Raw genomic sequence first — 144,179 nt, 5'->3', positions numbered from 1 at the left:
AACCACTCACAGATTTCTTAAAGCCAAAAAAGTAAACAGGAATGACCAAATCGGTACTGTCAAACCAGTACCCAAGCTGTGATCTACTGTGATCTACCAAATGAGTCTGTTTGGTAAACTACAAATGGGTTAAAGAGATAATAGTAAGCATTTGTATTCTTTTTATACTATAAATATAAAATACCTTATCTCAAGCGAGGGAAGGCTATAATACAAAGAATCTATTGATCTATAATAAAAATATATCTGTTTTGATAGCTCAAGATTCATTTCACTGCAGGCCTTGATGGGAAAGGAATAAGGAAAGCAGAGCATGCTGGGTAACAGTAGTATATGTCCCGTGGCAGCATATGGAAAATAATCAGATTGCAAGTCTTCTGGGCTGGGCTTTCTACTTAACAAAATACCATACACACACACTCATTTTCTCCTGTCTGTGTTGTCCCAGAAGCAGACACCAAGATGGAGTTAGAAATGCAAGAGTTGTAGCAGAGGTAGCACCTGTGCAAGGTCAAGAGCAGAGAGAGCAAAAGTGGTCAGAGAAAACCTACAATCCACAGCACAAGTCTGACACTTGTGAAAGTGAAAGGGTAAGGACGAAAGACTGGGGAGGAAGAGCCTCAGACCATGCTGCAGCTCTGAGAAAGTCTCAGCCCAGTGGGGAACGCTGGTGCAAAGACTGCCCCTAGTTTCTAATTGGGAGGAGACTGCCATCCTCTAGGAGCCTGCTGTGCTGTCTCTCCAGGGAGCTGCTTGAAGACAGCTTGGCCTTGATTTGAACCCTGGGGTATAAGCTGAAGGCACTGCAGTTGGAGGCTGTCAGCTCACAGTACTCTTATGGCAGCTTCTCTTTTTTTTTTCTAATATTTTTTTAATTGAAGTATAGTTGATTTACAATGTTGTGCCATTCTCTGCTGTACAGCAAAGTGACTCAGTTATACACATATGTACATTCTTTTTTTATATTCTTTTCCATTATGGTTTATCAGAGGATATTGAGTACTCTGTGCTATACAGTAGGACCTTGTTTGTCCATTCCAAATGTAATAGTTTGCATCTACCAACCCCAAACTCCCAGTCCATCCCTCTCCCTCCCCCCTCCTCCCTCCCCCCTCCCCCTTGGCAACCCCAAGTCTGTTCTCTATGTCTGTGAGTCAGTTTCTGTTTTGTAGATAGGTCCATTCGTGCCATATTTTAGATTCCACATATAAGTGATGTCATATGGTATTTGTCTTTCTCTTTCTGACTTACTTCACTTAGTATGATAATCTCTAGTTGCATCCATGTTGCTGCAAATGGCATTATTTCATTCTTTTTTATGGCTAAGTAGTATTTCATTGTATATATATGTACCACATCTTCTTTATCCATTCATCTGCTGATGGACATTTAGGTTGTTTCCATGTTTTGGCTATTGTGAACAGTGCTGCTATGAACATAGGGGTGCATGAATCTTTTTGAATTATAGTTTTGTCTGAGTATATACCCAGGGGCGGGATTGCTGGATCATAAGGTAATTCTATTTTTATTTTTCTGAGGAACCGCTGTACTGTTCTCCATAGTGGCAGCTTCTCTCTTGAGGGGAGATCTGAACAGCACACCTTCATGGTTGCCACATTTCCCATCAAATTATAGTGATCCATAAAGCTATCTTTCTCTTTAATGGTAGGATAGATTGCTTTTTGTTTTTTTCTTGTTTGTTTTTATTGAAGTATAGTTGATGTGCAATATATGTTACAGGTGTACAATATAGTGATTCACAATTTTTAAGGCTTATACTCCATTTAGTTATTGTAAAACATTGGCTACATTCCCTGCATTGTACAATATATCTTTGTAGCTTATTTTATACATAATAGTTTGTACCTCCTAATCCCTTACTCCTATAATTCCCCTTCACCCTTCCCCGCTGGTAACCACTAGTTTGTTCTCTATATCTGTGAGTCTGTTTCTTTTTTGTTATATTCACTAGTTTGTTGTATTTTTTAGATTCCACATATAAGCGATATCATACAGTATTTGTCTTTGTCTGTCTGACTTATTTCATTTAGCATAATACCATGCAAGTCCATCCATGTTGTAGCAATGGCAAGATTTCATTCTTTTTGTATGACTGAATAGTAGTCCATTGTATGTATGTATGTATGTATATATATATACCACATCTTTATCCATTCATCTGTTGATGGACTTAGGTTGCTTCCATACCTTAGTAATTGTATATAATGCTGCTATGAACATTGTGGTGCATGTATCTTTTCGAATTAATGTTTTTATTTTTTTTGGATATATACCTAGGAGTAGAATTGCTGGGTCATATGGTAGTTCTATTTTTAGTTTTCTGAGACTCCTCCATACTGTTTTTCACAGTGGCTGCAACCAATTTACATTCCCACCACCAGTGTACGAGGGTTCCCTTTTCTCCACATCCTTGCCAACATTTGCTATTTGTGTTCTTTTTGATGACAGACTTTCTGACAGGTGTGAAGTGATATCTAATTGTGGTTTTGATTTGCATTTCCCTGATGATTACTGATGTTGAGCAACTTTTCATATGCCTGTTGGCCATCTGTGTGTCCTCTTTGAAAAAATACTTATTCAGTTCTTCTGCCCAGTTTTTAATCAGATTGTTTTTTGATGTTGTATTATATGAGCTGTTTATATATGTTGAATATTAATCCCTTATTGGTCATATCATTTGCAAATATCTTCTCCCATTCAGTAGGTTGTATTCGTTTTGTGGATGGTTTCCATTGCTGTATAAAAGCTTTTAAGTTTAATTAGGTCCCATTTGTTTCCTTTTGCTTTTATTTCCTTTACTTTAAGGGATGGACCCAAAAAAATATGGCTGTGATTTATGTCAGAGAGTGTTCTGCCTTTGTTTTCCTCTAGGAGTTTTATGGTATCTGGTCTTACATTTAGATCTTTAATCCATTTTGGGTTTATTTTTGTAAACCATGTTAGAGAATATTCTAATTTCATTCTTTTACATGTAGCTGTCCAGTTTTCCCAGAACCACTAATTGAAGAGACTGTTTTTTCTCCATTGTGTACCCTTGCCTCCTTTGTCATAGATTAATTGGCCATAAGTGTTTGGGTTTATTTCTGGGCTCACTATTCTGTTCCATGGAAGGAGAGATCATTTTTAAATGCCAAATATAATATATGTATCTTAACGATAGATCATATGGACGATTTGCTCTTTTATTTATTGTAGAAATAAAGTGTGTACAAGAAAAAAATACTCTAAAAGGTTTCAGAGAGCTTCACCAAGACACCTACAATGGAGCAAGAATTAAAATGACATCAGGTTTCCCAACAGCAACAGCAGAAACAGGGGGACAAGAGAGCACTCATTTGAAAGTGCTGAAGGAACTTTGAATTAGAATTTTATATCTAAGTGATCATTCAAATATGAGGGTAAGATGAAGAGGTTCTCAAGCATACAAGGTCTCAGAAGTTTTACCACACATAGCCATTATCGAAAACACTTTTGGAAGAAGCACTCCAGAAAGAAGAGAAATGAATAATTAATACCATTTACTGTTTCTTATATGACCACTACCAAAAAGTAAAGAAAAAACATTAAAAAGAGGGAAAAAAGGAAAAAGACCCATCAATAAGGATTCTGAGATAAACTAATAGTAATGTTAACACAGTTGGAGGCTGCTAGAAAGACTGGAAAGAGGGCTGAGAGAGGGCTAAGGTATTGATTGTCTTAGGCTGGATTTTCCCCAGTCAGACCCTGAGCCAAGGATCTGAGTGCAAATATTTTACTTTTGACGGTGACTTAAAAAAGCACCAATAGGGGAATGCAGAAGTGACACAGCGAGGGGAAGAAAGTCAATACAGAACATTTTAAGGAACAAGTTATCACTTTGGACAATGAAACTAAATCCCACGGGGGCCCTCTGGGAGATGTAGAGCAGGCCTCAGATTTACCCCATTTGAAGGGCAAAAAAACTGGGTATTCACCCACCAACTCCAGTCCCTCATTGGTTAAGTGCTGTTCCCATGGTCATTAGCTCCCTGGACATTCCAGTCTGCCCCACATATGGCCAAGCACCCTCCCGAGATCCAAGAAAACCTCTGGCTAAGATTCACAGTGCCTGAAGTAAGAAGCTATTAGAATGTATGGGAAACATAATCACACAGGGGATCTGGGTTGGACACCAATGGCAACTGTTGTAATCTTCCCCTTGCACTGCACAGATCTACTTATGCTCCACTGTCTAGTCACTATTCTTCAGTTTAGTGGACAGTCACAATTTTAAAATAAAATGAAATGAAATACTAACAATAGGAAGCTAATAGGACAAACTACAGTCTCCACTGCTGCAGTTGGTCACGAGCCTATGAGGGCTCTGCAGCGTCTTACTTCTGTAGAAACCATTGTATAGTCCACTCATCCTTGGCTAGCATTTCCACTAGTCTAGGTTGCTTCACTTTAGGAAAATTCAGACCCTCATCCTTGAGGGGTCTGATCCCTTTTTTATCATTTTCTAACTAATTCATGGTTGTTGTAGTTGCCTTCTCACTGTTATCATCAGACATATGATCATCAGGTGAATCCCCTAAGTTCCAGACATACTTCTCTTTGCCCCCATGATGCAGTAGTAACTCTATCTTCTCATGATAGTAACTCAATTACACTTTCCTGTATAGTAACTCTTATTTGTTTCCTGGCCTATTGACCTGAGGAGTCAAAAATGACCAGGTGGCAGCCACAGCCTCAGATTCAGTAGAACCCTACTGGTCCCCTGTAATCCAGCATAACCCAAGTTTTGCAGATAGAAGGACAGACATCCAAAGTGGTTCATTGTGAGTGATGCCAGGAACTACTTCTATTTCTATTGTTTCGTTCCTATACCCATGTGTCCTGGCCATTGCAACATATATAATGGCCATTGGTTCAAAGTATATATCGCATCCTGAAGAGCAGCACTCCAGTGCCACAGAGAGTCATCCACAAGCTGATGCCTTGGCTTGTACCTGTTAAGAGGCTATTTCAACATTCTATCATACTGGCAGATTCTGGTAATGCAGTATATGGTAGGACTGGTGGTTCCTGGTCACCTGAATATTGTCACGCTTCCTTTGCTGTAAAGAGGTCCAGTGCAACCAATTTGCTGCAGAGTTGTTGGTTGAGCTCCTTGAAGGACAGTACCATTTTAAGGCTCAGCATCAGTCTGTGCTGCTGGGAGATATGATATTCAGCAGCAGCAGTAGTTAGGTTAGCATCAGTAAAAGGAAGCTACGGTATTGAGCTAAGCTATTGTGTCCGTATACAGCCTCCATCTCCACCACCATGACTACTCTCTTTAGACCCATTGTGAGCAATGGCATGACCAAGGACAGAGACTGGTAAGTGTCCCTGGATGAGTTATCCTGTATACTTTGTTGTTCATTTTCTCCTCCTTATTCTATGCTCATTCCAAAGATTTATCCATGTGTCTCTTCCTCAATCTTCCTTCATCTGATCTTTCAGTGCTTCACCCAGGCTCCTGATCCACCAGCCAAGCCACATGGCACTTCTCAAGATCTTATGTACAGTCTTCTTTCAGACTACTGAAAGTGGTCACCTAGTGTGAGTCCTGAAGCTCGGCTCTCTGGGAGGATTTCCCCTCATTATTGTGTATTAGGGCCACGCTCGAGTAGGTCCACAGGGTAGCAGTGGTTTATGTTTAGCTCACTCCAACATATTAAGCCAACTTATCTGTAGAACTAGGCTTAAAAGAATGCCTTAAAAAAAAACCAAACATGTTTTGGATATTTTAAATAGCATACTACTAAATGACCTTTTGTTAAACAAAAAAAAGCAGGGTGGGGGGAACTTACAAAATACTTAGAAATAAAAGACAATGTACTGTATATCAAGTCTAAGGAACTTTACTCAAGCAATGCTTAATGGAAACATTATAGTTCTGAATGTATTTATTAGAAAACTAGAACAATTGAAAACAAATGACCTAGGAGTTCAACCCAAGAAGGTGAAGAAGGAACAACAGAGTAAAGCTGGTAGAGAAAAAAGAGGAGAAGAAGAAGAAGGAAATAATAAAGATAGATGCAGAATCAATAAACTAGAGAATGACAAAAAATTAAAATTAAAATTTGATAGGAGAGATAAAAAAAACAAGAGCTGGTTCTTTAGAAAGGCAAATAAGATAGACAAGTAAATATGCATGTAACCTATGACTCAGAAACCCCAGTCCTGGTCATATGCCCAGAGGCAATCTTGCACAGGCCCATAAAGAAACAGATACAAGATGGTTTACCTCAGCATTATTTGTGAAAGTGGACATTTGAAGGCACCTTAGTTGTCCATCTCTGAGACAATGGATAGATAAAATGTGATGATGCATATTATAGTATGCTATGAAGTAGTCAGAAATAATGAACTAGATGTAATCAAAGCCACATGGATAAATCTTGTAAACATGCTAAGTGAAAAATACATAGTGCAATACCATTTGAGTAAATTAAAAGCACATGTATAGAAAATAAACACTGCATGTTTTAGGGATACAAAATTTTTCTGAGACATAAAATACATCAGCGTATACCATGGGGGAGGGGTGTAGATATAAGTTGGAGTAGGATCTGAAGAGGAAATATATCAATAGTAAAATTAAGACAAAACCCAACAAGAGAAGTGTGTGCCAATAATGATGGTGTACCATGATCCAAAAAATGAGAATGGCAACTATTTGTACCTGAGATTAAAAAAAATTTGTATGTCACTATTAACTACTAATTACATTACATGGAAGTTGTATTTTATGTAATGTAGAGATAATTTTCTTTCATAGTTTCAGGTAAATACATACCTCTCTTTGAAAGATTTTGAGATTTGATTACTGGTTTGGTTTCCCTTGGGCTTTCTTATTCTTTTCCTGAGAGCAAAGTTTGGGCATAATATTCTCAGTCCCTAAGGAATTCAAATATTTATCCAACTTAAAACTTCATAGAGTATTGTCATTCCAGATGAATTAATTAAAATAATGAATAACATTCAGTGAAAAAAGGTCAGAAGTATGATTCATAAATAAAAAGTTCAGAAAATGTCTTCTACTTAAAGATATCTAAACAAAATATATTTCTTTCTGTGTATCAAATGTTACAGGCAGAAATTCCTAGATTTCTTAACATTTATTCATATAGTTTAAGAGGAAACATTTTTCTAATAAACATCAAAATAAAAATCTAAAAATACTTAGCAGAATAAAACATTCCCTAAATAGGATCAGAATCAATTTTATCTTTATACATTTTCTAAAATTTTTATATCTAAATAGGAAAGTTGGAAACCGTGGAAAAATATATAGTTAACCAAATATCAAGATATCCTAAAAATAATGAATTGCAATATCTGATCATAAAATCCTAGCTTTAGAGCTCTAGTTTTAATGTTTCAATTCCATTTTTGGAGGCAAGGTACCTTAAGGCATTTTTAGGTCAGATCTAACTATTAATTTACTTATGTTATAAATTATATATTTTATACATTTTAAAGTATACATTTTCTAACTATAAAGATCTTTAACAGTGATATTAATTTATCTCTGTTTTGGACACTTTCAGAACATAATAACCAAATTCATGTGTTTTCCATTGCTTTGAATACTGATGATAGCTTTGTCCTAAGCCAAACACAGTTTTGTACAAAAATAGACATATTTAAGTTGGGTAATCAATTTTGGAGTGGAGATAGAATAAAACCTTCCTTTCGGCAAAAATAATTGTCCCAAAGAAATTTCTTGGCTCCAGGATCCCTGGGTATTAAGGCTGGAAGAGACCTTAAGATAGTTCATGAAAACCAATTGCTCAAAGAATCATTTGTGTTAAAAGAAAAATGTATATAATTTAATATGTATACTGGAAATATAGCTGGTACTCAATCAATACTTTTGAATGAATGAAATGCTAACATATGTTATCACAGCATATCATTCCCTTTTAAATACTCTTCATTAAACTCTTTTGTCTGGAGAAGTGGCAGGAAGGATCAGGAGGCAGGAGGCAGGGCCTGAAGGATGGTGCACATGGGGCTGAGTGAGAGCTTTGTCTATTCTATTTGTTTTCCCTACTAATGCTCCTTATGTTGCCTATAATAGGCCTCTGGCTGAATATGTATCAGGGGTTGTTTTACGTCCCTAAGGGTACAGATTAGGTGACTTTTAGAGCTGCTGTCCATCAGATTAAATATACATATGTATGCATTCATGTTAGTAGGTGGGCTACTAAGAGTTTACTGCCATTAGTTTCACTTTCAGTTTCTCACGGTATAATGGTCTGGTTTGACAATGAGTGTTGTACTACTGGCACCAACTGTTCAAATTTACCTTCCTTTAAATCTCTTTAACGAAAGAGCATCATATACCAAGCCTTTTACAAAATGCCTGTCTAAAGGGTTATTCTGCATATTTAATTCACTTGGGTTTCTGGTTGCCCAGGTTTTATTTAACACTATGTTTCTTGTTCTTAACTTCTTCTCTGACTCTGAGAACATGATTTGTGTCCTGCTTCACTCGGTGCTTGTAGATAATCTCTCTTGCTGAGTTTCATTCTGTATCTTAATAACTTCCATGTTTTTTGTGTTCTGTAAGCTGCCATGATGTGTAAATGAGCCCTTACAATTCCTTAGTTGTGAGCCGTCCGATTTTAATTGTCTGATTTAATTTCCAAATTCCTTCTTGATCTCAGCTCCACAAAACCAGAAACTGTAACTTATCTATCTTTGTATCTCCAGTATATAGATCAGAACCTGAAATATGGCAGGCATTCGGTAATTGTAGTGAATAGAAAGAGAAGCAGTTTCAGGGACTGGAATCTGGGAAAAACTTATTCTAATCATCAAATTTATTCTATACTATATGTCATATTTTGTGGCCAGGTTATTTTATGGAATATACTTTTGTCGATGAAAAAATAGTCAGTCGATCTAAGAAAGAAATGGAAATTTTTATTCAAGCCAAATTTGAGGATTATAACCCAGGAAGAGCATCTCAGAAAGCTCTGAGAACTGTTCCGCCCATTAGAAGTCAAGGCACAGTTATATAACACACAGTCAAGGCACAGTTTGAGACAGAGGGCTGTACCTCAAATGACATATTATTGACAGTTTATATGATCCAGATCTAAGTGCCATGTGACCCCTTACGAGATCAAGAAGGAATGTTATCTTTAAGGAGTCATCTTGTTGATGCTAGGGGAATGTTGTTCTTTATGGTTGAGCAGGTATTTCTGCAGGTGGGGGAGATTTGGTCGATGCATAATGCAGATATGCAATGCAAAGTAGGGGGGAGAGAGGAGGTCAAAAGGCAGAGATTTTTTTGTCAATATTTTTCTTGTCTTGTCATAAAATATGAATTTTATTTCATACTTTGTACGTGTATATTTGCTACCAACCTCACAACAAAGAAGGAATTATTATCCTCATTTTATTTAAAAAAAAAAAGCAAATCTGGTGCTCAGAGAGTTTGAGTAATTTGCCTGAGGTGAACAGGATGAGTGTAAGTAGCAAAAAATTCTCTATCGAAAGTCTTGGCTCTTCTATCTAAATCTAGTTGATAGAAAATAGATAGGGAATTTCTCCCAATCCCAATATGGTATCAACTATGAAAGGCAGAAATATTTGGGGAGGAATTCCCAGTTCAGAATAAGAGCTTGTTGAATCTTACCTAATGGAGCTTGGATTACCATTCAACAGACATAAAGGAATTCCGGTCCTCTAATGGGCAGGCAGCCAACAAAGAATATAAAGGAGAAGGGGCAAAAAAATGTATAGAAGTAATGCAATTCTCTTTCTAGATGTAACACTCCAGGAGTCATCCAAGATTAGAAGATCCAAGATTAGAAGGTCTGATGTCATAAACTATCTCCCCAGTATACCACAAACCAAATAAAATTTCAGGGAAAAAAGACCTGCTTCTAAGAATCTTTTATCATCTTGTTTCAGTTACCCATTGCTGCATAACAGCTTACCCGGAGCTTTAGGAGTGTCAAACAACAATTTTGCTGTATCTCACAATTTTGTGGGTAAAGAAGTTGAACAGGTTTTAGCTGAGAGACTCCTCTCCATGTGGGATTGATTGACATCATCAAGTTATATAAACTGGTGAATGGGATGGTCCGGAAGGTCCAAGACCTTTCACTTGCATGACTATTACTATTACTTCTAGGAGGGTCTAGAAGGCTGAGGTCAGCTGGAACTATTGACCAGAGTATCAACATGTGACCTTTGTAGCAAGGTGGTTGGATTTCTTACAGGACAACCCAGGGCTCCCAGAAAGAGTTTTTCAAGAAACAGGAAGTAGAAACTGCCAGTTTCTTATGTTCTGGTCCTGGAAACTGGCACAGTGTTGTTTCTGCCACAGTCCAATGGTAAAAGCAGGCCTGGAGCCCACAGTGATTTAAAGTGAGGGGACATAGACCCTCACTTCTAGATGGGAGGAATGTCAAAGAATTGGGGTTCATTTTTAATCCACCAAACAACCCAATTACCATTCAGCAATTCTTGCTTATAAATGATATTCTTCAATATTTTTTTTGGTATCCAAAAGAAAGGAACCTTTTGTTCTTCTCTGTTCTCAGATTACTACTGCTATAGCTATCACATAGTACCTTATATTATACTACTCTATATTTAATCACCACTTATCTTAGTCTACACTAGGATATTTTCACATTTATGCCCAAGTTGTTTATATACCAATATGAATGAAAAGTTAAGGCAGAAATTTCGTAATGCTTATTGTTGTCCCCAGTCTCTCCTTCTTGGCCTCCAATTGTTTAAATACTTCCAGACTCTTTGCTCTTCTAAAGCAGATTGAATGTGATACCGTTACCAGCATCTCAGCGTGGACAGACTTTTTCTCATTATCATTAAATGATAGCCTATAAACCCAAAAAGTATTTGGGGAACCACATAGACCAAACTTGGCATTTCACAGAAGTGAAATCTAAGGCTCAGAGAAGTCTGTACGAGCTTGTCCAAATCATGCAAGTAATTTATAGGTGAGCCTGAACTAACATTGAGGGCTCATTGATCCTCTTCAGTTGTACAGATGGCATATGTGTTTTGTGTTGGTATTTTTTTCAAATGGAATTTTATTAGAAAACTAAAAAGGAAAAACTTTTTATCTTTAAAAAATTTTTAGTGGTGTATAGTTGATTTACAATGTTGTGTTAGTTTCAGGTGTGAATCAGTTATACATATACATATATCCACTCTTTTTTAGATTCTTTTCCCATATAGGTCATTACAGAGTACTGAGTAGAGTTCTCAGTGCTGTACAGGAAAAACTATTTTTCAGTGCTAAATTAACCAAATCCAGAATACCAAACCATAGAAATGATTGAATTTCCTCTGGTTACCCAGTTAGAGCCTTCCTGTGTCTAAGATAGTTCTGGTCAATTTAGTCTAATGTGACCACTGACTCTTAACTGTTTACAAGATAATGTCTTGTGGAAAATAGAATGTATTTTCCTTCCATAGAAATACACGAGCTTGTTAGTCCCATCTCGGATATCCGGTAGAAAATTTACCTCTCTTAAAGAACCTATGAAAGGCAAATCAACTTTAGATTTCATCTTAACCTATTGGCAAACATAGTTTCCCTGAACCTCCTCAGACTGCTCGCCTGGTATTGAGGATATAGGTGATAAATAGCGCTTAAGTAGATAAAATGATAACACCAAGGTTTGTAATTAATGCATTTATTCATTTAATTGATTTTATAAATAACTAAGAGAAATTCAGTCATTATAAGAAATCTCACCCCAAGGAAATGATAAATCTCATTCAGTCAAGGTGACAACCAACCCTCTCAAACTGCAGAAGCAAGTTTAAAAAATTTTTACATACTTTTCCTGTAGCCTGTCCTCATCACTGAAGATATAACATCTACTTTATGTGACTACTATCATTATTCTCTAGCTGTTGTAACACTGGAAGTGTAGACAAAACTCTTTAAAAAGAAAGCAATAAACACACTTCCATTTTGCCAGGGTTATTAAGTACCATACACATGCTACTGTGTCATAATAGCAGTTGGGTAAAGAGGGAGGATGCCAAAATGTATCAGTGATTCCTGGATTTTCAGATTATCAAGCATATAGTGAAACAATTGACACCTTTTATACAGATCCTCAAGATTTTAATTCTAAATTAATATGACCACCATACCTTGGGCACCTCTCATACTCATAAAAGCAGCACATATATAACAGAGTCTCTTTGTAATGGATTTGATAGGCTCCCATTTCCCAATGGTCAGTTGTTTGTTCGAGGGACATTTCCAGGTTAGAAAGTATAAATATGCATGTACCAGAAAATAAAAATCCCTGCAACTCTATTACCCAGAGATAAATGTAAACACCTAAGGATGGATATATTTGTAATTTATCTTTTCATTTAATACAAAAATAGGATGTGAAAAATTTTTCATGTCGAAATCCTCTTCTACAGCATCTTCTTCTAAAAGCTGTGCAGCATTCTACCCTATGGCTGGTTTATAAAAATGTACTGATTATTAGCCATTTAAATTAATTACAATTTTTTACTAATAATAGCAATGCTGGATGAATATCCTAGAAGCATATTGGTTGAATACATTCATGAATATTTCTTCATGACAGAATCAAAGACATGGAATCTGTGGGCCAAAGGTTTGCACATTTTAAGGCTTTTATGGCATATTCCCAAATTGTATCCAGAATCTATAATTTTTATTCTCGCAGCATGGTATGAGATATCCATTTTTCCCATACACCGACTAACATTAAAAAGTAATAGTCATCTTTACCAGCCAAAAATAACTTATCTCACTAATATTTCAATTTTCATTTATTAGACTAGAGTGAACTTATAGTACTATATTGGAATTTTTTTCTCTCTCCATTTTCTCCCCTATTAGAGCTTCTTGAGAATAGGAGCCTAGTCTTGGTCCCTCAGGTCTAGAGCAAAGAGTGTTTCTCACAACACCTGACTGATTGGTACCCAGTAATGTTTGTTGAATAAATGAAAGTGATATCAGAAAATATTAGTCAATAACTTAATAGATAGTGAGTATGGGTCACCCATGATTAGAAATTTGTTAAACACGCATACACACAAAAGAACAATTCACACATACATAAATAATATTAAGAAAGAAATTCATTCTCTCATCATTATAATGTAAGAACCTTTTTTGGTACTAACTGGAAGAAGGTCAGTCTAAAGTAATGAAAATCTTTAACCTTGGAATTTTTTTATGTGATTTTACTAATTTATGGCCATACACCCACAACTTGAAGTAGGAGCTTCCAGATCCTTTCTAAGACTACTTATGGGCCTGCTACAATGAACAGATGAGATGTATTTATAGTTAGAGCTTTCCCTTGCCTATATTAAATTCATTGCTAAAAACCTCAAAAAAAAGGTATATTCCCTTAAGTAATATGATGAATTCTGTTGATTATTCAAATGCTGATAAAAGAAAAAACCTAGTTATCATACATAATATAATAAAAACCTCAGATCAAGGAATATAACCAGTAGAATACTAAGCACAAGTGTGTGGAGTGAGTGAGTGTGTTTCTGTATGTGTGTCTCTCCATCATATTACCAACCAGTTGAGTGAAAGAAAAAGTTCGCTGCCCTGAAGACTTTCTAGAGGGAAATCTTCCTGGATGACAAGGCAGTATGCATCAATATTTGCTGTTACCTCTGTGGGAACACAATTCAACTCCCAAACTCCTTTTGTTATATCCTTCCTCCTGTCACTAGAGCCTTGGGTTTAGTCATCAGAGGAGGAAGAGAATAGAAAATGGCATGATAGAGATTAAAATTTGACTTCCACTCACATGCCATTGGCCAGGACTCTGTCACCTGGGAAAGGAGGCTGGGAAATGCAGTCTCGCTATCTGCAGGTTTGGTGAGCAGCTAACCATTCTGTGCCACATCATCTTTTGTTTTTTGTCATATTTGTGTAGCATCACATGGTACCTTCGAGTATTTTGCCCTACCAAAGTCTCACAAATGCTATTATTTCCTTGGTATATTTTACATTCACTTGCTTTTTATACTTCAAAAAATTTATTTAAAAAGAAAACCATCAAAACTGTAATTGGAAAGCCAAAGTGAAATATCCACGAATAGAACTTAGCTATAAAAATACACATACTAAAAACAAAAAGTTATAAATGCTGAGGCATTATCAGTGCTTGCAGAAGCCTCTAAGCTGAGGTTGGTGTTTTCTTTGTTGAGAATGGGGATTATAAAAGGATAGAAAGAGGCACAGTGTATATTTGACCAATATCAAAAATTATTCTTTTCTGTTTTATTATAATTGTAAATTCTATTTGTCCTTGATTGTAATATTGTCAACGTTGTTCTTATTTTCGGAGCATTTGATTAATATATCATTTTCAAACTTTCAGCACAATTTTCTTGTAAGTACAGTTTTTTCAATCATACCTTGTTTTTCAAAAATCTAATTATTCTTTTAATAGAAAACTTTTAAAAGTTATAATAACAGATATATTTGAACTTACTCCTGCCATCTTACGTTTTGTCTTTTGCACTGCCTTTTTCCTTTTTTTTGTTCCTTTCTTGCTTTGTTTGATTGGATTTCTTTTACTAAATTTCTTTTTTATTAGTGGGATTGGAAGTTACACATCCAATTCCTGTCTTTTTGTTTGTTTGTTTGCTTGTTTATATACAAATTTATATTTTTAGCAATATCTATAGTAATTATAGCAACACCCGAAAGTTATAATTTTAGCAATATCTAGGATTAATCTTAGCACAGTTTTAGGTTTTATTTACTTTGGTTTTTACCCCATCCCTTTATCCCAATGTCTAAATGTTATTATCATCAGGAATTTTAATGACCACATTTTCACTCTTTTTAAGCATTATATATCATGCTTATTAAGCATGATTAAGTATTAAGACTTAACTGTATATTTGTGTGTTGCCCTTTCTTGTATATCACGTTTTCTGTTTTCTTATATTTAACATTTTTTTATATTTAACATTTTTCTATTATGATTCTCATGTAATTATCTCAGAGAGGTTCTGTGGGTGGTAACTTTTGACCTTTGCAAGTCAGAACATTTATTTATTTTGACCTCACATTTAAATTCTAGTTTGGATGAGTGTATACTTGTGTTTTTGAAATAGTTCATACTCAGCATTTGGAAGGTATTTCCAGAGTGTTTTCCAACACCACCAATTTTTCCAGTGCTCACACTGACTGGGTATCCTACAAATTTAACTCAATTCTGATACTGTCTACTTGGAGATAGCATTAGATCTGACCAGTTAAGGGCTCTGTCCCATAAGACTGCCCCCATGTCAGAAGCCAATCACAGTCCAGGTCGTCTGTCACTTGTGTTTCTGACTGACCAACCTAACCGTATATCAAATGTTCCCACGCCCCCCTCCTCAGTTCTATTAATTTGCTAGAGCAGTTCACAGAACTCAGAGAAACATTTCCTTACATTTGCCATTTAATTATAAAGAATACTATAAAGAATATAGATGAATAGCCAGATAAAGAGGTACATAGGCAAGGTCCCTCATGACTGCTTAATGCTGATAGATCACCTTCTGACCCCTTATGGTGATCTATAGGGAATTCCTTTTGGTAACAATGATTTCATCATGGTTCACTGATGGTTCTTATTTAAAAACTGACAATGGCAAATGTAGTGCTGGGTATGCTATTACAACTCTTCTGTTGTTTTTCATTTTTTTAAAATTGAAGTATAATTGATTTACAGTGTTGTGCCGATCTCTGCTGTACAGCAAAGTGATTCAGTTATACACATAGAGACATTCTTTTTTTTTACATTCTTTTCCATTATGGTTTATCCCAGAAGATTGGATATAGTTCCCTGTGTTATACAGTAGGACCTTGTTGGCTATTAATTCTAAATGTAATAGTTTGCATCTACCAACCTCAAACTCCCAGTCCATCCCTCTCCCTCCTCCTCTCCCCCTTGGCAACCACAAGTCTGTGATCTCTATGTCTGTGAGTCTGTTTCTGTTTTGTAGATAGGTTTATTTGTTGCAACTCCTTATGACGTTGTTGAGGTAGTATCTTTACCTATGGCTATTTCCATCCAACAGGCTGAATTATAAGCTCTTAGATAAGCTTGTACTTTAGCCAAGGACAAAACTGCCAATATTTATACTGATAGAAGGTACACTTTCAGAGTAGCTCATGATTTTGGAATGTCAAGGAAGCAACATGGCTTCCTTTACTTCCAGTGGAAATAAAGTTTAAAATGGCCGCTATGTTCAGGAATTATTGGTTGTAATACTTTTACCTACTGCTTTGGCCATTATTAAGATTCTGGGGCATTGTAAACTTGACTCACTGGAAGCTAAGGGAAATCACCCACCTTGCTGGCATTTTTGCAAGGAATGCTGCTGTTAAAGAGACCAGAAACAGGGCTTCCCTGGTGGCACAGTGGTTGAGAGTCCGCCTGCCGATGCAGGGGACACGGGTTCATGCCCCGGTCCGGGAAGATCCCACATGCCGCGGAGCGGCTGGGCTCGTGAACCATGGCCGCTGAGCCTGCGCGTCCAGAGCCTGTGCTCCGCAACGGGAGAGGCCAAACAGTGAGAAGCCTGTGTACCACAAAAAAAAAAAAAAAAAAAAAAAAAAAAAAAAAAAAAACAGAGACCAGAAACAGCCAAATCTCTCTCATGGTTCAAAGGCATATTTCCCCAAATGATAACTTAGAAAAACTGGCTAGAAAAGCCCAATAGTTGGCCTCAGAAAAAGAAAAACAAGATTGGAAATCAACAACTGTTAGTTTGATAAAAAGAGAAAGCTCTGGTTTGGACCAAATAACAACCCAGTCTCACTGGAGACTCAAATTCCCACTCCTAACCACTGTACATGCATTAAATCATTGATCTATTGACAAAATGGTAGCCTTGATGAATAATGTTGGTGGGGAAACATTAACAAGGCCACAAAAATGCCTACCTTTCTCATACCACTTGTCCAAAATACAACCCAGGGAAGCCTGTTCATACTGCTCCTGGACATTTTAAACTGCCTAACAGACCATTTGAAGTCTGGCAAATGGATTTCATACAACTTCCTCTGTCTCATGGATATAAATATGTTTTAAGCTTGGTCTGTATGTTTTCACATTGGACTGAAGCCTTCTTTTGCAGACAAGCTACTGTTTCTTCTAAAGCCCTTTTGGAAAAGATTATCCTTACCTGGGGAACTCCTCTTGAACTTTTGAAGAACCCATCTTGCTGGACAGGTACTTCAAAAAGTCTCTGCTGTTTGGTCAGTTTTACAATACTCTCACTATGCTTACCACCCTCAATCCTATGTTACACTAATGACATTATTAAGACCCAGTGATAAAATTTGTAGAGGCCCTCCAAAAACCTTCACCAAAATTGTTGCTGCAGTCCTTCTCAATCTCAGATTCACCTCTTTTGGAACACATTAACTCTCACCCTTTGAGATAGTCATGGGATTCCCACTGCACTTGGCTCCTGCTTCTTTTCACCTACAATTCATAGAAGGAGATAAAAGGAGAGATACTCCAATATTACAAAGGCCTGATTGCTTCTGTTAAAAATAACATGTTTTGGTAGAGCAGTCTTTTCACAGTGTGCTCTCAGGAGATGAAGACCTTAAGCATCACACCTCGCAACATGGAGATTTCATCTATTGGAAAAGGCACCTCCAGAAGAACTCTCTTCAACCTCACTATAAAGGCTTCCATCAGATACTGCCAGACTCCAAGGAATAGACTCTTGGATTTATGTATTGCACCTAAAGAAAGCACTGAACTCTGACTGAACGTGCACATAATCTGGTGACTGAAAGTAAAGATTTTCTAGAATAGAAGCAGAGGAATTCTGATTAGACAGCTTTCCAAAGTTATCTGGATCAGACCTCACCAATGTCTATGATCTTGATAACATATGGATTTTAGATAAAAAGTGCCTGAGAGATCTCCCTCCTACCCCTCCTTGTTACTCAAATGTGACTTTAATTGGTTTTCAACCTGTGCACTTTCCCTCATATGTGGGACACTACACCCAGGAAAGTTCCTTCCTGGCACTAAGGAAGAGAAAGCCACTAAAACTATAAAAACCTGATGCTTGATCTTCAATGCTTTCAGAGCAAGATCTTGATCAAAAGGGGGAAATGTATAAAATTAATAAATAGAAACCTCAATTAGAGTCTGGAGAATAGAAGGGGGAGCTCTCACACCCTGTGACAATAGAAGGGCCCAACAGGGGTGAAGAAAGTCTACTCTTCTTTCCTGGCAAGGGCTCAGCCAATGAAAAGACATAGATTCTTTGTTTACTATGGCCCTTACAACTTCCTTTCCCCTTCTATAGAAGCATTCTCCTTCCCTTGCCCTGTGGGGACTTATATGTGACTTGCCATGGTTGCAGACCCCAAATTGCAATTTTCTGCTGATCCTGAATGAACTCTTCTTTCCTGGAGAAATATCTGGCAGCCTATTTGTTTTCCGTCAACTCCTCCCTATTTTCCAAAAGAAGGAAGACTTTACTTGGGTGATATTTTAGAGTTCTCCAAAGAAACAGAACCAGTAGGATGGATAGATAGATAGATAGATAGATAGGTAGATAGATATAGATATAGATACAGGTAAATAAATATAGATGTTTATCTAGAACTATATATCTTACCGATATATATTATATGTATATTATATATGAAGAGATTTATTATTATTTAATATTTATTTATTTGGTTGTGCTGGGTCTTAGTTGCGGTTCGCTGGCTCCTTAGTTGCAGCTTGCCGGCTCCTTAATTGTGGCACATAGGCTCCTTAATTGTGGCATGTGAACTCTTAGTTGTGGCATGCATGTGGGATCTAGGTCCCTGACCAGGGATTGAACCTGGGTTCCCTGTACTGGGAGTGTGGAGTCTTAACCACTGTGCCACCAGGGAAGTCCCTGAAGAGATTTATTATAAGGAATTTGCTCATGCCACTATGGAGGTTGACGAGTTCCAAGAACTGTAGTCAGCAAGCTGGAGACCTAAGGGAGATCCTAGACAGCCAATGTTGTAGTTCCAGACCAAATATTTGCAGGCTTGAGACCCAGGAAAAACCCAAGCCTCAGCCCAAGGCAGTCAAGCAAGAGGAGATTCCTTGTCAGTTAAAGGAGTATTAGCTTCTTGTTCTATTCATGCCTTCGACCGATTGGATAGGAGGACAATATGTTTTACTCATTCTACTGATTCAAATGTTAATCTCCTCCAAAAAACATTCTCACAGACAAATCCAGAATAATGTTTAACTAAATATCTGGGCACCCCATGGTGCAGTCAAGTTGGCACATAAAACTGATCATCACAGGGCTTCCCTGGTGGCATAGTGGTTGAGAATCCGCCTGCCGATGCAGGGGACACGGGTTCGTGCCCCAGTCCAGGAAGATCCCACATGCCGCGGAACGGCTGGGCCCATGAGCCATGGCCGCTGAGACTGTGCATCCGGAGCCTGTGCTCCGCAATGGGAGAGGCCACAACAGTGAGAGGCACGCGTACCGCAGAAAAAAAAAAACAAAAAAACCCTGATCATCACAAGTCCACCCCTTGTCAACGTGGCACCCATATTCATCTCATTAAACAATACTCAAATAAAAACAATATTAAGACCACAGTTCCATCTAACATGATACAACTATCCTGTGTACAACTGAAAATGTACCAACCCCTTCCCTAGAAGAGGAGATAAAATCCTTCAGTGATGTTTACTCTTCTTCTTGATATCCTATAATTTCAATACTATGATGTAAAATTAACAGTACTTAAATACTGCAATATAAACTCAATACGCCTATGTTATAAGGTAATAGGAGAGGAAAGAAGACAAAGACATATAGATAGAGATATATAGATACACAAATGTATTCATAGCAGAATAAGGAGGAAATGCTCAATGACAGTTACAGTCCTTATATCTATAATTGGTCATGTGGTTGTAGCTGGTAGTTTTACTTTTCTTTCACTACCCACTCTATATTCCTTTTGCCTTTAGCAAGCACCTTGCCTTGTCATGTATCTTTACCTGGGGGGGTGATCCAAACCTTGATTCCTGAAGGGTCTGAGCCATTGGTAGTCCTTCCTGGATTGAGTTGTGGTAGTTTTCCATTGGTTTTAATCACAAGGATGGTAATACTAAGAGACGCTAAGAGATCTGTGTATTCCACACATATTCTTCAGTACCTCCATTGTAGAGCAGCAGTCCAATTTCCCCTGGGTAGTCAGGATCGGTCTCTCCAGTCAGCACAGTAACTACCTTCTAGGCCTACTGATTCAGAGGCATGAGGAGTCCAAACTGGCGGGGTGGCAGTCTTAACTTGCAGTTCAATCGAAAATCATTGTTGTGTCTCAGTGTGGAAACATTCCTCCCTTTGGAACTGAGACCTCTAGGCCAGCAGAACATAAAGTCATGAGAACAGGAAGGACAAATTTTGCTAGTGATCACTAGGGGTAATAGAGACTGGTGCCACTCCCATTTTCACCCCATGATTCCTGCACACCAGCTATGGGAGAAGTAGCACCGTATATCGGATGTTGATTCAAACTATATACAGCCTTCTGGAGAATCTTGCCCCCACCCTGAGAGGTATAGCTGGCCTTATTAGCCATTTACCCTGATAATTACTCAGAAACAACATCTCCCATTCTTCATATTTGTTCTTGAGCTTGCTGTTTTTCTGGTTCTGCTGTGAATTCAGTAGTGGTTTTCTTCAGGATGTGGTTTTCTTCAAAGCATTTGAGCTTTGGTTTTTCTAGCTGTGTCACTTTTCAATCAGTCTAATACAAACTACAGTTGACCCTTGAAAAACGTAGGAATTAGGGACACAGACCCCACCGCCACGCAGTCAAAAATCCGAGTATAACTTTACAGTTGGCTCTCATATCTGAGTTTCCACATTCTTGAATTCAGCCAACTGAGGATTGGATTGTGTAGTGCTGTAGTATGTATTTAGTGATAAAAATCCATGTATAAGTGACCCTACACAGTTCAAACCTGTGTTGCTCAAGGGTAAACTGTGTTTTTCCATCATCTATACAGTTAATCATCCCATACAATCAATTTTTCCATCATCCAGGAATTCCTCAAGAAGTCTTATGCGTTCATGAACACTTTCTTATTTTATAATGCTACTATGAATTTCTTCTCAGAATTTAAGGGATTTGAGGCATAAAGGGAAGGAAGTGCATGTGTTTGACCTGTCTATCCAGTCTCTGGCTTTGATGTTCAAACGTAGAATATTGAGATCAGAAGCAAAAGACTTCTGGTTAAAAATGGTGGATTAGCATGTATTTATCTCCTTTATCGCATAAAGCTTCACTAAAATAAAAATACATGAATTAGAAATATATGTATGTATATGTGCGTGTATGTGTGTCTGTATTTAAAACTTAAGGACAAATGAAATGGAAAAGGACACATAATGTATGAGAGATTTCCTCAACCTTCAAAACATGAAGTGTAGTTGGGTAGGTAATAAGTGACTGAGCAGCACAAGTACACAGAGGTGGTCAATTCACTCTGCAGAACCCCTCAGAGGCTCAGCACTTGCAGGCTGCAAGGAAGCCTGCACTTCCCTAGACCATACCAGTAGGCAACTATTTCTCCATTCACATCCACACCCCTAACCAAGCAAAGGACCAGAAGCTTATTCTCTGGATAATTTGAGCCAGAGAAGCTCCAGGTTCAGGAAAGCCAGTGAATAAAGGGTTGCAATGAGGTACAGAACTAACAACATGGGATTAAAAGAATTATTACATATTGAACCATAAGCTCCTGTATTAATTTCCTCACACTGCTATAACAAAGTACCACAAACCACAAATTTGGTGGCTTAAGCAACATAAATATATTGTCTCACAGTTCTACAGGCTAAAAATCTGAGATCAAGGTGTAGGCAGGATTAGTTCCTTCTGAGGGCTGTGAGGAAGCACCTGTTCTATGTTCTATGTACCTGTTCTATGACCTGTTCTCCTAGCTTCCTATGGTTTGCTGGCAATCTCTGATATTCCTTGGCTTCTGCCACATCACCTAGAGCTCTACCTTTAGCATGGCATTCTCCCGGTATGTGTGTGTGTGTGTGTGTGTGTGTGTCTGTGTCCAAATTTCCCCTGTCACAGGCACTAGTCCTATTTGATTAGGGGCCCATCCTATTCCAATATAACTAATTACATCTGCAATGATCCTTTTTCCAAATAAGGTCATATTCTGAGGTATTGGTGGGTTAGGACTTCAAGTTACAAATTTGGTGGGGGAGGACACAACTCAACTCATAATAGCTCTCTTATTCATCCTGTTCTCAGAATTCCAGTAATTGGGCATATTATTCACATTCTTGTGTTGACCAAACAAATAAACTGCCAGATATTTCTCCAGCAAAGATGGGTTTATTCAGGATCAGCAGAGAATTGCAACTTGTGGTGGGCAACCATGGCAAGCCATGTGCAGGCAAGCCATGGGCAAGTCCCCACATGGGGAAACGCTTTTATAAAGGGGAAAAGGAAGTTGAGAGGGCTATCATAAACAGACCTATGGATTTGCATTGGCTGAGTCCTTGCCAGGAAAGAATGGGAGTCTTTCTTCTTCCTGTTGGGTTCTGCCATCATCACAGGGCATGAGAGCTCCCCCTTCTGGTCTCCAGACTCTATTTGATTGAGGTTTCTGTTTATTAATTTTTTACATTTGTCCCTGTGAGTTTGAAGAAACTGAATGCACTTAGATAAAAGATTTTCAGCAACTTACTTCTGGAGTTCTTCAAAAATTGTGTTTTATTTCTGATTACCTGTTGCCTGGTCCCATTCATGCATATAGGGATTCCAATCAGCTATTTAGTTCTTAAATATGAATCAGCATCTATGAATCACTAGATACTTAAATAATGCTTCCAATAAGGAAGAGACAGATTAAAATTAAACAGTCAGAAATAGAGGAGCCTGGAGGAAATAGAGACAGTGCAGGAGCAGAAGAAAGCTTTGAAAAAATTACAGTTGTCACAGAGATAAAAGAAAATTCTGCAATCATAAACCTAAAATGGGATGCTATGAAAAGGAAGTGTTCAGAAAACAAGAAAGAGGTCTTAGAAATCAAAAGCAGGATGGAATAAATAAAGGAGAGTAGATTATCAAAGAAATAATATAAATGTAATACAAAATAATATATATTCCATTTGTTTCCCTGGAGACCTTCCTTCCCAGCCCTCTTTCCTTTTGCTCCAATATGAACCTGTTTTTCTGTAGATTCAATACAGTGGTACACTTAAAAATGTGGATTAATGACTACACAGATTCTAGACATGAATTTGCTACTTATAACACTTGTGATCTCACAATGAGTTGATAATATCTTGTGTTAGTCAAAGGAAGGTAATAGCATTAAGAATCCACAAGGGGAGAAGACTAAGAAGCATTAGAGGAGAAAGAAGGAAATCAGGAAAGAAAGGTTAAGGACAGATGGCCGTTGGTAACAGGGAAAGATTGCACCTTAATTGTTTTGTGTCACTACTACACTAAGTAGTAAAGAAACTGCTGTTGTGTAGGCAAGCAAAGTGATGTTAGGTGATCCCCCAGTAGGAAAGAGTATTCAGAAGAGTGTACATACCACAATAGCAACCTTCATGGAGAGGAACAGAATTAAATGACAAATGATGACCAGACATGGAATTCCAATCCTGATCTAATGCTGGTTTTCTGAAATAGGAAATTAAGGTGTTATATAGAAAAACTACCTGATGATATTTTATGACATTTGTTTTATTCTCATTGACAGATTAGGAAACACCTACAAGGTTTTAGCAGTTATTAGATTTATGTTTGTTATAGGTATTATTGAAGCATTGTGGACTAGTACTTACAACTACTGTAAAAAACTAGAAAAAGTTTAGGCTATTTAGAGAGTACAGGGATACTAAAGTCATAGCTTTGAAATTGACTTCCCATTACATACTTAGTAATGAATAACTTGGGGAGAAGAATAATGACTTCACTTTGTAAATATGCAACTAAATTTTATAAAGATGTTTTAAAGAATTCAAAAAGATGTTTTAAAATATTTGTTCAGCACTTAAAATTCTTTAATATTCTCATTAATAAGGTCGATGAATTGTGTGATATTGTTCTTTACAGTTTGGATATAACTACTGTGGGAGCAAGTTTCAATAAAAGTCTAATTCATATTTTGTGTGTGTGACACAGATAACATGTGCTTGTGGTAAGTCAACATATGGGAGTATATAAAACAAGGCAAATATTGCCCCCACCCCACCCCATTCAGTATGACCACTTGTCAGTAATCTTAACCATTCAGTGTGTGTTTTTTTACCACATACAAACATATTGTACTTTGCATAGCACTGTTCTTTTATTTTTCCTCAAAATACACTATATATATTTATAAATGTATATATAGAGAAACTTAACAACCTTGTAGGTGTCTCTTAATCCACACTTTTAGGGCACTTGAATAACTCCATAATATTGATGTGTCATAATTTTTGGACCATTGCACTTTTGCTGGACATTCACAGTATTTGCATTTTTTACGATTATAATATTAAAATGAACTTCTTTTTACATATATCTTTATATATTGGCCATTTTGTTTCTGATATATTCATAAAAGTAGAATTTGTTAGATTAAAAGGAATACATAAAATTATTATTACTATTACTATTGAATATGTACTACATGAGCATACTAAGAAAAAAATTTTTTTAAATCAGTGTGTTCTATTACATACTGATTCCTTGTATGCTTAAACAGAAAAGGTTGTAGAATCTGTCATTTAATATACATACCAGCTCAGGGGTTTGGATTATGATCATCATTAGTTAATGTCTAATTGATTAGGTACACCAGTGACTATCTTGATATTCAGTATTCAATGAAGCTCTTGATGTATCATGGGCATTGCAGTAAAATGTGTGGCAGGTTCTTACTTACATTGGTCAATCCCATTGTTTAATAGAATTTAATCTGGAAATTGATAGTTTCTGTATAACATATACTACCAGATTTTCAAAGGATATGCACACCATTTAATTTGGAAATTTTCAAATTTTATTGCTCTTCCTGTACAAAATAAGACTTGGAGAGTGAAGATGAAACCAATGATAACTATTTTGTTGCTAATTTACTAGTCTTACAAGGAATGCTTAAAGAAGTTGGCTAGATAAGACAATATGTGCCCTCCCGCTCTTCTGCCCCCATCACTGTGTTAGCGACAACAAATCATCTTTATTTTCTCTGATGTAGAGTAGATGTGATGGAGTGGCTAGAGTAGCCACTAGAGTAGCATGGCTGGAGTAGCGTCAAGCACATGATAAGAACTCAGTAAGTACTAGTTGATTGCATATTATTCAAATTTAACCAAGAACTTGAGGCCATGGACTTTTAAATTATTTGATTCCAACATTTAAACAAGAGAGGTCTAAGCATTCATTCTAAATAGTATGCATATAAAACAAATGAAATCAAGTAACATATTAGAGGGGTAATCAGATGGAAGTCATGCCATATGTATCAAATGCATCACATCATAAGTTTAAGTCCTATTCTACTTCCTAGTTTTAGTCTTTACTGGGCTAGGTTAGCTAGTCTGATCCCAGGAACATCTTTGCATCATGAGATACCATATTACAGGTGCATAATACAACTCAGTTTACACACAGAAAGAAAAAAAAGGTACTATTATGAGACCCAAAGGCACACACATTCAATTGGTTTACATTTAATAAAGGTTATTATGAGATTCTTTAGGAAAAATGAAGACAAGCCTCTGTTGGTTTGGAGATATTAAGCTGGAAACAGAAGTATTGACTAATTTCTTAAGGTCCTTTCTACCGTTTTGATTTCAGAAAAAACAAGTCAATTACTTTATAAATTCATCAATTTTTTCCAAATAGAAGTAAACAGAAGAAGGAATAGCTGTCCTTAAAACTATGTAAAACTAATAAAAGACAATTTTCCACTTCTATGCATTTTCTCCCCAGTGCTGATAAGAGTATAGCAAATCTTTCAAAAACCCAATAAAACTTACGAGATGCAAATTAGGTCCTTGTCTTCCATAATTAGTTTTCTAAAGGTAGAAAGTTAGAGTATGTTTCCAATTAAAGGCACTGATTAAGCTTATTTAAATATTACCTATATAATTTTAGGGGAAAGGGGCTATCTGTAGCTATGATGTAAATTTGGTTTGACAGAATGTATATGCTTTTACATTGGACATAAGGACTAATAATCTTAAAAAGAGATATAACTAGTAGAAAAATAAATCTAAGTAAAGTTTTATTCATCTGTTGGAATTATGAAATATATGATATTGACCCACAAAAAACATGCTTTCAAAAACATCTGAAACAAGTTTTGAAATTTATTTCTAAAAGTCACAGAGACAAAACTTTAAAAGCGACACATTTATACTAAGGATACATGCGTGAGCAAAAAAAATAAGCAAGGGAATACAAAAATGAACATAGTAAAATTTTAATGAATACAGTATTCTGGATACAAGTAGAATACCACTACATGAGAACTGTATTTACCTCAAAAGTCTATGGTAGTATGGATTGAGATAAACCAGGTTTAGGATAGTCACTTCACTATTCACATTTTAATCAGTGCTGACTAGAAGCCAAAGCAACTTATTTTAGGCTAAGATTTTCAATTATAGAATGAATCTTCTATTTAATAAACATGTTTTAAGGTGATCTGTACTCATTTAAAGGCAGCTGGGGCAAGTCAAACCACAGAGAGCCCTTACAAAGACTAAGCACCAAATGACAAATTGTTTGTGGCTTTTGTTTGGGGCCACCTTACGTTTTATTTTAAATGTGTTTTCCATTAACATTTACATACAAATTCTTTCAGGCAAAAGACTTTAACATGGAACTTTCTGCTTAGAGATCTTGCCAACTGTTACTTACAATAGTTTCTAAGCAATGAAGACTTCAGAACAATCCCAAGCTGATACTTAATTGGTTACAACTGTAAGATGCAGAACTTTTTAAGTATAGGTATTTTGGTCCCTGAAATTCAGTAGGGCCAAATGCGTTAACTGGAAGTAACATTTGTTTAAAAAAAAAAAAAGAAAAAAGTCTTACTCAAAGATGATAATGAATAAAGTAACTATTTAGGCTCCAATACACAATCTTTCTAAATTTCCACCCTGTAAGAAATGATTATAATGTCTTTCAGGCTTGCTATATGCCCCAGAGAATCAAAAGAAACCAACAAGGAATTTAACATTTCAACAAGCTAGGAGCTATTTACTGTAAGCATATAGTGAAATTCTGGAAGACATACTATCATACTTTGAGAAAACACTATTAACAGGTAAGCATGTGTTGAAGGCAGTTTATAAATGAAACATTACAAATCTTATGTTTATGCATTACAACTTATAAAATAGAAAAAATGTGCTATTTTTCCCAATAGTATAGCATCACACTAACACTATATAGTTAAGATTGAGAGCTCTGTACACACGTCCATACCTTCACAGCAGCATATGCCTCTTAGACATTCTCCATTTGTTACCCAACGTATGCTAACCACGGTTTCACAAATTTGTACCAGTTTGAGCAGGCTAAGACAATCATTCTGCCTTATCTTTTTAACCATGAAGTAAAGTTAACCAGTTTCAGGGAATGAAAAGTTTCATAATCAGTAAAGGAACACATTAAACCTCCACAACAGGATGGAAAACGCTTCTAAGGACATGATATATTCCTAACGGGGACGGATTATGCCCCTATATATACTGGATATACGAAAAGTTAGGAGCCTGGAGAAATACATTAAGCTATATGGGACCTAAATGATCATCAAACTAGTAATAACTGCTAGAAACTCAAATGTGAATTATTGGTATTTTTCTAGTACAACGCCATCCAGTTTACTGTTTAGGACTACTCAAAGCCGTTCTGCCACTATGTGTTTGCTGTTAGTGCAAATTAATGTCCAAACAATAGGGAGCAGTCTGAATCACATGAAAGTCTTGAAAAAATTAGAATGATTGTATATCTAACTTTATCTTTGTATTCTGAAAATACTGCTATAAAAATCAATTATTTTCCGAGTTTCTTAGATCTTGTACCATCTTAGGTAATTCAAGTTAAACATGGTTGCCTGCAAATTCTTTACTAGAGGAAGCAAAAACAAAGTACATTTTGGTTATGTTTTGCCGCTGGTTTCCTCTTGCATGTGCTTAACAAATGAGAGCACTATTCTGGGCATTAATTGTGCTACTTTAACATAACTGAACATGAGAAAAACTGGTAGCTCAAATTTTGACAAGTGATTTTTTTTTTTTGGTGGCAGACTTATTTAAAAATGAAAACAACAACAACAAAAAGACCACATAAAACCTAAAATAAGATGGGCACTTTGACACCTCATACTAGGAACTTAAGTCCACCAAAAAAACTTAGACATGGAAAGCCGATTCTGAAAAACCTAATATCTAATCTTTTTCTTATTCACTTTGGCTGTTTTTTAATGAAGACTTGTGGTAAAATGACCTCAAAGATAACTCCCTCTAAGTCACATAGGGCATCTTTTGTCAGTGCTTTGTCATAGAAATACACTTTATAAAGATTTTTAACTTGAATGTTTTCAAAGACTTTAAGACTTTTTTTAAAGCTCTACTCCAAGTTTTCAGCTGTTTAATTTTTTAAAAATATAATTTGGGTATCCAACAAAGAGGACATATCTGGGCTAAGCCACTTTAATAACCTTACAGGATAGTGGAATTCAGATAGAGATCATTTCCTGAACATGGTTGACCTTTAACAGAATTGATTATTTCCTCACCCAAACAGTTATGCAGGATACTGCCAGATCTCCATTACAAAAATCTTGCCAGTATTTTTAGACAATGGTTTACCATCTATGTTTAAAAACCTTATACCACCAGAGGCAAAGCACATAAAAGTGAAAGTAAGTAAACTTGTTTCTAGTCTATCTAAATAAACTCATAAAATCCTGTGGAAAAATTAATGCATAAAAAGTAATTTCCTTATCATCTGATCTGTCAGCCAAAAAGTAATTACTAATTCTCTGTAAAAACAGGAAACTCAATCATAAAATGTCTACCTGTTTAAATTAAAATGCCAATCTTGAAGTCTTTTAACACCATGACATAAAAAAAAAGTTTGCAAATTCAAGATGAAGCTTGAAATGAAAGCTATGGTTCGAAAATGTGTGTTTATAGTACGAGACTAAAATCGTGTCACTGCAAAATTCCCGGTGGCTTTTGGCACTGACATTAAAAGATTTTAGTCTTTTGGTCACTTGAAGCTGCTACTAAATACAACAATAAGCCTTTAAAAAAAAAAAAAAAAGGAAAAAAGACAGTGAGGAACTGAAAGATAGTTAACTACATCATATACAAGTAAAGCATAGTCTGAAATAAACAATCATTTTCTGCTAGGAATCTGAAGATGTAAGAAGTTTCCCACCATCCCTTCCTTTTTGAGGATCCTCTAATCAGAAATAATTCCTTTAAGTTACTGTGAGTGGTATTGCCTGGCAGCAGCTTCAATTTCCTAGGCTAGTCTTCAATCCAAGTAATTAGGTAATCTCACAAGGAATAATCATACATGGCAATGGGGTAAAAAAGCAGGGCAGTTCTTCCATGCACAAACATTTCAGGAGAAAAACCATCAATTTTAAAGATAACCATCAGTTTTCAGGTATCCTAGCACACTCTAAACCCTAAGTTTTGCTTTACACCATTGGTGACTAAAATTAACAATATGTTTTGCAGTAAGGTTTCTTTTTTTTTTTTATGTTTTCTTCTCTTTTTTTTGCCTGCAACTATATATACATTGCAAAACTATTCTGCATCACATGATTTAAAATGAAATAAATATAAAAATGAACCACACAATCAACACATAACTTTAATACTCCACATTATTTATCTTGATCACAATGGTGGTAACCTCCTTGTCAACAATCTTGTGAGTTAAGGAGTTGATTCTCATTCTCATATCCATCAGGCAGATATGCTCTCCTCAGTTGGTCTGACTTGGGTATGGAGCCTCCATTCTTCACATGGCGAGACAGGAAAGCACGGACTGCTGGGTGATCAGCTTTCTCAAGTGGGATGTTGGCTTCCAGGCACATTTTCACAAAGTCCTGGATAACACTGACTTTCTCTGTTTGCGCAGTACTGTTGCACTGAAGCGATGCAGTTAGAGGCCTCTGCTTCTTTCTCACATTCTGCTCTTCAAATTCTGCCTTCCTCTTGGTATGAGTCTTTGACTTGAGGTGGTCACTAATGGCAGACTTGCGAACGTGATTCAGAACCACATTGCAAGAAGTGCAGAAGAGTTTTCCTCCATCTTCGTGCAGCTCACCTCCAAACTCGGTGACTCGATCCAGGGGAGTCACGTACAAAGCAGTCTTAGAACGGTTTCGAGCAGGTGGTGCTGTCACTACAAATCTTTCCATTCTGACTTTGAATAGGGTTCTTTCAAGACAAGAGAAACAGAGTGTTATAACAACACTTCACGAGGGAAGGAATAATAAAAAGGTAGGTATAAACATTTTAAGATTAAAGGCTTCAGAAAACTGAATTGCAATTAATAGACTGTGTGTCTATTAAGTCTTAACTTACCTGAGATATGTTAAGGGAAGGCAAAACCAGAGCAATTTACTAGTAACAACTAGGTCCATTCCTTGATTTTGATGAAATTCAAATAAATTCAAAGTATGAAAAAAGAACTATCCCAGATGTCACTATCCTTTAGAAAAACCTAAATACAGGTCAACATTTATGGTATTAATCTCATCCAATTTAGATATGTGTTCAAGTTTAAAAGAACTTCTTTCCCTTCACAGTTCTGGGGCAACATATTTTAGGAAAACAACTGCAAGGAACTGTGTACAAAGTTTGTTCAAACAGGTGGGCCACTAAACTGGCATAATTCTATATGAAGTTGAATATAATTTCCAAAATTGTTCTGAGAAGAAAGAAAGTAAAAACCAAGAAAGAACACAGGCCAAATGCAATTAAAAGTAGCAACAAACATGTTAAATTTTAAAGTCAAAATACAGAGCTCAAAGTAAGTCATTTTTTTTAATGCATATACACCTCTACTAAGATACCTTCCCAAAAGGTGATAGACAAGCTATGCAAAGTGCCTTATCCAACACTTTTTTTTCCATTAAAGAATATTTACATCTGCTAATACTTATTTCACTTATTTAACTATTAAGTTAGACCAAAACTAAGAACACAGTATCTTGTACATGACAGATGCTCAATCACAATTTGTTGATATGGAATAAGTGATTATCTTCACTATTTTTCCAAATATTTAACTCAGAAGCAGCTTAATAATTTCTCAATTTAACCCCAAAACAATTTTTTGTGATCACTGCCAAAATCGTAAGGTTATGGGCACTGAAAACTTGAGATAACAGAAGTTGTAAGTGATAACCATTTGTTCCCTGAGGCCATGCCATTGGATTAAGCTCTTACATTAACCTAGATATAAGAAATTGAAATGAATTTGAAAGAATTCAAGATGGAATTCTGTTCTGTTTAAATACATTAGAGAAAAATTCCCAGGTATGCTCTGAAGAACTGTACTTTATAAGTGTAATCAGAAACAATGGAGTATTCCGTTAATCTATGCTACAGAATTCATAGCTGGTTACCATGAAATCTCTCTCAAAAGAATTTATGTATTAGACACCTGTGGACATAACCTCAGAGAAGAACTCAACATTCCGGAGAAATTTTGAAAAGTATGATCAAGTTTAGGTTTTAATAGGTTTAATTCTTTTTTTTTCCCATTAAAAATGTGTTTAACGCAAGGCTCTTGTGTCAAATACTATTTAGGTTATAGGTTTTCAATGGCAGGTAAGACAATTCCTGCTTACTAAATAGTGAATTACCATTACACATATTTGTACTTTAAGTTAATGGTATGTGTTTTAAAAATCATATAGCAAGTCAGTCCCAATTATAATGATTGGTTCTAAGCTATTTATGAAAAACATTACATATTTGTGCCCAGTAATGCTTAAATCATTCTATTTGAAAAGTCTTCTGTCTTTGGATTTCATACTCTAAAACAATTAACATGTTCGTTATTCTTTGAAGCATAAAACGCGCAATCACTTGTGCTAATATGAAAGGCCTATACATTCCAAAATCTTTTAAGTTTTAAAGTATATTCGTGTTACTGCAGAGATAAATATCCACCCAGTAGAGGATGCTCAAGTTTACAGAACCGAAGAACGAAAGTGTTTTCCATAGAAGTAAAGATATTTTAAACGAGGAAGTTACAAAGTTAAGAGCAAGAACTGGCCAACAAAAGAAGCAAATCATTTACTAGATAAAAATAAAACTCAACAGAAGTTTTCAAGTTTAAATGTTTACCAGATTAGTTTCCAGTTTTTCTCGTCTTGATACCTAGTAGCGAAGGGTCTCCAGCGCAAAACCAAAGACGCATGAAATCCTGGCACTTTCAGTTTGTTCAAACCCGGAGATGCCTTCGAATCAGTTTTTCAACAAGTGGTGGTGTGGAAATAGTTTCTGGGCTTGCACCCTATTTTCCCTGAGGTGCTGGGAAGTCATGCCTTTACTGTAAAACACGAAAAACAAATGGAAAGAAAAAATGGGGGAGGGGGAAGGAAAAAGGGTGGATGAAAAAACGAACAAGAACGTCCACAACAGCCACCACGCAGGTGTGCTTAAAATCACCCTAAGTCCACACCACAAATTTGGATCCCAACGTTTACCCCAACTCTCCTCATCCCAGTCCCTCCACAGTGGTGCGCTCGGATCTGCACCTCCCCGGGCGCCCAAGCCCCAGGGTTCGGGAGGAGGGAAAGGCGGGGCTCGCGACGCGCCCGGCGTCTAGACTCCCTCCTCACGCGCGGAGCCCAGCACGCCGGCGCCCCACCGCTCCTACCCGCTAGCTGGGCAGGGCCGAGTCCCAGCTGCCGGCCGTGGGCCCGGGAACTCGACAGCCGACTTGGCGGCAGTCTCAAGGGAGGAGGCAGCAGGCGCCTGGCGGAGGCGGCCGCTGTCAGGCTTCCCGTCCCCTCCCTCTTCCTCCCGCCGACAACAGCGCCCCGGCCCCGCCCCCGGCTCGCGCTTCGGGCCGGAAGGCCCCGGGCCCAAAGCTCGCACCAACGGTCGGGCCCACCCTCGGCCTCCCTAGCTCCTTGGTACCGTAGGATTGGGGCCGCCTTGAGGGGAAGTGGACGATACGCGGCCGAAAAGAAAAGGAAGAGGAAGAAAAGGAGGTGCAATGGGGTGAAGGAGGAGGACCAGTCGCCACCGCCGCCACCGCCGTCGCCGTTGCCCGATCGAGCCCCGCAGCGGCCGCCGTGTCCCCCGCCGAGCCCAGTCCTCCTGCGCCGCCTATGGGAGAGCTCGTAGGCGGTCCCCAGCAACCGCCGAGGAACATTGACCAACGGACCGCGGACCTATCAAACAGACGGCTGATTTGGCCAATAGTAGTGGAAGGGTGGACATGTACATGATTGGCAGCTAGAGCTCTCCAATAAAAACTGGGGGCGTGGGTGGGCGGAGCCGGAAGTAGAGCCAGCCTAGAGGCCCCTGTCCGGCTGGGGAGGAGGGAAGGGGGAGGGAACTAGAGGAGGAGGAGGAGGTTAGCCGAGGCAGCTACAGCGGCGGAGGCGCAGGGGCTGGTACGCGCTGGGCGGCGAGAGCCTCATGGCGGAGGAGGAGAGCGACCAAGAGGCCGAACGCCTCGGAGAAGAGCTCGTGGCCATTGTGGAGTCCCCGCCAGGCCCTCCCGGGCTTAGAGCTGCGGGCGATGGCAGAGGCGGCGCTGGCGGCGGCAGCTGCCGTGGCGGCGGCGTCGGGATCAGCAGTCGGGATTACTGCCGACGCTTCTGTCAGGTGAGGCGCCCGTCGGCCGCCAGGACTTGTCAGCCAGGTCCTGGGCCTCTCTGCTTTTCCTGGTCTTCCCGTCCCCGAATTTGGGCTGTGTCCAGCGCTCGCGCCACCAGCCCAACAAGGAGCGTGAGGGTGAAGCTCCCCCCTCCACCTATCCGGCTTGGGGTGGGGGGCGGGGAGCGGGACGGGGATGACCTGCGCAGGTTTAGGGTTGCTGAGAAAGTGAGAGTTTGTCGGGGGTGGAGGGGCTGGAGAGAAGGAAGGCCAGCTGGCTGGAAAGCTCTGTACTGACAAGCCTCCCCTGCCCCAAATAGACCCCTTTCTGCCCGAGGGTCCCGCCTTTCTTGTGTTTCCTACCCGGTTTCTTGTCACCTCATTTGGAATCTCTGGCAACGTTTCCTGCCTTCCCTTCTCCGCCCCTTGCCCCCGTATTCTCCCCTTTTCCGGAGATGGGAGGCTTGCCATCTCTCTACCGCCCCCTCTTCTGTCATCGCCACCCCTCCCCCTCTTCTAGGGTCTCCTGTCATCTCTTCGCAAGACCCCGCTGGGCCGGTTTTCCAGTTGGTTTAGGCGCTGACCCACAGTGACTTAGTTACTTTTTTGGGAGGTGGGGTTAAGGCAGTGGGATTGTCATCTTTCTTTTTCTTACCTCTTTCCCCGATACACGCAAGCTCTTTTCTAATTAACTGCTAATAGAGAAAGTAGCTTTCTTGAAACTATTGCTCCAGTTACATCACCACCAACCCCCTTCCTTTAAATTATAGTGTATTTTATTTAGCTTGTTAAAAAAAAAGAAAAGTGTCTGAATAGTGACAGTAAATTATTTACTTGGTCGACTGCCACTAAAATTTGATGTAGTTTAGAATGTTTGACCATAATCAAATATTAAAGCACCAAAGTACTTGTGTAGGGGTAAAATTTGTGTTATCTACATTCACATCTACATATATTTATAGTTTAAACATTTTGTTCTCTTTCACAACGCTCTTACTTTGCAAACTCTTTTGGAAAAAAAATTTAACTGCTCCTTTTCCACCCCATTCCTTTATTTGTTTATTATCTTGGCTATATAGCGTTGAAGTCATGGCTCTACTACCTCTAGCTGTGTTATCTTGAACAAATTACTTCACTTCTTTGTGCCTTAGTTTCTTTCCTCTTCTGTCAAATAGGGATAGTAATTAAAGGAATGAATAGGTAAAGGGTTTGGATCCTTTACATATTAATTAAAGTAAGCCATTAATTTCATTCCGGTAACAAGTAGGAAATAAAGTTAAGCAGAAGTGGGCATAATGTTTGCTGAAATTTGATTTTATGTATTTCCAAGCATTGAAAGAAAAAGGCTGGGTTGACATATTCCGGTAAGTTTTTAATACTTTAAACTGTTTTTTGATTTCATCCCCCCTTCCCCCAATAGATAGGTTGGTTTGACAGTGGAAATTGTCTTGGTGTAAAGGGTATGTCAATTTTCTTTGGCATTGCTCTCTAGTGACTTTATTAAAAATTTTTTTGTTGGTATTGGCATTCAGGATTTAGAGGTTCAGTGTCTTTACAGAGCTTGTCTGGTATGTTTTATATCTAGAAACCATGTTATCAGTAGACTTTGTATCTACAGGAGTTTTAAACTTCTGAAAAATTAGGTTACAGTTGCTCTTTTTAATATAGTCATAGGCAGAAAGTCTTTTTATCTTTTTCTGTATTTTGCTTTTTATATCATTAATGAGCAACTTGGCTTTGGTTACATTTAGCTTTGTAAATTTACCTGAACAGATAACCCTTACTTGCTGTAGAATGTGAAATTTAATTTGAGGGCCAGAACATTTTTGGAGAACTCTTAATTACTCTTATTCTGTTTCTTGAAATCAACTTTAAGAACAAATGAATAAATTTAGTTTGTGAAATGCGGTGTCTGAATAGTGACAGTAAATTATTTTAAGAACAAATGAAGTTGACTGTTTTATAAAACTCCACTACCTCCTAAAATATCCAAGGAAGCAAAACTAAACAGGAAGAACTTAATGAACTTCTATTTTATATTGCTAAATTATGAGTGTTATACTGATATACTTTCATGTTACCAACTTCTACCTGAACCCTCATAACATATTTTATAATACTCTAGATTACCAAACGATCTATTCTTAGAGTTCTTGTCTGGTTCCACCTTGTAGGTGAGCTTTGTGAAGTCCTTTTTTGTATGAAAACTTTTAGATGGAATGAAAGATTACCTGTATTAAGTTGAATTTTACCGACCGATTAATAAAATTCTAGTATAGTAATTCTGTTTTATTTGCCAGTAAGGGAAGCAGTAGATTATATAATCTAATTCCTAAAGATTGTTTCTTTTTAAACGTTTGGTTTCCTAATGTTCGCTAAGGGTAACTTGCCTTCATTAGTAAATGACTTAATTGTGAGTAATCCATAAAATGGATAATATGCACTTGGGTTGGTGACAGTTAACTAAATATATGAATTATACACAGAGCCTTGTGAAGTTGAGAAGAAAGGCTCCAATTTATCTTCCTCCTTTTAGAGAGAACTATGAATCAAAATTTCTTGGCAGTTAGTTGTGTGGGTGAAGGGAGAGGAAGGAACACTTCTTTTCAAAAATGGTTTTGTGTCTTTTACCACAGGGAAAAGTAAAACAGAAGGCTAGATAATATAAGTGAAAAATTATGCATGTACTCAGTGTATCTGATGATATACTTTTCTATTTGAGAAACAATACAAGCATAGTAATTAAAAATCTCAAACTAAGGGCTTAGGCTACAGAATTTTTGAGTTGATGGATTTGGGAGACTGAATGTGTTCATTTCCAGTTACACTGAATAATGTTAGACTAACTGCCCCATCATATCCTCCCTTGGCTCTTATTAGTGGACTCTCAACAATTGCTTAAATAGAATTGGCACTTAGCTGATATTTAATTTCAGGATGAAAGGAAGAGGAGTGTAATTTTTATTGAGGACCTACTAACTCTTAAGGCCTTCAGATAGGTCTTGTTGTCCAAGTTACATAGTTGAAATTGAGGCCTGAACAAGTTAATTTGTCAGGTGAAGAAGCTGGGATTTTGGACCCAGCCTTCAATTTCTCCTGAACAACAGATTGAAATTACAGATGAATCCTCAAATAATTATAAAGTGATTTTTTTTTTCTTTGTGAAGTTGTACAAAGGAGAAAAAAAAAGGTTACTGGAAGAACTCGGAATCATGGATGAAAAATTTAAAAAATACTCTTTCATTATGCCACAGTATAAAAAATATTCCAAGAAACAGTTAATTATTATTTCTCTGACTTGTTAGGGGCTGTGAACATTTCCCCGATTCCTGAAGTTTGTGGTAATTCAACTTAATTTTGTTGCTAGATATATTGAAATATTTTTTATCATAAATTGTAAATTAAGCAAGTAAAGGTACCTTCTTAGTTCAGTGCCAGAGTGAATATAATGAATGATAAATAATTATTTCTGGAAGCACTTTGATTTGTTGACTAAAATAGACTTTAAAATTATTTCTTATTACAGTGGGGTTAAGTAGCCATCCCACGAGGATGTCAGGAGTATAAAATGAGAGAATGAACATGAAGTGCTCAGTACTATACCTAGCACATAGATAGGCTTAAATAGATAGAAGCTATTAATATTTCTTTCATGTGAAATCCTCTGAAGGTTTAAGAGGGACATTAGAGATAACCTAATCTGTAGGTCACTTTGAGTTTGTATACCACAATCAACTTTAGAGAGAATTTAGAAATGTTACAATTCTAAAATTCTGTTATTTAACTAGAAAAGCCAAATGTTCCTGATGAAGCATTAAATGATTTGCAAAAACAACTACATTTTTTTTTTCAGATTTTATTTCCTGTAGGGGACATTGGGCAGTGTCGGGAGATATTTTTGATTGTCTTAATTGGGGGGTTGCTGCTGGCATCTAGTGCGTAGAGGCCAGAGATGTTGTTGAACACCCTGCAATGCACAGGGCAGCCCTAACGACAAAGAATTATCTGGTCCAAAATATCAATAGTGCCAAAGTTGAGAAACCCTGCTATAATCTTACTTTGGAACCCTTAGTGGATACTTTATGTCTTAAAAAAAGTCTCTAATGATCCTCAAATAATTTTAAGCAGCTACTGGGTACCCGGCACTTTAATAGATAAAGAGATAATCTAACAGAAAAAGGGTTTACTTCATAGTTTTGTAGAATACGTGCTAATGCCTCTTACTTTAGAGAAATTAAAATTTAATTGTTTTAGGAAAATACAAGCTTTATCTCTTAGTCTTGGTATAAAATTTACATAATATTTATAGTTTCTTGAGCAGTTTCTTAGGGTATAATAATATGTTTTTACTAGTCTTGGAATTAATCGGAATTATTTTTTGATTTGCTGTTACTTTTTATATGTGTTTTACATGTACTTGGTTTAATGAGTCATGTAAAACTTAAATATGAGGAATTGCATTTTGCTGCTAGTAGAGGCCTGACTTACACAGCTCAAACAATAGTACACATTTATTTCTCACATGAAAAGTCTTGAATGGATAGTGTAGGGATGATATGGTAGCTTTATCATCATTTTACCATCATTCCCTCTTTCTTATCAGTCATCCTTATCTTCCTATCTCAAGTTTGCCTCATGATCCAAAATAATTGCTGAAGTTCCAGCCATCACATCTGAGTTCCATGTAGCAGGAACAGGGTGTCTCTGGGGTAAGCCAAAAACATCTTGCCCTAAGTTCTACTCAGTAACTTCCATTTCCATCTTGGTAGCTATTCCCATCTGAAAAGAATGTTAGGATTTGGGTTTTTTTTTTTTTTTTTTTTTTTGTATTTTTTCCCCTGATAGACACATGTCTATGATTCTAGTAATAAGGAAGGAAGAAAACAAGAAGATATTTTAGAGGCAATTGTTGTTTGTTTGTGTTTTTAATTTGTTTTTGATTTTCTATTTTGCCACTGGTTATAATTTTATTATATAATATAATATTTTTTATTTTATTTATTTTTTAATTATTTTTTTAAGACCATACTTCATTCAGATTTCTTTTGCTTTTTTTTTTTTTTTAATTTTTATTTATTTATTTATGGCTGTGTTGGGTCTTCGTTTCTGTGCAAGGGCTTTCTCTAGTTGCGGCAAGTGGGGGCGACTCCTCATCACGGTGCGCGGGCCTCTCATTATCGCGGCCTCTCTTGTTGAGGAGCACAGGCTCCAGACGCGCAGGCTCAGTAATTGCGGCTCACGGGGCTAGCTGCTCCGCGGCATGTGGGATCTTCCCAGACCAGGGCTCGAAGCCATGTCCCTTGCATTGGCAGGCAGACTCTCAACCACTGCACCACCAGGGAAGCCCATAATATTTTTTAAATAGCAGTCATTCCCTGTCCCTTTTCTTCCCTGCATCTTCCCCAGAGGCAATTACTTGCAGCTCTTGTAGCAAGTATGATATTTATCTCTATGTTATTTATTTATTATAATTATTATAATAAGGAAAAACAAAACAAAATGAACCCTAGATCTTGTTGGCTGTGTTTGGAGAGCTAATGCTTTGTTGTTATTTATGCTTTTTTTATGTTGACTTTCAGAATTGAATAGTGCTAATTGTGGTATAATAGTAATTAGTGGTATAATAATGACTGAAAAGACACAGATGACAGGTGATTTCACTTTTGTAAATAAAAAAGACTGAAAACAAATATACCAAATCGTTAACAGTGGATAATTTATTAGTGATATGTTTATAGCTAAATTTTTTTCTTTACATTTATTTATTTTTTATGTTTTCTTGATTAAACCTACTATCTTTATAATCAGAGGAAAAATAAAATATAAAAAATACATTTTATTTTTTTTCTCCCCCTATTTCATAGATTGCTTATTTTCTGTGAATAAATGCAAGAATATTTTGAGCATGATGAAATTTTAACTCCTTGTTTCTCAAAAATAAGTGAAATGCTTTTTTTTTTTTTTTTTTTTTTTAATGAGTTGGTTAAGTGAACTTATGAAGGTCGTTTTAGGTTAACCAATGAGATCCTAAACTTATGTAACTTCTTTGTACACAGCCTTGCATTAAAATATATGTTCATTACTGCTTTCTAATAACCACTCATGACATTGGCTTAAAGAAATTTATCTCAATTTTTCTAGATAAGATGGTAGAAGAAAATATTTTTAAATGAAGTTCATTGCTTTAAAATTTTTAGTGATACCATTATTCTGCAGTTCTGCCAAAGAGAAGACACCAATTGTACTGTTACTGTTGGCACAGAATCTTTTTGATTTTCTTGCCAAAATGTGGTAAACTATACCTTAGCATTTACAAACAAAAACAAAAAAGAAAACTTTAAATTAAATTTAAGAAAGCTATGGTAAAAGGTGTGTCTGGTGAGGTATTTGAAAATATAAAACATGATCAATAAAATATGGTCAATTAATATGCCATTTAAAATGTATATTAATATATAATGGAGGGACTTCCCTGGTGGTGCAGTGGTTAAGAATCTGCCTGCTAATGCAGGGGACATGGGTTTGAGCCCTGGTCCAGGAAGATCCCACATGCTGCGGAGCAACTAAGCCCGTGCGCTACAGCTACTGAGCCCGCATGCCACAACTACTGAGCCTGCGCTCTAGAGCCCGTGCACTACAACTACTGAGCCCGTGTGCCACAACTACTGAAGGCTGCACCCCATGCTCCACAACAAGAGAAGCCACCACAAGGAGAAGCCCGCGCACCACACGAAGAGTAGCCCCCACTCGCTGCAACTAGAGAAAGCCCGCGCACAGCAGCGAAGACCCAACACAGCCAAAGATAAAAAAATAAATTTATATTAAAAAAGTGTAATGGAAAGGCTATTAGGCCATTTAAGATCTAATGTAATTTAACTAAATGTTAATTCTAGTTATGCTGTAAATACAGCAGTACCTAGTCTGTTTTGGAGAGCATTTTTAAGGTTTGTAATTTCGAATGAATCTAAAACAAGGTAATCTTCAGCTTTCATGTAATATATATCACATTTATTTTTTAGCTCCTTATTTCTCTGACAGGTCAGTTCATCATTTCAGCAGTACACTCTATTCAGTTTGGGTCTGCTCTCTAGGGTGAGACCCAGTCAGCATCACCTGGTTAGAGCTATGGTGGAACACTTGGTGGCAACTAAATATGAGAGGAGGTCAATCTGTATAAAGTGCCACATAAGATCCTAAAGTTCAGTACATTGACACTCTTGTACTAACCTTTTAATACCCTCAATTCTCCAAAGCAGCCATGAATGTGAAAATAGCTGAAAGGCTTTCCATTTAAACAGTAGAAAAAAGAGTCATTGATGTTAGGGTTGACACTTGTTTATAGTGTTGGCCCTCCATATTTGCAGGTTCTGCAGCCCCGAGTTCAACCAACCGGACATGAAAAAATATTGGGGAAAAAGTTCCAGAAAGTTCCAAAAAAACAAAACTTGAATTTGCTGCACACCGGCAACTATTTACGTAGCATTTACATAGTATTAGGTATTTAAGTAGTCTAGAGATGATTTAAAGTATACGGGAGGATATGTGTAGATTCAAATACTACATCATTTTATATGAGAGACTTGAGCACCTGTAGATTTTGATATCTGTGGGCGGGGGTAGGGGTTGCGGGGTGGTCCTGGAGCCAGTCTCCCAGATCCTGATGAATGACTGTATAAGGCACTGGGCATATAGTGATAAACAGGCATTGTCTCTGTTTTTGTATGTAGGTATAACTTTGATAAGTTCTATGAAGAAAAGGTATAATACTATAAAATGCAGGCTAATAAAAGGCATTCTTGGGCAAGTTGAACTTGGCTGAGGTTCTTTGGTTTAGTTTGAACTTGGTGAATTTAAGGTGCGTATCCTCACCAAAGAAGAGATCTTAAAGATGGCTAGATTTACATAATTCAGAGCTCAGAAGTGAGACCTGGTCAATCATAGTTGTGTGGATGGTATTTGAAGCCGTGTGTGTGAACGAGCTCACGTAAGGAGATAATATAGAGTGAGAGGACTTAGAAGTGAAGCTTCAGAAACTCCATAGTTAAATGGCCTGGTAGAAGAGGTTGAATCTTCAAATGAAGTCTGAGAAGGATTAAAGAGCTTGGAGAAAACCAGGGAACTATGGTGTCACAGAAGGCAAGAAAAGAGAATATTTCAGGATGGAGTGAATAGTAACTGGCATCAAAAGCTAATGAGATCCAAACATTGAATTAACGTGCAGGTCTTTGGTGACTTTAAACAGAGCTGTTTTGATGTAACGATGGGAGCAGGAGTCAGACTGGAGTAGTTATTCAGAGTTGAGTGATATACTGTAATTGATCAGTTAATTAACTTTGAGAAAGAAGGGGATATCCTCATTTTCTGGCTACGTTTGTGGTAAAAGAGAGAAGTGAAAGGAGAAGGAGAAATTAGAAAAGTAATTTTATCAGTAGATATTAATAGATAAGTGTACAACATTGTTCTATGTACCTTGAAAATATGTATACATATATGATACCCCAATAAAACATGTACACAATTTATTAATGTATAGTTCTATAACTAGAGTTTACTAAAATTAACCCTATCTGTTTTGGTTACCCTAAAGTTGAAATGTTCTAAATATTCGCTAATCACTGTTGCCAGTGATTTGATATGTGTGTGTTATATTTTTAGTATCTGGAAGATTTATTTATTTTATTGGAGTGCTATATATATGTATATAACATAATATTTTGAGTGTTTTCCATGTGTCAGGTACTGTGATAAGTCTTTTACCTGTTCTGTCTCATTTAATCCACTACCCCACAGGGTATGTGCCATTATTCTCATTTTACAGATCAGGAAACTTAAGGCCAAGAGAGGTTAAATGGTTTGATTAAGTCAGGTGGGAATCCTGACCCATCTGTCAAGAGCCCGTGTACTTAACCATTCCAGTATACACATATATTGTTTCTAGGAATATGCATTTGGTATCTGTTATAGCATCTGTGCATATGTATTGATATGTACTATGGCATACTTAAGCAATTATTGACTGAGCAAAAGTAGTGATTTAAAAAGACTGAAGGCAGCAGAAACTAAAGATGTTCATGAATGTAAAAGAGAGGAAAAAAATCGAACTTAAGCTATCAGAGGTTCCCTGTAAGAAGTGATTCTCAACCTTTTTATTTTTTCCCCCAACTTACCTGAGTGGGATATGCTTCGATCTGAAGGAGTGGTTCACTATAATGGTTATTTTTTAAATGCAAGAGTTATGATTACAGACCTGTTACTTTATGTTATTACCTTGTGTTTTGAAGGCTGGAGGGTATGGAATATATTTTAGATGTTTTTCTTAATGATTAAAATTTTAAAGTTTGTTTTTCCATATTATTTAAGATTCAACCTTGAATATCTTGAAATCTTACTAACCCAGAGTACAGTGGATGTGCATTTTTAGACTTTATTATCTGTCCTTTACCATGTTTTGAAAGCTTTTGCCAAAGATCTTTCAGATTATAGAACTTGTTAGTAAAGTTTAAGATTTATATTCCATGCTCATGAGGGTGTGGTGAAATGGATATCTCATTTTCAAATGGTGGGAGCAGAAATCACCACAACCTTTCTGAACCATAATTCATCAAAGTATATTAGAAACTTTAAAAATAATTTGTACTTTTTGACTTAGAGCATTAATTTCTGAGGAAATATAAATTTGGATTAAAGTGATCCATCATAGCATTAATTGTAATTAATGAAAGGAATGAGTTGAAAATGGAAAAGCAACCAGAACATCTAAAACAGTTGAACATTTTTCAACCCTCATAAACTAAAATATTATTCAAACCTAAAAAATTATGTCCTCAATGGCTATATAATGCTCTAGGAAAATAAAGTACAATGACAAAAAGATTAGGTGGAAAAATTTGTTTGTAGCAGGATTATACAGTTTGAATATAGGCTGGTCCATTCTCACCGTATTTTAGAGGGAGAAAGTGCTGTAAAGAAAAATCAAATGATCTATTTCACTAGAAACAGGATTTCTTGATGATAATCTGTAGGGGCCATTCTTGTACTTCAGGAAGTCTGTGAATGCTGAAATTATTTGCAAAAAAAGTTGTATTTACATTTCCTTGGTGAGCGGGTCTAAGGTTTTTTGTTTGTTTTTATCACATTCTCTTAAGAATTTCAAAACTTGCTAAACAAACACAGACCACAATCATCCAGGCACACCAACAGGTTATGAACCTTTGCTGTAAGCCATTGTGATACAAGCAGCACTGCCTACTTTTGCAAATAAAACTTTATTCGGTTTGCCCTTTCACTTCTGTATTTTCTATGGCTGATTTCATGATATAGCAGGGTTAAGTAGTTGAGATGGAGACTGTATGGCCCATAAGCTGCTTTCTGGCCCTTTCAAAAAAAGTATGTCAGCTCATGTCCTACTTTCTTATTTATTCTTTTCAACAACCCTGTGAGAGAGATACTATTTTTATCTTCATTTTAGATGAGACGCAGAGAGGTTAAACAGCTAACCCCAAGTCACACAGCTAGAAAAGAGAAATTACCAAGATGTTAATAGTGGTTATATATGGGCAGAAAATGATGGATGATTTTTTTTAAGTATCCAGATTCACTATAGTGAGTGTACATAACATAATCAAGAGGGGAGAAAGTTGTGAAAAAAGATTAGATAGAACTGAGTTATGAGAATCTTAAAGCTCATTCATCCTTCTTTATTATTTTGATTTGCTACATTTCATCCTGTGTTTGTAAAGAGCAGATATGCTATTTCTGCTTCTCTTTATGGGACTTAACTCTTATGCAGTCCTTTCTTAACTTGATTTTTTTGAAAAAAATAAATTATTCTGTTATTCTGTTGATAGTTTCTTAAAAACTCTCTATTAACTGAAGCCATTTTGTCCTTTAACTCTTTTTTTATTATTATTGTTGTTAAAATTTTATTATTTTGAATTACTAGTTAGCCTTTTTTTAATTGAAGTATAGTTGGTTTACAGTGTTGTGCCAATCTCTGCTTACAGCACAGTGACTTAGTTTTACCATATACACATTCTTTTTTTAATATTCTTTTTAAAATATTGTTTTGCATTATGGTTTATCCCAGGAGATTGAATATAGTTCTCTGTGCTATCCAGTAGGACCTTGTTGTTTGTCCATTCTAAATGTAATAGTTGGCATCTACCAACCCCAAATTCCCAGTCCATCCCTCTCCCTTCCCCCTTCCCCTTGGCAGCTACAAGTCTGATCTCTATGTCTGTAAGTCTGTTTCTGTTTTGTAAATAGTTTCATTTGTGCCATATTTTAGATTCCACATATATTGCCCTTTAACTCTTTTTTTAAATTAATTAATTAATTAATTAATTTTTGGCTGTGTTGGGTCTTCGTTGCTGTGTGTGGGCTTTCTCTAGTTGTGGCGAGTGGGGGCTACTCTTCGTTGTGGTGCATGGGCTTCTCATTGCGGTGGCTTCTCTTGTAGCGGAGCACAGGCTCTAGGCTTGCGGGCTTCAGTAGTTGTGGCACGTGGGCTCAGTAGTTGTGGCTCGCGGGCTCTAGAGCGCAGGCTCAGTAGTCGTGGTGCACTGGCTTAGTTGCTCTGTGGCATGTGGGATCTTCCCGGACCAGGGCTTGAATCCGTGTCCCTTACATTGGCCGGCGGATTCTTAACCACTGCATCACCAGGGAAGTCGCCCTTTAACGCTTGAGATTCTTTATCCTCTCTTTTATATTTTGAATTTAACTTCAACAGCTATTAAGTGCTCATAACTTAATAGGTGGCCATAAAATGCTGCATATGTGCCTGTCTGACAATATATACATAACTTACTTTTTCTTAATATCAATCAATTGAATTATCCTTAATTATCTTAGGCATAGATCTAGATACATAAAAGTGTTGTAGAAGATATTCCTGAAAGAAAACATTGGCTGTGTACTATGTGGAAAGCTTCATCCTAATGATTACAGGGGATTTAGGGAGGAAGAGGCCACAACCCCTTCCTTCAACGAACTGAATCATCTAGTAAGGGAGAAAAAGCATATCTGACTACTGTAACTGCAGTTATGACCTTGATCCAAGCTACAGTTGTCTTTCCCCTAGACAATTTTATCTCCCAACTTTTAGTTTTTCCTCAGTTTTTTCTCCACACAGCCAAAGTTATCCTTTTAAAGACATAAGAGTGAGGTCTCTTCTAAACCTTCCATGCTTTTCTATCTCAGGGTCAAAGCCAGAATTCTTACCATGGACTGCAGGGCTTTGTGATCCAGCCTCTGTCTAGCTCTTTGACTTGTCCCCTATTACTCTTTGTGTCCACTACTTACCTTCAGCTACCCTAGTGTTTTTGCCCCCTCTTTCGACTTGAATAACTATTCTCCTGCCACTTGGCCTTTGTTTTGTCTGCCAGAAACACTTCATTTGGATCAAATGAATTGTTTCCCATTATCAAGTTCACAAAGAGAAATTAAAAACTAGAGTCCCATAGAGGTTAAGATATGAAATTCTTGCCTTCCTGGAATATTGCTTAATCAGAGACAGAGTGTGCCTGTCTGGTTAGGGTTGGGGAGTTTTCAGGAGCTATAGCTTGGTTATATTCCTCTGACTAGGAGTGGCTTCTTTCACATCTCAAAAGGAAAATTATTTAACCTCCAATCTTACTTTTTAAAGAATCCGGAAGGTCAGTGGGCAAACACTTAATACTTTAACCAGCCAACACCCATTAAATTTAGAAACACTAGTTAATTCCTTGAATTTAGTACATAATACAGTTGACTCACATCACTTTCACCAGTAGGATTTAGTGATATCACTAAAGATGGATATTAGAGGAAAGATGGGTGCACAAAAAACAGGGTAACAAGTCAGTTTTGGTTTCAGCTTTACCAGGGTGCCAGTCAGTTATGGCAACTGCCTGTGTCTGTAACTTGTAAAGTTTTACTGGGAAAATTCATCAAGTGGTTGTGTCACTGTGTGCTTATGATATTTTTCTGAGAGGTGGAAGCACTTTACCTGAACGTTTCTACTTCCTTGAAAGCTGTGTCTGAATTTCTGTCTTGCAGAGTTTATAAATTTCCATGGATTATAGCCGCAGGCACCAGGTCATGCTTGATGTCTCTTCCTTTAGATTTCCTTTATATTAAAAGCTTTTACGGGCTTCCCTGGTGGTGCAGTGGTTGAGAGTCCGCCTGCCAATGCAGGGGACACGGGTTCGTGCCCCAGTCCGGGAAGATCCCACATCCCACATGCCACGGAGCGGCTGGGCCCGTGAGCCATGGCCGCTGAGCCTGCGCGTCCGGAGCCTGTGCTCCACAACGGGAGAGGCCGCAGCGGTGAGAGGCCTGTGTACCGCAAAAAAAAAAAAAAAAAAAAAAAGCTTTTACTTTCCATTTTTTCTGTGTTGTCCTGGTACTCCTGTGCTACAGTGAGTATAGATTCTGTTTAGTGGCACAATTTCTATACTGCCTCTTGTTAAGAGTGTATCACTTACTTGTAGTGTGTAAAGCTCAAAGTATAATCTCTACAAGGCCCCACAAGGCTCCAGCCTTGCAATTTCCATAGCTCTAGTGTTCTGCCCTTGCCTCTGGACTTCTCCGTCCCCAACCTGTGCCAAGACATTTTTAGCCCTGTGCTACCTTGGCTTTTGCCACTTCCCCTGAAATTCTTAGGCCTATTGAGCTAAAATCATAAAAGCACTCCTCTTGTGTCCCATATTTGTATTATTTGGATAATAACCATAAATGGGTACCTGAAATGAAGCTACTTTTAATGTTTCTGATGTCTGCACTCATAGGAGCCCAGTAAAGACAGTATCTCTTCAGCCACTTGCTTCTCTAGACCCTTTCTTTATTCTGCTTTTAACTGTTATAGGCCTTGCATAATTTGTTCTACCTCATTGGCAGTGTAAACATTCCTTTTTGTCACGTTCCTTTCAGCAATAATAGGATATGCCATTTCAGATAAACATAGTTGGTTTCTGTTTTTGTTTATATTTTAGCCTGTTGGTCCCTCTTGTCTTCCTTTCCCTTTCTCTTTGCTTTTGGGCTTAGGTTTTATTATTCTTCAATTATGTCTTGTAAGATCTGCCATAATGTCAGAGATGAAAGTCGAGGAATTCTGAGTTTATCAAAAAGCATTTATTATCAAACAGATTTTTCCCACTCTCTTCTCCCAGGTTTAAGGAAGTCTTACCAGCTCAACATAAAACCTAGGTCTGACCTCTTATTTTGTTTTTCTTCAGTTTTGCTTTTCCTTGTCCACTCCCTGAGGCCTAACTTTGAGTTCCTGGGGCACGTTTCTTTGTGACACCATGCCATACCATACATTGCCCTCTGTAATAACTAGTAATTTGAAATGCACCTGAAATTCTTCAAGTATTTAAAGGTAATCTCTCAGCTTTTTTTAACCTTTCAAATCTGTACGTATTTTATGTTACTGTATAGCAGTCACAGTCTTCATGGTGTGGTTTTTTTCACTTTTATTATGTACTTTCTATTTCTTTAAAATACCATCTTACCTTACTTGAATTTCCAGTTCAGTTCACCGAGATTTCCATCCTACAGTTACCTCCTATCCCTCTGTTAGATACCTTTGGAATCAGTCACCCTTCCTTTCTGATGAGTAGCAACTAAAATACTTTTTTCCCCCATTCCATCTTTAGGAACACATAGTTCTGGTATATATATTTCCTTTGTCTTTTTTCATATCTGACTAGTCTAGCTTCTGAGATTGAACTTACTTTTAAGGAAGTACCTCTCTTCTTCCATCTTAACATGACCTCCTTTTATTTATTTATTTTAACTCTTCCACTGTTATTTTAATGGAAAGTTTATCATCTTTTTAAAGCAAATTTAGTTCTTCTTGAGACTAAGCAAACCTGGTACCTGAAGTTAGTTTTTGAGGCATAGGCCTTTTAAAAGTTTCCCTTTTGGCTTTGACTTTGTAATAATTCCATTGAGCTTTTCTTCCTCCTCATCCTAGGAAAGTGATTTATGCCCTAAACAATAAAGAAGCTTGACCCTTCTTTATCTCTGTACTTAATAAAATCCACTGGACATCTTCACTGAACTTAGATAAAATCTTGACATCTATAGCTTTGATTAAATTTGTGTACATATCAATCTCAGAAGTTACTAGAGATTATATTATGACAGTGACTCTAGAAGCCTTTGGACAAGTCACATGAATATAAGAGCTGTTCTCTGAGAACAAAATTAAGAGGGACAGAATTAAGTCAGCTGATCTAAGACTAATATTAACAATTTAAAGTCTAGACATTCACACACTAGTGTGCTAAGACCCATATGGAACTTAACCAGCTTTTCAGTTTAATCCTCTGGCTTGTAGTCTTTGTTGAGAAACCAGACAGAAGGAACAAAAAGGATTTCCACCTACTAATACCTAAAAAACCTATATGGCTAATGGACATTTAAAAAATTCAATAATATAATTATTGCCTCAGCCACACCTGCAATACCATCTGTGGCCAGGCCATGCTAATTTTTTTTTTTAATTGAAGTATAGTTGATTTACAATATTGTGTTAATTTCAGATGTGCAGCATAATGATTCATTATTTTTGAAGATTATATTCCATTATAGGTCATTACAAGATAATGGGTATAATTCCTTGTGCTTTATGGTATATTCTGTTGCTTATCTCTTTTATATATAGCAGCTTGTATCTGTTAATCACACACCCCTAATTTGTCTCTCCCCCATTCCTGTTCCCCTTTGGTAACTACGAGTTTGTTTACTGTATCTGTGAGTCTGTTTCTGTTTTGCATGTACATTCATTTGTATTATTTTTTAGATTCCACATATATAGTATTTGTCTTTCACATATTTCAACAAGCATAATACTCTCTAGGTCCATCCATTGTTGCTGCAAATGGCAGTATTTTTTAATTTTTTTGTGGCTAATATTGCATTGTATATATATGCCACATCTTAATTCAGTTATCTGTTGATGGGCACTTGGGTTGCTTCCATGTCTTGGCTATTGTAAATAGTGCTGCTGTGTAAACATCAGGGCGCATGTATCTTCGAATTAATGTTTTTGTGGACTTTTTTCCATATATATACCCAGAAGTGGAATTGCTAGATCATATAGTATTTCTATTTTTAGTTTTTTAAGGAACCTCCATACTGTTTTCCACAGTGGCTACACCGATTTACATTCCCACTAATAGTGTAGAAGGGTTCCCTTTTCTCCATATCCTCTCCAACATTTGTTATCTGTAGACTTTTTGATGATAGCCATTCTGACAGGTGTGAGGTGATACCTAATTGTGGTTTTGATTTGCATTTCTCTTATAATTAACGATGTTGAGCATCTATTCATGTGCCTGTTAGCCATCTGTATGTCTTCTTTGGGAAAATGTCTTTTCAGGTCTTCTGCTCATTTTTTGATTGGATTTTTTTTTTCTAATTGAGTTGTATGAGCTGTTTGTATATTTTGGATATTAACCCCTTGTTGGTCGCATCATTTGCATATATTTTCTCCCATTCCGTAGGTTTTTTCCTTTTGTCAATGGTTTCCTTTGCTGTGCAAAAGCTTTTAAGTTTAGGTCCCATTTGTTTATTTTTGCTTTTATTTCTTTTGCCTTAGTGGCCATGCTAAATTGAAGTCAGATGCAGATTTTTGCTTAGCCCATGCTAGTTGAGACATTATCACGTGCACACACATCTGTGGATATCACCAGCGGCAGGCAAACAAAGATGTTTGTTCACGCAACATGTTCATTTGATATTCATATACATTTCCATATATTTTGGGGTTCCCTTGTCTGTGTGCCAGTTTTAATGTTTATACAGGGAACATTTAGTATATTATTCTCTCTAGTGAGTTTGGAATCAAAGGAAAAATTGACAGGTACCAAAATTGATCTAAAGCCTTTAAAATGAGCCTACTACTTACCTTTGGACCTACTTAAGAGAAAAGTTGGGTCTTTAAGTTGATACTCAGGCAGCCACAGGGAGGACTCTGGCCAGCCTCATACCATATGGATGCAACATACTCAAGAAGGGAGATGAGAGTCTTCTGGGATTGATATGTTTCACTGGTTTTCCACCAATGCTCTTTTTCTGTTCCAGGGTGTTATTTCTGATCTCACATTGTATTTAGTTGTTATTTCTCCTTAGTCTGTTCCATTCTGTAACAGTTCTTCAGTTTTTCCTTTCATGACCTTAACATGTTTGAAGAGTACTGATCAATTTTTTTGGTAGAATATCCTACAGTTTGGGTTTGTTTGATGATTTCTCATGATTGGAATGAGTTTATGCATTTTTGGCAAAAGTACCACAAAAATGCTTTTGTATTTCTTGGGGCTTCATATCAAGAGATTTATGATAATAATATGCTTTATTACTTATTGGTGATACTACCTTGATGGCTTTGTTAAGTTTGTGTCTGTGGGGTTTCTCCACTCTAAAATTGCTATCTGTTTGTAGTTGATAACCGTCTTGCGGGAGATGCTTTGAAACTGCAAATCTTGCATCTCCTCAAACTTTTCACCCACTAATATTAGCATTGTTCCATGGATCTTGTCTGCAACATTCATTGCTGTGTACAGTATTTGCCTAATGGTGATTCTCTATTTCTCTAATTAGTTTATTAAACATTAATTAATTAATTAATGTTTATTAATTAGTCTTCTGTGAGGAAGAGCTGTCTCTTACACTTATTGATTAATTTGATTATTTGTAGGGACTCATGGATATTTATCTGGTTTCGTGGATTAAAGTCCAATACTATCATCATTTATTTTGTTGCTCCAATTGTTCTAGCTTTAACTGCTCGGAGCACCTTCAGGTTGACTCCCATGTTCTTATATTCCATCACTGTTTCAGCATTTCATTACTTAGTCCTATCTAGTTATTTTCCCTGTTCCATCCCTGCTGGAGGAGGGCTTGAGCAGCCCAAGTTCCTTGTGCCTGAGGAGCCCCAAGTTCCTCATATTGGAGAATAGTGTTTAGAAGCCAAGATTTGGGCCCTAAGTGTGTATGTTGCTACTGAGGTGTCATTGCTCTGTGGCCCTCTCAATGGACAGAGCTAGGAAATTACACACACACACACACACACACATATATAGTAGGTATATTACAAATGAATAACCTAATCGTACTGAAAGGGGGTGGGGAAAAGGCTAACTTAATGTTTCTTACAATGTTTATTTTAGGTATTTAGAAGATTAACAAATTTATTCCGTGCATAGATTGGCATGTATTATAGGCATTTTTTGAAGTTCTTAGAATGGAAGGTAGTTGTGATGTGGCTAATCACATATGATAATGGCCATGGTTTGTAAATCAGATTTTAAAAGTGGGTGGACTCACTGTAAACAAGTAATGAAATTAACATTAGTGAACAGCTCCACTGACACCTGTGAAGTGTTTGATATAATGAAAGTTGATGCCAATGGGAGGTTTCAGGTAGGAAAATGACAGGGATGTGAATGGCCAGCTAACAGAAGTAAAGTCATGTGTGATAACTGTGTTAATGATCTAGTCTATTATTACCTGGATTTAGAAATCAAGAGGATTGTTTGCTCAGTGACAAACTAGTGTTTGGTAGTCTTCATTGTTACATTAGCAAAAAGGAGAATTCAGTTAAGAAACAGATAATCATATTTTAGTCAACCACTTTATATGATATTTTAGGGTTTCCTAGACTGCTACGTTTGTGTTATTTTTATACATTTGTGTATTAGGCAGCTCTGGCTGCCATAACAAAATATCACAGACTTAGCAGCTTAAACAATAGAAATTTATTTTCTCAGTTCTTGAAGCTAGAAGTCTGAGATCAGGGTGCCAGCATGGTCGAGTTCTGGCAAAGACGCTCTTCCTGGCTTGCAGACTGCTGCCTTCTCTCTGTGGCCTCACCATGGCCTTTCCTCAGTGCATGCATGTAGGGGGACAGAAAGATCTCTCCTCTCTTCCTCTTGTTATAAGGCCACCAATACTATCTGATTAGGACCCCTTGCTTATGACATCATTTAACCTAAATTACTTCCTAAGAGTCCTATTTCCAGATACTGTCACACTGGGGTTAAGACTTTAATACATGAATTTTAGGGGGCACATTTTAGTCTGTAGTAATTTGGATGATGTTCTTAAGTAAAGAATGTAATTATACGGCAGTTCTTTACATAGTAACAGTAAAAACTGTTACTTATTAGAATACCAAAGAAAATGACAAATGTAAGATGTGTTGCTCACCGCACAGTGACCTGGTGGAGCACATTCTGATTATGATGTCATGGTATCAGCTCTCATTACCTGAGTGCTTATGATAACAGTTATAATGCAGGATAAAACTTTCAAAGTAAAAAGACAATGTAATATATAGTTTTACATATTTTAAGGAAAATATTTAAAAAGTGGTGTTATAGTGAATGTTATAGTGAATTATTAGTGTCTGGCATGACATTAAACAGTATAAGAAGATACAGTCAGCCCTCTGTATCTGTGGGTTCCACATCTGTTTATTCAACCAACTGTGGATCAAAAATATTTGGAAAAAAAATTCCAGAAAGTTCCAAAACACAAAACTTGAATTTGCTATGCACTAGCAACTATTTACATAGTACTTACATTGTATTAGGTATTATAAGTAATCTAGAGATGATTTAAAGTATACGAGAGGATGTGTGTAGGTTATGTGCAAATACATTATTTTGTATAAAGGACTTGAGCATCTTCAGATTTTGGTATAGGGTGGGGGATCCTGGAACCAATCCTCCACAGATACTGAGGGCCAACTGTATGTAAATTTCAGCCATTTTTGTTTATGTCCCTTCAAGGGTATTGTGGGAAACCTACTGGAGGTGTTGTGCACAAGTACTTTTATTGTGTTAGGTTTGGGCTCAGCTGGATCAGGCAGGGTATTAATAGCCGAATCTTGGTGAATGAGGGAAGCTACAATGAGAACAGAACCTGAGAAAGTAGAAAGCTTCTCTTCTAAGGAGATAAACCCAACCCATAAATAGGAAGTGAATAAGGTTGTAAGTAGAAATGTACTAGGGCAAACTATTTCGGATTAAAGGTAGTAAAAATGTGAGTCTGTTAGTACCTGTTTTTTATGTGGCACCAGAATGGTGGTGTGGGGGCCAAAAAGAGGCAATAAAGGTGGTCAAACACTTTAGTGAAGAGAAAATTTAAAGCCAGGAAACCACCATTTATCTAACCTTCTTCTTCTTTTTTTTTTTTTTTTTTTTTTTTTTTTTACCTGTGGTGGTTTGGAAAAATTTGTCCTACTTGGAGTCATCATAGTTACTAGTAGTTTTTACTTCCCAGCTAGTAAGGACTACTAGATATAGAAGGGGGATACAAGTTCACAGAGCTAATACTCTCTAGCTTTCTTCTTTATCCATACATGTTCCTAGAAACATTGGAGACATGCTAGACACCTGGTAATGCAATTTGGAATTGTCAAACAAGTGTGAAGTGTCTGGGATTTTATCTAAGGTAGATTGCCACAGTTTCACAAATGCTGGTCCAAGACATGAAACTCCTGGGTCAGAGATAGCAGACTCTGTTACTCATGGCACAGCAAGCAGCATGTGCTTCAAGTTCATGATGGTTCCCTTTGGCCCTCAAGTGTCACAAAGGTGATGTGAATGGCCCAGGTGGATCCTGAACTCATAGTAAGTTTATATCACAGCTTACGAACCCCAAGCTTAGGGAGTCCTAATCTTTTATAATGGTCTGCAAGCATATCTGCCTGACCTTTGCTCCAGAGAGACACATTGCTTTGGACAGGGGCATCATGGATATCATCTCTATTTTTCAAGGCTGTTCCCTATAAACATCTTTGAAAGGATAAAGGCAGTCAGGGCCTCTTTTAAAAAACTGTGGAAATACAAGAGACTCATGGAAAATTATCTCCAACAGGAAGTGATTAGTATGAAAAGTCCTTGAGCTCTGAATGTTCTTGGCTTTTCTACTCTGCTCTAGTTTTACCAGCTTTTAAATCAGGAGTTGGCAAACTTTTTCTGTAAAGGGTCAGATATTAAATATTCTAGACTTTGTGAGCCATATGATTTCTGTCACAACTACTCAACCTGTTGTAGCAGAAAAGCAGCCATAGATAATACGTAAATGGATGAACCTGGTTATGTTCCAATAAGACTTTATGGACATTGAAATTTGAATTTCATGTGATTTTCATACATCACAAAATGTTTTTTTCAACCATTTGAAAATGTAACATCCATTTCTTAGCTTGTAGATCATGCAAAAATGTGTAGCAGGCTGAATTTGGCTGAATTTCCATAGTTTGCCAACCTGTTTTATAAGATGAATTTCTGGAATATAATAGTTTTAATACAGCAGTATTGCATATGAGAGATCATAATTAACATTTTATAGCAATTGATAGTTCTAAAATGTTCTCTCATAAATTATTCCCAATTTAGCTTCAGAGTAAATCTGCAAGATAAGCATTATTATCTCCATTTTATGGTGAGGCAACTAATGCATAGAGAAGGAAGATGACATACCCAATTCATAAAACTAGTTAAGTGACAGAGCCAAGACTGATTATATTCTGTATTTTCTCCTCAGTATGGTACAGTTTAAACTTTCCTAATCAGAGTATCACACCACTATAATACTCATTTGTTGCCAGAATGTTTATAGTTCAGTCTTGTAAATATTAATGGTAATAATAATGCATGCTCATTTCTAATTTTCTTTATTACTATAGTTTACTGTCTAGCTATTTTAATATTTGATAATTGGCATTTTGACAAAAACTAGATATGGGACGTGAAGGCATTTGTTACAACATTTGGTAAAGATTTGGCAGTTGAACTTTGTGGTCATTTATATACTATATTTCTTTTCCACATTTTCAAATAATAGTTCATTTTATTTTCAGATGTATACCATGAAACTAAACAATGAAGAACTTTTTCCCCTTCCTAAATCATGTGTTCATGCTGAACTAATGTTTTAATTTATCTGGTATAATTTAATTTATCCAAATTTAACATTTTCTCTAATAATGTACTTTTTGGATTGCTTCCCTATCAGGTGGTTGAAGATTATGCTGGAAGATGGCAGGTCCCTTTGCCACAGCTTCAAGTTCTTCAGACTGCACTTTGCTGTTTTACATCAGCTAGTGCATCATTCCCAGATGAATGTGAGCACGTACAATATGTTTTGAGTAGCCTTGCTTTGTAAGTACTCTTTACTTCTTATGAAAGTATTTTCTTGATATATTTGAGAACTGGTTTTTGATTATTTTCTCTGCAGAAGGAACCTTTCCTAAAGTCTTCCCTCCAAAAGATTTCTATTTTCTTCATTTAAGTGTTTAGGTTTAATTTTGAACATTTAACCACAATTTTACTTTTAGCTTTAGAGTTAAGTGGAATTGTTATATAGATTCTTAGGTTTACTACTAGCACTTCCCTTTCCTTTTTAATTCCCCAGATTCCCTTGGCAAACTTTAATGGTAAATCCTGGCAGCAGTTGAGGCCATCATAGTTATCAGAGGGATCTTAAATCGGGCCAGAAAGAGGTTAGGAAACTTTGGTTTTTAAAAATACTTGTAAAGGACTTTGAGTTAAAGATCACAAATTGAGCACTTGTATTTATCCTTTTTGCCCTCCTAGATCCTACTAAAATAGTAAAGAAGTAAAAGAGGGAAATACAGTGAAAAGAAAATAGAGAAGAGTCATCAGTGAATGAAAAGATTTCAACAATTTTCTTTGGGAAAGAAAACAGATAGAGGAGTGTCTTTGAAACATGTCAGAGCAAATCACAACTTAATTTTTTTTTTTTTTTGTTCCTCACATTACAATCACATCACATTAGTGGGTTGTGAATTCATTTATCAATATTACAAAATACAATAGAAAATATCAGTGTGTCTCATGGGATAAGTATTTGTAAAATTCTTGTTTTATATATTTATTTTTATGTATGTGTATACTTTATTATTTGTAAAACATTTTTTGAAACTGTGGGTAGCATATAAAACAAAATTATCCTCTGCCTTATAAGACAGGAGGAAGACCATCTGTCCTGCCTCCTTCCCCTTGGAATCCTAGGGAGGTATAGAATTTGAACATTAAAGGTATGAAATAGAGAGTAGGGAATGAGATACTTTGGGAGAATACAGATAAAGGAGTTAATTGCAGTTTTTCCATTCAGGCCTTTCACCAGACCCTAGGGCCTGGGTAGGATGGGGAAACAGCATTGATACTTTATTTTTTTCTCTAATGAAATTAAATGACTTTGGAGCAGTGACCTTTGTATTCTGGCAATTAAGGGTTCTTATTGAGACAGCTACCTAATCACTTAATTACCCTAAAGAAAAACTTATCAGTCACCAAACTCTAGACATGCTCACAGGGCTCCCAATTAAACTGCTTGTGGCTTTATTCTTAGATATTAATGGTTATTCAAGAATCATCAGACATTTGGGGAATGCCTTCAACGTGAAAAAGATACAATGAAAACAAACTTAAAAAAAAATTCTGGAAGAAATACTGTTAATGTTGAAAACAAAAAAATTTTAAAGAGAAATATAAAATCTATAATTAGCATTTTTAGAGAGAGTTGAGAAGATTTGTAGGACATTAAAACATCAACATACCATGCTGTGTGAAAGGAATAAAGAGATACCAAAAATGTGATGGTTAAAATTTAAAATTCTGTAGGAAAGTTGCAAGGTAAAGTTGAAAAAATAATCCAGAATGTAAAACAAAACCAAAATGAAGGAATGCTCAGAAAAAAACTGGTACAGTGACTTCATGTAGGAGGTTCATTATTTAACTAGCTGAAGTTCCAGAAAAAGAATTTAGAGAATATATGTTGCAGGAAATTTTCAAATAAATATATAATAAAAGAATTTCCCAGAAATAAAAGTCATAAACTTCCAGACTGAAAGAGCCTAAGAAGTGCTCAGCACAATGAATATAAAAAATACTCAGCTAAATACATCATTTTGCAATTTGAAAATAACAAGAATGAAAAAGCAGATTTGAACACCTTCTAGAGAGAAAAAACTAGGTCACCTACAAAGGAACAAACAGATTGATATTGGTTTTCAGACAACCAACAGCAGGTGGTAGAATATAATGAATCAATGTCTCTGAAGTTTTGAAGAGAAATTATTTTCAGTGTAGAATTTTATACTCATTCAAACTGTCAGTGAAGTGTGAGAGTAGAAGCAATATTTCCAGGCATCTAAGGACCTAGGAAATTGATTTGTCCACATTCTCTTTCTTGGGAAGTTATTAGAGAATGTACTCCAGAAAAATGGGGTATTACATAAAAAGACCAGATGACAATGGATCTAGAAAACAGCTTTTACTTAAGATAGACGGAAGAGAAGTTTCAGGGTCACTGCTAAATAGTAGGTCTTACAGATATATCACCTCCAAGAGGGGAATATCCAGTAAAAATGGAGACTTGAAACTAACCTTGAGAATTTGGAACCATTTAAGGTAGTGATAAAAGTAGACAAGGCAGAGGAAATAAAAAAGCAATTAGAAAACATAATCTGAGCAGGAAAGGACACAGAGTCATAGCAAACTACTTAGATATGCACTGAATGTTATTTACATATAGTTTTCTTCATGTAAGTGATGCTTATTGGCTTCAAACTTTTAAAGCACAAAAATAATTATAGTTACAGAACGGAGGAAAATTATTAACCTTTCAATGTAAGACTATTTGATGGAAATTGCAAGTTGAAAGTGAAGGACAAGGGCACTAGTATCCCTCCTTAAAATTCTTATTTTACAAAATGGAGTGTCAGTACGTGAAACCATAAATAAAGGTGTAAGTAAAGTTACAAAAATAAGTAATAGAGGAAATAATAATGAATGACTGTTGGGAGGATGTACTTGTGTGAGGAGTTTAATTCTCTTCTATCACAGCAGGAAGTTAAGAGATAATATTTAAAATTGGTAAATCAAGAAATACTAGCAAAGCTTTTTATCACCAGCTATTAAAAATACTGAAAGTTGTTAATTCTGGGTCATTGGCAGTGAGAGAGTGTTGAAACCTTTCTATATACACTTAGCATTTTTAAATATTGAAGATATGTAAATTTAATATATGTGAACTTTTATGGTTTTTTGATTTACATATATGCATAAAAATTTTAAAGAGTGCATGTACACTGTGCTTCTTTAAAAGTTTATATATATTTAAAGTTGTAGAGGCTATGTGAAGTGATGGATATGTTAACCAGCTTAATTGTGGTGATCGTTTCACTATGTATCAATTTGTATACCTTAAATATATTCAGTTTCTATTTGTTAATTATACCCTAGTAGAGCTGAAAAAAAATTGTGGGAGGGGAAAAGAGTTTAGAATATAACATTATTTAGACTTGTAAGAGCACAGCATTTTTAAAAATATATGTATTATTTTTAAAAAATAGATTTATTCTTGCGATGCCTAAATGAATATGGGAAGTATTAGGACTTCTTCAAATCCTACCCAGCCTAGTTTAAACAAAAAAAGAAGGGCTTGGAGGGATTTATTAGATGACTAAATCATGGAAAAGCAAGGACTAGAACTAGTTTCAGGATTTTCCGAATCTAGAGAATCAAATATCTAGAATTGTTCTCTTCCTTTCCATCATTCCTTTTTTGGCTTCATTCTCTCAGGGCTGTTGACAATTCTGGGATTAAGTTTACTTTATTAACCAAGGGAAAAGAAACCCTCTGCTCCCACTTCTATTCCCCAAAATATTTTGGGAACTCAGGCCTGTCTGAGGTTATGTACCCATTGCTTAAACTCTGTTGAGAAGAGTATGGTAAGATTTTTGGCTATTTGATAGCAAGCCCACCTCGTGGCTAGGGGGAAGGAGGATACTACATTGGCAGCCCTGTGAAGACCATAGAAATGTTGGAGGGATAAGCAGTTTCCTCAAGAAGTGAATGAGGTAGTGTGAAGGAGAGCTGGCTAAGTAGACAAAAATAATGGATGTCACTACAAAGAATATTTTTGTATGATATTTTGAAAGCTACCGAAGCAGTTTCAATTATTCTTTGCTGATTTCTGAGGAAAATAAATAAGTATTGAAAGAAATACATTATTTGTAAGCAAGAAGTATTGTTCTTGATTCAGTGCCCATTTGGATATTTCCCCCTTTTCATCTGTATAATCTTGTTAACTTTTGTGTTGTAATGTGAAAATGTTTTTAAGGCTTTCAAAAGTTTTTTTTTTTAATTAAGTCATTTGTTGACTTATGTTTCACTGCTTGCTAGCTTTTTTTTTTTTTTTAACTACTGCTCATGAAAAGAATAATGTATTAAGCAAAGGTAAATCTTACCTAAGATGGACAGCGCTGGGCGAAAGAAAGTAAATTATCTTAGTGGTTTGTTAAATAGTAATGTTTCCTATAAAGAAAACTTTCTGCATTATTTGAATTTACTTTAGTGGAAAAGATAATTGTACTTTTAATACCAGAAGAAAAATGGGGAAATGGCCATATGGTGGTGCCATTGAAAGAGTTAGTGAGTGTGGAATAGTGTTCTATTTTATTGAAATATTTAAGCTAGAAAATTCTTCTAACAATTATTCCATAATCATTCATTCATTCATTCTATAAATCTCTGTGCTTGGTTCTAGAGATAAAATAGAAAATAAGATTGGTGAGTCCTTGTTTTAAAGACCTTACAGAGCTAAAAGATATTACACAAGAGGCTCCACTAGTATGTATTGTTAAGTATGAAAGAATTATAGGGTACAGTGAGAGAGTCTAACAGGGGACCTTTCCCTGTCAGGGAAAACTTGCTCGGTGAACTAAAACTTGAGCTGAGCTCTGAAGGGATGATGGGAGTAAATTAGATGAAGGAGCAAAAGAGACTCCCAGGAATGGCAAACAATGTTCAAGGTGCCTGGACAGGATATCAGGTTATTAATGGATTTCATTATAGCTCATATCTATTTGTAGAATTCTTGTTTATGATATAGTGTATTTTTAAAGTTTTATTCACTTAAAAATATATAGGTGAGCTAAAGAAGTAATGTTTATAACATTCTGTCTCATGCTAATATATATATGTATAATATATGCATATAAAATATATGTTATATGTTAAACATAAAACTACTATATTCTCTGGTAGTTTTGTCTGGTCTGTATATCTACCTTCATAAAAACCTATACCCACCTTGTAAATTAATACGTATGTGAAGATCTGCCTTCTGTAGACTGGGAGATTCTAAAAACTACACTTTTTCCAAGATGTTCTTTACAGAGAAGGAAACCGGATTCTGTTTTTATTCATACCTGAGTGTTTTTTTAAAGTTTATGGAAATGAATAGTTATGTAGAGAATTGTCTTAAATTGACTAATTATAATTTTACCTGGGTTGACTCTCCTTGTAAGCTGTATTTTCTAAAGAAATGAAGATTTTGCTGTGTATGTATGTATGTGTTGGCACTAAAAAGGACCTCAAATTAATTCCTTTTTTATAGATAAGAAAACTGAGGCCTGAGAAGTTAGGGGGCTTTTGCAAATCCGAGTTAGTTAAGTTCTGACTGTTTATTTTTCCTGTTGTTTTCTTGTTTTAGATTGGTTAAATACTGATTTCTAAGTTTTCCAGGTAGAGCAAAGCCAAACACCCTGAAACTAAACGGACCTTCAGGCAGAGAACATAGACTTTATAAGTTTTACATAAAAGCAAGCTTTAATGCTGCCTTTCTAGCCTCTTTTAGCCAGGCGGAAAGTAAAAGTTCATAGATTTCAGCAGTCCAGGCAGGGTTCAGTAATGGAAGTAGTAATTTGCCTGGCAGCCATTAGGTCCACAAGGACCCACATAGTCCGCTGGAGGAGGGAACTAGTTCAGCTAGTAGCATTTAGTATATGCAGTGGCAAACACTAAAAGTATATATGTCAAGTTGCATAGGGAGAGAAGACCAAAGGGCCTTCTTTTTCATGGAACTAAGTGGGTATACTCAGCCTCTTGTTTAGAGTGACTAGACAATCATGGGCCACACATATTACATGAGAGATCAGTGACCCTTTCTGATTATGTTGCTGAATTGTACCATATTTCATAGAATTTGCGCCTAATTTCAGTCTCTACTATATTAAACCATGTTTTATTTGATTATATTTATAACTTAAGTCCAGGCTTTAACTAACTTAGGATACAGCCTAGAAATCAGAGGAAGAAGGACTAATTCTAAAGTGCTGTTTTTTTTCAGTGGTGCCAGGCCCCATTAAAGATGTTAGTCTTGTAGGCCCCAATCAGTACATATATCCTTTCTCTACAACATGTAACAACTCTTATTACTTCCTGACTGTTCAGTTATTTTTTTTTGAATTCTATTTTATTTATTTTTTTATACAGCAGGTTCTTATTAGTCATCCGTTTTATACACATTAGTGTATACATGTCAATCCCAATCTCCCAATTCATCACAGCACCACCACCACCAGCCCCGCCGCTTTCCCTGCTTGGTGTCCATATGTTTGTTCTCTATAACTGTGTCTTAATTTCTGCCCTGCAAACCGGTTCACCTGTACCATTTTTCTAGGTTCCACATATATCCGTTAATATACGATATTTGTTTTTCTCTTTCTAACTTACTTCACTCTGTATGACAGTCTCTAGATTCATCCGCATCTCTACAAATGACCCAATTTCGTTCATTCTTATGGCTGAGTAATATTCCGTTGTATATATGTACCACATCTTCTTTATCTATTTGTCTGTCAGTGGGCATTTAGGTTGCTTCCATGATCTGGCTGTTGTAAACAGTGCTGCAGTGAACATTGGGGTGCATGTATCTTTTTGAATTATGGTTTTCTCTGGGTATATGCCCAGTAGTGGGATTGCTGGCTCATAGATAGGGTAATTCAATTTTTAGTTTTTTAAGGAACCTCCATACTGTTCTCCATAGTGGCTGTATCAATTTACATTCCCACCAACACTGCAAGAGGGTTCCCTTTTGTCTACATCCTCTCCAGCATTTGTTGTTTATTTTCTGATGATGCTCATTCTAACTGGTGTCAGGTGACACCTCATTGTAGTTTTGATTTGCATTACTCTAATAATTAGTGATGTTGAGCAGCTTTTCATGTGCTTCTTGGCCATCTGTATGTCTTCTTTGGAGAAATATCTATTTAGGTTTTCTGCCCATTTTTTGATTGGGTTGTTTGTTTTTTTAATATTGAGCTGCATGAGCTGTTTATCTGTTTTGGAGATTAATCCTTTGTCCATTGATTAGTTTGCAAATATTTTCTCCCATTCTGAGGGATGTCTTTTCATCTTGCTTGTAGTTTCCTTTGCTTTACAAAGGCTTTTAAGTTTCATTAGGTCCTTTTGTTTTTATTTCCATTACTCTAGGAGGTGGACCAAAAAAGATCTTGCTGGGATTTATGTCAAAGAGTGTTCTGCCTATGTTTTCCTCTAAGACGTTTATAGTGCCTGGTCTTACATTTAGGTCTCTAATCCATTTTGAGTTAATTTTTGTGTATGGTGTTAGGGAGTGTTCTAATTTCATTCTTTTACATGTAGCTGTCTAGTTTTCCCAGCACCACTTATTGAAGAGACTGTCTTTTCTCCAGTATATCCTTGCCTCCTTTGTCATAGATTAGTTGACCATAGGTGCGTGGGTTTATCTCTGGTCTTTCTGTCCTGTTCCATTGTGCTGTATCTCTGTTTTTGTGCCAGTACCATATTGTCTTGATTACTGTAGCTTTGTAGTATAGTCTGAAGTCAGGGAGTCTGATTCCTCCAGCTCCGTTTTTTTCCCTCAAGACTGCTTTGGCTATTCGGGGTCTTTTGTGTCTCCACACAAATTTTAAGATTTTTTTGTTTTAGTTCTGTAAAAAATGCCATTAGCAATTTGATAGGGATTGCATGGAATCTGTAGATTGCTTTGGGCAGTATAGTCATTTTCACAATATTGATTCTTCCAATCCAAGAACATGGTATTTCTCTCCATCTGTTTGTATCATCTTTAATTTCTTTCATCAGTGTCTTATATATAGTTTTCTGCATACAGTTCTTTTGTCTCCCTAGGTAGGTTTATTCCTAGGTATTTTATTCTTTTTGTTGCAGTGGTAAATGGGAGTGTTTCCTTAATTTCTCTTTCAGATTTTTCATCATTAGTGTATAGGAAGGCAAGAGATTTCTGTGCATTAATTTTGTATCCTGAAACTTTACCAAATTCATTGATCAGCTCTAGTAGTTTTCTGGTGGCATCTTTAGGATTCTCTATGTATGGTATCATATCATCTGCAAACAGTGACAGTTTTACTTCTTCTTTTCCAATTTGTATTCCTCTTATTTCTTTTTCTTCTCTGATTGCCATGGGTAGGACTTCCAAAACTATGTTGAATAATAGTGGTGAGAGTGGGCAGCCTTGTCTTGTTCCTGATCTTAGAGGAAATGCTTTCCGTTTTTCACCTTTGAGAATGATGTTGGCTGTGGGTTTGTTGTATATGGCCTTTATTATATTGAGGTAGGTTCCCTCTATGCCCACTTTCTGGAGAGTTTTTATCATAAATGGGTGCTGAATTTTTTCAAAAGCTTTTTCTGCATCTATTGAGATGATCATATGGTTTTTCTTCTTCAATTTGTTAATATGGTGTATCACATTGATTGATTTGTGTATATTGAAGAATTCTTGCATCCCTGGGATAAGTCCCATTTGATCGTGGTATATGAACTTTTTAATGTGTTGTTGGATTCTGTTTGCTAGTATTTTGTTGAGGATTTTTGCATCTATATTCATCAGTGATGTTGGTCTGTAATTTTCTTTATTTGTAGTATCTTTGTCTGGTTTGGGTATCAGGGTGATGGTGGTCTCATAGAATGAGTTTGGGAGTGTTCCTTCCTCTGCAGTTTTTTCGAAGCGTTTGAGAAGGGTGTTAGCTCTTCTCTAAATGTTTGATAGAATTCACCTGTGAAGCCACCTGGTCCTGGACTTTCGTTTGTTGGAAGATTTTTAATCACAGTTTCAATTCACTACTTGTGATTGGTCTGTTCATATTTTCTATTTCTTCCTGGTTCTGTCTTGGAAGGTTATACCTTTCTAAGAATTTCTCCATTTCTTCCAAGTTGTCCATTTTATTGGCATAGAGTTGCTTGTAGTAGTCTCTTAGGATGCTTTGTATTTCTGCGGTGTCTGTTGTAATTTCTCCTTTTTCATTTCTAATTCTATTGATTTGAGTCTTCTCCCTTTTTTTCTTGATGAGTCTGGCAAATGGTTTATCAAATTTTTTTATCTTCTCAGAGAACCAGCTTTTAGTTTTATTGCTCTTTGCTATTGTTTTCTTTGTTTCTATTTCATTTATTTCTGCTCTGATCTTTATTATTTCTTTCCTTCTACTAACTTTTGGTTTTGTTTGTTCTTCTGTCTCTAGTTCCTTTAGGTGTAAGGTTAGACTCTTCAATTATTTTGACCAACACTTATTCAAAACCGTCTCCAATTTTGTATCCATCATCTTTATTAATCATTTGTGGCAGGCGAACCTTGTTTATTTTATAGAGAAATCAAGACTGTCTAGCCTATTTCTTTGTTTTCTCTCTCTAGGGAAGAGATGTCTTCCTTTTTGAGGCCATTGGGGGTCTTAATTAAATTCCCTTACTAACTTCTCTCAACATTTTTTTTTTCATTACTGTTTCATTAGAGTATTTTGTTTTCAGGATTTGTTGTATTTAAAGTCAAGTTAGACAAACCTATGTGCATTTATTTATATTGGCCATGTTTAGATGCTCAACTTTTCATTTGGTGCTAGTTGTGGACTGGCATCTTTTTTCCTTGTAATTTTGGTTTTTATTACTCCTTTTGTTAATTTTCGAGTGAAGTAGTTGAGACTATAGTCATTTTAATGACAAAGAGATACAGGGATTGTTAAGTGGTATATTTGTATTGGCAGAAGTGAAAAGTAATTGGATGATGACATACTCTCTTCTCACCCATACTATGTATCAAAATCTAGAAGATGTATGTGTGTAGTTTTAAAAATGGTATTTATTTTTTTCTGATCTAACTAAAGGAAGGAAAGCTTGATAATTGCCTTGATCAGTGTGGATACACTAAAACTAGAGTGAAAAAGCAGTAGGCTAAAAGGTGTTACTATTTCTGCTGCTATCAGGAAGATCAGTGATATTCTTTAGAAGAACATGTATATAGTCATTATGAAGGATGTAAATACATGTTTGAATTTTTCTGATATTTGAATGTCTTAATTTTATGCTCAGTCAGATCCCTGAAAAACTACAGATCTGAACATTTTAACTTTTCCTTCCTTCCCCCGCTAGCTTTGGTTCATAGAGCTAGACTACAGCATTATACTGTCAGCTTTCACTGTGGACTGAAGTAAGAAGGAAAAGAAAACAAAAACAAAACATATATGAAATATATCTGTAGTTGTTGAAAATTTGACAAAATTTTGCTCATTGTTCCTTATTCAGAAATCTTAAAAGACATTCCCCCAGATACACCTAAATACATAAAGCAAATATTAAGACACCTAATGGGAGAAATAGACAAGCAATATAATAATAGTAAGGAACTTTAGTACCCTACTTTTCATCAATGGATAGATCATCCAGACAAAATCAGTTAGGAACCATTGGCTTTGAACGACACTTTAAACCAGTTGTACTTAACAGACATACAGAATATTCCATTCAAAAGCAACAGAATACACACTCTTCTCAAATGCATAGGATAGATCATGTTAGTCCATAAAACAAGTCGTAGTACATTTAGAAAACTGAAATCATATCAAGCATCTTTTCTGACCACAATGGTGTGGAAATAGAAATCAATTACAAGAAGAAAACTGAAAAATTCACAAATATGTGGAGATTAAACAACATTCTTACTGACAATCAGTGGGTCAAAGAACAAGTCAAAGAAAAAATTTAAAATACCTTAAGAAAAATGAAAATGGAAATACAACATATCAAAGCTTATGGGATACAGCAAAAGCAGTTCTTTTTTTTTTTAAGTGTCTGGTTTTTTTTATTTTTAACATCTTTATTGGAGTATAATTGCTTTACAATGGTGAGTTAGTTTCTGCTGTATAACATAATGAATCAGCTATGCATTTACATATATCCCCATATCTCATCCCTCTTGTGTCTCCCTCCCACCCTCCCTATCCCACCCCTCTAGGTGGTCACAAAGCACTGAGCTGCTCTCCCTGTGCTATGCAGCTGCTTCCCACTAGCTATATCTGTTTTACATTTGGTAGTATATACAAGTCCATGCCACTCTGTCACTTTGTCCCACCTTATGCTTCCCCCTCCCCTTGTCCTCAAATCCATTCTCTGTCTGCGTCTTTATTTCTGTCCTGCCCCTAGGTTCTTCAAAACCAATTTTTTTTTTAGATTCCATATATATGTGTTAGCATACAGTATTGTTTTCCTCTTTCTGACTTACTTCACTCGTATGACAGACTCTAGGTCCATCCACCTCACTATAAATAATTCAATTTCGTTACTTTTTGTGGCTGAGTAATATTTCATTGTGTATAATTGCCACATCTTCTTCATCCATTCATCTGTCAATGGGCACATAGGTTGCTTCCATGTCCTGGCTATTGTAAATAGAGCTGCAGTGAACATTGTGGTACATGACTCTTTTTGAATTATGGTTTTCTCAGGGTTTATGCCCAGTAGGGGGATTCCTGAGTCGTATGGTAGTTCTTTTTTTTTTTTTTTTTTTTTTTGTGGTACGCGGGCCTCTCACTGTTGTGGCCTCTCCCGTTGCGGAGCACAGGCTCCGGACGCACAGGCTCAGCAGCCATGGCTCACGGGCCCAGCCGCTCCGCGGCATATGGGATCCTCCCAGACCGGGGCACGAACCCGCATCCCCTGCATCGGCAGGCGGACTCTCAACCACCGCGCCACCAGGGAGGCCCGGTAGTTCTATTTTTAGTATTTTAAGGAACCTCCACACTGTTCTCCATAGTGGCTGTATCAATTTACATTACCACCAACAGAGCAAGAGGGTTCCCTTTTTTCCACACCGTCTCCGGCATTTATTGTTTGTAGATTTTTTTGATGATGACCATTTTGACCAGTGTGAGGTGATACCTCATTGTAGTTTTGATTTGCATGTCTCTAATGATTAGTGATGTTGAGGATGCTTTCATGTGTTTGTTGGCAATCTGTGTATCTTCTTTGGAGAAATGTCTATTTAGGTCTTCTGCCCATTTTTGGATTGGGTTGTTTGTTTTTTTGATATTGAGTTTCATGGGCTGCTTGTAAATTTTGGAGATTAATCCTTGGTCAGTTTCTTCATTTGCAAATATTTGCTCCCATTCAGAGGGTTGTCTTTTCAAATTGCTTATGGTTTCCTTTGCTGTGCAAAAGCTTTTAAGTTTCATTAGGTCCCATTTGTTTATTTTTGTTTTTATTTCCATTTCTCTAGGAGGTGGGTCAAAAAGGATCTTGCTGTGATTTATGTCATAGAGTGTTCTGCCTGTTTTCCTCTAAGAGTTTTCTAGCGTCTGGCCTTACATTTAGGCCTTCAATCCATTTTGAGTTTATTTTTGTGTATGGTGTTAGTGAGTGTTCTAATTTCATTCTTTTACATGGAGCTGTCCAGTTTTCCCAGCACCATTTACTGAAGAGGCTGTCTTTTCTCCATTGTATATTCTTGCCACCTTTATCAAAAATAAGGTGACCATATGTGTGTGGGTTTATCTCTGGGCTTTCTATCCTGTTCCATTGATCTATATTTCTGTTTTTTTGCCAGTACCATACTGTCTTGATTACTGTAGCTTTGTAGTATAGTCTGAAATCTGGGAGTCTGATTCCTCCAGCTTCGTTTTTCTTTCTCAAGATTGCTTTGGCTATTCGGGGTCTTTTGTGTTTCCATACAAATCATGAATTTTTTGTTCTAGTTCTGTGAAAAATGCCATTGGTAGCTTGATTGGGATTAAATTGAATCTGTAGATTGCTTTGGGTAGTATAGTCATTTTCACAATGTTGATTCTTCCAAGAACATGGTATATCTCTCCATTTGTTTGTATCATCTTTAATTACTTTCATCAGTGTCCTATAGTTTTCTGCATAAAGGTCTTTTGTCTCCTTAGGTAGGTTTATTCCTAGGTATTTTATTCTTTATGTTGCAGTGGTAAATGGGAGTGTTCCCTTAATTTCTCTTTCAGATTTTTCATCATTAGTGTGTAGGAATGCAAGAGTTTTCTGTGCATTAATTTTGTATCCTGCTGCTTTACCAAATTTATTGATTAGCTCTAGTAGTTTTCTGATAGCCTCTTTAGGATTCTCTATGTATGGTATCATGTCATCTGCAAACAGTGACAGCTTTACTTCTTCTTTTCTGATTTGGATTCCTTTTATTTCTTCTTGTCTCTGATTGCTGTGGCTAAAACTTCCAAAACTATGTCGAATAATAGTGGTGAGAGTGGGCAGCCTTGTCTTGTTCCTGATCTTAGTGGAAATGGTTTCAGTTTTTCACCATTGAGAATGATGTTGGCTGTGGGTTTGTCATATATGGCCTTTATTATGTTGAGGAAAGTTCCCTCTATGCCTACTTTCTGGAGGGTTTTTTTTTCATAAATGGGTGTTGAATTTTTTTGAAAGCTTTTTCTGCATCTATTGAGATGATCATATGGTTTTTCTTCTTCAGTTTGTTAATATGGTATATCACATTGATTGATTTGCGTATATTGAAGAATCCTTGCATTCCTGGGATAAACCGCACTTGATCGTCGTGTATGAATCTTTTAATGTGCTGTTGGATTCTGTTTGCTAGTATTTTGTTGAGGATTTTTTCATCTATGTTCATCACTGATACTGGCCTGTAGTTTTCTTTTTTGTGACATCTTTGTCTGGTTTTTTAATCAGTGTGATGGTGACCTCATAGAATGAGTTTAGGAGTTTTCCTCCTTCTGCTACATTTTGGAAGAGTTTGAGAAAGATAGATGTTAGTTCTTCTCTAAATGTTACATAGAATTTGCCTGTGAAGCCATCTAGTCCTGGGCTTTTGTTTGTTGGAAGATTTTTAGTCACAGTCTCAATTTCAGTGCTTGTGATTGGTCTGTTTATATTTTCTATTTCTTCTTGGTTTAGTCTTGGAAGGTTGTGCTTTTCTAAAAATTTGTCCATTTCTTCCAGGTTGTCCATTTTATTGGCATATAGTTGCCTGTACTAATCTTTCATGATCCTTTGTATTTCTGCAGTGTCAGTTGTTACTTCTCCTTTTTCATTTCTAATTCTGTTGATTTGAGTCTCCCTTTTTTTCTTGATGAGTCTGGCTAATGGTTTATCAATTTTGTTTATCTTCTCACAGAACCAGCTTTTAGTTTTATTGATCCTTGCTATTGTTTCCTTTATTTCTTTTTCATTTATTTCTGATCTGGTCTTTATGATTTCTTTCCTTCTGCTAACTTTGGGTTTTTTTAATTCTTTCTCTAATTGCTCTAGGTGTAAGTTTAGGTTGTTTATTTGAGATGTTTCTTGTTTCTTGAGGTAGGATTATATTGCTATCAACTTCCCTCTTAGAACTGCTCTTGCTGCGTCCCATAAGTTTTGGGTCGGTGTGTTTTCATTGTCATTTGTTTCTAGGTATTTTTTGATTTCCCCTTAGATTTCTTCAGTGATCTCTTGGTTATTAAGTAGTGTATTGTTTAGTCTCCCTGTGTTTGTATTTTTTACAGATTTTTCCTGTAATTTATATCTAGTCTCATAGCGTTGTGGTCGGAAAAGATACTTGATACGATTTCCGTTTTTGAAATTTACCAAGGCTTGATTTGTGACCCAAGATATGATCTATCCTGGAGAATGTTCCACGAGCACTTGAGAGGGAAGTGTATTCTGTTGTTTTTGGATGGAATATCCTATGAATATCAATTAAGTCCATCTTGTTTAATGTTTCATTTAAAGCTTGGGTTTCCTTATTTATTTTCATTTTGGATGATCTGTCCATTGGTGAAAGTGGGCTGTTAAAGTCCCCTACTCTGATTGTGTTATTGTCGATTTCCCCTTTTATGGCTCTTAGCATTTGCCTTATGTATTGAGGTGCTTCTGTTTGGGTGCATAAATATGTACAAATGTTATGTCTTGTTCTGGGATTGATCCCTTGATCATTATGTAGTGTCCGTCTTTGCCTCTTGTAATAGTTTTTAATTTAAAGTCTATTTTGCCTGATATGAGTATTGCTACTCCAGCTTTCTTTTGATTTCCATTAGCATGGAATATCTTTTTCTATCCTTTCACTTTCAGTCTGTATGTGTCCCTAGGTCTGATGTGGGTCTCTTGTTGACAGCATATATATGGGTCTTTTTTTGGTATCCATTTAGCCAGTCTGTGTCTTTTGGTTGGCACATTTAATCCATTTACATTTAAGGTAATTATCAATATGTGTGTTCCTATTACCATTTTCTTAATTGTTTTTGGTTTGTTATTGTAGGTCTTTTCTTTCTCTTGTGTTTCCTCTGTAGCGAAGTTCCTTTCATATTTGCTGTAAAGCTTTTATGGTGGTGCTGAATACTCTCAGCTTTTGCTTGTCTGAAAAGTTTTTAATTTCACTGTCAAATCTGAATGAGATCCTTGCTGGGTAGAGTAATCTTGGTTGTAGGGTTTTCCCTTTCATCACTTTAAATATGTCCTGCCACTCCCTTCTTGCTTGTAGAGTTTCTGCTGAAAGATCAGCTGTTAACCTTGGGGATTCCCCTGTGTGTTATTTGTTGTTTTTCCCTTGCTGCTTTTAATATTTTTTCTTTGTATTTAATTTTTGATAGTTTGATTAATATGTGTCTTGGCATGTTTCTCCTTGGATTTATCCTGTATGGGACTCCCTGTACTTCCTGGATTTGATTAACTATTTCCTTTCCCATATTAGGGAAATTTGCAACTACAATGTCTTCAAATATTTTCTCAGTCCCTTTCTTTTTCTTTTCTTCTTCTGCCACCCCTATATTTTGAATGTTGGTACGTTTAATGTTGTCCCAGAGTTCTCTGAGACTGTCCTCAATTCTTTTCATTCTTTTTCCTTTATTCTACTCTGCAGTAGTTATTTCCACTCTTTTATCTTCCAGGTTACTTATCCGTTCTTCTTTCTCAGTTATTCTGCTATTGATTCCTTCTAGAGAATTTTTAATTTCATTTATGGTGTTCATCATTGTTTGTTTGCTCTTTAGTTCTTCTAGGTCCTTGTTAAACGTTTCTTTTGTTTGCTCCATTCTGTTTCCAAGATTTTGGATCATCTTTACTATCATTACTCTGAATTCTTTTTCAGGTAGACTGCCTCTTTCCTCTTCATTTGTTTGGTGTGGTGGGTTTTTACCTTGCTCCTTCATCTGCTGTGTGTTTCTCTGTCTTCTCATTGTGCTTTACTTACTGTGTTTGGCGTCTCCTTTTCACAGGCTGTACGTTCGTACTTACCGTTGTTTTTGGTGTCTGCCCCCAGTGGCTAAGGTTGTTTCAGTGTGTTGTGTAGCCTTCCTGGTGGAGGGGACTAGTACCTGTGTTCTGGTGGATGAGGCTGGATCTTGTCTTTCTGGTGGGCATGTCCGTGTCCCATGGTGTGTTTTGGGGTGTCTGTGACCTTATTATGATTTTAGGCCGCCTCCCTGCTAATGGGTTGTGTAGTGTTCCTGTCTTGCTAGTTGTTTGTCATCGGGTGTCCAGCACTGAAGGTTGCTGGTCATTGAGTGGAGCTGGGTCTTAGCATTGAGAAGGAGATCTCTGGGAGAGCTTTCACTACTTCATATTACGTGGAGCTGGGAGGTCTTGGTGGACCAGTGTCTTGAACTCGACTCTCCCACCTCAGAGCCATAGGCCTGACACCCGGCTGGAACACCAAGACCCTGTTAGCCACAGGGCTCAGAAGAAAAGGGAGAAAAAAAGAAAGAAAGAAGGAAAGAAAGAAAGGGGGGGGGAGGGGAGGGAGGGAAGGAGGGAAAATAAAATAAAGTTATTAAAATGAAGAATAATACATAATTATGAGGAAAAAAAATTAAGTGACAAAAAAAGAAAAAAAAGAAGAGAGCAACCAAACCAAAAAATAAATCCACCAATGATAACAAGCACTAAAAACTATACTATAAAAAAAAAATGGAGAGACAGAACCCTAGGACAAATGGTAAAAACAAAGCTATACAGACAAAATCACACAAAGAAGCATACACATACACACTCACAAAAAGAGAAAAAGGAAAAAAATATATAAGTCGTTGCTCCCAAAGTCCACCTCCTCAATTTTGGGATAATTGGTTGTCTATTCAGGTATTCCACAGACGCAGGGTACATCAAGTTGACTGTGGAGATTTAATGCACTGCTCCTGAGGCTGCTGGGAGGATTTCCCTTTCTCTTCTTTGTTCTCACAGCTCCTGGGGTTCAGCTTTGGATTTGGCCCCGCCTCTGCATGTAGGTCGCCTGAGGGCATCTGTTCATCTCTCAGACAGGACGGGGTTAAAGTAGCAGCTGATTAGGGGGCTGTGGCTCACTGAGGCCTGGGGGAGGGAGGGGTACAGAATGCGGGGTGAGCCTGCGGCGGCAGAGGCCAGTATGACATTGCAACAGCCTGAGGTGCACTGTGTGTTCTCCCGGGGAAGTTGTCCCTGGATCACGGGACCCTGGCAGTGGCGGGCTGCACAGGCTCCCGGGAGGGGAGGTGTGGATAGTGACCTGTGCTTGCACACAGGTTTCTTGGTGGCTGCAGCAGCAGCCTTAGTGTTTCATGACCGTCTGTGGTGTCCGCACTGAGACCTGCGGCTTGCACCCATCTCTGGAGCTCGTTTAGGCAGTTCTCTGAATTCCCTCTCCTCGTGCACCTCAAAACACTGGTCTCTTGACTCTTAGGCAGGTCCTGACTTTTTCCTGGACTCCCTCCAGGAGTAGTAGCTGTGTCGCACCAGCCCCCTTCAGGCTGTGTTCACGCAGCCAACCCCAGTCCTCTCCCTGTGATCCAACCTCTGAAGCCGGAGCCTCAGCTCCCAGCCCCCACCCACCCTGGCAGGTGAGCAGACAAGCCTCTCAGGCTGGTGAGTGCTGTTTGGCAGTGATCCTCTGTGTGGGAATCTCTGCTTTGCCCTCTGCACCCCTGTTGCTGTGCTCTCCTCCGTGGCTCCGAAGCTTCCCCCCCGCAACCCCCGTGACTCTGCCAGTGAAGGGGCTTCCTAGTGTGTGGTAACTTTTCCTCCTTCACAGCTCCCTCCCAGAGGTGCAAGTCCCGTCCCTATTCCATTGTTTCTGTTTTTTTCTTTTTTCTTTAGCCCTACCTAGGTACGTGCGGAGTTTCTTGCCTTTTGGGAAGTCTGAGGTCTTCTGCCAGGGTTCAGTAAGTGTTCTGTAGGAGTTGTTCCACATGTCGATGTATTTCTGATGTATTTGTGGGGAGGAAGATGATCTCCACCTCTTACTCCTCCGCCATCTTGAAAGTCTCAAAGCAGTTGTAAGAGGAAAGTTCATAGCAGTAAATACTTACATCAAGAAAAAAAAATGATCTCAAATAAACAGCTTAACTTTGTACTCCAAGGAATCAGAACAAGAAGAACAAATGAAGCCCAAAGTTAGTAGTAGAAGGAAGGAAATAACAAAAGATCAGGGTGGAACTAAATGAAATAGAGACTAAAAAGATGATAAGAAAGATTGAGGAAACTAAGAGCTGGTTCTTTGAGAAGATAAATAAAATTGACAAACCTTTAGCTAGACTCACCAAGAAAAAGAGAGACAAAAGAGGAGATGCTGTAGCCAATTCCACAGAAATACAAAGGATCATAAGAGGTTACATTCGTCCCTTGTTGTCCATGGGGGCTTAGTTCCAGGATTTCCCCACAGATACCAAAATCCACGGATGCTCAAATCCCTTATATTAAATGGCCTAGTATTTGCATATAACCCAAGCACATTCTCTCATATACTGTAAATCATCTCTAGATTACTTGTAATATCTAATACAATGTAAATACTATGTAAATGTAAATACAAAGTAAATGCTATGTAAATCATTGCTAGTGCTCATCAAATTCAAGTTTTGCTTTTTGGAACCTTCTGGAATTGCCCCTCCCCTCAATACTTTTGATCTGTGGTGGATTGAATCCATGGATGCAGAACCTACAGATATAGAGTTGACTATACCATGGATAGTTATACTCCAGTAAATTTAACAATTTAGAAGAAGTGGATAAATTCCTACATACATATACTGCCTACCAAGAGTGAATCATGAAGAATAGAAAATCTGAACAGTGCAGTTATTAGTAAGGGTATTGAATCAGTAATCCAAAACCTCTCAAAAAACAAAAATCCAGGACCAGACAGCTTTACTGGCAAATTCTACCAGACATTCTACCAAACATTCAAACAATTAAATACCAATCCTTTTCAAACTCATCCAAAAAATAGAAGAGAAGGGAACACTTCCAAACTCATTTTACGAGGCCAACATTACCTTAATATCAAAACCAGACAAGAGTATCATGAAAGAAAATTACAGGTCAACATCCCTGGTGAACATAGATGCAAAAATCCTCAATCAAATATTAACAAACTGAATGCAACAATACATTAAAATTTTGACAGAAATAGAACTAACAACTCCTAAAATTTGTATGGAACCATAAAAGACCCCAAATAGGCAAGGCAATCTTGAGAAAGAAAGACAAAGCTGAAGGCATCATACTTCCTGATTTCAAACTAAGTTGACCCTTGAACAATGGGGGGCTAGGGACACCAACTTTCGCATCCCCTGTGCAGTTGAAAATCTGTGTATAACTTTACATTCAGCCCTTGTATCCAAGGTTCCACATCCACAGATTCAACCAACTGAAGATTTTGTAGCACTATAGTACATATTTAGGGGAAAAAATCCAGGTATAAGTGGACCTGTACAGTTCAAACCCAAGTTATTCAAGGGTCAACTGTATATTACAAAACTATAGTAATCAAAGCAGTATGGTACTGACATAAAAACAGACACATAGGTCTTCGAAAAGAATAGGGAGCTCAGGAGTAAACCAACACATATATGGTCAGTTAATTTATAAAATAGGAGCCAAGAATATACAGTGGGGATTGGACAGCCTCTTTAATAAATGGTGTTGGGAAAACTGGACAGCCAAATGCAAAAGAATGAAACTGGACCACTATCTCAAACCATACACAAAAATCAACTAACAATGGATGTAAGAATCGAATGAAGACCTGAAACTATCAAACTCCTAGAAGAAAACATAGGTGGCAAGCTCCTTGACATTGTTCTTGGTGATAATTTATTTGGATTTGACACCAAAAGCAAATGAAACAAAAAAGAAAAATCAACATGTGGGACTACATCAAAGTAAACAGTTTCTGCACAGCAAAGGTAACCATCAAAATGAAAAGCAATTTTACTGAATGAGAGAAAATATTTGCAAATTATATATCTGATAAGGGGTTAATATCCAAAATACAGAAAGTATAAAGACTCATACAACTCAATAGCAAAAAACAACCAGATTAAAAAAAATGGGCAGATCTGAATAGACAGTTTTGCAGAGAAGACATACAGATGACCAAGAGGTATGTGCAAATGTGTTCAACATCACTAATCATCAGGGAAATGCAAATCAAAACCACAATAAGCTGTCATCTCACACCTGTTAGAATGGCTTTTATCAAAAAGACAAGAAGTAGTAAGCGTTGCAAGGATGTGGAGAAAGGGAATCCTTGTGCACTGTTTTTGGGAATGTAAATTGGTGCAGCCACTATGGAAAGTGCTACTGTGAAAGTTCCTCAAAAAGTTAAAAATAGAACTACCATATGATACAGCAGTTTCACTTCTGGGTATTAATATGAAAGAAGTAAAAACATTAACTCAAAAAGATATTGCCAACCCTATGTTCATTGCTATTTACAGTAGCCAAGATATGGAAGCAACCTAAGTGTCCATTGATAGATGAAAGGATAAAGAGATGTGATATGTATGTGTATGTGTGTGTGTGTATATATATATATATATATATATATATATATATGACTATTATCAGCCATAAAAAAGAATGCAGTTTTGCCATCTGTGACAATATGAATGGACCTTGAGGTTATTATGCTAAGTGAAATAAGTCAGAGAAAGTCAAATACCCTAATGATTTCAGTTATATATGGAAACTAAAAGAAAAGAAAACAAAACTGAACTCATAGATACAGAAAACAGATTGGTGGTTGCCATAGGTGGGGGTTGGGGGTAGGCCAAATGGGTGAAGGTGGTTAAAAGGTACAAACTTTCCAGTTATACAATAAATAGGTCATTGAATGTATGTATAGCTTGGCGACTATATAGTTAATTATACTGTATTGTAAATTTGTAAGATGCTAAGAGAGTAGATCTTGTAAGCTCTTATCATAGGAAAAAATATTATGGCTATATGTGATGATGGATGTTAACTAGACTTGTTGTGGTGATCATTTTGTAATATATGCAAGTATCAAATTATTGTACACCTGAAACTAATATAATGTTATATGTAAATTATATTGCAATTAAAAATTTTTCCTAGGATGAAGGTACCAAGGCAAACTTATATTTTTTTAAATATTTAATAAAAACAAATATGTGACTCATCTTGGCTGTAGCTTATTGGTTATATTTTTCTTAAACCATGAACTTTTGAAAAAGTTTTCCATTCTAATTTTGGAACTGGGGGGATGGAGTATAATTTCCTGCTGGTCTTATAGGGAATAATCACGTTTATTTTTGTTTCCTTTTTTACTTTCTTTTTGATTAAGATAGGTTTATAGGTGGAGATAAGTTTATAAGTTATGGGTGAGTTTTATAGGTTATTTAAATCAAGATGTCATTAGGAAAATGTAAGTCATGCTAGGTAATTCAGTAGAGAGAATTTAATTTAATTTATAGAACCAGTTTCATAGTTGTTAGAAGATCTGAGAGAATAGACCAAGGAGAGGATGATGAACCTAGACTTAGCAACTAGTAGGTAAGTCGCTGTTAGTCCTGGAAATAAAAGGACAAAGGCACAAGGATGGAATACTAGAACTCGGGGACTGGAAATGGTTGATGAGGGGAAGAAGCATTGACTTGTGTGAGAGGAGACCTCGGAAGAAATATAATTACTGCTAAAGAGGTCCCAGAAGAAGAAGGGCAGGGGGAAAAGACCGTTTATTCCTCCCTTCCTCCTAACTTTCAGTTTTCTACCATTGCCTCCCTTGATCAAACTTAACCATTAACCTGTTGGCTTCTGCATAACTGACAGAGATCTCTGGGGTATTTTCCCCCATCAGTTTAAGTAATAAAAATGTATTGAGAAGTCCTGGGATGGTAGTTATTGCCTCCCAACCTCAAGGGAGGAACCAACAGTGTCGGAAACCACTGAAAAATCACACACTGTTCCAATACCTCACGCCAACATAGTGAGGAGGAAAGTCATTCCCCTGAAAATGGGTCAGTTTTCATTCATCCAAGAAGGGTTGGGAGGACTGGAGCAGAGGGGACCATCACATGATACTGGGGTCAGGGTGGGGTTTGCTGGACCCCAAGCTGGCTCCTCAAACACCAAGGGAGAAAGAGATTCATTTCTTCTCTGGGGGAGGAGTTCTTGGTCACTAGGTTCAATTCTTACCCTTTATAAAGCTGTCACTTTCTTGGGTGAAACTTTCATCCTGTAGGTTCATCACAAGGTTGTCAGCAGTGAGATGGATATGATTCTGTGGTGTGCTGATTGTCTTGGAGGTCAGAGACCTCTGTTTTTGAAAGATATTTTCACTGATTATTGAATTTTTGATTGACAGGATTTTTATCCTTAGTACTTTCAGAGGTGTCCATCCACTGTTTTATGGCTTGCGCAGTTTTTTTTTCCTGATGAAAAGTCTGCTGTCCTTATTTTTGTTTCCCTGTATATAATGTGCCCTTTTGGGAAGCTGCTTTTAAGATTTTCTCTATCACTTTTTCTTTTCTTTTCTTTTTTTTTTTTTGAGTAGGTAACAGTCATGTTAGTGTTTCAAAATTCAGAAATGATGGTGAGCATACAAGGAGATATTGTTCAATTTACATCCTTCAATTTCGTTTACAGTGGAAATGTGCTTAGTTCCATTTAGTTTCCATTTCCATAAGCAAACAGTGTAATTGTTCTCTTGGGTTTCCTTCCAGAGATATTTTATGCATGTACAAGAAAAAAAATCATGTTTCCTTTTCCTCCATTTTACAAAAATGCTAGTGTAGTGTGCGCACTGTCTTATACTCTTTCTTAATTCAGATATCTTCATTCAGATATTTTTCCCCATCATAGAAAAACTATCATCAGTCATTATAATGGTTGTAGAGTATTTAACTGTTATGGATATATAAAAATTTTAACTAACTGGTACTCTATTAATGGGTGTTTAGATTATGTTCCAATCTATTGCTGTTCTCAACAATAATGAATCTTGAATTTTAATGAATTGCCACGTATGAGTGGCACTTGGAATATGTACAGGCATACCTTGTTTTGTTGCACTCTGCTTAATTTGATTTGCAGATAACTGTGTTTTTTGCAAGTTGAAGGTTTGTGGCAACCCTGCGTTGAGCAGGTCTGTTGGTGCTCAACACAATTTGCTCATTTCATGTCTCTTCATCATGTTTTGGTAATTCTCATAATGTTTCACACTTTTTCATTATTATTACATTTGTTTTGATCTGTGATCAGTGATCTGTGATGTTACTGCTACAACTCACTGAAGGTTCAAATGATGGTTAGCACTTTTTAGCAAGAAAGCATTTTTAAATTAAGGTATATACTTTTTTATACATGATATTATTGCACACTTAATAGATTATAGTATAGTGTAAACATAACTTTTATATGCACTGGGAAACCAAAAAATTCATGTGTCTTTATTGCAATATTTGCTTTATTGTGGTGATCTGGACCTGAATCTGCAATATCTGAGGTAAACCTGTGCAAGGAGTTTTGTATATTGTACAGGTATCCTGGGAGTAGAATTGCTAGATCAAAGAGTCTTAGGTTTGTCATTTTGAGAGTGCCAAATTTTCCCTGTAGAAGTTGAGGCAATTTACAATATTGCCAGCCATATAAGAGAGGACCTGTTTCCCTACATCTTTGTCAATGCATTGTTTTATAAATTTTTAAAATTATTATAATTTTCAAACCTACACAGAAGTAGAAGGAATAGTATAATGAACTGCCCTTACCCATCACCAGCTTCAATAATTATCAATATGTTATCAGTCTTCTTTCATCTATACCTCCACACTCTTTACCCATTGCTAGTTATCTTTCTTTTATAGCTTTATTGAGGCATAATTTCCATGTCATTAAGTTCATGCAGTTTAAGTGTAATTAAATGATTTATAGTAAATTTATAAAGTTGTGTAGCCGTCACCACAATCCAGTATTACTACATTTTCTCCACCTCTAAAATACCCCTCATACTTACTTCCAGACAATTCCCAGCCCAAGGCAACTACTGATCTGTTTTCTATCTTAATAGAGTTTCTATACCTAGACATTTTATGTAAACAATATGTCACAACATGTAGGCTTTTACATATGAGTACTTTCATTTAGAGTAATGTTTTTGAGGTTCATTCATGTTTTAGCACTTATCAGTAGCTCATGCATTTTTGTGCTGGATAGTAATCCATTGTAATGGATATAGTACATTTTGTTTTTACGATCAGCAATTGATGGATATATGGATTGTTTGCAGTTTTTTGGCTATGAACATTTGTGTACAAGTGGACAAATGTTTTTGTTTCTCTTGAGTAGATACCTAGGGATGGAATTGCTAGATGCTATGATAAGTTTATGTTTAACTTCGGTTTAACGTAGAACTGCCAGACTGTTTCCAAAGTGACTACACCATTTAAAATTCTAACCAGCTATCTAGAAAGGTTTCAGTGTCTCCATATGTTCACTAACACTTGTGATTATTTGTCTTTTTCATGATAGCTATTCCAGTAGTTGTGTAATGGTATCTTATTTTGGTTTTAATTTGCACTTCCTCAGCACTGTTGATGGCAACTATCCTTTCATGTACCTATATGCTATTGCGTATCTTCTTTGGTAAAATGTCTGTTCAAATCTTTGCCCATTTTTAAATTGGATTGTTTGCCTTATTAAGTTGTAAGAGTTCTTTATATGTTCTGATTGCACATTCTTTGTCAGATCTATGATTCGTAAATACTTTTACCTATTCTGTGGCTTGTCTTTTCATTTTCTTATTGGTATCTTTTGGAATCTATTGCTGGTTTTAAGAAACTTGATTGTAATTTTCCTTGTGTAATATCTCTCACATTTCTTACTCTTAAACTTCTTGGAATTTTGGATTTGTACTTTTTTACCAAATTTGGGAAATTTTCTCAAGAATTTTTTAGGAAAAAAAAGAAGTAAGGTGGAAACTTATGGAGGTCTTTCACAGGAGTATCATAAATTATATCCTACATTGCTTATTTGTCAGAATTTTCAGAATTCACTATTTAGACAACTGATAAAAAAGCTAAGAAAAAACATGTATCTATAGATATTTCACAAGACTATGTAAAAATGTATTTCCTTTCTTAAAATGAATTAAATAAATATTACAAATAAATTTTATTTTCAGTTGTAAAAAACAACAATTTTTTAAGAAGTCACCATTATGTTTTCTTAAAGGACACCACTTGAAGGGAATCCACAGTTGACCCACACCTGACTGATTGTTCTGTTCATTTTTTTCCGTCTTTTTTTGTGTGTGTTTTGTTTTAGTAATGCTATACCTTGTTTTCACTGATTTTATCCTCTGCAGAGTCTAATCTGACATTAATCCCATACAATGTATTTTTCATCTCAGACATTGTATTTTTTTATTTATGAAAGTTTTAATTGAGTCTTTTATGTCCTCCATTTCTCTGCTTAACCTGATTATTCTTTACCTTAGGAGTTGGCAGACTATAGCCCATGGGGTCAAATGCTGCCCATGGCTGTTTCTGTTTTGTTTTGTTTTTAATATGGCTCCCAAGCTAAGACTGGTCTTTATATTTTTAAACAATGGTGTTAAAAAAAAAATGTGAAAGAGACTTAATGTGGCCCAGAAAGCCTAAAATATTATCTGGCAGCCCAGGCTCCATCCTCAACACAATATAACAGGGGAGGAATTTGAAGACAGTGGTGCACTGAAGGTCATGATAGCAACAACCCACATGATAGCAATAACACAAACTCACTTAACTCATGAGTAGATTTATTTAAATGCCCAACAGTAAAGGCTAGCAGGAGAAAAGGCTTGTCTGTTTCCAGGCACCAATTTTATTAACATCTGTTTATACTTTCATATATCATAAAGTCCAGCTTTCAGTCAAAAATTATAGACACATAAAAAAGAGAAAGAAAGAAATGCACTATCAAGAGACAAAGCAGTTTGTAGAATCAAATTTAGATATAAAGATCTAGTGGGAAAAATGGATAACATGGTTGAACATATTGAGAATTTCAGCAGAGAGCTGTGACACTTTTTAAGAAATATTCATATGGAAATGCTGGAAATAAAAGATATAGTAACAGATGAAGAGTGCCTCTGATGTGCTCATCAGTAAAGTCAACACAACACAATTGAGGAAAGAATGAATGAACTCAAATATAGGTCAGAAGAAATTACCCAAACTAAATGACAAAGAGAAAAAGAGAAGAAAACAGAACAGAGCATCTAAGAGCATTGGGAAAATATGAAATTGTATAGCATATGTCTGTTAGAATCCCAGAAAGAGAAGAAAAATGAGGCAGAAGAAGTATAAAATAGTAGCCATGAATTTTTCAAATATAATGAAAGATGTTAAACCACAGGTCTAAGAAACTCAGAACAACAAACAGGATAATTTCAAACTCTCTCAGACTACCACCTAGGTCCCCTAGATGCATCACATTCAAACTCAAAAAATCACAGAGAAAATCTTGAAGGCCACCAGAGAACAAAGACATTACCTAATTTAGAAAGCTACAGCAGGCATCTCAGAAACTATGCAAGCCAGAACACAGTCAAGTGACATCTTTAAAGTGCTGAAAGAACAATTCTTTCAACTATCAATTCGAGAGGGAGAAATAAAGATGTTTTCACGGAAGCAAAAACTGAAAGACTTTATTCCCAGAAGACCTGAACTACAAAAAAAATCAGCACAAGTATGATGCCAGACAGAAAATCTACCTAAAGAAATGAGATCTGAAAACGGTACAAACTTGAAGATGCAGTTGACCCTTGAATGGTGGAGGGGTTAGGGGCACCAACCTCCCACACAGTCGAAAATTCATGTAGAACTTTACAGTCAGGCTTCCATTTCTGCTATTCTGCATCCATGGATTCAGCCAATCACAGATTGCATAGTACTTTAGTACATATTTATTGAAAGAAATCTGCATATAAGTGGACCTTCACAGTTCAAATCTATGTTGTTTAAGAGCCAACTGTAAATGTAAAATTGAATTTAAAAAATTTTTAGTCACTGTGAAACATAACTGTTTAATGCAGGGGTTGGCAAACATTTTTTTTTTTTTTTTTTTTTTAAGGCCAGATACTTTAGCCTTGCAGATCATAGAGTAACTACTCAACTCTGCTCTTGTAGCACTAAGGTAGCCATAGACAACATAAATGAATGCATGTGGCTGTGTTCCAGTAAAACTTTTACAGAAACTGGCAGCCAGCCTATGGGTTATATTTTCTAAGTGCTGAGATTAAAGCAAAAATTGTAGTGAAGTATTGTTTGTAGCATGTAAAATTTAAATGAATGACAAAAAGAGCACAAGGATTATTATACTTAAAGCAGCATAATATCATTTGAAGGTAGGCTAGGACTTATATACATAGTAAACCCTAGAGTAATCACTAAAAACATTGAATAAAGAGATGGATATATTAAGCGAAAATGGAGATAAAATGGAATCATAAAATCACTCAATCCAAAAGAAGGTGGAAGAAGCATCAAATGGAGCAATGAACAGAGAACAAACCCATGGTAGGTTTTAATCCAAGCAATATATGTAAATTGCCTAAACCTATTAAAAACAAATTAGTTGGATAGAAAAGCAAGTTCCGGGCCTCCCTGGTGGCGCAGTGGTTGAGAGTCCGCCTGCCGATGCAGGGGATACGGGTTCGTGCCCCGGTCTGGGAGGATCCCATATGCCGCGGAGCGGCTGGGCCCGTGAGCCATGGCTGCTGAGCCTGCGCATCCGGAGCCTGTGCTCCGCAACGGGAGAGGCCACAACAGTGAGAGGCCCGCGTACCACAAAAAAAAAAAAAAAAAAAAAAAAAGAAAAGCAAGTTCCAACAGATGTATATCCATACCCCTATGCCCTTTTTTAGATAAACAGGTACACACTTTTCTACACTCTGTTTTTTTCACTTAATATTATATCTTGGAGATCACTCCATAGTGATACAGAGATAGTCCAAATTCCTTTTTACATCTTACAGTATTGTGTAGATGTACCATAGTTCATTCAACATGCCTTCTAATGATAAATATTTGGATTGCTTCCATTGTTTTCCTATTACAAATAGTGCTATGAGTAATATCCATTGGCATACATCTTTTTGTATGTTTGCCAGTAGATTTTTGGGGTCGGCTCCTAGAATCTGTGTCAAAGGATGAATAGATATGTAATTTTGCTAAGTAGTCTGAAAGTTCCCTTTATACAGCTTGTACCATTTTGCATTCTCACCCATAAAATAAAGCTTTACCTCAGACATCACCACAGTTTTGTGTTGTCAAACTTTTGATTTTTTGCTAAGCTAATAGGAGATAAATGGCATGTCAATGTGGTTTTAATTTGTATTTTTCTTATTGTGAGTGAAGGTGAACACCCTTTTGCATATCCTTAAAGACTATTTTGTTTCATTTTCCATGAGCTACCTGTTTATATTATCTCAAGCCCATTTTCTATAAGTTAGTTGGACTTTTTCTTCTCAGTTTTCATAAACTCTTTATGTATTAGGGATATTAACCCCTTCCTCTGATGTTAGTTACAAATGTATGTGTTTTCATTTATGTTTTGCTTTCCTTATGGCATTTATATTTTTAGACATTTTAAAATGTAATTAAAATTTATCAGTGTTCTGTTGCTTCTGACTTTTGAGTCATAGTTAAGAAAAAGTTCTCTATAACCAAGTTATATGTGATTACTTCTGATATTTGTAGTGTTTAATTTTTTATATTTAGGTTTTTTTATCCATTTTGAATTTTTTCTTATGTTTGGAAGTTGGAGTGAATCAATTTTGTCTTTTAATATTGGGCTACCTGATATGGAGTAAACATTTTCCCTGATTTGAGATGCTGTTTTTGTCATATACTCATTTTTCACATGCAGTTGTCCTATTTTTGGATATTCCATTTGATTTCATTAGGCTATTTGTTGATGTGTCAGTATAATGCTAGTTGAATAATAAAGGCTTTAAAAAATGTTTTAATATTGGCAAGTTCCTTTTCGTTGCTCATGCCATTTCATGGTTTTCCTAGATATTAACTTTGTAATCAACTTTCTACTTTCAGAAAAACTTGAAGGTATGTAAATTTATATATTAGGAGAATTTAATACTTAACTTACTGAAGTATATATTTTATATTCTCTTTATCTTCCTCCAGCTCAAAAACACTGGAACACTAAGGCTGAAACTTCTCCTTCCAACTTTAATGTTATTGATGCCATGTATTTTTGCTATGACTTTTAAAAGCCCAGATGAAATTATTCTTATTGCTTCATGCTGTCAAATGTTTTAGCCTATATGCTTACTAATTTGCATCTTAGACTCTTCTTGCTAATTTAATTTCCTGTGTCTTTGTAAACAGTCTTTATTATTCTCTGGTTGTTTATATATTGTTCTTTGTATTTGGCATTTTATAGCTTACTGTGATTAGCTAGGTATAGATTTATTTTTATTAATCATTGAGATTTCCTGGGCTTCCTGTACCTGAGGATTGGTATCTTTCATCAGTTATGAAAAATTCTTACCCAGTTTTTGTCTTAGCTTCATTCTCTCATTGTTTTTTTTTTTTTTTTTGAAGTATGATTAGGCATGTTAGACTTGTACACTCCATTCCTCATGTCTTTAACTCTTGCTTGTATTTTCCATTTCTTTGTCTCTCTGTATTGCACTTTATTTTTTTACAGATCTTTCTGTTTACCAGTTCTTTCTTCAGCTGTGTCTAATCTGCAATTAAATATGTTCATTGGCTTTTAACTTCATTTATTTTACTTTTTATTTCTATAAGTTTTTTGACTGCTATTGTTTTTTATCATTTTAATATTTCTTTATTCCTTAATATTATCCTCATTTTATATTCTGGGTCTGGTTTAAATATATAAAGTCTTCATGGACTTTCTGTTGCTTCTTGCTCATGGTGTTGTGTTTCCTTATATACTGTGGTTTTTATTATCATCATCATTATTATTTACATTGTGAATTTGTATTTTCTTGGAATAAATTTATTTGCAAAAATTGAGGCCTGAATTTGAAGTGGATATTCAGAAAGGATCTATATTTGTTTCTGGCAGGTACCTGGAGATACTACTAGTCCAGGACCAATCTTAGCTAAATTCTTGGCTTGAGAATTTTTGGACCACGAACGTAATATGAATTCAGGTGACAACCTATATGAGAGGATTTTAAAACTAGATTCTTTTTTTTTTTTCTTTTCCAGGGTAGTTCAAAATGCAACCAGGCAGTTTTCCTTAACAGTCTTAGAAATGTGGTGAAGTTGGTGGGAGGAGCATATTGGTATAGCTGTTTGAAGTTTTAGTCAAGGCAAAAGCCAGCTATTTTATCCAGCATTTTACTTGTTTTCAGATGGTGAATCGCTAAGGGTACTACTCTGTCATACTTTAGAGAAAATAATGTACAGTTTATCAGTATATAGTTGAAAAAAAAAACTATGAACCTCTTCTTTCCTCACTAAAGACATTACTGAAGAAAGTATTTTGAAGATAAATGCATTGGAATGCTTGAGTATGACAAAGTAAATGCTCTTTGTTAATATTAAGTAGTGCTGGGACTTCCCTGGTGGTCCAGTGGTTAAGACTCCACATTTCCACTGCAGCGGGTGCGGGTTCGTTCCCTGGTCAGGGAACTAAGATCCCACATGCTGCACGGGTGTGGCCAAAGGGGGAAAAAAAAAAAAAAAAGATTAAGTACTGCTGAGTTGAAACATCTATATGATCAAAGATTTAGAATTAGTAAGTGTAGAAGAAATTGTTAAAAATGAGTGTTTAAAGTGTGGGCAATAACATTCTATTCTTATTTAATTCATGTAGAACAAACCTAATTTTCTTTGGCTTAAATTGGTAAGTGGATTTCTTGTATTTGGATAGTTAAGCATCATAATTTAGTGGAATTTTCCTATGGCAGATAAATGCACAAATCCACATTCTTGTATTTTAGTGTGAAAATTACTTATCTGCTTCAGAGACCCAAAAAAGAAAAGTAATTCTGGTCATAATTACCAATCTATTTATGTGTGCCTTTGTATTTTAAGAAGTCTGGTACCTTATTACCACTTGTAATATACGTGAAGTCTGGTAAACACTTGTAATATATGGTCTGAATTCCAAGCAACCCAAGGATAGAATATAGTTTGTTTCATAAATGGAGACTTTAGTGATATTCTAGTTATTTAAACTTAAATAGCTAATAGGAATATACTGATTGATGAAAGTCAAATAAAAATGATGGTAAAAGGTATAATTTTTTAAATTCAAAGGGCATGCCATCTATAATATACTTGTCCCACTGCAAATAATTTATGTTTTTATATAAATCATTTTACCTAGGTATTTCTATTTTGAGTAATTGTTTCAATTTAGGTGAATGAACTGTAGGTAACCCATAATTTGGACTAATATTAACTATAATTGGTTAATGTACAGACTGTGACATATTAAGCATTATACTAAATATTTTATTACACAAACATTAAACTCTATATGAAACATTCAACATTAAAAACCAATATAACATTATACAATAATAAATTTTTGGAAAGAAACATTTTGATGAATTTAGTTAGATATCTTAAAAAATATTCATAATTTAAGTGAGGAAAAATTGGTGTCATACATATCAACAAAATTCACATATGCAGAGCTGAGAAGAACAAATCTGTGAAGACCTCAGGTTTCTTCTTAGATTGTTGAAGGAAACTTTGATGGCAATGTTAATAATAGAAGTAGTAGTACTATATTATTATTAGCATGCACCTATAGCACCCCCAGGGATTGTTTTAAGTGCTTTACAAGAGGTAGCTACAGTTATTATTCCTGTTTTATAAATAAAGAAACCGAGGGCTTCCCTGGTGGCGCAGTGGTTGAGAGTCCACCTGCCGATGCAGGGGACACGGGTTCGTGCCCCGGTCCAGGAAGATTCCACATGCCGTGGAGTGGCTGGGCCCGTGAGCCATGGCCGCTGAGCCTGCGTGTCCAGAGCCTGTGCTCCGCAATGGGAGAGGCCACAACCGTGAGAGGCCCGCGTACCGCAAAAAAAGAAACCGAGGCACAGAGATATTAAGTGACTTGCCCAGGGTCACATATCAAGGAAATGGTGGAGCTGAGATTGAAACCCAGTGTGTCTGTAGACCATGGGTGAGTATAGGGCCAGATAGCAAGTATTTTTAGGCTTAACTCATAAGGTCTCTGTTGCCACTACTCAGTTCTATTATCTAGTATGAAAGCAACCATAGTCAATATGTAAATATATGGGTGTGGTTCTGTTTGAATAATAATGTACTTATTGACAGTAATATTTAAATCTCACATAATTTTTACTTGTTAGGAAATATCATTCTCTTGGGTGTTTTGTTTTGTTTTGGGTTTTTTTTTGTTTGTTTTTGTCTTTGTTTTTTAACAATTTAAATATGGCTAACTATTCTTATCTCATGTATTATACAACAACAGGCCTTCCTGCTCTAGACTGCTATATGTATTTTGGGGTCCTACTTTGTTCTATTGTGGACTCATTTACCCTGCATCTTGTAGAGTTTGCCTCCTTGAGAGCTAGACAGTTTGATCTCTAAACATTTCGTTGATCCTTTACACTAGGCAATAGGAAATTCAACAGGTCTGAGACAAGAAGTTTCTACTTCTACATATACTCTAGGTTTTTCCCTTAGTGATTTCACTACTATGTAAATACTTGTTGACTTTGCTGAATCTTACCCTCAGGCAGTTAGCTAGACCATATTGTTTTATCATTATTTACTTATTTTGCATGTAGTTTTTCTCATTTTAATGTCATTATAATGGACTTGGGCCTTGTTATTGAGGTAGCTGATAGTGAGGCACATACAGATCTCTTGTAATGTTGGCTCCCCTTTCATGTTCACATAATACAGACATAATTCTGCATATTTAGATTATCTACAAGGTCATATTAATCTGCACATTCATCTCTAAATTTACTGCCATAACATATTTTATTTCTACTAAAAACCTTTGTATCTCTTCCTCCTTCAATAGAATTAAGTGGTCTACCAGTCAGTACTATCTACTCAATGTAATGATGCAATTTCTACCCCATTGTACCTAGTACAAAGTTAACACCCCCTTGTTTCAACATGTTATAATAGTGATATATGCAAAGTACAGTACTATGATAGTACAGAAGAATCACCTATATATTAGTCTGGAGAGAAGGAAGGGAGTTTTTAGGCTAAGTTCTTAGGTGGAATCGTATAAATAGGTCTTGAGGAAGCAACAGATCCAAACACCTTTAAGCACACAGGAATTTTAGGCTATGTAGGAAAGTTTGCTGCAATTTGAGCATGGAATTTGGTAATTGCTATGTGTGTAAAAGTAGTTTTGGATCAGACATAAAGGTTCTTATGTCAAAATAAGGAATCTGAATTTCCTCCTCTTCATCAGTGATCTCAAATACCTAAGTAAAATAGGATGGGAATAAGTAATAAATAAGTCAAGTAGGCAGTGTGCTGGGGAAATGGGAGATGGATGGAGACTGGCAAATTGGAAAAGAGGTCCATGCCCTGACTAAAGGCAGTAGCTGCTCAGCTTATTTTGCTATGGAGAGATGCAAGTTCTGTGTTACAGGGGTTCCTCTTTATCAAGAGCTCAGAGAAATCTACATTTAATCTGAAATACCACAGTTTTTAAATATTGGAAACTAAAATATTTTAAAAAAATATTTGATCTATATAAAACAAATGTGTCAGCTGAAGGTCTTTGCTTTAGATGGTAAAATCTACACAGCAAGTGGTAAGTCTGTAAGTAGATCATTCTGTGTTTTAGGAAGATAACAATGGCAGCCATGTTGAACATGGATTTTAGGTAAATGTGGAATAGCAAGACAAGAGGTAGGGTCTATTAGAAGTTTAAGGATGAGATAGATGTGAATTAATGCTTTATTAATAGGGATAGAGAAGATTCCAGAAGTACATTGATGGTGCTATTTTATACTTACTTATTGATGGTAAAATAAATACATAATGGTTGATAATGAAAAATAATTCTCCTTTTCATCCCTGACCCCTAGTTTCTGTTTCCCCTATGTAAAGGCAACTGTTTTTACCAGTTTGTTGCATATCCCTCTAGTATTCTGGCAATATGCATTGGTGTACATGTGCCTTCTACTCTCTCCCTTCCTTTACACCAGTGATAATGTAATGAATGGATTTCTCCACCTTTGTTTAACAATATGTGCTGGAATTTTCCCCTTATCTATTCATATAGATGTAAATATATTCTCACTAATATTCTCCTTAATATTTGTATTATATTTCACTTCATGGGTATATTATAATTTAACCAGTCCCCTGTGGTAGACATTTAGTATGTTTCCATTGTTTTACTGCTACAAACCATCTGTGGATGCATATCCATATATATGTGTGTCTTTGAACTTATGTGTCTATTATTTGGAGGATTAAATTCTTATAAATGGAAATGGTAAGTCTAATGGTATGTGTGCGTTTAAAATTTTGTTGACTATTACTATGTTGCCTTTGAAAGTAGTACCACTTATCATCCCTCCAACTAGATAGCAGAGCCTATTTCTGTACTTCAGAGCCATTGTGGGATATATCAACATTTTTATTTTTGTAATATGATAGGAGACATGACACTTCATCTTTATAATTTCACTTATTTAATTATAGTAGAGAATCTTTTCATATTTGAAAAAAAATCCACTTGCGTTTCTTTTCTGTGGTCTTCTCTCCCAGTTTTCTACTAGGTTGTTAACTTTTTTTAAAAAAACAAAAATTACTTGTATAAGCTTTTTAATTAAGGAAATCAGCAAAGATTCTCAGTGTATCATTTTGCTTTTGACTGCTTTTATGTGGTTTTGTTCTGTTGACATTTAAAAATTTTAAGTAGTCAAATTTATAAATGTATCAGTTTATGGAGTATGGTTACTATACTGTATTTAGAAGGGTCTTTGTAATTATTGTGTAAAACCTAGGTCTTTTATATAATTTTAAAATTCTCAGTTATATTCTGCATTTGCATTTGTATTTAAAAAGTTGTCTTTATTAGTGATTTGCTTTGATTAAAGGCAAAAAGTAAAAAGACAATAACACATGTTGGAAAGTATGCAGAGAAAAGGGAACCTTTGTACACTGTTAGTGGGAATGTAAATTGGTGCAGACAGTCTGGAAGTTCCTCAAAAAACTAAAATTGGAACTATCATATGATCCAGCAATTCCACTTCAGTATTTATCCAAAGAAAATGAAAACACTAACTCAAAAAGACATATGCACCCCATGTTTATTGCAGCGTTATTTACAAGAGCTGAGATGTGGAAACAACCTAAGTGTGTCCATCAGTGGATTGGTGGATAAAGAAGATGTGGTATATATACACAATCAAACATTATTTAGCCATTAAAAAATGCAGTATTGCCATTTGTGACAGCGTGGATGAAACTTAAGGGCATTATGCTAAGTGAAATAAGTCAGATAAAGACAAGTACTGTATGAGCTCACCTATATGTTGAATTTTAAGACAAAAAAACCCCAAGAAACCCCCAAAATACCAAGCTCATAGATACAGAGAGCAGATTAGTGGTTGCCAGAGGTGGGGGGTGGGGAGTAGGCAGAATGCACGAAGCGAGACAAAAGGTACAGGCTTCCAGTTATAAAATAAATAAATCATGGAGATGTATTAATAATACACAGCATGGTGACTATAGTTAATAATACTATGTTGCATATTTGAAAGTTGCTAAGAGAATAAATCTTAAAAGTTCTCATCACAAGCAAAAAATTGCAACTATGTATGGTGATGGATGTTAACTAGACTTACTGTGATCATTTCACAATATATACAAATGTTGAATCATTATGTTGTACAGCTGACGCTAATATATTGTTGTATGTCAATTATGCCTCAAACAAAGGCTCCAGAAGTGTTTTAAAAAATACAACTTCAGGTATTCCTAGTTGAGTCTTCTAGGTTAATAAAATTTAAAAATTTTCAGGGATTCGTCATTTGTAATACTTCAGGATTACTAAATAATATTAAATAATTTTTAATAGTTTTCCATGCTTATGATTAGGAAATAAGTTATATTTCTGCCTGTGTGAACTCATGAATTGTTAAAGGCACATAAAGTACTTAGTAACAGTATTTTCCAAACAATTTATTTAAAAAGGAGGAACCACAGAGTTTGGACAACTTATCATAAATGGGATAATCAAGGTAAGCCTAGGGTTTGAGGACCATGTGTCATTTATTAGGTATAAAATTGGTGATATTGCTATAATATAAATGTTGGCCGAGATTTTCATTGTGCCTCTTATATTTTTGGGCCAATTTTACCACCCCTTGTATCTCTTTGAAAAAAATCAGATTTTGAGTTTTCTCTGGGGTCCATTGTATTGGGGTGAAGGTGGACTATGTGCCCATTTTGAATCGTTGTTAAATGTATAGCCACATTTTTGCCACCTGGTATACCATTGCATTTTTTCCCCCACTGTGAACACTGGTAGACATAAGTAACGTAATTGTTCATTCTATAGGAATAGAATTTCAGTGTATTTCTTTTTATTATAATTTTACTGAAAACATAACATGAATCCTAAATGATCAATATAATTTTGCAAAGCCAACTATTTAAAAACTAAATATCTGATATTATGTAACTGTTATCTCTTGAGACTTTTAAATTGGGGCAAAAATTCAGAGAAGCAATGAAAGTTATCATTCACTTATTCTTTCTAGGAGTTTCTTTGAGTTGCTGCTGTTCTTTGGAAGAGATGAGTTTTATGAAGAGCCCTTAAAGGATATTCTTGGATCATTCCAGGTAAAACAGTTTACTACTTACATATTGTCTACATTTAAAACAGGCCTTTATTCTCCCCCTAAAAATAGTATATTGATTATAAGCTTTTATATTTACTAAGGTGGCAATGCTTAAGATTCTGTTATGTTGGCAAAAAAGAAAGTTCTTAAAATTAATCTTTAGCTGTACTTCTAAGCAGTTCATACAGAGGATTCTAATTCCACATTTGCTAGACTAGAGCCTGCTGCCACCACCCTTATAGATTCCCAAGCGCATCTTGGACATATACTTGCTTTTTATTGCTAAAGGCTTTTGTTCCAAAGCCCCATGTAGAACTCAGCCCTGGGAAAAGGATTCTTTTTGCCTAGACTAGAAGCAGGCTGTTTGTCCCATGCCACTTTTTCCTTTGGTTGTCTCCTGATTTTCTCATCTGTTTTCTTAATAGCCTTCCCAAGATAGGAGGCAGATTTTTTTTTTTTTGCACATGCTCTGTGAGTGAAGAGTAAATCCAGAAGGGAATGACAAAAGATCTAAGACCTCACCTGTAGATACAAGAACATTGGATGTTTTTACCATTTTGTTGGGAAGCAATACGTAGTACCATGGCTCACTAATGGGTCCTTGGCAGTCTCTCATTGCCCTTTTTTGGGGTGGAATAAAGAAAGATGCACTTTGAGCTCCTCCTAGGGGTATAGTTGTTCAGGCAGCGTACTGCAATCTACCTTGAGGAAGGAAGTCATCAGAGTAACAGAAAAGTCATGCAGTGCTTTCTCTCACCTAGAATTTTTATTTCATGTTTATTTAAAGAACTTTTAGACTGAATTAAAACAGATTTTTATGAGTGGTCACTCTGGTACATACATAAAATAGGAAAACTATAAGCAAACTTAATTGGCTAAGGTATATCTAAAACTTCTTCACATTCAGAAGCTTACTCTAGAATTGCTTTTCCTTTCCAGTCATCAGTGTCTATTTTTCTACACCATTTTGTCTTCAGTGGCATCAAAAGTGTTGGTGATGCAGCATTTCCTAAAATAATTAATAAAAGAACTAAAAGTCACTGGTACTGAGCTTTTAAAAGCTTAAGCTGGCTTTATAATAAGTTCTGTTTAATCAACTTTTGACTCCTGCTTCAGGGGTATTGTTAAATTAGATTAATTACCCTATACCCTTCCTATACCATCTGATATCCAAGAGTTAAGAGAGTGCTCTGCTAGTCTCCTGGATTTTATTCTGCGTCACCAATATACCCTTTTGCAAGTTTTCATGTTGTCTCTGAATGTCCGTGCATGCAGAATGACAACTACATCATGACCATTACCAGGCTGACGTGGATTCAAAGATAGCATTGAATGTAAAACATAATCTGATTTCAGAGTTACAAAAATATGAAAAAATGTATATTAGAATCAGTGAAATTATGTACATTATATTGAACTTTCTACTTTATCCATCCTTACATTCAGCAAGTGGTAAAAATACCTGTTCTCATGGAGCTTGCATTCTAATTAGAGTCTATATTCAAGTATTTAAAACTTCTTAATTTTCCATTCCATTTTTCCTTTGACACTTGTGTTCTTGGCAATCTATTCTTGAACTATGACTTCAGCAAATATTTATTTAGTCCCCATTGTGTGCTAGGCACTAAGCTCTGGAAAAACCAAAATAAGCAAAAACAAAAAAAGCCCCTGCTATTGTGTAGTTTAATTCTGGTGTAGAGACAGAAAGACAAGAAGTCAAACCTTTGTAAAGTAAGAGTATTTTAGAAAGTGACACATGACTTTAATGGGAACGACTGAAGTGTTTTTAGAGTAGATGAGAGACAATACTTGACTTCTGTTGTAAATGTGTGAAATCATAGCATTTGTGAAGGGATATATCCTTTTTCTTTTTTTCTTGTGAACAGGGTTTCCATTCAGTTATCAAAATAATTAATCCCTCAAGGGAGAGTTCATGGTTTTGTATTGTTTTCTATCTCCTACTCAAATTCTAAAGCCCGCCCCTTCTCCTGTTTGTTTTTAATCTCTGCATTTCCACTACTTTTGTTGCTGTTGCTTCTTCCTACTCTGAATTTTCTTGGGCCTCTAACTCCTGCCTCCTTGGAGAGATTTCACCTTCTGTTCCCATCTTAGCTTTATGTGGAGAATAGTCTTCCAATTTCTAACTGAACTGCTGCTACTGGTGCTTTGCTGCTGGTGCTTCCCAGACATGTGCCCTAAGTGACCCAGGAAAGACCAACACATAGTCCATCATGTATACTCTTCTAAAACCTCACATTTGCTAAGTTTTGTGAATTCTCCAGGCTTTGACTGACCTTTGATAACCCAGTGACAATCCCAATGTCACTTTTGAATTTTTTAATACTTTCTACTGGTGCAAGCCCTAGTTCCCAAGTGGTACATTTCTATCCATCTTTCATACAGCTTAAGATCATGCTCTTTCTCCTCTACAAGAAGTAGGACAAACACAGCGCTGCTCATACTTTAATGTACATAAAGATCACCTGGGGATTTTGTTAAAGTCCAAGTTATGACTCAGTAGTTCTGGGGTGAGGCCTGAGAGTCTGCATCTCTAAGCCGCTCTGAGGTGACGCTGATGGTGCCGTTCCCTGATCACGCTTTGGGTTAGCAAGGGACTAACATTATTTGCTGGGTTTGAGTTAATCGCTCATCTGTTCCCCCACCTACTCCCCTCCCATTTTCCAACTGTGAGTATCCCAGCTTGCCACTCTGTCATCTTGGGCAAGTTACATAATTTCTGTGTCAGTTTTATCATTTGTAAAATGGGGATAATGATCGTACTTGCTGTATATAGGTTCATCAGTTTGGCATGGTTCTTAGAAAAATGATCAGGCTTAAGGCCTAAGGCAGGCCTGTAACCTGTCTGGTGAAATGTGTGAACTCTGAAGTCATACTGTTCGGATTTCTGTTTTTCACAGTGAGATCAAAACCTACCTCTTAAGCTTATTCTGTTCTTTCATGAATTTCAGATTTTCTAAACCTTGAGTTGTTCAAGTAGAAATTATTAATTTTTCTTATCCACTGACGATATTTTTTCCTCCGCTTTATCCCAAGAGGAAACTTCATTCTTAGAGCCAGATGTTCCATATACAGATAGTTCCCAACTTAACGATGGTTCAACTTACGATTTTTCAGCTCTACAATGGTGTGAAAGCATACCATTCAGTAGAAACTGTACTTCAAATTTTGATCTTTTCCCAGGCTAGTGATATGCCATGTGATACTGTCTCATATGCTGGGCAGCTGCAGCAAGCAGCAGCTCCCCATAGCTCCCAGTCAGCCATGCCATCACAAGAGTAAACAACCAATACACTTACAACCATTCTGTACCCAGACAACCATTCTGTTTCATTTTCAGTATAATCAGTAAATTACATGAGATGTTCAACATTTTATCATAAAATAGGCTTTGTGGTAGATGACGTTGCCCAACTGTAATGTAAGTGTTCTGAGCATTTTTAAGGTAGGCGTGGCTAAGCTACGATGTTTGGGAGGTTAGGTGTATTAAATGCATTTTCGACTTATATTTTCAACTTACGGTGGTTTATTGGGACTTAACCCCATTGTAAGTTGAGCAAGATCTGTGCTGGCTTCTAAGACCTTACTTACTTGGCACTTGGCTTCCAGTAACTTCTTTACCTCAACGCAAGAAGATGACACATTTCTTATATGATGCCCCTACCTCATTATTATTTTTAATCTGTTCATTAGTGAGCTTTCCATAGGCTCGTGATTGAATTCATACACTCCAAAATCCATTAAGTTAATTAAATATTTTAGATTCCTAATGAAATGACAAAAATAATATAAAATTTGGAAAAAATTCCTTGTAAATGCTGTTAACTAGGTTGAGGACTTATTAACAGTCGATTAACTGAATGTGATTAAATAGGGAAATGAGAGAGAGAGATAAAAGAGAGACCTTCCAGTGCTATCCAGTAATACGCCACTCCCCCTACAAGCTTGTAACAATAGGGGCTGGAGGAAATAGCAGGTGGTGGGGCATTTGGTATGTGACCAATCTCATTCTTGTTGGTGCTTCTTGAAAATGCACTAGGTGTGCAGCAGAACCAACAGAACAGGAATCGTGTTATACCTACATTAAAAATGGGATGTATGGCTCTACATGAGAGCATTCCTTCCATTGAGAGAATGACTGTATGACCCAAACTAAATGCAGCCTGCCCCAATACCCAGAGGTCAGAAAGTTTTGTAAAGTTTTGTCTCCCACTGTAGCTTCCTCATAATTTACTGCCTCATGGGCCATTCATCTAACAAATCAAACTTATAAACTTTTACCTTCTCTGTTTGGGCTTGAAGGATTTGACAGAGACCTGTTTACCCATTAGTAAAAGAGCTCTCTGTTCTAAATACTCTAGGTAAAGATGAATAAAGAGACTAATACCATTACCATCAGTTACATGGTAAGATAAGACAGTTTTTTAAAAAAGGATCAGTTATGTTCTTGCTGTGGTTGAGTCTATGGTATCTTCCATGAAACTGGAAGTGAAATTGTAAAGAAGGGACAACCTCAGGAATGTATGGAAGTAAAATATTGTATGGAGATGAAACTACTAAACTAAAAGTGAGGTGAAGGTGATCAACAGCAGATTAGCTCCAGGAAAATCCAAATCAGTGAAGGAAATAATTTTTAAACATTAATTTTCAATTCATAATTACATACAGCTGTATCTTATTTCAGTTTTCAGGATAAAGAAAAATTCCTACAGATGCAAGACTCCTGTAGAACAAACAGGATTCTCACAAAGGAAAGAATAAAATCAGGTCTGCAGTGAACTTCTTCACTGTAACAAATGCCAGAATAAATAAATAATGTCTGGGGTTTTTAAAGGGAAAAATATTATTTAATAATACAGCTGCCAGGCCCTATAGTCTATGAGAGAGGGCAACAGAAGTAAATAGTCCAAATACTTGGAAAACAAACCAGCTACATCTTTTATCAGGAAAACAAATAAAAGAAGTATGCCAGCTGATTTAGAAGTGATCCAAACAAAGAATTTACACAGAGTTGTTACAGAAAAAAATAGGACTGACCTGAAGAAACAAGTAAAAATTAGCACACTATTGTTCATATAGTTATTATGAAAATCCTATTAATATCAGAAATGATTCTGAAAAAAGAAAATACAAGTTTTAAATAAAAGCACACACACAATAATCAGGAACTAAAATCTCAGATTATGTTATTGATTGGATGGAGGTAAGGAAGATAGGGAGGGATCGAGTATATTCTTGGGCATCTGAGCTGAAGTAACCATGTAGGGTAGTGCTGTTCACTAAGTGAGCAGTGATCATAGGGGGAAGAGGAGGATATAGAAAGAAGATAAGTTCCATTCTAGACACGAGTTTTAAATATCTTTGGAATATCCAAGTACTGATGATGTGCAATAATGTTTAGTTTCATGGGTCTATATATGTATCTTCCTAATTTGTTTCTTTTTAATCCAAGAACATGTATACTTTTTATTAATCAAGAGAAAAATAGATGTTATAAAGATTTTTGTTCACTTGTTTAATTTAGGGGAAAAAAAGAAAGAGAGACCCGGGAGTAGTCAACAAAATGCCAACCAGTAATTAAAAGCGTTACTGCTAGAGCTCTACAAATGTTTTAATGAGCCTACCTTGATCTCAGAGAAAACTCTATCCCCATCCTTTGGGGTCAGTGTATAAATTACAAAGATCTTTTTTGTTCAGACTAGAAGTTGGCCTTCCTTAAGCTTTTTTTCCTGGGACTTCACCCTATTTTTAAATCTGCTTGACCTTCCTTGGGGGAGTAGAGGAAGGAGGTGGGAGGAGGTAGGGGACATAAACTTCCAAACAAGAGGAGGCCCAAGGCTATCTTCCTGCAATAGCATCTTAAAAGGAGCAAAAAATAATCAGCAGTAAAAGAACCAGCCACAATAGATCGTTATGCCCACCCTGTTTCACTGGGGCAAGTGTTGGTCTCCCCTGAGAAGTTAGAGTATATATTCATCGTGGTCATAAGACCAGCACATCTCCCAGATTTTATTATTTGTAGCTAATAGGAATAAGTTTAGAACTATTAACGTTCCACTAAAACCTTCTCAAAACTGGGACCATGTCCCCTCCTCCCTAGGCTACTTGGAAGAAATTTCCCAAATACTTAATTTGGCAAATTCCTCATCTTGGTATTCAAATCCACTTTGTATTGCTGGTTAAAAGGTTTTTAAATATAACCATATCAGCTTAAGAACAAGACATAAGTGAGAAGCAGTTTCAAAATTGTGTTCCCATATTTTCTGCTTGAATAGAAGCTCTCCTGTCTCTGCACAACTCCATCTTGATTGCAAATGACTTGCCCCACCTAAGTTTTTCCACTGTTACAAAGCACTAATCTATATTCTGTCTGTGGTTTGATAGTCTCTCCAACTACGACGTAATTAGATTTGGTGGGCAAAGACTAACTTTCATCCCTTTGTTTCCAACACTTAGTAGTCTGAGTCCCCTAAGGGGGACTGGTATGTCTGCCAGTACAAAGGAAGGATAAGTAAGTCCATAGACATTTCTATTTGATGTCTAGCCATTTCTTTCTTTAAAAAAAATTCTATTTAGAGATGTATTATCCTTGCTGGACTCTTAAAAAATAAGGAACAATGAGGTGTATTGTCTGAAGCTGTTTACTTCATGGTCCATTGGTTACCACTGTGTACAGTAAGATGGGGGAGACATCAATAAATGTATTCATGGGATGAAACCATCAAATGTTTACTTTTAGATTATACTTTGACGATGTGTAAGAAAAAAGAAACTGAAGGATGTTTAATTGTGAGAAAAGTATAAGGGAAAAGATTTCACTATCTATGAAAGAAACATGTTTGACAAGTGTGCCACATATTTAGCACTGGGAGTAAGAGGGATTTATGTTAAAATTAAAGTTTCAGATTCTGAAATCATTTTGTAAAGATTGTATTCCTTAGATAAATCTTGTGTTGAAATGGGTAAAAGCTTTGATATTTTTCCTCTGGCATTTATCTTGAAATTATTACTCATGGTTAATAATTCTTATATATCACCGCCTCAGAAATGTTTTCACTTTCTCTGTGTTTTTTTTTTTTTAATAATCTGTTTGAGTAGGAAACACTTTACTTTGGTTCAACTGTTGAAGTTCTACAGTCACTTTGAAGAGATAAAAGACCCAGAATTATTTCAAGCATAAAATATATAATAAATAAACTTGAGATAGTTAAGCTCAAGGGACCAAGAGCAAGCCTCCAAAAGATAGGACTGTCAGGGCTTCCCTGGTGGCGCAGTGGTTGAGAGTTCGCCTGCCGATGCAGGGGACGTGGGTTCATGCCCCGGTCCGGGAGGATCCCACATGCCATGGAGCGGCTGGGCCCGTGAGCCATGGCCGCTGGGCCTGCACGTCCGGAGCCTGTGCTCCACAACGGGAGAGTCCACAGCGGTGAGAGGCCCGCGTACCACAAAAACAAACAAACAAACAAACAAACAAACGGGCTGTCAACATCAGTAAGTTGCATATCTCAGGAAAGGCCGGTATACCTGGGCATATGGAAGAGCAGTCATCTCAAAAGAGATGAACATTGATAGTTACTCACACCATAGTATCCAACATAAATGAAGATCTTAATATCCTGAGTATCTTGCAATCTGTGTGTTGTCAGGAGCAGACATATATGTGCCTTTAAAGTCAGTGATAGGACTTATCTTTGAAATGAGTTCTAAAAGCATATCACGATCATTGAGGCACTCGTTATTCACTGAAAGCTGATTCTGTAGAGTGTGTTTAATACATAATAATTAGAATTATCAACATATTACTGCTTGAAGTAGTTTATATTTTCCCAGATAAAATATTAGCTCATAGAAAATTTAGCTGTAAAGAACTGTAGAGGATATTAAGTCCAATCTAATTTTTTAATAAATGATGAAACCAAAGACCAGAGAGATTCATTAATTCATTCATTCAGCAATGTTTACTGATGCTTAAGTAACTTGCTCAGTTTGTAGCATAGCCTGTATTGTGACCTGTTCTCTTGACTGACTCCAGTACTCTTTCTGCTGAGTCATATTTTACATTTAGCTCTCTGTGTAGGAATCTATGCTCAAATAAATCTTGCATATACTTGAATTCTGCTTCAGGGTCTATCTTAGAGGCTAGAACTGTAACAATAGCACTTCTCTGTTGGCCATAATATTTCATTACTTATTTTAAAATATTGATAGTAGGGCAGGGTTGTGCTTTTATTGGCATGGCAACCACCAATTAATTTTGAAATCTGATGATACTCTAAGTTGATAGTTTTACTGTATTTATGATTGCCTTCCGCTTCAGAAAAAAAACTGCTTGCTAATTTAAGTAACATTTACATTGTTACCTAAAATTTTAATGTATAAAAATGCAATCAGGTTTATTAAACAGGAGACAATTACTCATATTTAAATATTTGTTTTTTTCAAAAGCCCCAAAAGAGGTATCTTAAATAGTTCACTAAGTACATGATTCTAGTTATTTTAAAACATCAAATATGTGTAATTTATATACATTAATGCATTTTTATAATTTTAAGACTGAGAGTCACTTTAGAAATTATTTAATCCAATAATCCCTTATTTTATAGATCAGAAAATCAAGCTCCAGTGGAGTTGAGGTTTATAGAAGCAGAAAAAGGGCCCAAATCCTGTTCTCAACCCAGCATTCTTTCCAGTATTCCCTAATCTATTATATGAAATGATGTAACCATGGGTTTGCAATAATGTATATGTCAAAAGAATAGGTTTAAAGAAACATTTTTATTTATACTACCATCTTAAATGCTTCATGGTCCTAACATTTTGAAGCCTTTTCAAGACCACCTTATCTGGGAGAGGGAGGAAGAAGAAACTTTAGTTTGGTTACCTGAGTGACAGCAGATGAAGGCATCAACTAGAGTGCAAATTATAGAAATGGCAAGGAAGAAGCAGATCAGGAGATGTTGAAGAAAACTGCCATGACATTAGGATCAATAGAAGCAGATGAGTTTTATATTTGATTCCAAACACAAGCATAAAAACAAATAATTCCTAAAACCAGGAATCCCCAGACTTCTGATATTATACCCATCCAGATTTTTTTTTAAGTTTGAGCACATATCCCCAATATATGTATATTTGTTATTTATGTATGTGCACTAATACTATAATACATTATAAAACACAAAAATACATAGTAAAATATTTTAACAGTGTAAGACTTTAATGACATCAGTATGACTGAATGTGCTTTATTTTTGAAAAATTTTTAACAGTTCATATAGTACTTCAAAGTCTGATTTTCTAAGTTCAGTTTGCTTTGATACTTGGTTTTAATAGTTGTCATAGGTGAAAAAGATTCCTTTGGTAGATCCAAATGGAAAAATTTTTTTTCTAAATGTTGATACTCAGTTTTAAATGCCTTCCACCAAATTTATAATTTTTTTAATAAAAAATTTGCAATTTTGCAACTTTTTGCAAATTTGCAATTTGACTACTGAATTTCTATTGTTTATGAAATCAATCATTGTTTTCTTGAATAGCAACCATTTTTTAAACAAAATAACTCATTAAAATGCTCCAAATGAAGAATTTTTTTTTTTAGAATTTTAGAATTTATTTTTTTATACAGCAGGTTCTTATTGAAGGATTGTTTTAAACAGAAAATTCTAGTTTAAGTTTTTTAATGGCATAGATACAAGCATTATAGGTGATACCGATTTTGGGCAACAACAATCATGTAATGATGTAAATACGTCCAAACATCCATTTTAAATGATTTTCTCCTTAAGAACTTTCTTTTACAAAGCAGTAACTTTTTCACTGTATACTGTTCTCTTTATATGAGCAAACTCAGAATGTTTATGTTTTCAAAAACATCAGGTAAATACTTCTTAGGAACTTATCACAGAAATGAACAGCAAATTTGTGAGAATTGTCTTTTTGTAAAAGAAAACTGCATTAACATCTTTGAATTTTACCACTTTTAAAGTGCTTTGCCATAAGATAACCGATGAAAATATAATAATAAAAGATATCATGATCATTCTCATTTCAAAGTATTGTAAAGATTTTACTGTATTTTAAGGCTTTGTTTTTATAAATTAACCACATTGAATACCTTTTGTATTTTTGCTTTGATTTGCTGCAGTAGCTTGCTTATGAATGAATTTGACATGTATTTTATACTTTTCTTCTGGAATCTGCATTTCATTCAAAATAAGACAGATATTTCATAGTGCTTCTACTTACACAGATTTCTATAAATTCCTATTTTGATTAAAAAAGTTATTTATTATTGCAAATACGTCTTCTCTGATATACCTTTCCTTTTCTGACTGTTTGAAGAAGCTTTTAACTACCTAGGAAGTAAGATGGCAACACCTAATTAGTAATGCAAGGCCTTCCTCCTATATTATGAGTACCAGAAGAGTGGAGTGGTACAGATTTTCAGTACTGCAGGAGAAAGAATTATTATGGATTGAGGTGGCTAGTGGAGGCTTCTCTGTGGAAAAATAGTTAAGAAAGGATTTAGATAGGTTTACCGAAAGTTGTAGGAGAAAGAGAATGATACAAGAAAAGGCATAGGCAAGAAAGAACAAGATAAGTTTGGGAGACATGGAAGAGACCAGGCTGGAGAAAAGGAGTCATGATGTACAATAATAGGTGAGTGAGTAGGTAGGTAAATCCAGAGGTCCTTAAATATGAAGTTGGGGCATTAAGAACTTTTATCCTATGATAAGCGAAAGGGTTCAGATCAAGTTTGTGTAATGGCCAGAACACTGACCTGCAGCTTCACAGACATGTTGTGGTGGCCAACTAACTCTAAAGTGGCAGCAGGTGTGGGGAAGAAACATCTTTGGAACTAAACGGATTCTGAAAGAAGAGTGAGGTAGTTATGTTTTCTCTCTGCCTTTGGCAAAAACACAAGATTGAATATAAGTTTCTGAGGAAATTATATTTAGCACAGTGCAGTGGGTAAATAAAGGATGAGGTTAATATACAGGTCCAAATTTAATTAAGTAAACATTCTAAAAAACCACAATATGAATATACTCTAGAAAAGTTGTAAATTCTATAGTGATTTAAGTGTTTCCTTTTTTACTTGGGAGGCTTTTAAATTGAATATCATCCAAAAAAGCCACGATACTATTTAAGGAAAAATAAGCCAGAAGATACTTAGAAACTTTTCTTTCATCCTGTGTCTTTTTAAATAGACAAAAGTGAAATCTTTCTTTCATCTCTATTTCCTATCCAGAGTTATTTCCCCATAGAAGTGGTCTCCAAAATATGGTGTACTTGACTCAAGGAGGGCACGCACACAAAAAACAAAACTTTCATTTATAATTTTTATATTAGAAAAATGAATTTAAGCTAATTTACTAATCTTTAATAGAAGGATTGGTAGGAGTACAGGTATATAATTTACAGTATAAACATTTATGAAAGTGCACTCCAAATGTAGGAGGGATTGGGTTTGCCAAAAAGTTGATTCAGTTTTTTCTGTAAGATGGCTCTAGTAGCTAGTAGTGCTTAATTGTCTTTAACTTCATTTGAAACAATTTTGTTAGATTGTATTGTGACAGCTGTCATATCATCGTGTGTTAAAAAAAAAACTTATCAAAATTGGTGAATTTCTGTATAGCCATTTTAATATTGAAGATGGAAGAAAAAAGCAACATTTTTGGCATATCATGCTTTATTATTTCAAGAAAGGTAAAAATGCAACTGAAACGTGAAAAAAAATTTTTGCAGTGTATGGAGAAGGTGCTGTGACTGATCAAATGTGTCAAAAGTGGTTTGTGAAGTTTTGTACTGGCAATTTCTCACTGGATGATGCTCCGTGGTCAGGTAGGCCAGTGGAAGTTGATAGCGATCAAATTGAGACATTAATTGAGAACAATCAACGTTATACCACGCGGGAGATAGCCGACATACTCAAAATATCCAAATCAAGTGTTGAAGATCATTTGCACCAGCTTGGTTATGTTCATCGCTTTGATGTTTGGGTTCCACATAAGTTAAGCAAAAATACCCTTCTTGACTGTATTTCAACATGCGATTCTCTACTTAAACATAATGAAAACGTTCTGTTTTTAAAACAAATTGTGACGGGCGATGAAAAGTGGATACTATACAATAATGTGGAACGGAAGAGATTGTGGGGCAAGCGAAATGAACCAGCACCAACCAAACCAAAGGCCGGTCTTCATCCAAAGAAGGTGATGTGTATATGGTGGGATTGGAAGGGTGTCCTCTATTATGAGCTCCTTCTGGAAAACCAAACGATTAATTCCAACAAGTACTGCTACCAGTTAGACCAACTGAAAGCAGCACTCGACAGAAAGCATCCAGAAAGTCAACAGAAACACATAATCTTCCATCAGGTTAATGCAAGACTGCATGTTTCTTTGATGACCAGGCAAAAACCGTTACAGTGGCTGGGAAGTTCTGATTCATCCGCCGTATTCACCAGGCATTGCACCTTCGGATTTCCATTTATTTCGGTCTTTACAAAATTCTCTTAATGGAAAAAATTTCAATTCCCTGGAAGACTATAAAAGGCACCTGGAACAGTTCTTTGCTCAAAAAGATAAAAAGTTTTGGCAAGATGGAATTATGAAGTTGCCTGAAAAATGGCAGAAGGTAGTGGAACAAAATGGTAAATAAAGTTCTTGGTGAAAATGCAACAATTGTCTTATTTTTACTTTAAAACCGAAGGAACTTTTTGGCCAACCCAATACAATCAAAAAGTATGCCAGAGTTGACTGTGGGGTAGGGATTGTTAAATATACAGATTATCAGGGTTTTCTCCTAGAAACCTTGATTCAGTAGGTTTGAATTGGGGTCTGGGAATCATTTTTTAACAGGACCTCCAAGTGTTTCTTATTTTCAGCCAAGTTTAAGAAATTAGCAATAGACCTGTTTCACCATATCTTGACTTTAGGCCCAAGTCCAGTTCTAGGTCTCACAGCACTAATGGCTGTATGATTGGTGCCTCACCTATCCTAACACAGCTAGAAAGAAAGACTGTCCAAGTACTCAGCAGCAGAGCTAAAGCCTAATCAGGGATTCATGGGCTGGCATCCAGCTCACCTTATTTCTTGTGCTTTGACTGGACCAAAAGCCATCTTACAGTAGTTTAATTTGTATGGGCAGCAATATGTATGTCTAGAGTAATTTAGGAGTTTGTTTACCTTGAGGTTTGAAATCGATGATTGTTTTTAACCATGAAGTCATTGCCACAGATCATTACTATGTTCCATGTGTTAAAACAATCATGGCTGATCAATAACTTTATACCATATTTTTATGAGTGCTATAATATGCTGACACATGGAAATGTAGAAATTAATTTTATGCTAAGGCAGTTGGGTGTCCTAAAATAAAATATTTATTCAGAATCTTAAAAAATAGAAAAAAAATAGCTAACATTTATTAAGTACTTATGCATTGTCCTAAGCACTTTTCAATACTGTGTATTATTTAATCCTCACAACAATCCTATGAAGTAGGTGTTTTTAGTATCCGTTTTGTAGAGGAGTTAACTGAAGGAGCAGAGAGGTTAAGTAACTTGCCCATTTGGTTATAGGGTTTTTGTTTGCTTGCTTGCTCATTTTAATTTGGGAATTCCCTAAGTAGCTTTTAGAAGATACTTACTTTCATGTTTTGACTTAATGATCCTTTGGCTTCTTTGAATGATTCTTCATCTTGAAACTTGATTCCTTCTACTGCCTTGTTCTCTTATAAAACAAAACCTCTTTCATGTATTTTAACAATGAATGAAAAGTGGCATATAGATATCACTTTGGAATGTTGAAACGATGAAAGAGCATGACAATTTAATAAAAGCAAAGTGTTCACTGCCACTTTGAATATGTAGCCTAATGATTCATCTGATAAATAAAATTTGTAAATATATATGGTTTTATCCTGAAGCTTCGCTTTATAACTGTTACTAAGTTTTTCATGTCTGAGGGATTTTTTAGCACAGAAAGAAATTCTGACAGTCGCTTGTATTTTAATTGATGTGCAGTTTATTCCAGTTTTTAGCATTGCCAGTTTCAATATCTAGTTTTTTCTTAAGGCCTTAAGCTCAATTTATGCATTAAAAAAATAAATCTATCCATACCTTCACTAGGCCTTCAGTTAATCTTTTTAAATTATCAAATTAAATTCCATGAAACATTTTAAAAAATACCTAACAAAGTATATAATGAATCAAAGCATCATAATCAAATGATTAAATCTTGTAAATCTAAGTCTAATAAATTTATAAATTCAGTAAACCAAGTTTTCCTAAATATTAAACATTGTTTACAAACTTGTTACATATTTCATATTTTAATCACAAGTCTAAGATAACAGATTCTCTAAAAACATTTCAAATATCTTTTTAAAAAAATTCCCCAAAAGGCATAGACAAATTATCAGTTAATGCCCAACTTATCAATAGTATCTTTATCTTAAACCTAATCCAAAGTCTTCATAGTATAGCCTGGATTCATTCCTTCAGCCTGTCATTTCTCATCCCAAGACTATAAATCTACTTACACAACAAAGTGGAATAGAATTTCCATCTTCCAGCTTTCTGCTACACCTAAGACTCTACATTTGGGATCAGGGACAGAGACCTGTACCTACCTGCCAACCAGAATCTGAATTGGACAGGGACCTCTCTATTACCTTCTTATTGTTAGGCCTGCCATTGTTAACAGAAACTTTACGAACCCTCACATAACTGAACATAAACGTTTTACATTTTTGCAACCTGGTTCTTTTCCTAGGAATGATGCATCCTGTAAGTTTTTCCATTAGGTTTTTGCAGCCTGGTTCTTTTCCTAGAAATGATGCATCCCATATGTTTTTCCCTTAGGTTACACTTCATCCCTGTTATAATGGGATTTTCTAAGTCCAATTATGTACAAACTGTGTAACCTTTGGCATTAAAGCCTATTTGTGTACTAATGGGGTTTTGACACCCTAATTAGGTTACTAAAGAAACCCTTTCTCTTCTGTAGTTTAACAGCTGCCTCACTGACCATCAGTCATTTTATTGACAATGATGATCAAGTTTAGTTTTTAACCCCTTTAAATTCACAAAGCCAAAATGATTTTTCTCTCCTAGGAATGCCAGAATCACCTCCGCAGATATGGAAATGTGAATCTGGAACTGGTGACTCGAATCATTAGAGATGGTGGCCCATGGGAAGATCCAGTGTTGCAAGCTGTTCTAAAAGCCCAGCCAGCATCTCAGGAGATAGGTACTTCAGGAGACTCAAACTCTAAACCAACATTTGTGAGAAGCAAATACAATTTCATTTTCTAACTAGAGCAGTAATAGTGATTTTTCTTTATTTTATAATACTGAATAAGAGTAATGTATTTTCACATGAAGTGTGTTTAATTTGTTATATTAACCCAGCCCAAGAGTGACTTAACATAAGATTAGGTACAATTATTTCTAGTAATTTCCTGTTAAAATGGGAATTCAGAGTGTTAACATATTTAGTATCCCCATGCTTTTTACAGAGTTTGTTTTCACTTCAGTTATGTTTTTTAAAATCTATTTAAGTAGGAACACCCTTTAAAACAAAACAAACAAAAAAACACCCTGCTTAAGCACATGGAATCTCCCTTATACAGGAAACTCTGTGAAGGATGGAACTCCTTCAGCTTTTGTTTTGATATACACTACCATATATCCTACACCTAGCCAGTGCTCAGTATAAATATTTGTTTACTGAATGAATGACCACATGATGAATGCATAAGTGAATGAGTGACTAATTAAATGAGTAAGTAAATTTCGATTCCAAATACTCTAGAGCAGTATTTCCCAAACTTCATTCATTAATAGAAGTTAAGTTTTGTCTCATCCCCTTACCACCTGCATACCTTTTGGACATCACTTCCTCTCCAACCTAGATACACAGTGGTTCCTGTGAGCCAAAATCTGCTTTTGAAGGCAGGAAGCTCTGTCAACTATTTCTAGTTAATTCTTTTTAAAAAAACATTTGCCATATTATTCCTGAGCCCCAGAACATTTGGGTCACCAAAACTTAGAATGTAAGCTGAGCAGTAGTAAATAAGCACAGAAGTGTGGACACATTTGAGAGCATGGAGAGAGCCTATGGAGTGCAATTATACCATGGCCAAAGGGAAAGACAAGACCTGCCAGCTGGAACCATTCAGATATTGGTCTGGTGAGAAGACATTTCACACCACCAGTTGCCTGAGCAGGTTAGGATCTTTCCATTTGTCCCAGGTAAAGGAGTGGGGTGGGTTGTGAGTAGAACTGAATGGAGAAGGGGCTATGATTCTAGGGCTTAAGAGCAAGCTGACCCCAGATACAAGTGTAGAGGACTAGAAGAGATGTTAGAGAAGATGAAAAAAGAGATAAGACCAGGAGAAGCAGTGGTGGAATGAGATGGGAGGTAGGACAAGACTAGAAGGAAAGAGCTAAGGTATATGTGACAATGGTGTGGTATAAATATAAAGGATACAAAGGAGAGTAGCACCTGATGTGAGGGTCTTGGAAAGGAATAAAAACAAAAGAAAAAAACTGAAGAGGGAGGCAGTAGTTAGATCAGAGGAGGAAGAGTCGACTTATTGAGGAAAAGTATGAACCATCAAATATAGGGAAGGCAAGGGTGACAACCTTGAAGGAATCTCTGAGGAAACTGGAGAATGTGGCCAGAGGGGACAGGAGCTAGGCAAAGACAGAATCATAGGGAATGAGAACAGGGGAGGAGAGTTTGGGGTTTTAGGGTAGCTTTTAGGCTCCTTTCAGTAGGAGCTAGAACAAATCTGTTGCTTGTTGGTGTGAGGGTTGATGGCCTCAATATATACAGTTTATAATATGTATATAGTCCTTTCATACATATTCCTTTTATACTTACACTAGCATACCTCACTTTGGGAAAAGCTGCTCTAGAACCTCATTAATGTAGATGACTGTACTCTAGTTGGTGATCATCAGGGTAAAGATCAGTCTGAAGTTTATCTTTGCATCAACTATACAAAATCATTGTCTGCTTATCGTATAGTGTAAACAGAAGTGCAAGGCAAATGTTGAAGCCCCAATAAAACATTATTCATAGGCATTTCAGAAGCTACTGATTAAACATATATAACTAATTAAAAGATGTTTGGATTTGAAATCATGAAATATGGGTTCCAGTTCCTGCTCTGCCACTTATTTAATTAATTCTTTGTCCTTGGGCAAGTCATTTGACCTCTCTGAGACTCAGTTTTGTGATCTGTAAAACAAGTATTAATATTATACCTGTCATGAGGTTGTTGTTAGGTCTAAATGAACTTATATAGATAAAGGTTTTTATATATTTTAAAATTGTGTAAAAGCAAGTATTAATTAGTAATTATCCTTAGTGACACATGGGCATATATTAATAAGCAGTCCTGTTTGGCACTACTTGTAACTTAATTTTTTTGTTTGAAAGTAATAAAATATATTTCTTTTATGATTGAACTTTTTCATTAATTCAGATTACATTTCTCTATAATTAACCTGAATTAATATGGTTTAATAACAAATTACAATTTAGCCTTTTAATCTTATAGGAATGAAAATACTGGTCAGTAAGAAGATAAAGTACGTAATCTTAGACTAGAAAGAAATTCCAGATCCCATGTCATTTGAAACATATTTTAACATTAGTGAACACAAAAAAAGAATATTTCATGTTTTTTTTTGTTTTTTAATTTTGCTTACTTTTTAGACTGAGAAAGAATCAGCAAATATTTCTTGGGCACAGTTTTGGTGTCTCTTACTTCCATTTTTCCAATCATTTAACTGAACATTCTTTTCACAAATAAACTCCTAATAAGAAAAATACTGTTTAATTAAATAGTTGAATTAATTAGATACCACATGTTAGCGCTAAGGTGTCAAAGAACAAAGTTTGAGACAGGCTTTTCATGAGAGTAATAAGAGTCTGTTTTCTTTTTAATATAGTGAACAAATATTTAAGTTCTGAAAATCCACTATTCTTCGAACTACGTGCCAGATATCTAATTGCTTGTGAACGCATACCTGAAGCAATGGCTCTTATTAAATGTTGTATAAATCACCCAGAAATCAGTAAAGACTTGTACTTCCATCAAGCACTCTTCACATGTCTGTTTATGTCACCTGTAGAAGATCACCTATTCCGGGAGGTATTGTTTGAGATTATGTTTGCCTATTACCATTTTAACCTTACCAAAAAAAAAAAAGTAGCCCATTCTTGTTAAATTCCTTTTACAGTAATATCAAAGGTTTTAAGATTACATTATCTAGATGTTCCCTTTGGCACCATTCTTTAAGCTCATATTGAATTAGTCTGATATTAACAAATGATGAAATTAAAATTTTTGTTGATAAGCCTTATTCATGTTAAGTGAGCTTCTGGTGTGACAGAGGTTAAATAAAAACCGAGAAGCTTTATGATTTTGCATTTTAAATAAAATCGTAAGAAATTAAATGCATATGTTTGTTATTTTGGTTTTTTTTAAGATGAAAGAACCTCTTTCGAATATGGACCCTACATGCCTACAAGCTGTGGACATTGAGATTAAAAGTAGTCATTGTAAACTGTAGATTCTATATAGTGAAACTATGAAAACATGAAAATATCTCTGTACAATTCATCATTGTCTTTGTAGAAGAAAACTAGAAATCTAATTTCTTCTGAATGCTTAATTTAAACATTTATTACACCTATCTTTCTAGATATTTTTAATGATACAAACTGGTTTCTCTTTTTCTCCTATAGCATTTACTGAAAACTGATTGTAAGAGTGGAATTGATATCATCTGTAACACTGAAAAAGAAGGCAAGACTATGTTAGCCTTGCAACTCTGTGAATCCTTTCTTATTCCACAGCTCCAGAATGGGGAAATGTACTGTATCTGGTAAGTGTTCCTAATATAGAAATTGAAATGGTGAGATGGGGTACAGAAGGAGAATTGGTTAGCAGAATTTGTAGTTTATATATTTTTTTAAAGTTATATGAAAATGTTAAGCCACTTTTCCCCCCACATTTATTGTGCAAAAAACAACAGGTTGTAAGACCTATCGTAAGGATTAAAAAAGAAAATGATCATGTACCAGTAATTAATAGTGTTGATATTTAAGGAATGTGTTACAATAAAATAGTTATGTTTTAAAGTAAATTTAGAGTGTTATTTTTAAATTTTTTTAAGAGTTCATTTTTTGGAGCAGTTTTAAGTTTTACAACAAAATTGAGAGGGAGGTACAGGCATGCCCCCACAAAGGCATTTCCTCCCCCATTATCAAGATCACTCACCAAATGGTACATTTTTTACTAAGAATGAACCTACATTGACACATCTTAATTACCCAGAGTCCACAGTTTACCTTTAGGGTTCACTCTTGGTGTTAATTTTCTATGGTTTTGGACAAATATATAATGACATATATCCATCACTATAATATCATACAGAGCATGCCCTAAAAATCCTCTGTGCTCTGCCTATTCATCTCTCCCTCCCACCCCTGCCACCACCTCTGGAAACAACTGATTTTTTTTTTTTACTATCTCCATTGTTCTGCCTTTTCCAAAATATCATATAGTTGGAATCATACAGTATGTAGCCTTTTCAGATTGGCCTTTTTCACTTAGTAATATGCATTTAAGGTTCCTCTGCGTCTTTTCATAGCTTGATAGCTCATTTCTTTTTAGTGCTGAATAATATTCCATTGCCTGGATGTACCACAGTTTATTTATCCATCATCTACTAAAGGACATCTTGGTTGCCTCCAAGATTTGGCAGTTATGAATAAAGCTGCTATAAACATCTGTGTGCAGGTTTATGTGTGGACATAAATTTTCACCTCCTTTGGGTAAATACCAAGGAGCACGATTGCTGGAACGTATGGTAAGAGTATGTTTAGTTTTGTAAGAAACTGCCAAACTGTCTTCCAGAGTGGCTGTACCATTTTTCATTTCCACCAGCAGTGTTTGAGATTTCCTGTTGCTCCACATCCTCACCAGCATTTGTTATTCGTGTCCCAGATTTTGGCCATTCTAATAGGTGTGTAGTGGTATCTTGTTGTTTTAATTTGCATTTCCCTGATGACATATGATGTGGAGCATCTTTTCATATGCTTATTTGCTATCTGTATATCTTCTTTGGTGAGGTGTCTGTTAAGGTCTTTGGCCCATTTTTTAATTGGGTTGTTTGTTATTGTTGAGTTTTAAGAGTTCTTTGTATATTATGGATAACAGTCCTTTATTGGATGAGTCTTTTACAAATATTTTCTCCCAGTCTGTGTCTTGTCTTTTAATTCTCTTGATATTGTCTTTCACAGAGAAGTTTTCAATCTTAATGAAGTCCAGCTTATCAATTATTTCTTTCATGGATCATGTCTTTGGTGTTATATCTAAAAAGGCATCAACATACGCAAGGTCATCTAGGTATTCTCCTATGTTATCTTCTAGGAGTTTTGTAGTTCTGTGTTTTCTGTTTAGACCATGATCCATTTTTAGTTAATTTTTGTGAAGGGTATAAGGTCTGTGTCTAGACTCTTTTTTTTTTTTACTGTGGATGTCTAGTTGTTCTAGCACCATTTCTTGAAAAGACTATCTTTGCTTCATTGTATTGCCTTTGCTCCTTTGTCAAAGAACAGTTGACTATATTTATGTGGGTCTATTTCTAGCTCTCTGTTCTCTTCCATTGATCTATATGTCTCTTCTTTCACCAGTACAACTCTGTCTTCATTATGTTAGTTTATATTAAGTCCTGAAGTCGGGTAGTATCATTCCTCCAAATTTGTTCTTCTTCAGTATTGTATTAGCTATTCTGGGTTTTTGTCTCTCCACATAAACAGTTTGTCCATATCCATAAAATAACCTGCTGGGATTTAGATTGGGATTGAATCTGTAGATTAAGTTGAGAAAAACTAATAACTTGACAATATTGAGCCTTCCTGTCCATGAACATGGAACATATCTCCATTTATTTAGTCCTTTGATTTCATTCATCAGAGTTTTGTAGTTTTCCTCATGTAGATCTTATACATATTTTGCTAGAATTTTTCCTCATGTAGATCTTATGCATATTTTGCTAGACTTATACCTAAGTAACTCATTTTGGGGACACTAATATAAATGGTATTATGTAACTATTAGTTTTTCTAAGCATTTTTAAAACCACTTAAAAATTATTAGCAGAAAAAAATTGTTAGCAGAATATTATGAAGCATCAAATTTATCTAGCAATCATGTAATTTAGAATGTGGTTTGAGAGTATTTTTAGTACCAACCCTTAAGTGCTATTAGATGAAATCATGAATAATAATTAGAAAAGATTCTAATAACTTCTGCCTCCCCTACCCCAGTACACACACACACACACACACACAAGAAAAAAAAACCCTACCACTTTGACATGTCATTAATTCTTAAGAGAAAACTAGGTTTCATGTGCCTAACATCATAATATGAAATGATATGGGCTATAAACATTTTTTAATAAATGCTTTCAAATTTTAAGTTCTTACATACTTAAAACAATAGCTTGAAGGGGGCTTAAAGATAAACTTATTTAATATATTATAGATTTTATAGATTAAAATCTTCAGATTCAGAGATAGAGTCAAATAGCTAATTAATAGAACTGGGTCTAGAAACTAGTGGATTTATCTTCTATGGGACTGTACTCTTAGAATATACAAATTTTTATTCAGAAGTTTACCGTGTAAATTGAAATTACAGATAGAGGAGAGGATCAGGAGACGATGGTAAGACATACACTTCTAAATAGTTTTCAAAGTATTATCATTTCTTAATATGTAGTTACTTTGAAACAGGATATAGTCATTACTATTATAGTATATCTTTTCCTATGGTGATAGGAATGTTCTCTACCCTTGGCTATATTAAACTATTTAAACAGAATATCCATTGTTTTCATTTTAACACACTCCGAAGTAAACTGGAATCAAGTATAAACAAACCAAAAAGGACCAGGAAAACATTTTATTTTCTTCTTCTCTTGGCTGACCAATTTCTACTCTTTAGGGAAGAACTTTAAAAATAGAACAGTGCCTATCTTTCCTGCTCCTGGCCACAGTCACCTTCTAAGAATAGAAGCTGGGTGTGTGACTCCCAGCTGCCTAACCGAAAAGGAATCTTTAGCCTGCTTCTTTGTCCTTCCTTCTGAGTAGGCTGAGTTCTGATCGCCTGCCCTCTTATTTCTTCTACCTCTCTCCTTTATATTTCTGAGTGCTGGGGTCCAAAAAAGTTGATTTTCACTGTAACTTCAAGAGCAGGATTTTTTCCAGCTTATAAGGTCCATGTTGTCTGTTTCATCTTGGTCTTCAGCTTACTCTTCATCTCCCCTCTCTGAGGACAAAACCTGATCACAGTCCAGTTTTGCTCTGTCTCAAGCCAATGAAGCAAGCTACTAATCCAGTTCTCTCACCATCTATAATAATAAGAATATTATAATAATAGCAGCTGCTTATATTTGCTGAGTGCTTCCATTTGTCTATGCTTTATATATGCAGTATCTCATTTACTCCAGCAATCTTATGGGGTAGATAATATTATGCCCAAGCCATTCAACTAGTAAATAATGATTCAAACCCAGGCAGCCTCTGCTATTAAACATTACTTACTATAAAATGGGTATAGTATGAAAAAAAAAATCTACGTGGTAAGGGTGGCTATAGACCTTGTTATAGTCTCTCTGAAACTAGATAACTTGGTGGTTATATTAGCAGTTAGCTACCTGGGAAATGTGTTTGTACAACAAATCAGTGCTGTGTTGTTTCTTTTTTAAGGACCCTTTTTTGGAAAGGAAAACATAAGCTTCATTAAACTTTCCCTTTGGTCTTCACAAAGAAGACTATCTGAGCAATTTATTAAACATCAGTATATACCAGACATTTCACCTAGGTGTTTTCACTTATCTCTCTTAATTCTTTTTATGTATAAGAAAACTGGATAAAAGAGATAAAAGCCACACAGCTAGTAACAAAATGGAGTTGGAATTTATACTAGTCAGTTTCCAAGTGATAAAATCCTATGTCTGACTAGTTCAGGGAGAAGGTAGTATTTATTGAATGTATACTGGGATATGACATGAGCCACAAAAAGGGCAGGGTTATAGGTGGTCCTCAAAGATAATTGCTAACAGGGACGTTGAGATTGCTGGGGTTTTTAAAAAGTATCTCGGTTCTGCCATTTGGCTTCAGTCTTTCCTGTTGCAGACCAGAAGAATGCCAACAGTCCCCAGGCTTCATAGTTTAGAGTTGAGAACATTCCAGGGATTCTGACTGACTTAATTGGGGTCAGTTTCCCATCCCTGAATTAATATTTTAAGGAGTGAGGAGGGTCACTTAGGAGGCATGGCTGCTGAGGTTCCAACCCTGTGTATTCGGGCTGTTCTTAGAAAATGGTGGTTCACTGTGAACTGGGGAGTACCATCTCAGTTGGTATGTAATGCCCTATTGAAATGTAGGTCTCTTATTCCCAATCTCCTGTTCTTTTTCACTACCTCCACTATATAATGTGTCATTGAGAAGATTTACAATGTATTAATAGTTGGGGAAACAGGACTTATAAACAAGGAAGTATATGAAAGGCATTAAATCAATAAGAGAGATAAGATCTGTTCTGAAGTAGTTATCACTTTAGTTTGGGGTATTCATGAAAGTTTTCATGAAGAAGAGGCACTTGATATGGACTCTGAAAGATAAGCTTATCTTAGAAATAAATATTTTCCAAGTAGAGCAATCAGCACAACAAAAAATGAGAATAAATGAAGCACATTAACTGACACTGAGGAAACCAACCTAGAAGAATGCCCAGGATTCAAATCCCGATGCTTGTGACACCAAAGCCCATGTTTCTGTTGCTTTTAACACCACAAGGCATATTGAACAAGTACTAAATGCAATAATCTGGGAGGCTGGAAGCAGATCAGTTTAGCAACCCCTATAGAAGTACATATGGAAAATTAAAGGACCTAACGTGGTAGCACTGAGAAAGAATGATATAACTGTGGGCAAAAATATAATAAAAATATAATGACTATGAAAAACAAGCAGGTTAGAACCAGACAGGTTAGAGGAATGTTTAGTGTCATTGATCTAGGAAAAGATAATCAATTTTGCAGGAATTTGATTTGTTCTAAATGGATTAAAGTGATAGAAACCAATCTAAGTTGAAATATCCAGTTATGGAAACCGGGAAAGAAGTCAGAGCTAGAGATTTGGGAACATGGTGTGAAACCTGGTGAGCTTTCCAAAGGAATATGTGTGCCAAAAAAAAGTAAGTGGTGGACGAAAGCTTAGGAACACCCACACAGCTAGTGTGAAATGGAAGAGGAATTTTGGGTTTACTTTCTGTGTGCTTGCCATCATTTTTTGTTTTGTGTTCTGTGTTGTCTCTCTAAATAGAGGATGCATACCTTCATGATAGTAGTCAAGCTGTCCTTAGATTTAATAGCTGTATGTGCTGGGTTCAAAGTACATTCTCAGTATATCACTTTTTTTTTAAACATTTTCATCAATTATTTTAATACGTTTTAGATTATGATGTTTTATGTAACTTTTATGACACTTTCCAAGGAATTCTAATTTGCTAAAATGTGATATCCAAATGTAACAATTATATCTTATGATTTCCTTTGCCTCAAAACCCACTGCTCCTACCTTGTTCATCTAATAACCTTGGCCATATTTTAGAAAAGAATCTACCTGTGAAATACTTTAAATGGTCCATAGCTTGTCTGTTTAAAATACTACATCTTAATGGAAGAGTAGATGATATAAAACATAAATTTTCAGAATCAGTACTATAATATACTTACACTTTTAATCTGTAGTACTTTTGGTATTTTAATAGAATGAAAAGTATGAACCATTTCTTCTTTGCAGAAATTCTACAACATTGATTTCTAAATTTGCAAGTGGGTATTAATTAAAGGTCAAAGTTAAATTTTTTAAGCAATATCATTAATATTGGTATACTGAGATTAGAATTTGTTTTGATCAAGTACTAGAGATGCCTTAGGTTTGTTGGCATATAATTAGAATGCATTCCATAAAGCAAATTGCAATTTCTAATCTCACCTTTTCTCCTAGCTTCTATTAGTCCCAAATAGGTAGCGGAAGTAGCTTGGAAGTTAACTTAATATCCATGTACACCCACTTTGTATACATCCCAGCCAGGGCACTACAGAATCAGGGAATGACAGCTAATGTCTGTATTTGAATAAACTGTATTTTTGATATTTCTCTTCTTTTCTTATTTACAGGGAGTTGATTTTCATATGGAGTAAACTTCAGCTAAAGTCTAATCCTTCAAAACAAGTTTTTGTAGATCAATGCTACCAGCTTTTAAGAACAGCAACTAATGTGAGAGTCATATTTCCTTTCATGAAAATCATTAAAGATGAGGTAAATAGTACATATTTATCCCTTCATTTTAAATTAAATTTAAATGACAGTTCACTGAAACTTGAATCTCTTGTGGTAAAATTTATTTGATCATGTAATTGAAGAAAAGGAGGATTTTAAGGCCACATTCTCCATATATTATATCCTCCCCTGCCCCCCCCACCTCAAACTCCCAACATGGTACAAAGAGTATGCATAAATGAAAATAACTGAAAAAAGAGAAAAAAAAATTAGTGTTACATAAAGTTTAGTATGGGAACTGCTTCCATAAGAAGCTATTATCTCTTTTCTTATAATTAAATAAGCCTGGCACTTTTAACATTATTCTAAATCCTGTATGTAGAATCTTAACTAATTTGCAAATGAACTTTCTGTAACTATAGCTAATACCTGTTCACTATCATAGAGAAATACAGTTAATAGTTTTACGTTTGGTGTTTAGGTAAAAAGGAATAATGAATTCTGAGACATTTTTGAAACCTAAGGACAAATTTTTAAAGTGTTATTTAAAATAATAGTAAAAACCCATTACCTGTTTTTAAAAATAGTTCTGAAGCAAGTTTTTCATGGGCCACTGGCAAGTGAGTACAATTCTACATATGATTCTTACATAGACATGAAAGTAGATCCTACAGATCCTTTTACTTTTTCTCCTCAAGTATTAACAGAACTTTGAATACAAAGATAGGAAAGATAAAGCTACCTTACATTTTAGGTAGCTCCATTTAATTGAGTCTTTATGTGGGTTACTTTTAAATATATAAGGAGGCATCCATTAAATAATATATTTTAATTTTTTTACATATTTATGCATTTATTACATACATTATCGCATCACTCATTAGATGTACGACCATGTAGTGATCATATTCCCGTGATAAAAAGCATTATATCAGAGGGTTTTGATTTGTTTTATTTCCTATTTATTTTGCTAACTGTATTAATAGCTTCATCATTACAGAGTGAAATGTCATTTAAATGCATTGTCAAAGTTAACCTCTCTCCCCACCAAAAAAAACAAGGAAAAAAACAAACTATGCTATAGAATGCTTCTTAATATTTGAAGTACATCAGAATTACCTGTAAAACTTTTTAAAAAATATTTATCTATCTCTGCTTTTTAACATGATTCTCATTTGTACCAAAAATCGAGAGACTTTGTTATAGAAAATTTACAATATAGGTGAAGTTCAGCCAATTATCATAGAGCTTTCTCGTTTTCACATGTGTGGTCAACCTAAGAATACATGATAAGAGGAAAAATTCAAAGATGAAATAAATATTTAAAATATGCTTAATTTCTTATACACTCTATTAAAAACATTTTTATCTGATGGAATAGATCATTCACATGCCTCAGTGCTAAGAGGCACAGGCAATGCTGTGTGAGTTCAGAAGGAGACATTACAGATAGCATATCTGAAAAGCCTTCACAGAGGAAGATGCTTTCAGCTGGGTTTTAAATGATAGAGGAGGATAATACTGATATTTGTAGAGGATTTGTAGTTTACAGAGCCCCTTCTCATTTTATTATTTGGTTCTTATAGCTGTCCAGTGGTATTAATAGGGTGGCACAGAAACGGGGAAGTGTGTGAATGACAAAACTAATCGAAGAGTTTAGTTTCTGTGGGGTTGGGGGTGGGGTTGCTATAGACCCTAAAGGGACTGAATGCTACTCTAAAAATTGAAATGTCAGTCCATAAATATACTGGAATTGTTAAAGGCTTTCAGGTAAGAAAGTAGCCTGTTCCCTTTTGTGATGATCCTCAAATTTTTAAACCTCAGCAACTGTGAGTACATTATAATTTCATGAGGAAAGAGAGGATGTAGATAGAACATTGGACAAAGAGAATGAATTGTTTTGAAGCAATGGATTTGAATTTGCTATATCTGGAAAATCTAGGTAGGTTTTATAACTGACAATTATAGAAATGAGAAATTTGAATTCCGAAAAGGATTCCAAGCTGGAAATGGTGGATTTATAGGAGACTAAATCAGTGGAATATATATCTGATCTCATTCATTCTGCAAACATTTATTCAAAGGTCACTGTATGCCAACTCCTATGTTAACCACAGAAGGATACAAAAAATGAGATACTGTCCTTGTGATTTAGGAATTCCAAGTCAAGAAGTAGGGGCGTAGACAATTATAAAACAATATTACATGCTTTTAAGAAATAAGTATAAATTATTCTCAGTGGAAAGAATAGAGAATGTTTTTAACTCTACCCCAAGGTAGGGGCCAGAATGAATCAGAAAAACTTTCAAGGCAGAGTTGATTCTCAAAGAATGAATAGGAGATGGGTAGGAATTTACCAGCGAGGTAAAGTGATATGCAGAGTTAAGGTCTGCTTGTGGAACTGTAAGTAAGGGTTGCATAGCACATAAGGAACTAAGAGGACATGAGGCTGGCAAGTAGTGTTCCTCCCTGTCATCTGTAATATACCATATGCAGGCAATATGGTACACAGACACAACTGTTAAAGACATATTATTATTTTATCTCTTTCTATTCAAACAAGCATTTAGATCATTCTAGAGGCATTATTTATAACTTGAATTAAGGTGGATAGACAACAAATTCCCAACTAAAAGCTGATGCAGTTATCTTTGAGTCATCAGTAAAAGTTTCAAAGCTTGAATACTTTTCAGATAACTTCCAGTAGGTTCATTATTCTGATACCTTATTAGATTTGGAAAGTTTGTAATCGCCTTCTTCATGTGGATTACACTTCTCCCCTTATTTGAATAATGTTACTTAATAAGTACAATAAGTAATATTATTTAGTGCAGCTTTATGAAGGAGTTTCCATAAGCAGTTCTTTTTTTTTTTACTTTAGTATTTTTTAACATCAAAAATTGATACCTGTGGTTTTTTTTGTTTGTTTGTTTGTTTGTTTGTTTTTTGGTACGTGGGCCTCTCACTGCTGTGGCCTCTCCCGTTGCAGAGCACAGGCTCCGGACGCGCAGGCTCAGCAGCCATGGCTCACGGGCCAGCCGCTCCGCGGCATGTGGGATCTTCCCGTATGGGGGCACAAACCCGTGTCCCCTGCATCGGCAGGCGGACTCTCAACCACTGCGCCACCAGGGAAGTCCGATACCTGTGTTTTTAAATACATATAATTTAACCCTTCTGCCACAGAATGTAAGATTGGTACCTTAAAACAGGGGCCTAGGGCTTCCCTGGTGGTGCAGTGGTTGAGAGTCCGCCTGCTGACGCAGGGGACACGGGTTCCTGCCCCGGTCTGGGAAGATCCCACATGCTGTGGAGCGGCTGGGCCTGTGAGCCATGGCCACTGAGCCTGTGCGTCCGGAGCCTGTGCTCCGCAACGGGAGAGGCCACAGCAGTGAGAGGCCCGCGTACCACAAAAAAACAAAAAAAAAACAGGGGCCTAGATATGTAAGAAACTTGAATCACCATAAGTTCATAAAGCATTTTATATTTTAATAACCATAAGGTTATGAAGCATTTTGTATTATGGTCAGTAGGGCTTGTCAGACTTGAAAATTAAATAAATTGGAAGCTAAAATACTATCTTTTCCAGGTTATTCTCAAGTTAAAAAAGATTTATTTATATATTAAAAAGTAGTTAAACATGGCTACCCATTGAAGAAAATTGCACATTTAGAATACTGTGTTTATTTAGCTTTCATTTCAATGTTGTATTGGGTTGGCCAGAAAGTTTGTTCGAGTTTTTCCGTACGATGTTATGGAACTTTTTGGCCAACCCAATATTTTCAAAAGATAAACTAGTAAGTGTTAATAATTTTTTTTTAAGAAGTAGCAGTAATATTTTTCTTTTTACAGGTTGAAGAAGAAGGCTTACAAATTTGTGTTGAAATATGTGGTTGTGCCCTACAGCTAGACCTTCATGATGATCCCAAAACTAAATGTCTAATTTATAAAACAATTGCACATTTTTTGCCAAATGATTTGGAGATTCTCAGGATTTGTGCACTCTCAATATTTTTTCTTGAGCGCTCCTTGGAAGCTTATCATACTGTTGAAGAGCTTTACAAACGTCCAGATGAGGAATATAATGAAGGCACAAGTAGTGTTCAAAATCGTGTTCGTTTTGAATTACTTCCAATTTTGAAAAAGGGATTGTTTTTTGATCCTGAATTCTGGAACTTCATAATGATTAAGAAAAACTGTGTAGCATTACTGAGTGATAAATCAGCAGTTAGATTTCTAAATGAAAGTACACTGGAAAATTCTACAGGTAATGTAAAAAAGGCAGTGGAACAGCAAGGTTTAGATGAAGGACTTGACTCTCTTACAGATCAGAGCACTGGAGAGCTTGATCCTGATGATATATCTGGAGTGCAACCAAAAGGTCATATTAATGCAAAGAAAAACCTCACAGCTCTTAATGCTTCCAGAGTAGATCACAATGTCCCAAGGCATCGGTGTATGTTATGTAACAAGGAATTTCTAGGTGGTCACATTGTAAGGCATGCCCAGGCTCATCAGAAAAAGGGCAGTTTTTCATGTGTGATATGTGGTAGAAAATTTAGAAACAGAGGACTTATGCAGAAGCATTTAAAGAATCATGTTAAGAAAATACAGAGACAGCAACTTGCTGCAGCTCAACAGGAGGATCAGGAAAATCCTGCTTTGGAAGAAATAAATTATTCTGATACTTTCATTTCATTTGAAAATGGGAAGTCTGATAATAAGGATTTGGAAGTAGAGACTATTACTCGTTCCAGTGATGGAAACAAAGATGTCATCCCTTCACATGTGGGTGAATTCACTGAAATTCCCAGAAGTGTATCGGAAGATGTTATTGAAAATATTACTGAAAATGGCAATCCTGATACTTCTTTAAATAATGTCTCAGAGCCATTACCTGTATGTGTGGATGACTATGAGGAGGAAGAAGATGAAGAAGGTGATTATGAAGAAGATGATTACGACCTGAATCAGGAAACTTCAGTACTTCATAAAATCAATGGAACCGTGTGCCATCCAAAAGACATATATGCGACAGATCAAGAAGGAAACTTTAAGTGCCCCGCTCTTGGCTGTGTCAGGATATTTAAAAGAATTGGATTTCTAAATAAGCATGCAAGGACTGTACATCCAACTGATTTAAATGTGCGGCAAACAGTAATGAAGTGGAGCAAAGGAAAATGCAAATTTTGTCAAAGGCAGTTTGAAGATTCTCAACATTTTATAGATCACCTTAATAGACACAGCTATCCAAATGTGTACTTTTGTTTGCATTTTAATTGTAATGAGTCATTTAAGCTGCCAATCCAACTTGCTCAGCACACAAAAAGTCACAGGATATTTCAAGCTCAGTGTAGTTTTCCAGAATGCCATGAGCTTTTTGAAGATCTTCCTCTGCTATATGAACATGAAGCTCAGCACTATTTAAGTAAAACACCAGAATCATCTGCACAACCAAGTGAAGCAATTCTTTGGGATGTTCTTACAGACTCAAAATCTAATCATCAGGAAAAAGACTCATCTAGTAATGAGAAACAAACTGTTAGTCTACCAGTTTCTACTAGCAAATCAAGGAAAGATCCTACAGAACCAAAGACATGTATAGAAAGTATGGAAAAGAAAACAGACCGTTTAGTTCAGAATGGAAATGAACATTCTGATCACACTGTTTCTGATATAAGCTTGACAGACCAAAAGATGCCTGACATAGAGCCAAATTCTGAAAATAATTGTATTAGTGATTTAGTCAATGGACACAGTGGAATAGAGCAAACACCTTTAGTTTCCTCAGATCCTGCTTTGAAAATTGATACAAATAGAATCAGGACAGAAAACGGTTCCATTTTACCTAGTGTTGTACCACAAGAACACAGTACCCTGCCAGTACCTCAGGCACCTTCCAAACCAAATCAGACGAGTGAACATACTTCATATGGCTTAATTTTAACAAAGCCATATGTCAGACCATTGCCTCCCAGTTACCTTGATGAACGGTACCTTAGTATGCCAAAACGCAGAAAATTTCTGACTGATAGGGTAGATGCCTGTTCTGATCAAGATAACGTTTGTAAAAAATCAGTGAAAAGATTAAGATGTGGCAAATGCCTGACCACCTACTGTAATGCAGAAGCACTTGAGGCTCACCTTGCACAAAAGAAATGTCAGACACTCTTTGGATTTGATTCAGATGATGAAAGTAAGTCTTCTATCTTCTCAGCAGGTATATCTGTAGAAATAGAAAATGCCATAGATCTTTGTAAGGTTAAAAAAATTAACATTTATATAACACAGGTAATAAAGCACTACCCCATACATTATTTCCTTTAATCCATACAACCACCATGAGGTGCTATCACTATTCCTGTTTTATAGATCAAGCAACTGACATTCACAAGTAATTTGCGTAGGCATACACCTGTGAACTTGTGGAAGCCAGAACTTGAACACAGTTTTTTCATACTTCTGGATCATACTCTTTAACTGTATCCGAGGCTTTTCTTCATTCCAAGTTTTATGTAATAAGAGATCTAAAACAAATTAATTATGATGGAAATGTTTTTCATCTGCATGCCAGAAATGTAAACCAAGTTGAGCCTCTATTACAAAAACAAAAATAAGAAAGAACCAGAAAATAATTGAAAAATAAAACTGAGCAAAAGAAGAGCTTGCCTTTCTACTAATATTAATATTCTTTAAATGAGTAAGGGTATAAATAAACAGGAAATCTAACTTAGAATACTAGATGAACATCTATAAATATGAATTAACAGACGTGTTCTGTTTTACAGGTGCCTGATAAAAATGTTTCAGAACGATCTGTCGATCAAGCAGTAGTGTGCAAAAAGCACTACAAGAAAATGCATCATCAGTTTGCTATTTCCCTGATGGCCTTAATTTTAGAGCGGTCTTGGATTACTAAGATAAAGACAAAGCACATTTTCTAGAATGAACCCACAGAGGAGATGTGCTGGTTTAGACTCCAAAAGGGTTATTACAAAACTCCCAAAGTACCAGTTATCCAGAAAAAACACATTTTTTTTAAGAAGTCGATGATGATTAATAGCAGCATGTTCAGTTTCGCTTATGTGAGAAACATATGCAGGCAACTAGTCAAAAAGAATAACCAGCTATGGCCTTACAGAAAGGGAAAAACCCATTATGAAAAAGGGGGGGGGTGGTTTACAATAAACAACTTAGAAGTATTCCACAAATAGGGTTTGTTTTCTTGTCATGCCTAATCAGGTTATGTCCTCCTTTCTGGTCAAACATGCTTTAAGGAACCATTTCTGTTTGTTTATTATTACTTAGAAACTGATTGATAAGATGAAAGTAAAACGATTTATCACCATCCTAGCTATAAAAGATTGTACCTTGTTTCCAGATGATTGATTAGGTCAAAGTTCAATGAATGACTTGCCAGCATTTAAAATTAACAAACAAAAGTAGACAAAACAACAGTGCTTTGCTAATAAGCTCTTGACAGAACCTTCCACTTTCCATTTTTATAATACCAATGAGTTATATTTAAAAGGCAGCAGCGTCAATGGAAAACATATTATCAGTAACTCTGGGAAGAGATGGGAGGATCTAAGACCATTAAAGGCTATCTTAGTTGAAAGAAAACACTGAATTGCAAATTCTTCAATGTGAATAATGGTATAAGCACACTGGGATATTTCTGTTTGTATATAGAGTAGTGTTAGGACATTGCTTGATGATTCATAGTAAGGTCCTTTAGACATTAATGTGAGTTATCTAAGTACAGTCCTATAAAAATAACTGACTAAAAAGAAAAATATGCAGCTAAGAATCCGGTCAAGAATTCATTGGTTTTATTCAATTAGGAGAGTTAATTCTAAAATAAGCCATATTACTTATGCTTTCTTATTTATTTCTGATGAATTTGGTCTGAATAGTAATTTTTATATATAAAAAGAAATATTTACACAAAAATTTGCACAGCAAGAACACAGTAAGATATATTGATGCATTTATTTTCTTTGATGACCAGTAATTTTCCTAAGGAAGATTTTAACTTAATAGTCAATAAATCATTAAAACAAAAAGGTTTTTTTAAAATACCCTCTCAGATGTGTTCGACTTGTATAGTCTTTAAAAGAAGAAGCTTAAAGACTTCCTTTTACCTAACAGTGTGTTAATCTATAGCAGGAGTAAAATGAACAAAAATGCAAAGGCAAATTCTTCAAAAACAGAGCTATTAACATACCAATGTCAACCAGATATTCCAGTTATTCCAACTGATACATTCTTGTTCAAAGTATATAATCTCATCAGACCCTACTATTATAAATTTCTGGATATTAAAGCTTCTTGAATGAAGTCACTAAGGAAGTGTGACTTTTCTTCCAGGGTAGCATCCAGGCTTTATTAAACTAGGATTTCCAGGTCATGATAAATCAGATATCTAAAAAACTACCCAATTTTATTAGTTTATTTATCATAGGCATTCACTACTATGCAATTGATAGTCATAAGTCCATATCAATCAAGTCAGGTTTTTGTTTTGTTATGTAGCCTACATTAGGCTGTGGAATTTACATTTAAATAACATAAGTAAACAACTCGATAAGGTTTTTAAATCCTTTAAGGCCAACTAAAGAAAAGAATGTTTTCCATACTTCCTGATACTAAAAATATAATACTTGAGTTCTATTTCAGTTCAGTCTAAAATACATCATGTAATAAAAAGTATTTGGAAACTAGTTCATATGGACAATGAAGTTATTTTGAAATATTTCTGCTATGTACATTTTCCAGATGTTTAAAATCACAGCTTAACATTTTATCACATTTTTAACTTTTTATTTTTTATAAGTTGTAACTATTGACATAAATCCATGTCTGCAAATTATTTTCATTCATTTTGCAGTTCATACCAAGATGTTTTAAACATATTCCACGTGTTATTTTTTTGTCTTTGAGGTTTTATTTCTACTTTTGTGTTGGTAAGGGAAAACTTTCTGAAAGACTGAGATCAAATTGGTTTATACATAACTAGATCAAGAAATGTTTTATAAAATTCTATTTGACCACATTGTTTTAACCTCTTTATATACTTATCAAATAATTGCTATTGAAAGAATGTGTACATTTTCTTATGTATGCCTTATAAAACATAAACTTACATCATTTTGCTTTTACGGGGTGCATAAACTTCCAACAGTTCCAATGTGGGATTCAGAAGACAAGGAAGCTTTCTTCTTATTCCTCAAATTCTTCTCTTTTTCTTTTCTACTCCTTCTATTTTAAGGATGTATTTATCTTACATGGACCAAGTTTCAATCCTTCATTTTCAAATAAAAATTTCTTTTGAAACATTAAATATTAACTTTCTGCTATGTTTCAGTAAGGTCAAAAAAATAGCAAATCTGAATTTTTGCTGCTCATATTATGGGGAAGATAGATAGAAAAGGAGAACCTTTGTGGACAGGGGCACTGGTACTTTGGGCTTCAGTCATATTTTTTTTTTAAATAAACCACCAATTATATAATGAAAACATAACATAACATTGAACTTGCGATTCTTTTCAAATCACACTTGAAGGTTCAGCTGTACTCCTTTCATGTTTGGTTCAAACTGTAGTATGGGTGAAAAACCTAAAAGGGATGGTAGTGTTTATTTTTTAATTTATTTGGTACTGTAAAACACCATTTCAGAATGACTAAATGCTGCATATGCATTTTGGAATTGTTAATATGTGAAAGATATTACAGATTCAGCAAGAAAGGAAATTTTGCTTCCTTGTTGAACATTAAATTATTTTACTTTGCATTTTATAAGAGTACAAATTAAAACTGAGCCATTGAACTGCAATAAATCAACAGTGTCTCATTTCAAGAAATTTTTTGTACTGTACATAGATTTGTTCAATAAAACATTGTCCTTGTTGGTAATGAAGTTGTTCAGTTTTATGTAGCACATTACTTCAAAAGGAATTAGGCTTAAGGTATATGTTAAATAAGAAATTTCTATTATGTTTCATAAGAGAATGAGGTATTTCAGTTAATATTACCATATTCAGGTTATTGAGTGATTTTAAAGAACATAGAAAACTCAAAGTCTACACAAAATAGATATTTTTAGACATTGTTTAAACTAATGTCCATATGCAGGAATTACAAGTTGATAGAACACTGGTTACTAAAGTCATTTCAGGTAAGTGGTTTCAGTGTGAAATAGTACCCTCTGGAAACTTAGTAGGTGGAAAACGAATATCAGAACTCTCCAAGACAGTGGATGGACTGATCTGCACTGGTAATTCTTCAGAGATGAAGAGCCTCTGGTGGAACTTAAAGACTGTGAAGTCGCTTTGAAATAAGATGTAAATTATGAAAATTACTTCCTACAAAAGTATTTCAATGGGAAAACGTTCAAGCCAATTAGTAATCTGTATCTAAAAGTGGGGTCCTTGGGCACGAGGGCCCCTACTCTTGGCTCACTAACAAAGGAAAACCTCCTACACTTTTTGCTATAACTTGCAGCTTGGGGCTGAAGTAGAGAGAAACTCTTTGATACGATGAGAGCACTGCAAATGAAAGAACAGCTATTGTGTTAATTACGGTGATTTGCACATATTACAAATGTTATGCTTTGAAAAACTGAGAAAGTTACTGAAACATTCTAGAGCTGAGATTAGAATTCTCCATCTATGATTTATGGTCATATGATCTTAGACTATTACATGTATTGAGGTATTTAGATAAAGTTATTGGGGTTATCTAGACTTTACATTTTTTCTTTTTTGAAATTTGAGTAATGCTGGGAAGCAATCAAATATTAAATACACTTCCAAGATAAATTAGATTGCTTTCATAGCATAAGATCCATACTAATTTCAAGAATCAACTGATAACAAGGCCAGAAATTTGGGCTGTATATCAATATTTAAAATGGAGGCGATCCAATATTACATGGAATAAAAACTAAAGGGAGAGAGGTTCATGCCTTATTTATGGGTGCTGCAACTGGAGAAGAAATTACTGTGTACCAGGTTACTTTATATGTGTTACCTCTTATTGTTAAAACAACCCAAAGGTAGATATGAACAATGCTTTTTAGACACCAAGGCTCAGAAAGGTTAAATAACTTGACTAGTCACACAGCTAGTAAATGGAGAGGTGGAACTGAAAAGTCGGATGTTTCCTCCTAAAATCCTGCCATGCAGTTTCCATTCTGCCATGCAGTTTTCCCTACAAATTGTACAGCATGAGTGGATCTAATATATCCAGATGGAGAGGGTTAGTCTTGCCTAAGGATCAGTGATTTCACAAAGGATAAAGTCCGGTAGAGACATGGCTGTTTGATGTTCCATTCTCTTCTACTAGCAGTGATTCTTAAGAGTGTGGTCCCCAGAAGAGCAGAATCGCTGTCACCTGAGAACTTGTTAGAAATGCTAAATTTTGGGGAGTTCCCTGGCGGTCCAGTGGTTAGGAGTCTGCGCTTTCACTGCCATGTCCCCAGGGATCGGGGAACTAAGATCCCATAAGCCACGAGGCGTGCCCGCCGCCCACCCCCCCAAAAAAAAGCTAAATTTTTGATCAGGTGAGGGACCGATCTGTCGTTTAACAAGTCCTCCAGGTGGTTTTGATACACACTAAGGTTTGAAAACCACAGATCTAAAGCAACCAGTTTCTTCATAAAGTATTAAATTTATAGAGCCTTAGAAACTCAATTTCCAGGACATTTAAAGAAGTCTCCTATTAATAGATACTTAAATAACTACTGTTTAATGAATGGATATTTTAACAGATCTAATACCCCAAAACCATTCTAATCTAAAGAACTTTTTTCAAAGTATTCAGTGATTCAAACTACCACAATGTAATTTAATGAAAACAGCTCAAAGATGTGTGGAGATCAGCTATATTCAAATTCCAGCATGATAGTTTTAAGGCAATTAAGTGTACCCCACTGAGCTCAGACTTCCACATCTGTTAAAAGGGGAGAGCCGTTCTTGCAAGGTTAAGAATTAAGCTCCTGAAGGGAGCTGAGGCCTTCCTGTTAATGATTTTACTAACTTTCTCTTGGTTCCAGCCAAAACCAGCCATGCTGTTTTATTCCATGCATTTTTCTCTACTGCTCCCTTTACCTGTAATTCTTTTTCCGCCCCACTCCTCATTCTTTGCTTAATCTTCTTGGGCATCACCACACTCTCCAGAAAGCCTAATCTCGACACTTCTGGATTTCTCCGTTGAAACCTATTTCTCCCAGTCTTCCTCCTCTCAGTAAACAGCAACTCCAGTTGCCCAAACCAAATCCTTGCAATCATCCCTGACTCATTATCGTGTCCTTCACTCTCACCTGGACTACTGTATTAATCTAGTTGGGTTCCCTGCCTCTACCGTTGCCCTTCTGGCAGTCTGTTCTAGACACCAGCAGCCAAAATGATACTGTTTGAAACAAGTAAGATCATGCCATTCCTCAGTTTAAAATCCTCCAATGGCTTTACAATTCATTCATTTATTCAACAAATATTTATTGCATACCTACTATATGCCAGCCTCTGTAATAGGCAATTGAAAAAAAAAAAAACATAAAAAACCCTGAATCTCAGAACTCACATTCTACCGGGGGGGTAGGGAAGGGGGACAAAAATACAATATAAGAGAAAAATTAAGTGTGTAGGGAAAGTATAAGTAAGCATGGCATTGTAGGTGGTGTTTAAACAGGATGATGATATGATGATACCACCTCTTTGATAACTGTTGAGCAGGGAAAGTAATGAATGAAGTTAAGGAAAAGAGAGCCACTCATATCTGAGGGGAAAATGTGCTAGGCTGAATAGCAAGAGCAAAGGCTCTGAGGCAAGGACCTGCATGGCAAGTTTAAGGAACAAAATAGCAAGGGAACCACTGACTGGTCTGGAGTGAGAGACTGAGAGAATAATAGGAAATGCAGAGAGAGGTAAAAGATAAAAGCCAAAGTTTTTACAGTGGGCTGCAAGACTCTAGACTGCACTGATACAGTAGCCACTAGCCACAAGTGGCTATTAAAATTTAATTAAAATTCAAATAAAATTTAAAATTCACCAGCTGAGCTGTACTAGCCACATTACAATAGCTCAATAACCATATGTGCCCAATGGTTACTGTATTAGCTCAGATGCAGAATATTTTCATCTCAGAAAGCACTTTTGGACAAGTGGTTCTATATCAGTGGTTCTCAACTTGGGGAATTTTGCCACCCCCCCAGGAAACATTTGAGGAACAAGGTATTTTTGGTAGTGGGGAGGAGATGCTACTGGCATCTAGTGGGGAGAGGTCAGGGATGCTGAAGCATCCTACAATGTTGTGGGACAGACCCACAACAAAGAATTATCCTGGCCAAAATGTTAGTAGTGCCACGGTTGAGAAACCCTGCTCTAGATCAATCTTGACAACTCCAACCTCACTACTCACTGCTTTCTCTTTGCACCAGCTGCTGCAGCCTCCTGGCCTCCTTCCTACATGCCAAGCACTCTGTTCTTTCCTCAGAACCTCTACTTTTGCTTCTTCCTAGAACACTCTTCTGTGGTTCAGTTTCTCACTTTTTTCAGGTCTTTCCTTCAATGTCACTTAGAGAAGCCTTTCTTCACAGCCTGTATAAAATAGGAACATCCTCTCCTCCATCCCTCTTTTTGATTTCTCTCCATAGAATTTCCTGCCATAGTATAGTTTCTTTTATGTTTATTGTCTATTTCCTTCCACTAGAATACAAGCTCCAAAGGACTTGCATTTATTCCCAGCATAAAGAACAGTGTCTGGCAAGTCATGCTCAGTAAACACATTTTTTAAAAATGAATGAATGAAAAAGTTGGGCATGTCTTTTTCCATTTGGTTCCACACTAGTATTGTGAGCACTTACCTCTTTATTTGCAACACTCCCAAAAGCTCCGTGAAGGAGGGTCTGTCATTTCTCGGAATCTTCAATATCTAGCATAGTAGGCACTCAATGCTTAATGACAAATGAAGAATTGCTGCTATCTGATGAGTAAATGGTACCCCCAATAACATCCACTGGCAAATCACTTTAACCATGGTTTGAATGCCTTATTTTAAAGACTGTATTTACAGTTCATTTTGACTGATATTTAGCTGTGATTTTTTTTTTAAAAAAGTTAAATCTGCTCACCTGTTATCTGCAGGTGTGTACATTTCAGCTACTAACTGGCAATAATCTAATTAAATGTTAACAAATCTAAAATATGGCTAAAACAATGGAAGGAGACAGAAGCCAGTGACAATGCGTTGAAGTCTGAAGTTTCCCTCTCGTGAATGTTGACACCAACAGTGGTAACAATAGCTAATATATACTGGGCTCTTTCTAGGCGCCAGGCACAGTTCTTCACCCCCTCCCTGCGCTTCAACAACCCTATGAAGTAGGTATCTCTACTAGATCCGTTTCGAGACAGAAAACTGGAAGACCAAAGAGATTGCTCTCGGTCACAGTTAGTAAATGACGGGATAAAACCCTGGGAATCTGGCTTTCAAAGACCCCAACCTTAAACTATTCGCGATACTGCCTCGCCTAAAGCCAAGCCGGCGAGGATAAGAAGGGAAGCAACAGCGGACCGCAGCTTGTTGGGGAGTTTAAGTCAGCTGCAAGGCGGGTAGCCGTAGCACAGAATAGGTGATTTTTTCCCCTTAACTTTTCCAAGTATAATGTTAAACAAAACCAAATTGTTTTAACACAGAACTACGTAATTTAAGAATATCAAACTACAGGTGCTCCCAACGCAGAAGTGGCCGCAGAGAACTTTCGAGCGCTCCCGGGGTCCCGGCCCAAAGGCGGGGAGGAGACGCCGCCATTGGCCGGCCGCGCGGCATCACGGGAGCTTGTTGTGCGCTGGGGCCGCCGCCGGCTTTCCGCGCACCTGCCCTGCGCAGCCCTCCTAGGCGTTCTTTTGGAGGAGGGACTCCTGAGGAGTTTAGGTTCGTTTTCCCTTGTGGATGTTCCCGGTGTAAATGCGGAGTTTCCCTAAAGTGAGACCCGTGGGACTCCACTCAGTCCCCGAGAGCCCGGAACCACCGGTCGGGGCACCGCGTTCCCTTAGTGCCCTCATTAACGATCACTTCCGTGCCCACGGCTCTGGAATACCCGAGGCCCTTTGGCTGCGAACAACGGGAAGAGCATTTCCGGTACCTGTTGCCACGGCGCCGGCCCAGTGGGCCGAAGGGGGCGAAGTTGTTGGCGTCCTCTTACCCCTTTCTGGGGTAGAGATGTCGGGGCTCAGCTACCCAGAGATGGAGGGCTGTCGTAACCTGCTCGGTCTGTTGGGCAGCGACGAGATCATGGCCCTATGCGACACCATCACCAACCGCCTGGTGCAGCCTGAGGACCGCCAAGGTAAGGTAGACCCTTCTCCCCAAGGGCGGCCGTCCCTCCCCAGGCCTCACCCGGCCCCCAGCTGGCGGGAGCGTGTGAGTGGAGGCCGTGGTAGGCCTCCTTCCCAGCCCGTCCGGGATTGCGCTTGTGCGCAACCCTCGGGAATCTCGGCCCCTATAGCTGCTCTGTTGCTTCAGATGCACGCTGAAAATGGCGCTGCTTCCAGGTTTTATTCATTATACGTTGTGGGCAAATGCTGCTTGTTTCGAAGATGCAGGGTACGTGAATAGTGATTTTGTTTGTTTGTTTTTTGAAGATTTCCGGGGAGTCAGGGTGTTTTCCATTTTCAGTTTCGATCAGCTGAGGAGTGTCAGCCGCTGCTCATTTTCTTCAAGCTTGGGGGAGGATATCATAAACACTTTTTATCAGTCTGCTGCGTAAAACAACTACTGTGATAAAAGAGCAGATAGGATCAATCCATGTCTCTTTTTGGATCCAAAGTTTTTCAGAGATGATTCTGTGTACTAGGACTACATTACTTTCAGAGCCAAATAAACATTTCGGTAGAGTCGATTTCATGGATTATAAATATTCAGTCTGGTTGTAATGTAATGAGTAGCTTAAGCATTTATGATTTTGTATATTACCTGGCTAGTTTTATTTTAAATTTGCTGAATTTTAGTTTAAAATGAGAAAATGTCCGCCTCCTGTATTAGCATATGACTTAAGTATCTACAAAAGAGTCTGCCTTTTAAAACTGTCTTTCTCTGCTTTTAACATTTCCGCCATTTAAGGTCATTCATTTGAAAGTGAACCAGGAACACTAAGTGAATAAATTTCTAAGAATTTAGACTGAAAATAATTTTAGACTTAATGTAGTTCTTTGACATTTATATATTTTACATGCTAATCGCCTTCTAACAGTCTTGGTGAATGTGAATTTAAAATTGTAATAGATAAAATTGCTGAATTTAATTGATGGTGGATCCAAAAGCAAACAAGAAACGAAACTACCCAGTACAAAAATGTTAAATGATTTGAAGTCATTTCTCAGAGAGGAAAGAATAATAAGTATATTGAAAGATACTCAACATCTTTAGAAAGCAATGAAAGGAAAACCAAAACTACATGCTGTCTTTCATATGTACCAAGTTGGCAAAAACTAAATGTAAAAACTTCAAGTGTTGTTGATCTTGTGAAGTTATGTCGTTGATAACTACTGGGGGAGTGTAAATTAGAACTAGTACTTTGGAAAACAAGTTCGATATTATCTCCTAAAATGGAAGGTTACTTACCTGAGCATCAACTTGAATGTGCCTATGTGTCCCTCAGTGATCTTGTTAAAATGCAGATTCTGGTTCAGTAGTTTTGGGGTGGGCCCAGAAATTCCACATTTCTAACAAGCTCCAGGTGATGCTCATGCTGCTTGCCCCTCTGGGCTGGGAGACAAGTGTGGAAATGTCCAAAGTAACAGTATTTGTAATTGGATACACATAATAACAGTCTATAAACAAAAGGATAGATACCTTGTGGTATAGTCTATAATTACCTATGGTACAGCTCTGAAAATGAATTAACTACAGCTGTGTCTAGCCACATAGATTAATCTCAGAAACATTAAAAGTTAATTATAGAAGACTATATATATTGATGAATTCGATTTATAGAACATTCAAAGAAATACCAAACTATATTTTGTAGGGATACATAGTTATGCTGTACAACTCTAAAGAAAATCGAGGGAATTCTCTGGTGGTCCAGTGGTTAGGACTCTGAGCTTCCACTACTGGGGGGCCCTGGTTCGATCCCTGGTCAGGGAACTAAGATCCCGCAAGCCCGGCAGAGTGGCCAAAAAGAAAAAGAAAAGAAAAAAGAAAATCGAGGGAATGATAAAATTTTGGAGAGTAGCTACATGTGAGGTGAGCAAGGAGAGAGAGGGAATAGCATTAAGTAGGGAGAGGTAAAATGAGGCCTCAAAGATACCAGTAATTCCCGTGTCTTAAGCTGTGTCATGTGTATATAGGAGTTCATTTTATTACCATTCTGTATACCTCACATATGTAAAAATAATCTTTAGTCTGTTGTTTAATAGAAGTTCTTTAAAATTAAGAGTCTTGGTTTTGCCACTTCTTAGAAGTATGATTGTTGATACTTCATGTATCCCTGACTTTCGTTATCTGTAGAGTGAGGAGATTGAAAAGTATTGTAATTTTACCTATATTTTAGGGATTGTAAATGAATTTAGTTCCATTGACCTTATTAAAATTTTTTCTTCTCTTATTCAAAATTTTTCTTAAAATACAACCATTCTTTAAAAGAAAATGCTTAAATTCACAATCTCATATGAGAAGTTAAAGGAAGGAGGAATTTTAGGTGGGGAAATTTATAGTTTAAAGAAATTTTTTTTAAATCTAAAACTTGACAACCTGCGTCCTGTTTTTTTTTTTGTTGTTTTTAAATAAGTATATTTATTTATTTTTGGCTGTGTTGGGTCTTCATTTCTGTGCGAGGGCTTTCTCTAGTTGCCGCGAGCCGGGGCCACTCTTCATCGCGGTGCGCGGGCCTCTCAATATCGCGGCCTCTCTTGTTGCGGAGCACAGGCTCCTGACGCGCAGGCTCAGTAGTTATGGCTCACGGGCCCAGTTGCTCCGCGGCATGTGGGATCTTCCCAGACCAGGGCTCGAACCCGTGTCCCCTGCAGTGGCAGGCAGATTCTCAACCACTGCGCCACCAGGGAAGCCCCCACTTCCTGGTTTTTAGAAATGATAACCATCTTATACAAAAGCAATAATGCCATGACAAGAGTTTATAAATATTATTTGATAGAGTTTCTGCTGACCCTGGACAAATTTACAAGTGACTCATGATTTTCTATTAATCTTTATAATTTTCTTTTAGATGCCACTCATGCGATATTAGTGTACAGTCAAAGTGTAGAAGAACTTTTGAGGCGTAAAAAAGTCCACCGAGAAATCATATTTAAGTACTTGGCAACACAGGGGGTTATTATACCTCCAGCTACTGAAAAACACAATCTTATTCAGCATGCAAAGGATTACTGGAAAAAGCAGTCACAATTGAAATTGAAGGAAACGCCAGAGCCAGTTAAGACAGAGGACATTAGACTCTTTGAACAGGTAAAACAGACCTTATAGTCGTATCCTGAACTGTAGTTCTGTGTAAAAATCTTTAGATAATCCTAGATCTGGAATGATGTGGTTAATGTTTTTTTTTAATAATTTTAGCTTTACTTTCTATCTTTTGCATCCTAAAGAAAGAGCAGTAAAGCACCTGAGAAAATATTTTTGATATTTAGTAATGTATATGTAATATTCTATTGATTTGTGAGAAAAAGTTTTGTATCCCTTTAGCAAATGGGAACTATTGATTTTTAAAGAGAATGGATAGACTACAGGATCAATTTAATTTTAATTTAGTCTCTGGTTCTACAATTTCTTTTTTCCACTTTAGAAGAATGCTGTTGTAAGCCCTTTCTCATTTTGAAGACTTTCTTTGGTATTAAATTGCAAATTTCATGAAAGAAACTTAAATTAAAAAAAATTTTTTTATTTGTTAGCTAGAAAAAATCCTGTTTTAGTAATTTCCTCCAGCTGACATTGGCTGTTCGTATTTCTTTTTATCTCCACTGTACATTTTAAATATTGTGTGAATATTTAAATATCGATTGAACCTTTAGGTAACTTGCAGTTTTTAAACTACATACCCACATTGAATTAATGGTATTTTACAGTGAGAGAGGTTTGCCTTCACATTAGGAAAGGAACTTCTAAGCCTTCCTTAATGTACTGAAAAGAATATTGACTTTAAAATCATATAGATGTGACTTCATATTAGGGTCTGCTGTATACTAGCTGTAAATGAGCAAGTAAGGACCTTTGTGAGCCTTGTTTATAAAACGGGCATAACGATAATATCTGTGTCATAAAGCTTGTGGAGAAAGACAGAAATAGCACTTAAGTGCCAAGCACAGTGCCCAGTACATTCAGTAATAGCATGTGCCCAGTAAATAAAAGATCTTTCACCACCTAGATGAGGTACTATGCTCTGGAATACATTGTTGAATAAAATCTAGCCTATCAGGTGTATTTTTGCAATATTCATTTTGGAAAGAGATAGTATAAAATAATCCCAATCATAGAAAATAAGCTATTTCAATCATATTAGAAGTGTCTGTTTAAAGACGTGTTTATTATAAACTTTGCTGCATATAAAATATACCACAGTGAAGTGTATTCATTTAAAGCATACAGTTTGAAAGTTTTGACAAATAACACACCTGTGAAATCACTGCCACAATCAAGAGAAAATGCTTATGTAAATCCTTATTATTGGCTCTTAATTCATGCTGATATTTTAAGAGACTTTGAACCTTAATTTCTTAGAGGAATTTTCAGAAGTTTAAGCTGAGAAATTCTAAAATGACCTCCCCTTTTTGAGAAATAATTTACTGTGCAAGATGGGTTCAGTGAGTTCACAGGTAGTTCATTTCCTTTCTGCTATAATTAGTACCTTAAAAGTTAGCTATGAAACCGGCAAGATAGAAAATAGATACAAGAATTAACGTTGGTTTTATTAATCATCAGGAGAAAGAAGATAAAAAAGCTGAAAAGGTTGATTTTCGTCGATTAGGTGAAGAATTCTGTCACTGGTTCTTTGAACTTCTTAATTCTCAGAATCCTCTTCTGGGACCACCTCAAGATGAATGGGGGCCACAGCACTTCTGGCATGATGTCAAGCTTAGATTTTATTACAACACATCTGAACAAAATGTCATAGACTACCATGGAGCAGAAATTGTGAGCCTTCGTCTGCTGGCACTAGTGAAAGAAGAATATCTTTTTCTCAGTCCCAATCTAGATTCCCATGGCCTGAAATGTGCTTCTTCTCCCCATGGTCTAGCTATGGTTGGAGTTGCTGGGACTGTCCACCGAGAGAACACTTTTTTGGGCATTTTTGAACAAATTTTTGGACTCATCCGCTGCCCTTTTGTGGAGAATACTTGGAAAATTAAATTTATCAACCTGAGAATTATTGGAGAGGGTTCCCTTGCTCCTGGAACATTAATGAAACCAGCTATTACACTTGAACCAGGTGATCTAGAAGCCTTTCATAATGTAAACACTTTGTGTGGTCCAGTGAAGGATGACTCAATGTAAGGCAGGCATTGGATAGTGAGACTGGAGACCAAACTTTATCTAGTGGAAATGAGGCACTGTTGAACAAAAGAGAACTAATTTTGCCTAGCCCTTGAAGCATTGAGTACTATATTTCAGTCTGAAAAATCTCTGTACAGAAATTCTTCCAAATACTACATCAGTAATGTCTAAGTGATTTCAGATTCGGGGATTGACATATTTTAGTTGAAATGTCTTTCTTGACTACAGGCTAACATGTTATGTGAACACTTGCCTCTTTCTACTTGAGTTGCAGCAAATGTTCTGAAGGCTTCATGCAATTCATCAAATAAATCCCACTTTAGATGTTGTAACTAACTGTGTGCCTTAGAAACCAGTTAATATTTTCATTTTACTTGGTGGATATTCTGCTAATATCTGTATTTGTCATGTGGGAAAAAATTAATAGTGTTCACGTCTTCCCCTTTTAATTTTCTCATTTACTTTTGTCTAAATCTGGGTAATTTTACAAATGCATCTTATGACAGTACTGCTTAAAAAATACAAATTTTAGAGATGTTTACTGTAAACTCAGTAAATGAGTAAGCTCACTTTCTAAAATGAGTAAACTCTCATTTTAGAAAACTTGAATGACATTCTTATACAAAAAGTCCAGTAATTTAGCTGGTAGAAAAAAATTTAATTTGCCTTTTAAAATATATGAGGAACATTTTTCAGAGTTATCTGCTGCTGTCCAAGCTAAGTATCTTAAAATCTGCAACAGTTTCTGAACAATTTTGGGCAATGATAAGTGCTGTTCTCAAAACAGACTTTTTTCTTTATCTAAAGTTTCAGCTAACAGTTTTCTAGAGCATTTATTATAATAGCATATAAAGGAAACATAGTATTGAAAAATTTTTTAAAGGTTTACCCAGTTCCTAATTTAAATGAGTTACTGTGTTTTCTCTTGAATGATTTTAGAAGAGGTGACAAAAAAAAAATACATATATTGAATTAAAATTATTAGGATTTTCTTAACCTCTTAATTTGTTTTACTAGATTTGAGTTACCAGGTTAAGTTGCCAGATTACACAGTTGGTTTCAAGTTTAAATTCCTCATCACCCAGCAGCTACTTGCTGAATCTGAATTTAATTAGTAATTTTAATTTACAAAAATGCCATTTGGAAAAAATTCAACTGGGAAATGTGATGAGGTATTGTTCATATTAATTTTTTTAACTTTAACTCTGCTCATGATCATCTAGGGTAACTGATAAAGTTTTGGAAGCAGGAGGAAAAAATTGATCTTTTTTTTTTTAGTCCTATGCCTCTTACGAGGAGTACAAATTGATATGTCCCAAAATAAGAACTTAATAAAGGAGGGAAATCCCTTTTTCTGCTGTAAGAATAGTTTTTTGTTTCGATTTAAACCTGTTATCTTTTTCTTTAAGTTTGAAGTATCATTATAACATGTTATCGATAAATATACAAAATAAAGGATAAAATTTGAAATTATTCCCATCTGTTTTCTTTGTGCTATTGATGTCAAGTATTATTATCAAGAAATAATACCAAAGATGCTCAGGATGGGCAGAAATTACCTGTAGATTGTTCAGTATTGAATTTTTGAATGTGTAATGCTCAAGGAAGGCTGTAATCTGCATGTTCTTTTAATCACCCTTAAAAATGTGAAATCTTTCCGATAGACCAAATGAGAATTAGAGCTATATTTTATTTCCTTTGAATTCCCACAGCTGGTCACACAGTAGGACCTAATGTCTAAGTAAATGGGTGAATGAATGAGCAAAAGAAGCTTATATACTGTATAAAAGACTTTTTCGCATGTAGATTTTGTCTTTGGTTCTAGTCATTGGTGGTGGTTTTGGGGTTATATCATGTTTGACTTTAATACGTGAATACACAAACTTTTAGACCCCAAACTAAGATTCAGGATAATTTTAACTTTCCATTAAAATTTACTGACTTTCAGAAGCCCAAGGTCAGAGTAGGATATACTGGAGGGCCCTAAGATACCTAGAAACCATTATAAGGGAAGTGTATACTTCCTGTTCAAAGAAAGAAGAACTGAAATTTGCTCATGAAGCTTAAAGCTTGGTCAGGCCTTTGAGAAGGTCCAAAAGCACAGTGCAGATTGAACACTACTTTTACTACCACTCACTACTCTGTTTATGTTAGGGAATAGTAGAGACTACAGCTTTGTCTCTTACTTCATTATACTTAGCTGGTATTTGTGAGGTTTGTGGAGTCAAGTAGTAAAGAATACAACTAACTCCACACATAATTCATAGTAATTGGTTGGTCAAACCAGGGGACACCTGGTCTTTATTTACTGGAGGCTGATTTGCTATAGCTAACAGTATACATCAATATCCTTTTTTGTTAAAAACTTAAAAGTAATTGTTGTATTGGGATGTTTTACTAATATCCAGAATACCAAAAAACGTATTTCATGTGTCTTACTAAAATACCAAATAATAGAAAAAAAGCCGTATCTAATTTACTAAATCAACTTGAAAATGGCAAACACAGGAAAACATTCTTGGGTTTTCAGAAAGGCAACATTTCTATGTTAAAGGAAGGCTAGTTACTTAGTCCCAGTAAGAAATTGTAATAGCACCCCAGAAAAGGATTTAAAGAATAATGGTTTAACTAAATGAGATAATCAGAAACATTGTGTTTTAACAAAATGGCTCTTGTGGCTTAAAAGATCATAAAAATGAGTGAACCATACCTTGATGTTTTTCTCAGCATCTATTTTCACAAATTGAGATGCCCTTTTCACTGTTTTTTGGGGTTGCAGGGGATGGTCATTGACCTTTTGAAAAAGAGAGCTGTATTCTTTCTAGAAAAAATATGTTTGCATATAGTATTACAATTTTTGCATATTTCATTGAGTTCTTGGTCTTCCCTGAAGCACATCTGTGAGTCCTAACAGGGATCCTTATGCTCCATATTCAAATCCTGCCGTAATAATTTTATTTCCCCCAGACTACTACTCTACTGTGTTAAAAATTAAAATTATTTTTAGAAACTTTTGTGCCCTTGCCAGAGTCCTTAAGCTAGAGGACTAAATCTTACTAATGAAAGAATAATCTCTAGAAAGTCTGTCAGTTTATGATAGTTGTTTGTATTTTGTTTTTCAATAGATGTTAGATATTAAGGCAAAACCTACTGCAGTACTGTCAAGTGAAACATTAATGCAGAATTCATTTTATTTGCACAAGTTCAATGAACATGCTTTGGAGAAAGTGATAAAAATGTGAAAAAAACATTAAATAATGTTCTTAAGATCTTTACAAAACTTTATCCTAAGGAGATGTTTATTTGGTAATGATTGCATATTGCTAATTCTAATGAAACATTTTCAAAATATGAATTTCTTCTGAAGGGTCTATATTTGTGATCAGCTCCCTCCCCCTCTTCTCCCCAACCCTATTTATAACCTTTGTATATAGCCAGTTTGAAGGTACACAGCCCAGCTGTAATGCTGGGAAATAAGACTTAATGGATCTGGGTTCTCTTCAAGTTTATATGCATATATTTATTGAGCATCTACACTTTGTAAGTCACTGAATCAAGCATAAGATAAAATAATACATCAATAAGTTGATATACCTCAACTTCTCACGTTGAATTCAAATCTCAGTCTCTGGGTTTAGATGTCTTAAAGTGAGAACTACATTAGGCCCTTTGCTAGAGTTGGAAGGAAAATAATTTCAGAACTGTCAGAGTGCACTAAATCCTTTCAGCTTTACTTTTTCTAGTTTGTACCTTTCCTGTAGTCTTTCAATAAAGTGTTAATATTAAAATTGAGTATGATGTTTACTGTGAGTTATAGTGTTCTCCAAAATATTAAACCAGAAGCTCCAGAGTTACTTCTGTTAGTCATGTAATGTTAATAGAATCACTGGCCTTAAACTTATTTACCTTTTTCAGTGAGTCATTTAGTGAGGGTTCTTTGGTTAGCAGTTTTCATCTTCAGTTTTTAGGCACCCTAAATCTCAAGTATGAAATTAGTTATATTTCAATTAATGAATTTAAGGATTGAAGGAATCTCCTGCTGTCCACTGCCAACTGTGTTACTTGTCTGATGTGATATTTTCTGAAGAAAAAATCAGTAACTACTTAGGAAAGCCTTTTTGCTTGAAGCATTTAGTTTCATTAACTTGCATTAGTCTTTTCTATCTCTGATCTTTTACTATACTAATTGTGCTCAGGTTGTTACGTGTTAAGGTACTTTTGCCTCCCTAAGTAGTTCCTAGAACTTGTGACTCCTACTTATTTCTCAGTCTTTTCCCCACTGGGCTTTGCACAGGATAAATAATTGCTAAATTTGGGGTGCTTATTATATGGCAGTTACTTTTCTGTGCATGTTGCCTGTATTAATTCATTTAATCCTGTGGACAGCTATCACTCTTTAACAGGGTTGAAGTAACATCCCGAGCTTTCATAGCTGATGGTAGAGCCTAGATTTAAACCCAGATTTTACAGCCTGAGAGCCAAGTGGTAACTAACGACTACACATATTGTCTCTCATCTCCAGTAAGTTTTTTTTTGTTTTTTGGCTGCGCTGTGAGGCATGCGGGATTTTCTTTCCCGACCAGGTGTTGAACCCAAGCCCCCTGCAGTGGAAGCTCGGAGTCTTAACCACTGGACCGCCAGGGCAGTCCCTACAGTAGGTTTTTGATGAATCCTTTTTGACTTATTGTCATTTGCTCACACTTATTTCCAAAGCAAAGATGCCTTTGAGTTGTTTATCTGGATTAGGTAGGAGTGTTAATGCATACTGCATCCTTTTGTAATTATACCTCTTAAGTTGATTGTTTAGTGATAAAACCACTTGGAGGAAAGATAATGTTCTTGTATGACAGTATTACTTATGAAAAGGAATAAACTGGGTAATTGGGAAATAAAAAAAAGTAGGTAACAATTTATATCAAATTTCTTAAACTCACTGTATTACCACAATCTCTGGTTCTCTTTCCTTCCTGTTTGACACCATTGTGCTTTTGGCCTCAGAAATAGTCTTTGTTTCACACGTTCAGTTTCTTGCCACATCTGGATGTAGCATATCTGCTGTATTTTCTATTTCAGCTGCTGTAATTAGACCCTCTTTACCTAAACCTTGACATATAATAATTTATTTCTTTAATATTTCTTGCATATTTGTGACATTAAACTTCCTTAAAGCACTACAGCTTTCATATCTTCCATGCTCAG

General features: G+C 36.0%; 3 protein-coding genes across 3 annotated transcripts; 2 read left to right on the top strand and 1 right to left on the bottom strand.

Moving 5' to 3' along the window:
• Positions 1-29,927: 29,927 nt before the first annotated feature.
• On the bottom strand, positions 29,928-33,378 carry CGGBP1 (CGG triplet repeat binding protein 1). The gene is made up of 3 exons (XM_079705103.1): positions 33,238-33,378; positions 32,440-32,644; positions 29,928-30,519 (listed from the first exon to the last, which is right to left on the bottom strand). The coding sequence occupies exon 3, from the start codon at positions 30,498-30,500 to the stop codon at positions 29,997-29,999; it is 504 nt and encodes a 167-aa protein (XP_079561229.1). The 5' UTR covers positions 30,501-30,519; positions 32,440-32,644; positions 33,238-33,378; the 3' UTR covers positions 29,928-29,996.
• A 366-nt stretch (positions 33,379-33,744) lies between these two features.
• ZNF654 (zinc finger protein 654) lies at positions 33,745-124,805 on the top strand (the record flags this gene model as incomplete). Its single annotated transcript, XM_079704785.1, has 8 exons — positions 33,745-33,933; positions 55,933-56,078; positions 92,995-93,076; positions 108,215-108,350; positions 111,065-111,267; positions 111,864-112,003; positions 118,379-118,520; positions 122,331-124,805. 8 exons carry the CDS (start codon positions 33,745-33,747, stop codon positions 124,803-124,805), a joined length of 3,513 nt encoding a protein of 1,170 aa, XP_079560911.1.
• Positions 124,806-133,563: 8,758 nt separating this feature from the next.
• On the top strand, positions 133,564-138,980 carry LOC307053471 (uncharacterized protein C3orf38 homolog; the record flags this gene model as incomplete). The annotated part of the gene is made up of 3 exons (XM_079704886.1): positions 133,564-133,824; positions 136,702-136,940; positions 138,408-138,980. The coding sequence occupies exons 1-3, from the start codon at positions 133,698-133,700 to the stop codon at positions 138,978-138,980; spliced, it is 939 nt and encodes a 312-aa protein (XP_079561012.1). The 5' UTR covers positions 133,564-133,697.
• Positions 138,981-144,179: the final 5,199 nt, after the last annotated feature.

Source organism: Hyperoodon ampullatus, assembly GCF_949752795.1.
Source record: "Hyperoodon ampullatus genome assembly, chromosome: 5".
NCBI classification, from domain to species: Eukaryota; Metazoa; Chordata; class Mammalia; order Artiodactyla; family Ziphiidae; genus Hyperoodon; species Hyperoodon ampullatus.
This window is presented reverse-complemented; position numbering and strand designations above follow the sequence as displayed.

Coding starts and splice junctions, on each gene's coding strand:
- CGGBP1 (XM_079705103.1), bottom strand. CDS start 30,500: ATGGAAAGATTTGTAGTGACAGCACCACCTGCTCGAAACCGTTCTAAG.